The following is a 136,986-nucleotide window of genomic DNA, read 5'->3' as shown; positions in this document are numbered from 1 at the left end:
TATACTTTTGTTATTTAGCTGGGTCAGATTTATTTTACTACTAATCCTTTCACAGAAGGATTTTCCTCATAATGCTCATCATAGAGAGATTGCCATCTCGATTAGCAACTATACATTGAGACATGGAGATTCAGGCTTGATAATTGTTGGTGGGAGGATGGAGATGCAGCCTCATGTATGTTGTTTATCCTTTCTCTATTTACTTTATCCAAAAGTAGAGTTATGCTTTTAGTTGTGCACTTCCAGAACATACGAGACTTTCCTTTATGATGCCAACATATTGAGTTTCTTACAGCAACATATGCTGATAACAATAAATGCATGTACATGTATCTGAATATGTAAGCCTATATAAGATTATTTGAGATCATGGTTCAAACAAAGATCTCAGTACATTTTTGTCGCTTACCTTTTAAGTGACTTGGCTACTCTGTTTACTAGCCCCTGCAGTTTTCCCGGTCCTTTTATTTGTTGTGATAATTGGTTGAGTTCTGGAATGGTGGTTCATCTCTACCATTTCTTTTGTTTGCCAGGAAAATCTTGATATGCTCCTCTTTTTTGTCTTGATTAGTTTCCCAATGCTTTGCACTTGCGAGTTTCTCCATTTAGAATTCTTTGTTTTCTGGTTCTAGGTCGGTGCCTTTTCCCTGCAGGAGAAAAATATCTGGATCTATTTATAATAATGATTCATTTTTCCCCTCCAGATGCATGTAGATCCGTTTGAGGAGATTGAAATGCTGGAGAAAAATGCTGAGGAGCATAGAAGAAGTGCCACCGAAAAGGATGTAAGAACAATTGTCATCTTTCTGTTGCCAAGTTGCTTGCTTGAAATTATTTTTATAAGTACTGTGTAATCAATCAAACAATTCTATGTTGTGGTGATGCTATCCTAGATTATAGCCTGACATAAGTCTGATGGATCGCATTAGATCTTACTTCCAGTAATTTCCCCTTAGCATTTCATTGTTTTGGCCCTTTCTTTGACAATATGCGATCGGGATTATTATGGGCTGCAGCCCGCAAGTAGTGCATAAGAAATTGACTCAAATGAATGAGTAAGAACTTCCACAAGTGTTGGAGATCTTGTATTTTTATTGTTTTGTTTATGTCTTAAACTTCAATTATGTGTAATCTCTTAATGTGAATTTTGTAGATTGTTAGTCATGTTTTTCATTTTTATAGATAATGCATAATCGTTTGTTGCTTTTTCTTTCAGGCGTCTGAAAATGCAGGAACAGTAGACTTGCGTCACTTTGCTCTTTATGCATTTGCTGGTCGAAGTGGTGAATTGCGATGGACCAGAAAGAATGAGGTTATATATATTTTTTGATTTACTAATGTTTTTGTTGTTTTGTTGCTTTCTTCATCTTTTCTTTATGTGCATATATCCCTTGCTGATTTCGACTTTCTGGTCTTGCAGAACATTGAAGCTCAATCATCTGATGCATCACACTTGATTCCACAGCACAATTACAAGCTTGATGTTCATGCATTGAATACTCGTCATCCTGGAGAGGTATGCTGTGTAAGATAGTAAAAGATTCAATTGAAATATCTCTTTGATTATTGTTTCATTCATCTATGACTTGATGAAGGCAGATTAAATCTACTTCTCTTGAAAGAGATAGTGAATGCTATTGATGTGTAAAGAAGAATTGATAGAAGATAAATTTACTTTTCCTCATTGAACTGTAGAAAATGGTTTCTGATCGAGTTGATAAATAGTTTTTTGGACTGACAAAATGAAGTTTTAGGATTTCGAGAACGAATGCAGGATGTATGCTACTTTTGTACTCCAAAATATATGCAATTTTATTTTTGATAGGATATTAGTTGCTTATATTAAGTTTATTAAATATGGGACAAATACATTGTTTTTAGGCTGGAAAAAGGATTTTTAGGTCTTTCTGCAAGTAACTTTGAGTTATAAGATTTGAAGAGGATTGAGCCTTTAAGTGCTCAGGTAATTTTAATTTGATAAAAGGGAATCAAATTTCCCGAACCCTTGCTATTTTATTTGAATTTAGGTTTTTCAACTCGACAGTCTTTTTCATATTCTCGAGAAGCTATTACATTATGGCATGGCGACACAATAATCCTGGTTTATCCTTAGATTATTTGTTCTGGTCATTTCTAGCATTGTATCTGTTTGTTTTTTTTGTTTACTATTGTCTGATTCCATTTGCAGCTTTTCTCTGCATTTTTTTATGATCTGAAACATCAGTGGTCATTATATTTAAAATAAATAAATTGTGGTGATGCATTTTTTTTTTCATTTAAGTTCATCTAAAGGTTTTCTGTTGTAGTTTGAATGCAGGGAGTTCAGAGAATCCATTCTTGGTGTCATGCCACATCAGTGGGTAAGTACGGTGTTCAAATTCTCTCTCTTCAATTGGGAACAAAACGGTTTATAAAGCCACCTAGTTCTGATCCTGAATTTGTGCTACTATATCTTATCAGGATCGCCGGGAAGACACTGTGCTTCAGCTAGCGCATTTCAGACGTCACAAGAGGAAAACATTGAAAAAAGTACCCGGCAAGCCCACCAACTACCCTTATCACAAGCCCGAAGAAAAACAGTCTCCTGGAAAGGATGTGTCGAAAAAAGTCTCAAACGTGATTGACAAGGCAGTTAATATCGCTAAATCAGCAAAGGGAAAGAAGGTAAGATTTCAGATTTCTCTAGTTCGTTGAGAAAATATTCTCTTTTTCGTCCACTTAATTTTTGTTAGGATGATTGTTTCTTGCAAAATTGATTTGATTTCTTTCACTAGTCTATCCTAGCTCAGAATAAACACTCGACGTTTCATCATTTTTAACTTGATTGTTGTGCTACTGCATGACCAATGAGGGTAATATCCAATATGAAACCCATTTGTACTTAATAAAGGAACGTTGTACCAAAGAAAACTTAGTCTTGTCTAAAATAAAAGTTAAAAGTTTTAGATATTTTTTACGCTATTTCTTTTAGCAAATTGAAGGAAGATATGCCGAATTGGTTAATTGTTACTTCAATCAGAATGATCTGTCCGATATGCTAAGTTTTGCAATTCGTTTTGGTGTGTCTGAACATTTAATCTCTGCTGCTAATCATTCTTATATTATCATTTGGCTTTTCGGCCAATATCTTTGATAACTGTTACTAGTTACTTCATTTTACTTTATTGTGCAGCCTTTGCCTTATATACCTACCATAACAAATTACACTCAGCTCTGGTGGGTACCTAATGTTGTCGTTGTTCATGAAAAGGAAGGGATTGAAGCTGTTCATTTGGCAACTGGACGTACCCTATGTAAGGTGAAAAATCAAAGATAGAGAGCAAGCTTAAGTTACTGTAACATCTCGAACCAAAAAAAGATTTTTATATTTATATTTTTTTCTGAAATTAAACCTTTGGGCACATGCAAGATACACTTTCCCTTCCTTTTAATTTGAAGTTGACTGAATCAGTAGAGCACTAGTATTTATTTTTACCCGTAAGAACTTATCTGACATGGAATATTATATACTTATCCATCCAGCTACATCTTCAAGAAGGTGGCCTTCATGCTGATATTAATGGAGATGGCGTTCTAGATCATGTCCAGGTGATTTTCTGTCCGAATGTTTATGTTTATGAAGTATGTATTCTCGAAGTTCTTTATCATGTAGCCTGGAAAAGAACCTAGTTATATACTTGGGCAGCTAAATTCAGTTTTTCTGTTGGTATTTAGTCTGTTTTGGGTTTAGAATTTCACCTTGCTATAGGCTGTTCGACTTTAGTCTATAGTTGAATATGGGGCTATTTATGATATGAAGATGACACAAAGAAAACAACTGAAAAAAAACGGCAACTAGCAGTTAGTTCTATTTGACGAATAAATCTGCATTTTTTTTAATTGATGACAAATTTATGTTTGATCTTCCTTAAAAAAAAGGTTGTTGGAGCAAATGGGGCTGAGCAGACAGTTGTGAGTGGATCAATGGACGTGTTGCGTCCGTGTTGGGCTGTAGCAACATCAGGAGTGCCTGTTAGAGAACAGCTTTTCAATGCCTCTATTTGTCATCACTCTCCTTTTAATTTATTCCAACACGGAGAGTTCTCCAGACACTTTGGTCGCCATTCAGATGTGAGTTCGTTAGAGGTTGCATCCCCTATTCTCATCCCTAGAAAGGATGGTCATAGGCATCGTAAGGGAAGTCATGGTGATGTTGTCTTCCTAACAAACCGAGGCGAGGTATATATATGCTCTCTCTCCTCCTCCCTCTCTAATGAACTTTTAGTTTCTCTCACGTTCAGACATAATTTGACAGTTAACATCACTTTATTTTTCGAATTCTTCTTCCAAAATATTTCTCCCTCAACACATTTTGACTGCCGCAACGTTAATTATTTCTTCTCAAAAGACAAAAAAGAAAAAAACATTACTTTTTTCATATGCCCATCAAATATAGTACTTGCTACGAGCCTACGGCTATTTCATATGCAATTTTATTTTTTGAAGTCGTAAAATAAAAATGTAATACATACATATGTTCCAGGTTACATCATACTCTCCAGGATTGCACGGACACGATGCAATCTGGAACTGGCAGCTCTCGACAGGCGCCACTTGGTCAAACCTTCCATCACCTTCCGGAATGTCCGAGTCAACCGTGGTCCCCACACTAAAACCATTCCCACTCCGCCAGCACGATTCCCAAGAACTAGTTCTAGCAGCAGGTGATCAAGAAGCCATCGTACTATCTCCTGGAGGAAGTGTACTAACCACCCTCGATCTTCCCGCACCTCCCACACACTCGTTGGTCTTCTCTGATTTCTCGAACGACGGTCTGACCGATATTATTCTCGTAACTTCTAACGGTGTTTATGGCTTTGTCCAAACGAGGCAACCTGGTGCACTTTTCTTCAGCACACTCGTTGGATGTCTTATTATTGTGATGGGGGTGCTGTTTGTCTCCCAGTACTTGAATTCGGTCAAGGGTAAGCCTAGAGCATTATCTGGTCAACTGTAGTAACAACTTCGAAAAAAGTTTTGTAAACATTAATGGGGGGCCCACAGAGTACGAAAGAGAACGAAAACATGTTGGTTGGCTCTTGATCAGATGGAGCTTGAAAAGCTTTTTACGTGTAATTCTCGGAAGAAAGATATATAAATATATGTATAAAACTGTGAATTGATGATGTTAGTTTAATGATTTATCGATGATCGACTGTATGTATCGTGACTGAGAAAAAATTATGTGATTGAGTCGCGATCTTATAAAACTGTCCGATTGAGGGATTTTCTCCTTTGAGGTTAATTAATGTAGAGTTTTTTTTACCATAAAGTAATGAATAATAAAGGTTTATCATGCAGTTGAATAATTGCATACATCAAGATTCAATAAAAATAAATTATGTGGGCATTTGTGAACACCAGCAAATAAGTATGTAATTACTTGGATGCCCTCTCAGATACAACTACATAGGGTAAACACAATTCCATACAAAATACATAAATTATCATGTGGATTTCAATCCTAAGATTATACCTCAAACTCCATCTACTATAGAAGTAAAGATTGCTCTGAATGATTTTACAAACCAGTCAGAGACAAAAATCTCCGTTTAAATTCTGATTCAGGTTATCATCAAGGATAATCATCAATTTCAAGCTCGCGTTTGTAAGGTTAGCGACACAAGTTTCTTACTTCACCAATTCAATCAAGCTTTTTCGAGAAGCTTTTGCAGTTCACCGCTCTTTACTGCAGCTTGCAGATCTTGAATAACAAACAATAAAGGTAAGCAAAAAATAGTGTCATGTAAAAATATAATATATATAGCAACTCGGAATATAAATATATAATACCATCAGAGCCACCAATATGCTTGCCATTCACGAATACTTGGGGAACAGTTCGTCGCCCGACGAGTTCCAGAAGAACATCTTGAATTTTATATCCATCATCTGCATGTAAATCAAATCGAGAAACGGTGAAAAAATATCCATTGCCCGCCAATTTGGAACTAAAAATAAGAGAGGAAACAACAAAATAATATGAATATGGAAACACACTTCTCGAACTTAGACATGAAGGTAATAATAGCCGAACAAACGAGAAATAGAATAATTACCTCGAAGATCAAGCTCCACCACAAAGGGCTGCTCCTCGAGTTCGCTAAATATGCGCTTGGCACGCAGAGAGTATCTAAGCTCACAACATAACAAACAAATTAACGAAGCTTACATAAATATATAGTGTTTGGATACAAAAAACGATTTTTAAACCTAAAAAGATTGACAGGATGCATTTAACTAAGAAAAGCCAGAAGGAAATTGTTCTAATCAGAAATTATCCGCCTTAATAGTCTTAGGTCTCGTTTGGTTGCCAAGATAAGATTAAATAATCTATTGAAAACTCAATTATTTTATCGCTCCCGTGACGTCCAAAAAAAACTCCCTAAACGGTAAGATAAACAAAGTCTAATTATTTAGTTAATCATCGCTAATCTCCCCAACCAAACGAGGCCTTAAATTAAAAAAAAAAACCAAAAAAAAAAAAAAGCCAGTTCATTGGTAATTTGAAGAAAACATCTGATCCAACATTGATAACTCAAATTGAATAATTAGGGTTACAGAAGGAAACTCACGGGCAGTATGATTTGGAGAAGATGGCGATCTTATTAGAGTAGACGATATTTTCCACGAACGCCGACGGTGAATTGGAGGCTAGGGTTTTCAGCGGCGCGTTTCCCAACAACAAAATACAAGCAGCTACGGCCGCCATCAAAGCAGGGCGGCGCTCGAATCCCATCTTCGGAATCGTCGCTCCAACGACGCCGTTTTCGCCCTCCTTCTTCAGCTCGCACTTGTAATTGCACCTCAGTTTCAGAACAACCCTTCTGGGCACAAATCGCACACCTGCTTACAAACAAAACAAAAATTGCAGCAAAATCCAAAGTACTGATACAACAAATGAAGACGATTACAAACAAAAAAAGAAATAAAAAAATTGAGAAATTTTCTACCTTTGGGGAAATTGGAGAGCTTGCAGAGCTGAATTGAAGAAGGCGATTGATGTAGCTGAATTGATTTTGAAGACCCATTCATTTTTATTTTCCAAATTACGATTTTGTCGATTTCTTGTTCTTCCCTTTCAGATTCATTTCTGTCGCGATTTATAAAATGTTATTTATTTCATTTCTTACCCCTAGTTTATTCAAATTATCAGAAAACTCCCTCTATTATAAATATGAGCAAAATCTTCTCTATAATTCAATTTTATTAGCAAAATGCCCCTGAGAAAAAAGGAATAGGGGTTGTGTTGTGCTAAAAAAATGTACCATAGGGGTTTTGTTGGTAATACTTATAGTACCATATTTTTTAACAATTCAGTATAACACTGTGGCACTAAATAATTTTTTTTTTTAGAAAATCACCTAAATCAATTACTCTCTCTCCTCCTTTTATATGTCGTTTTTAGTTGTTGCGTACGAAAACAAATAAATGTTATAGCAAAAAATATAGAAAATCGACTAAATTATCCTTATGATTAATTGTTTTTTTGTTAATTAATTAAAAGTGATAAAAGACAAGTAAAAATAGTACAATTTAATGAAACATTGAATTGTACTAACTTGATTAAATTTCTATAAGTTTGAACTCAGTCTCAAACTATATTATAGTTGCTCGAGCTCAAACTCGAACTCGATTTTAAATGATCTCAAACGGAATATTCATGAACTCGTTCAAACTCACAATTTTAAATGGACTTCAACCGCGAGCTCTTATCGAGTCAGCTCAAGAGTCGATGCAGTGTAATTTTTAATAATATATACTATATTTATTTAAAAAAATAAAATAATATATACTATATTCAAAATAGCAATGACTTGTTGAGCACGGAAGAATGGTAACTTCCCATATAAATACAAAGACGAAGAACGAGTCAAAAGGAATATTCCCTTCAAATTTCACGAAACCGTATAAATTCAATTCAAACACACTACTTAGAAGAAGTTTCCACAATTTGTTCAGCATTTTTCTCGTCTTCTCTCTCTAGGGTTTCTCTCTCTCATCCTCTCTCTCTCTCTCTCTCTGCGCGCGATTAGGAAAAATGTAAGTGGTGACGCTTACTGATCTTCATCTTGTGCATTCTCTCTCATTTTTTTCTGTTTCCATGTAATTCGTGCAATTGTTCGTTCGTCTGTTTGGATTTTGAATTGAATTTTTTGTTCGTAATGTGTGATAATTCGTAATCGCGAATGGATTTCTGAATCGAGTATGCGAAATCTTATTTGAGCGTGAAACGCAGCCTTCGTTTTTCTCTGTTTTTTTCTGTTTCGTGATATTTTTTTTAAATTCACCTTTCTCTGTTTGCCGTAATACTCTGTTTCCTGATGATTGTTATTTCTCTCGGATCATTTGAAAATGCCGATTGGGCTTATCGTAATATATGAAGAAGAAGAAGAAAAAAAATGTGTATGAAGTATGAACTGCGTGAATTTCAGGCCTGAATTGTGAATTAGCGAACATATTGCTGTTTTCTTTCTTATGTTCTGTAAATTTGCTCTTTTTTCCTGAATTTACCCAAGAAAGTTCTTCCTCACTCTAATTCTGTGACGATATTGCTGTTTTTCTCCATATTTTTTCACTAGGGTTTCACTTTTTTGTTCTGAAAATGTGTTGATTTCCTCGAGTTTCCAGAAAAATTCTTGTTCGTTTCTCGTATGAATTTGCGAACACACTGCTATTTATCTGCAGATTTCTTACATGGAGTAATGATTGCTAATGTTCAGATTTCTTACATGGGATATGAATTGCTGATTCCTCACATGCTTGCTTCGTTATTCATTATCTTTTAATGCGCTTGTCGTAACAATAATTTTCTACTGTAACTGCAGATACAAGAACACCAATCGACAAAAGCACAAAAAGGAAAAGAGGCAAAATCATGGAAGCTGCAGTAAAGAACATTTCTCCTCTTCCTCAGAAGAAAGAAAACAAGGATATCAAAGACACGGTGAAGCACATTGTCCTCCCTTTCCTCCCTGCAAAAACCCTCGTCCGGTTCAAGTCCGTTTCCAAAGAATGGGAGAATTGGATAAGTAGCCCCTTTCTAGTCCACGAGCAGAGCTACTACTTCAAGAACTTATCCGGTTTCTTTTGCCAGCACGAACAGGGAGTTCCAACTTTCGTAAGCCTCGATCAAAATGCTTACGGACTTCCAAATACCTCTCTCGATTTTCTGCCCGAACAAACAAACATCCTAAGTTCTAGCAGTGGCTTACTCCTCTGCCAAGGCCAACAAGAAAACAATCCTTACTACGTTTGCAACCCCGCAACTCAGAAATGGACGGAGATCCCTCCACATAGCCTCTACCACGATTCTCCACCTGCAATCATACTTGCATTCGAGCCTTCGCTGCTCAATATGAGGCCCGATTATCATCTGATCTGTGCAGTACCTTTGCTCGGCCAGCCGGTGGTTATCTTCGAAATGTACTCCTCCGAAAATCAGACATGGACTATTCTGGACAGCTGTGTGCTTGTGGAGACAGGGGAAAGCTTGTCCTTCACCGGTAATGGATACTACATGAAAGGGATTGCTTATTGGGAAACGTCGAATCGAAAATTACTGGCTGTCGAGCCGAGGGGTGGCGTGCACGAGATTATCTCTTTACCGAATGACAGTATTGGAACTTTGACACAGATTGAAGGTGAGTTGTGCTATATCAGTGTTTGTGCTACTGGTTCGAAGAATGGCTACTGTGTGAGGATTTACAGCGGGATCAAGATGGGGTTGAAGTGTAAGGTGGTAGTGCATCTTGATTCGGGGTTTGACGAGTCCGTCTGGAGTTATTACAGGGTCATGCCTTGTCTTGCTGGGAACTTGGTGATGGTTCTTGTTGGTCGGTTTGTCTACTCTTGCAGAATAAGGATCGGTCATTGGTCAGTGGAAGTGGTGAGTAGGGCTGATATTGATTCTGCTAATGCTGAAGATACCAAATATCTGGCTTATGTGAATAGTCTGGTCCATGTGGCTTAAAGAGAAGCTTCTAGAACACGGTTGTTTTTTCGGCTGAAGATTCGATGAATAGGAAGGATACTGTAAATTCGAATAATACCACTTGTCCTTAGTTTTTTTTTTTTGGTTTTGTTTTTTGGGGTTATTGAGAGGTGTAAGAGTTTACTTCATCTTGGTTAAGAGATGGATGCATGCATACATATGAAAGCTGGTAGAGTATCTGAATCTTTCTTTTCTGTGTATATATAATGATTTTGGATTCGGAAGTTTCTTTCGGTTAATGATTCAGATTTCTTCTTTTTGCTTTGTGTGGTGGAATTTGGACTTCATTTTCGGTCCAGTTGGTAGTAGTAGTAGTGTGCATTTAGTATACATTTTTGTTCGGTTTCGGTTTTCGTTTTGGTTTTTGGTTGATATGATAAGTTCTAGTTAAATTGGAAGCCTAAAAGCAAAGAGTTTAAATTGTGATTATACAGTTCAAATTCTTTTGAAGCCTTAAAAAACATCATATATATATATATAGAGAGAGAGATTCCAGTTGAACAATAATCTATTAAGGTATTTTATAAATGGAATTGCAAAATAATAAATTAACAAAATCACAAACAAGATTAATCTATTTTGCCTTGTAAAGCTTGTTGTATTCCTCGAGTTCATCGTAATACACGTCCCAAACGCACCTCACGCACCCGCTGCCGCAGCAATCCCCCGCCAACGGCTTCTCCGGCGGCGGCGTTGACTTTGACTTTTCCAATTCCTTCTGCTTTTCGTCTCCGCTTTCACCGAGGTCCGTTGCGCCGGCGTTGCCCGGTTGAATATCCGTCTCTTTTGATTGATCTGACATAGTTTTGGGGTAAATTGAGATTGTATCCCTTTTTAGAGAGAAGGGCTTTTGGTGGTTGAATCTAAATTGAATCGGAGGAGTGGTGGTGGTGGTAGTAATCCGTCGGAGGATTAGATCTGTTAAGGGCATGAAGGATTTAACTTGGTTTCGAACATTACGACGGCGGTGGCGGAGATGATGGGTTGCTAGCGGCGGTGATAGGCGGAGGAGATATTGATGGAGTATTTGGGGAGAGGTCCTTTCCATGTTTTATATTCGACCAATCAAACCTGGGCTCTCTTGTCACAATCTTTGCTGCTGATTAACCAATCATGATTTGCCACGTCTTATAGATACCATAATTAATTAATTAATGTTTTTTTTTTCTTTTGAAATTTTAAATTCATTAAATACCAACGAGTAGAAAAAAAATTGTTCCGTATTATTATTTGTCACTTTAGCAATTTAATAATTTATTTATCACCTTTTTCTTAACATTTATGAATATTTATTAATTATGTTATTAGTTTTTTTCTTAAAACAAAAAAACTTCAAATTAAAATAAAAGTAAGAGCCCAATCAATAAGTCAAGTTTGATCAAACACACTTTATTCCATGATTTCATCTCCTCACTACACATAACATTATTCAACATATATATACATATGTGTATATATAGATCATCTTGATTTCTTGCTTATACGATTTACCGGGCCCGATTAGGGATAAATAATCTCCTCAATCCCAATAAATGAAGCAATAATCCAACATAATCGAAGTTGTAAGCCAATCGTATGAACTCTAACTTAAAATCATTCCAAGGAGGGTACCTCGGCTCGAGCTCAGGGAAGAAGCTTCTATGAAGAACCCCTTTCTCGTGACTAAAAGTATCGAACGAGTATTTTCCATGGTACCTTCCGAAACCACTTTGACCTACTCCTCCGAACGGAAGTGCATCGCATATAAACTGCACCACAAATTACTATTATTATTATTTTTTAAGAATTAATCATTCTCAGCTTTAGAGCTAATTTATTAGTGTTTGAAATGACGAAAATACCCCTAACCTGAATAATCGTGTCGTTGAATGTAACGCTTCCGGAAGATGTTTCTTGCAAGATTCGGTCCTTTAGTTTTTTATCGTTCGTGAATGCGTAAATCGCTAGAGGCTTTGGTCTTGCATTGATGAAGTCTATGCTTTCTTCGATTTTATCGAGCTGCAATTCGAGACGTTTTTTTAAATCAGAGACGAAATTAAATTTATTTTCAATAAAAAAAGTACAAATATTGATGAGTTGGGTTTTTTACTGTGATGATTGGTAGCAAAGGCCCGAATATTTCTTCGGTCATAATCTGAGCATCTAGTGGAGGATCCAATAAAATTGTGGGCTCAATCATCCTGTAATTATCGAATATTTTAATCCTCCGAAAACAAAAATTTAAATAAATAAATAAGAAATTAAAAGGGTACTAACAAATTTTCTCGGTCGAGTGAACCACCGTAAATGATGGAAGCTGCCACACCAGGTTCCTCGAGAAGATTGCATATTCTATCGAAATGATTCTTGTTCACAATTCGGCAAATACTCTGCAAGTTTTGCACGTTGTCACCGTAAAATCTTTTGATACACCTCTTCAGAGATTCGATCTGAAAGAAAATTGCCATCGAAACCGTAAAATAGTCAACAATTGATTATTTTTGCAATCTTAATAATTTATGAAAAACGGTGCAAGAAAGTGGACATGGGATTTGTTCTAATTAATACCAAAACTGGAGCGAGTTTTTGTTGCACGAGCAAATAATCGATTCCTATGCATGCTTGTCCGGCACACGGGCCCCACTTGCCACCAGCTATTCTCTTCACAGCCGACTTCAACCATCACACGAAGAAAACGAAAGTAAGAACATAACAACAACTTTTACCTTACACAATGTCTAAGAGAATAATTACTAAAATAACCTTCAAATCCGAGCCCGAGTAGGAATCGAGAATGACGGGGCACTTTCCACCTAGCTCGAGAGTGACAGGTGTCAAATGCTTTGCAGCTGCAGACATAACTATCCTTCCTACTCGTGGGCTCCCTAGAAAAAAATATCAAGAAAGTAAATCGTCGTATTTTCTCCATATTGACAAAAAAGTTACAGAATATTGCAATTTAGTTATTAAAAAAAAAACGATAATAAAAACCTGTAAAGAATATTTTATCCCATTGCTGCTGCAATAGTTCTTGAGCAATATCGCTTCCACCTTCAACGATTTTAACGGCTTTGTTGTCCAAGTACAGAGGGATTGTACTAGAAAGTAAAGAAGAGCACGCTGGTGCTAATTCTGAAGGCTTTATTACAACTGTATTTCCAGCAGATATTGCACCGATTAAAGGGTCCAGCGTAAGACCTAATTCAAGATCCAAAAATATTTTTACACACGTATAATATTTAACCTATCTTGATTATTAAGTGTCGAATTCTTGGAAATGTAAGAACACGATAGCTGAAAATTACGAAAAAACTTACTGATTGGAAAATTCCACGATCCAAATATTAGTACAGTACCGAGTGGCTCCGGCAATACTTCCGCTCTTGATGGAAACAGAAGTAACGGTAACTGGCCCTGTAGAAACAAATGGCTCAGATCGAGCTCTTTCTTTTTCCTTTTTTTTTTTTTTGGGGGGGGGGGGGGGGGGGGGAGGGGTGGGGCGTGAAATTATTTATTTAATGAAAGTACGAATAAGTGCAGAAAAACTAAGAATTAAATTTCATATGAAAAATATTTTAAAAGTAAAAATTTAGACACTGCTCGTAGTCCTGCACTCGTTTTTGTATGTCCAAAGCCTACCACACATCCAAACATTCATTTAGCTTTATTAATTTTTTTATAAGTATTTTTAGCTTTACTTTAATTTCCAATAAAAAGGTTAAAATATAAATCTCCTTCAAAACATTATTTAAATTAGTTGTAGAACAAATAAAATCTTTTCATTAGATATATAATTGATGTAGCCTACCTTTCTTAAATATGATTGGTGAGAATTCACTGTCAATTGCTATAATTAGATAAATTGGATGTATGGGGTTATCAGGTTTCACTAGAAAACGAACAAGCAGCTGTAACTCTCAAACTTCTAATTATAACATAGACTACATATATAGATATAGATACAAACTAACAATATTTATTTAAAGGTCCTAAACCTAATATATCGGTGGCCTATCTTTAAAGTAGCAGCAGAGAGATATGTGTACCAACTCTTATATTGAGAGAGACGAAACGGGACCGCTTCTAAATCACCTAATATTTTATACGCCGATTTATTGTTTTTCGAGTAGTGTAGTATTGTAAAACCCCTAAAAAAAATTAGTGTAGAGTTCAAAATTTGCCAATCATCGATATAGGGTAAATAAGGTTTATACTATGCTACATCGGGTAGATCTTTACCATCCATATACACACAAACACACACACACACCAACATTGGTGTGTGTAGATCAACGGTAAAAATCCACCCGGTGTAACCTTCATCGGCTGAAGCATAGAAATGACCGGGAAAACGATGAAATAAAAAAAAATAAAAAAAAAAGGGTTACCTTTTTCGGAGCCATCCATTGCTTGATGTGACGTAAAGAGTGTTCAGCTGATTTCTTCACCACTCCAATCTGCAATATGAGGTTTTTCGGAAAAATCGAGATTATTCGAGAATATGAACACTTCTGTTTCTTTTAAGTAGATGCTAGCTAATCACTTGATTAATTGATTAAATCCTCATTAAAAGCAACCAAAATTGGACAAAGGAAATCAGCAACTTGTATAATTACAAAAAGTACCCCCCATTAAAGCACCCAAATTTCTGCTCACCACTAACAAAATTTAAACAAAACTGAATTTTTTACTCAAAAAAAAAAAAATTGAATGAAATAATCTCAAAAAAAAAAACACAATCAAACCTCATCTCTGTAAGCTTCAACAGGATGCTTCCTGAGATCTTGTTTCAGTGCTTCAAAAATTCGATCTTCGTTTTCGGCTAGAAATCTCAGAACGGCTTGAAGTTGGGATTTCCGCCAATCGACGGCTCTCGTTTCCCCATTCCGAAAAGCTTGTTTCAGACCGTTGATGCTGTTGCTCAATCCCCCAAACCCCTCCATATTTTTCTTCAGATTTCTGGAAATCAGCAAATCTGGATTTTTCTAGGGCATATATAAATAAGTATAAGTAGATACAGCATTTAATGAAATCCAACTCCCGAATTGATGATTTTGACAGAGACTCATTACCAACGCAGGGGATTTCAATTTTGTGAATTTGTTTGAAGTTATCCACACAACTTTTATCCACTGTCCAATTAGGAATTCAACAAGTTTAATAAAACAATATATTTATTTTATCCTCGTTTCATTGTTTTTGAGGTCTAATTTACTATTTAATATTTTAATCTATTATAGTCGATTAATAAATCAACTATGTAAATAGCATAGTCGATTTATGTCCAGTTTAACCTAGAATGTAACAGACGGAGGTTTTTTTCTCCTTCTATTTGATTGGAGAGGTCTCTTACGATGCTAGGTGGCAAATTCATCGATTGGATGTGTACGTCTCGAAGACTTACTTAACTACTATTTTTCACAGACGACGCCATTTGATCTATCCGCCAAATGCCAATAACTTGAACAGTGCTCGATCCCGAGGGTATGACCGGATGGGGAGTGTTTTGTCGAGCTATGAGCGAATCGCAAAAAGGAAGAAACCCGGACAGACGCCGGAGTTAACATGCCAACGATCAAGTCAGTAGGTATCGAGATGGCGCTGTCGAAAGATTCGTAAGTATATGAACGAAAAACGTGTTGTGTATGTTTTGGTGATGTCATATCTCTTGCGGGAGAGAATGGGGCTCCAATTTATATTTACCCCTATCGGACTTCAAGTGATTCCATAATCTGGATTGAAATACGTCAACTCGTCGCACGTCTTGCGGCAATCAGGACAACTATCATTAGCCCAGCTACTCAGGACATGACGCGCCGTTTGACCATGCCTAATGTACAAAAGTGTAGCCTCCGCCAATTTTTCGGTTGTCGACGGACATGCCCGCATTAACTACTTGTGTCATGACAATAAATGCACATGCCAAGATGCCGTTCTTTGATCTCCTTTGCTTGTCTTTTACCGAGCGACCGGCTCATGCGGTTCGGTGAAGTTTGTTGGACCCGGGCTTCGCCACCGATGGGCCTCCATTCGTTGGCCCTTGCCTTTGATAGGCCTCCATTTGGTTGGGCTTCTCCCTTATTGGGCCTGTGTATGGATTATTACCAAATTTGTATGAATACCGAATTTAAATATTATTAATAAATTTTATTATAATTATACAATTTTTTTTTATTATTATAATTGTTATTGTCATATATTTTATTATCAGCCTTAGTGCACCCTTCAACGTTTTCACCGTTGTCGATAGGGACAGACGAACTTTCGTGAGGTGGGTTAACCTTGTCCTAACCTCACACAAAGCGCCCACCTTGAAAGAATTCGTAATTCGTTTCCCTCTAAATGTTTACCACAAGCATGCAATCAATCAATGGCTTGAATTTGCACTCTTAGACGTGTCGAGAGGTTGGAGTTCGACTTTCCTCCGCACGATGATAATACGATCTATCATTATCGTTTCCCTAAAGATTTGTCCGTCGGCAGCTTCAAATACTTCAAAGTAGTGGCCTTTAACTGCATTCAAGTGAGCGATGAAGATATTGACTTGTTTTTACCTAATTGCCCACTGCTCGAACAATTGATTGCTCATAAGTCAGAAAGAATATTATAGCCCGTAGTTTGAGGTGGTTGCTCTTACTTTAGAACCGACTTTAGCTAAGTTTTTGTAAATAAAATTTACTTCAGAGAGGTGGTTGTAATATATATATAAAAATGGTTAACTTGATATTTAGGTGCAAATTAATCAAAATCAAGGAAGTAAATAATATCTATAAAATATTGAAAAGAAAAATCAAATTATTTACATCTTTTAATCAAATCTTATTTTGCAATAAATCAAATAATATTTTACTTTATTTTAAAATATTGTTTTTTTTTCTTTGTAATAACAATATTGTATAGAGAAAATAGATTTATAAATTATGTGTGTATATATATATATATATATATATATATATATATATATATATATATATATATATATATATATATATATATAGGGAAAGATACGGTTTTAGTCCCTCAAGTTTGCATCGTTTTTATATTTGGTCCCCTATAAGAAAAAACACATTTATACACTCATGTTTCAAAAATTCAACATTTTTAGTCATTTCCGTCAAATTTTCATTAAAAATTAACGGAATGAAGCATGTGCTCATCAACGAATTTCTAACATACTAACTGTAAATTGACGGAAATGACCTAAATCGTTAAATTATTGAAACGTGAGGGACCAAATGTTCTTCTAGGAGACCAAATGTTGAATAGATGCAAAATGAGGGGTGAAAACTGTCATTTTCCCTAAATTTTTATTCAAAGAAGCAAGATCCATAATAGGGAACTAGTTCGAGTAATTAGTATTTCATCTTAACTGAAAAGTGCAGCATAACATCTTCCATAAATTTTCTGTAGTGAAACAATTGGGCACCAAAAAAGCATTTGAAATCGTCAATTCTCGTAGAAATGGGTGGCTAGGGTTCCAATTGAGAATTCTCCGAGCAGATTAGATTCGTTCCAACCGCCATTGATGCAACGGAAGAGGAAAGAAAGAGGAAAATCAGAAAATTCATCGATTTTGTTCCGTCTGTAAATCGACGCACTATGGATTTCCGACCTAATTCATGTTTCTCTCCCCCCTTTTTTTTCGTTTTTTGGTGTCGGTTTTTGAATTGATGTGAAAGCAGAAACCCCTTTATCCCGCAAGGGGATAGGATATTCTTCTTTTTTCTCAATTCCACCGCTTCCATTGTCGGAATGCGCTGAGCAGCTCCAATTTCCGGCGATAACGAAACAATCAATCGAGGTTGGGAAAAGTTGTTGCCTTTGGCGGTCTTAATTTTGCATCTACGCAGTGTAATTTGAAGCAGAAAGGTGTATGAAAAATTAGGGTTTGCGAGAAGCTAATTCTGTACATGGCGGGACCTTCTACGGTGTCAATTCAGTGGATTCCTGAAGATGACCTCTTGTTGAAGAATTCTGTTGAGGTAAATTTTACTTTTCCGGGATTTTTTTCTCTTTCAAAAGCTGTTATTTTTATTTACAGTTTTTGAAAATATGATTTTTCTTTGCAATTGCTAAACTATAAGTGCTGATGTTACACAAGATGCAAGGGCATGTCTTTGAGCAATTTGTGATCTTGGAATTTTATTTTTCAGAGTAATTTTTTTTATGGGTTAATGATTTTTTGTTTAAACAATTTTTGCTGTGTTTTCCCAAGTCACTAGAAGAGCTCTATTTAAAGTGATTTGTTTTTTATATTATTTCAGAGTGAAGATAAATGACAATTAACAATAGTAATGATGTATTTGGATTCTTCAACCAGGAACATTGAACAATGTTGACATGTAAATACAAATTAATGCCATTGCATTTATTGTCTTATGCTCAAAGCTTGACACCTGCGGCTATCCTTGTTGAAGTGGATTTACACATACTGGATTTTTCATATGTTTCAAGTAAAATCAACAAACATGGTACATAGTGAAAATGTGTGTTTCTATACTCGTACATCTTGTGATTTGAATTGATAAACTTATGCGAGCTAGTAATTCAGTGTTTTTGATGGAGGGGTATAACTTATTAAACATGAACAGAAGGAAGATAGAGAAGCAGTGGAGAGTGAAAATCCGCGCTGAGATTTCACTATATACGTTAAGCAAACGACAAGTTCATGAGTCTCTCATGGGTGATTAAGTAAAAGCATTGTAATCACTTCGACTCAAAGGACTTCTCTATTTAATAGAATCTAATTCTTACACTACGACTTCTCTATTTAGTAGATTTTAATTCTTACTTCGGGAGCTCAATGAGTTGCCTGGCTAAGTAGTTGGAATATGAATTCATCTTGTAACAAATGTTGCTTTTAACTTCTGTTTCCGTCTTCTACATTTTGTTCTAAGAACATACTATGATATGTTTCATTCTCTTCTTCCAGGCTGGTGCATCATTGGAATCTCTTGCCAAAGGTGCAGTACAATTTTCTCGGAGATATACTTTACGAGAACTCCAAGACAGATGGTACTCTCTTCTCTACGATCCTGATATTTCAGCCCAAGCTTCTGATCATATCTTCGAACTTGAGATATCTGGCATCAGCCCTGCGTGCAAGTTAAATAGACCCGAGAACAACTTCTCAGGAAATAAAGATGTTTCACTGAAGAGGAAATCTGAGAGCATCCGAAGAAAATACTACGCCATGAGGAAAAAAATCCGCAGTGAATTTTTCAGTAACAGTGATCTAGGTTTTGGTTTTCAGCACCAAGTGATGCATGATGGTAATCCATTGGGTCAAGACCATTTGAGACTTAAGGAAGAAGATTTAGATATTCTGCGTCATGCCTTTCCAGCAACTAATAATGTATCACAGAATGGATGCCCGAATCCCTTCGAAGACAATCAACAAAACGGAATTATGAGAGGCTATGGCTTTGATGAGAATGTTAATTCTTCATTAAAGGGTGGAAATAATAATTTGGAGGCGAATAGAAACAACAGAAATAATCCACTTGATCCAGATGGCTTTTCTTCTCTTCAGACAATTGTGTTTGCATCGGAGCAGCCTCGATTGCACCATTGGAGAACAATGGTAGATGCTTCAGCTTCTTCAATACCTGTTACTACTATGAGCCTGCAAGATACAGCTCAGGTTGCCGAAGATATGATTTTGAATGATGTTGACGGTAAAGAAACTAGCTCAACAATGTACTCTGGTGAATTTGGAGATCCAGATTCACTTCTAAACCTCTCAAATGAGGATGGAATTCTATTGGTGGATGAAGACGAAAAACATGATGATGATGATAATAAGTCTTGTGTTAATGATATTGATTCAGTTCCCGATGACTTGAAAAAAGAAAGTGAGGAAAATGATATTGCTGAAGTTGAACTTGGGACTGTGACAGTTTTAGAAGCTTGTGCGGACACCACTGCTAGTGAAAACCCTGTGGTGCTGGAAGTTGCTGCATCCTTTGGTGTGCCTTCAAAGTCAACTTCAATTTCGGATCCTGTTGAACTTCGTGATGGCGAGATCCGGTGCACATTGAACACTGAAGACCCGGAAATTCCATGTAATGATGATATCTTCTTGCTTATTCATCCTTCCACGTCATTTGGTTCTTCTGCAACACAACCAAACACCGGAATGTCTATGAATGCATCTGCTGAAAATGATAATGAAGAAGCTATAACATTTCCAACAAAAGCAAAAGATTCTACGAGAGATTTAGTTTGGCCTCCGAAAGTGGGACTACATGGCTTGCCAGAATCACGTTCACTTGTTGGTCGTGCAGCCAAAACCGAAATTCACGATTCCAGACCTCAGGCCCTACTCCATGGATTTGTCAACAAAACCATTGGAGATTCCAGTAAAGGCAGATCATTGTATGCAACTCCGAAATCTTGCAGCAATAGCCTGGCCGAGAAAGAAGTTTCTGGACTTGATATCAAGGTAGTTCATTTTTTAACTTTCTATTATTATATTTTTAAATTGAGAATGTGACGCATAACTACATGCATCATACATTTCATTTAATTGTAAACAGGTTGGAGACAACCCTGCAACAATGTCTGAGATACAATCCACTGAAGCAGGTTCTGTAAGAACCCCGATTCCAGAATCAGTTGTCAACGACTCAGTGTCAGATCAGGAGGAATCTCAGATTGATGATGACGTGCCTTATTTTTCTGACATAGAAGCTATGGTATTCCTTCACAGCTTCATCAGTTAATTTGTAAAAGAAAAAGAAATCCTGTTCTTGATCCTGCTATATTTACTTTGCAGATACTCGAAATGGACTTAGATCCACATGATCAAGACTCCCACATTATTAGGCAAGGGAATTTATCTGGTACTGTGTTCAGTTGGTAAACTTGTTATTCGGTCTGCTATTGCTCGTCAGTTTCGCATTTTTTTTCTTCTCGAAGCACATCCATTCAGAAGTAGTGCATATACATAGTATAAAAAATTGACAGTGGATATTTCCTTAGTTTGAAGAGAGTTGCATACTTCTCTGCTGTTTTGGTGTTTGATATTAATTCGTTCAGTTAATTTAATGCCTTACTTTTCAGTTCCGAGATATCAATATGATGAATCCAAGAGGACAATCATAAGGTTGGAACAAGGTGCTCTTTCCTGCTTGCAGAGGGCCATGACATCTCAAGGAGCGCTGGCTATATTATACGGCCGCCATTTGAGGCATTACATAAGGAAGCCTGAGGTAGATACAGCCACTTCTAATATTTTATCTCTATTTAGTTCAAAGAAAATAGATAAGGTAACAGCAGTTCCTTATTGATGGTTGCTTATTGAACTTATTGTTGCAGGTTTTACTTGGAAGATCGACAGATGATTTTTTTGTTGATATTGATCTAAGGAAAGAAGGACGAGCTAATAAAATATCCAGGCGGCAGGTTTGATTATGCAAATTTTAATTCTTCAACGTTGTGAACCGTTATCAAATCAAGATCGGTGTAAGATCCTTACAGAACTTACTAAAAGCATGGCTGGATGAGCGTATTTGTATCCGACAAAGATCCCAATATTTGATATCGAAAATGAATCTTGTTCGTATTAACTCTTCACCTTAGCATAAAAAGTAGGTTCTAATGAATATAGTCGAAATACTGGGACAGTTAAAGTTCTTGTATGCGTACTGTTTTACACGATGCAAATTTAAGTAGCCATTTTGTTTTTTATTTCCCTTTTTTATTAAGCATATTGCTATGTATTACTTATGTTGTATCTTTTATTTGTATATGCTTAGGCTATTATAAAGATGGAGACAGATGGATCTTTCTTTCTGAAAAATCTCGGTAAGAGTTCAGTATCTGTGAACGGCATTGCAGTAGCTACCGGGCAGCTGCTAAACCTTAGTTCCGGTTGTTTGATCGAGGTATTTCTCTTGCACCCTGTATTTTCAAGATAATTGTTTTTGTTCCATAATCGAGCAAGAAATTTTCGAGATGGTGTGAAATTTGATTCCATTTTTCCATGTTAGCATTGAGTTTTTAACGAAGCATAATTCTTGAAAATGGTGAATTTTGTAGATAAAGGGAATGAGTTTCGTGTTCGAAATCAACCAAGGGTATGTGAGGAATCACCTAGGGACTTTTTGTCTTGAAAATAAAGGGAAAACGAGCAAGCCCGAGTGGACGCCCGACGAGGAATAACGAGCAAACCTGAGTGGACGCCCGCCCGACGAGGAATAACGAGCATACCAATGCTGGAAAAAGAAGAAAAATATAATTCCTTGTTGCCATATAAATGAAATAATTTAATGCCTGTATATTTGTAAGCTTTATCCTCAAGAGTATGTGTAGTAGATATAGCAGGTTTTAGTGCATTTTGTGCAATGTAAGCTACATTTCACATATTGCTTCTCCTTTTAATATATATTGCTCTTGATGTACTACTTGGGGTTTGATTTGTTAGATCTCACCGTACACTTGTATCGATAACTACCCGGTTTACAATCAAAGCTACCCGATTTATTTCAACGGGTATAGCACTGATTGGGGTGAGTTCGGCATTGGGCCGAACGATCGTGATTGGAGTTTTATCGGGCTCAAGTACTAAGAAACGCGTCTGTATAGAAGTTTTCGTAACGGAAGTACTAAGGAACACTATAAATTATTGCTTGCAATCTTGGACCAATTAGGTACTAATTAATTATAAAGTGAAGACATAATGATTCCACTCAATCATTGGGATTTATCTGCATCTCCATTAAATTTAAATTAATCAACCCCTTCCCCCAACATACCAAACCACATGCTTATCCTAAAAAAGAAAAACAAATTCATAATTAAATACCACTTGGGAATATGTACGTTGCGATTGTTATTTTTGTTAGAACATATCATTTCGTAATGCCTCGATGCAACATTGTGGCTAGAGATGGGATTCGGACTGATCAAATCGAAATTAACACTTTCGCGATAATTTCATTTTCTTTTTCGAAATGAAAAAAAAAATTAAAATTAAAATTTCAATTCCTTTTGAAAAGAAAACCGATTTTTTAAATTTCAATAATTGATGGACTTTTGAACTCAATTCAATCCTTATAATTTGTGCTTATCTTATATAATAAACATTATGTAAGCATTCTGATTAGCTTAATGGTGTTTAGAGTTCTTGGTTGGTGAGTTATGCTTATTAGCTGCATCTTGCTGTAGAGTAGATAGAAGAGTATCTTGAAATGATTAGTACATCCTCAATTAATGATTAGAGAAAAAAAATAGAGTGGTTAATCTTTAAATTTAACATAATTGAGAATATAATTGAGAATATAATCTTCTATATACTTTTGTTGGGAATGCTTTTCTTAAAAAATATTAGAGAAAAAAATAAATTATATTTAATAGTGCAGTAGGTAATTCCGCTCTCATGCAGTAACTCGTAGACAGATGTGTAAACCAAATTCGGCAAATTTTGTACGACGAGCTCAACTTGGAAAATGTTGGCAGATTCTAGGTAAACTCACTTTCGTTATTCCATCAACTAGGTCATCGTTAAACACATTTATTTGGAATTTCACAATCTTTCGTAACTTATTGAATCAAATTCACTTGTTTGCAATACTTATTAATTAATTGCACAAGATACGTAAATATCACTAGAGTAACCATGTGTGAGAATCTCGCGCACATTTTTTTTTTTTTGACAAGCGTATGTGTGACTGTGTGTTATTGTTATATAAAACACAAATATATTTCAACAAAAATATTTGTAGTTTTGATAAAATAAAAAAAAAATGATTTTTCCTAATTACATCAACCCTCAATAATATGAACTAAATTCAAATAATTATTTTCTATCTAAATCCTCTGTATATAAATATATATAAAAAATATTAATTTTAATATCATATTGAAAACTGTACGACTGAAATTAATGCCAACAGTAAGCTTAATAAAAAGGTCTCTCTCTCTCTCTTTCCCATATCAACCATTCATCATCTTCTTCATTCATTCATTCATACTCTACTTTCTCACTCTACTTTCTCTCACACACACTACACACAAACACTAGAGAGAGAAACACTCTAAAATGGCAACTTTCTCACTCATCCCATTCTTAATAATCTCCATATTAATCCAATTGGCAAACTCAGCCACGCATTGGGGAGACGTACAAGTGTTAAAGCAGCTCAAGGGTACAATCACTCAAAGCTCAATCCCACCTTCTTCCTGCATTGATTCATGGGACTTCTCCCTCGACCCCTGCGACAACCTCTTCTCCCCCAAATTCACCTGCGGCTTCCGCTGCGACGTCGTTTTTAACTCCTCCCGAGTCACCGAACTCGCCCTCGACTCGGCCGGTTACTCCGGTTCACTCACCTCCGTCTCCTGGTCACTCCCGTACCTACAAAACCTCGATTTCTCCAACAACAACTTCTTCGGCTCCATACCCGACTCCCTCTCTCGGCTCACCCGGCTCAAGCGGCTCGGCCTCTCCCACAACTCCTTCTCCGGCTCAATCCCCGCCTCCCTCGGCTCTCTCGCCGCCGTCGAGGAGATCTACCTGGACGGAAACACGCTCACCGGAGAAATCCCGCCCACCTTCAACGGCCTCGCGAATTTAAAAAGGCTCGAGCTTCAAGGCAACAAAATCGGCGGCTCGCTTCCCGATCTGAGTCGACTCGGTAACCTCAATTTCCTAGACGCCAGCGATAACGCCATTTCCGGCGAGCTTCCGCCCTTTCTGCCGCCGTACCTAATTGTTTTATCGATGAGGAATAATCAGATAGAAGGGAATATTCCGGCGAGTGTGTTGGGTTTATCTTCTCTACAAGTAATAGACCTGAGTCACAACAAACTCGCCGGGTCGGTTCCGGCGGGTCTATTCGCCCACCCGTCGCTGGAGCAATTAACTCTATCGTACAATCAATTCGGGTCGGTTCAAATACCCGGAAACGCGGGTTTGACAAGTCAACTAATATCCGTTGACTTGAGTAACAACGAGATCCGCGGGTTCTTACCCGGGTTCATGGGTCTAATGCCCCGGTTATCGGCTTTGTCTCTGGAGAACAATAAGTTCTCGGGTTGGATACCGGTCCAGTATGTATTAAAGGTAGTGGTACCCGGTCCGGGTCAGGAGATAGCACCGCTGGAGAGGCTGTTGTTGGGTGGGAACTATCTATTCGGGCCGATACCGGGTCGGTTTATGGGGCTGAAAGCGGGTACGGTAACGGTAATGTTGGGGGACAACTGCCTGTACCGGTGCCCGGTAAGGTTGTTCTTCTGTGGGGGAGGGGTACAAAAGTCATTGATGGAGTGCAGAGCCTTTGGCCCCACCATTCCTTGAGTTGTGTGTTTTCTGTTTTTTATATTAATTAGGCTATGCTTGTACAATAATTTTTTTTTTTCTAATTATTTTTTTTGTTTCTTAAATTTGAATTCTAATTTTTTTTTTTTCATTTTTTTGGGTTAAGTTTATGAATGTACATTACTTGAGGTTAAATATTATGGTAGTCTGAGTTTGACAGCAATCCACGTTAAAGAGGTTCCTGCAAGTATAGGCGGTCTATAATTAAATGCCTCGGACAATTAGATATTTTGTACGTCTGTGTCTGTTGAATGCACTGTAACAATACATATACGTAATTTTTCATTTCACTGCCGACGTTTTTTAATAATATAATCAATAAAACAATACATATACTTGGAAGAAGAAAAAAAAAAGAAATTGGGACCACATTAGGAAAATCAAATTTAGCGTTATTGAGCATGACGTCATGATGACAACGGTAGGTGGGGTGGGGGTATGAGGATTTAGTGAAAGAAGTTGTATAGAAGGTGACAGAAAAGTAAGGACAATGGTAGATTGAGGGGATGTTTGGTTATGTTTCCAAAACGAATTTCTAGTTTTCAAAATTTCTGATGGAAAAAGTAGATTATTGGTTTTTGTGTAGAAAATGGGAATATGTTTGGATGAAGGTGTATTTTTAGTTTTATGTAGGTGTAGAAATGAGAATATGTTTGGTTGTGGTGAATTTTCTCTACGAAAGTACGTGCAAAAGTAGAATATAATGATTGATGATGATGATAGTGATGATGATGATGATTATTATAATAATAATAATAATAATAATAATAATAATAATAATAATAATAATAATAATAATAATAATAATAATAATAATAATAATAATAATAATAATAATAATAATAATTAATTATTATTATTATTATTATTATTATTATTATTATTATTATTATTATTATTATTATTATTATTATTATTATTATTATTATTATTATTATTATTATTATTATTATTATTATTATTATTATTATTATTATTATTATTATTATTATTATTATTATTATTATTATTATTATTATTATTATTGTTGTTGTTGTTGTTGTTTATATTCTTATATTATTATAATTATTATAATTATTATTATTTTATTATTTATTAGTATTATTATTACTATTATTATTATTATTATTATTATTATTATTATTATTATTATTATTATTATTATTATTATTATTATTATTATTATTATTATTATTATTATTATTATTATTATATTATTATTATTATTATTATTATTATTATTATTATTATTATTATTATTATTATTTTATTTTTAGTAGTAGATAGAGAAATTGTGAGGAAAGAGAGTGTAGATATTAATGAGGAGAGAGGAGAGAGAGTGTGAATATTAATGAGGAGAGAGAAATGAGTTATTGGAATAAAATATATAGGTTAGTAGTAGGTTTTAGTAGGTTTGAAAATTGAAAAAAATATGAATAGTGTATTTTCAATAGAAATTTGATAAGAAAAAATGGGAATTTCTGGATAAAATTGTGAAACAAACATGATCTCGGTTTTATGAATAGTATAAAACTGGAAAGTGAGTTTGGAAATGAAACCAAACATCCCCTGAGTCTCCCGTGATATCATACCGTAGTCACGTGCACTGCACCCCCTCACTCTAAAAGTTACCGCGCAGTGAAAAGTTGCCAGGTGGGTCCCACTTTTTGTTTATTTTGCTGATATGTGTCTATCTTTCGTCCTTATTGTCTTTTCCCCCCAGAATGAATGTTATTTCAAAAAATTATGATTTGTATACGTAAACCACAAATTTCTCGAGTCGACAAATATATTAATAAGACATAAGAAAAATGGGAACAAATGCGATTTATTAATTAAACGGAAGTGGATTACAATCTCGGAAAATAATTCCCTAATTCTTTTCTTCTATTTAAAAAGTGATTCAAGGTCTTAGAACCTTATTCTTGAATCGAATAATTTCCTATCGCGAACACCTCGAATACAAATATATTATGAATTCAAGACGGAAGCTAGAGACTTGAGCTTGGGAGCTCGATATGTGTTTGTGTGAGTCTGATTTTTGCATGCACCTGAGGTTCTTTTTTATAGGCACGGGGTAGGATTTTGACTTATAGCATGAGACGGTATACTGATACTTGTCATTTGATTTATTTATGTTAAATATTAGCCCAATTAGGTAATCGAAAAATAAGAATTTATTACTTTTTTTTAGATTAACTCTTTTAACACTTTGTAAAGTCCAAATATGTTATGGACTTCGATTTGAGACAAAATTAATAACCGATTTATTTGGCTATTAATTGGTGATTTTTTTATCGAAATTTCGATGTCAACAGTATACAATTTGGTAGTTTAAACGACGTGTTAAAGTACATATCGTTAAATTAATATTTAGCTAAGGTAATAGAATCTGGCTGGTTACGACTGTATTAATTCAAAGATGTATAACTATACTTTATGAATTGAAGAACACGGATTGTTCGAAAGCGTTTGTGATGCGTATGTGTGTCGATATGTGTGAAAATATACACGTCATCTTATCAAATTCCGACTCCGCCACTCATGTATGTATGTATGTATGTACGTACGCACGATCGTATACGTATATGCACACATATGTATATAGTGGTGGAGGTCCCACTGCGCGCTGTTTGGATAACTTTGAAAAACTGGGCTGGCACAAAGCTGTACTTGACGTTTGAGTAATGAGTCAGCCCCACTAGTGTAGTAGTTAGTCAATCTTTGGTTGGGATATTCCAAAGAAACAAACATGTTATAATGAGGTTTTGGCCCAACCACATTTCTTTTACTACGAATAAATAATTCTTTTGGCAAAAGAAAAAAAAAAATTGAAACATTTTTTCTGAATCTTCAAAAATATTTTATTTGATCATTATAACTCGTTTTAATTTAGGGAAAATTGCAGCTATCCCCTGAGGTAATTTCAAATTACGAAAAAGAACTTTTCATGTTTGAGCAATTACAACCACTCCCATTAATAATGAATTTTCTTACATACATATTTAATGTGTCAAATTTAGTGAAATCTTCTAGATTATGTGTAATGTTCTCCAGTTTGTACCCACTTTACCTCATTCGAGCTCCGCATTATGAAATAAGATGATCATACAATGTGTCTCTTGGCTTGTAAATATCAGATTATGGTGCATCAAAAACTGCATTTTTGCACAAAACTAGTGAACATTCCACGGAATCTAGAAGATTATGTTGAATTTGACACCATAACAAGGTACATGTAAGAAGATTCATTGTTGAGGGAAATGGTTGTAATTATGCAAACAAGAGATGTTTTTTGAATAATTTGACATTATAAGAGGAATGACCTTAATTTACCCTTTAAATTATCGTTTAAAAACAAATGCTTTAATCCATAATCATTTTGAAGAGAATTGGGCCTCTTAGGCCCAATGTGTTCAAGAATTGGGCTTCAACTTTCATCTTCAAAATCTGTTATTTAGGCTGATGAAAATAGTTGAATACTAAGCATATTTTGGGTCTTTTAGGTAAATAGGTGTAAAGAATAACACATACCTTGTAAAATGGGCCAAATGAGATATTTAGAGTGTGCTTAATGAAATTTTTCTTAGAGTAGAACTTTAAGTAGGATTAGTAAGGGAAGTGATAAATGTCGTTTCAGTTTTTATAATGTCGTTTTGACTCCAAACGTGATTTTGACCATTTTCGAGTTTGAATTTGGCAGAGTTCAGAACATGGAATTTGTAGTTCTTTGAGTTAGCTTTCTAATCTAATTTGAATCGCCAAGATTGGATGACGGTTGAGATAGTTATGCATGAATCAATGAACACTGCCCACAACTTTGACGTTTTAAATTATGTAAAATTTAAAATGTAACTCATTCATGCATAACTTTGTCACCCGACATCCAATCTTGCTGATTCATGTTGGATTTGAAAGCTATCTCAATTTCCGTTTGAATTTTGCCAAATCAAAGTAGAAAATAGTCAAAGTCACATTCAAAGTCAAAACGATATTAGTAAAATTAAAACGACATTTAACATTTCAGGATTAGTAATTTAGTATACTCTAATGGATTTATAAGATCTGATTAACAAATCAAGCTATTAATTAATAATCTTATAGGTTGATCAAAGATCCAACCTTTTAGATGATCCAAATACCCATTGATTTATCGGACCGGTCCAATAAGGTATATCATATAAGATTTTATGGTTGGACAAAAAGTGTTGCACTGAGAATGAGTTTCAACTTACGAAAAATTGAAATTAAAGTTTTTATTTTTATTATTATTTATTATTTTTTTGGCAATGAAGAAATCCGCAACCAACTATATAAGTGCACTGGAATGTGTTAATTGACACATGTTCGAATCCCCTTGCCAACGATCGCTAGATAGAGCTTGTCGTTTACATAATGTGGTTTATATATATATATATATATATATATATATATATATATATATATATATATATATATATATATATATATATATATATACTATTAAACCTGCATTCTTATTTAATAACTTAAAATCTATGCTGCACGGACACGGATACGTGGACACGGCGATACGCGGATACGGATACGGTGATACGGCATTTCCAAAAAACTAGGATACGGACACGCGGGGATACGCGTAAATATAAAAAATATAGGGGTATATTTATAAATAATAAAAATATAGTGGTACATTTATAAATTGTAAAGAATATGTATAAGTCGTCATCGCATAAGAGAACCGCTCGCCCTTGTTGCTCGTGTTCTTGGCCGCTGTCACATGCTAGACTTTTGGAGTTTTGGGTGGACTCATACAAAGAAAACAGAGGGAATGTGTATTACGGAGAAAAGAAAATGCGCATTTTTATATTAGGGCTCTCTCTTAAAACGTAAGAGAAGTGTCCCAACTTTTTTAAAATTGCGGACACTGCCCGACACGGGTGTCCTACTTTAAGCGAAATTACGACACGGCCCGACACGGGTGTCCGAGTGTCCAAGTATCGGATACGGGGACTCTTCACCTTCTAGAGGTGTCCGTGCAGCATAGCTTAAAACTCAACGAGAAATATAAACCACACTAAATTAATTGTGACGATCTCAGATTAAAGGTTCTAGAGTGGGAAAGAAGTTGTCTTATTTAGTACAAAAAAGTTAGCAAATTGTGTATGTAATGGTGGCCAATTAAGAAGGAAAAGATAGTGGGGATAGAGTAACGTCCAATACAAGCTATATTTAATATTTAATTCACATTTATGCCCAAATGTGGAAATGATGAATCCATTCATCCACTTTTGAATTAATTAATTAATTAAATACTTTAACATGCTATTGTTATGAACCCACCCATAAGTGCACATGATACCGTGACTTTTCCTCTCATTTTAATTCCAATGTAGCTAGTATTCACGAGATTGACAATTTTTTATTTATCATACTTTGAGTTGTAATAAATATTGAGTTATAATAAATATCTCTTGCAATTAGGTGTTTGCGAATCATAAGAAAGATGTAAACCACTCTCGTATAATAGCTTTCAAACCATACGAAAGACGTAAATCACAGTAGACTAATCATGTGTGACAAGCTCGATCTAGCAACCGTTGACAAGGGGACTTGAACATATGTCAGTTGACACATAACCGCTTGCTCCAACCGCTAATGCCAATTTCTAACATTTATATCATAATTGGAATGTATATGATATTCAATATTTGATCCAATTTTAATTTTTGAAAATAATTTCAAAAATCATGAAAACTACACTTATAATATCAATTTTGTTATGTAGTCTATATTATAAGGCGAACAAAAAACCATAAAATTCCCGATTCCACATGTTTCGATTCGAAAACTTTCAATTTTGGAAGATTTTTTAAAATTTCAAATTCCATTCTTTCTGAATTTTATTTTAACACAAAATCGAAATTAGCTTTCACTTTAAAAACAATCTGATCCGTTTGATTTTCATCCACATAAACAAATACTCTATCAATGGAAATTCTTTTATTTCTATGAAGTTAGGGGCAAACAAATGATTCCTCAAACAACACAACACATGACAAAAAAAAAAACCAAAAAACCTACTCTCTGACACCATATATAAACAAATCTCCAACCTTAAAACTCTTCAAAAAACCAAACCTCAAATTCAAAAAAAAAAATAAAAAAATAAAAAAAATTCCAAATGGTAAACCATTCAAGAAAACCACTTCTCCTCCTAGTATTCTTTCATACAATTCTCCTGCTAAAATCACAGGGCTGTCACCAAACAGACAAACAAGCCCTACTCCGCTTCAAGAAATCCATCACCGCCGACCCGTCAAACCTCCTTCAAACATGGACCCCACAAACAGACTGCTGCACACAATGGGAAGGCATTTCCTGCGACCCGATCTCCAACCGGGTCACAAACCTAACCCGACCCGGCCTCTTCTCCACCGACGATTCACCAGTCGACACGTCACTCTCCGGCACCATCTCCCCCTTCATCGGAAACCTCTCTTCCCTCCAAATCCTCGATCTCAGCAACCTCAAATACCTAACCGGCCAAATTCCACCGGAATTAGGCAAACTATCGAAACTGAATCATCTCTTCCTCGATTCGAACGATCTCAGCGGTTCAATCCCCGTCGAATTCAACGGCCTGGATCAACTCGTCAGCTTCTACATCAACAACAACCGTCTCTCCGGCGAAGTCCCGCAGAACCTCTTCGCTAATTTCACTTCACTCCTAAAGCTCGGATTTTCCGGAAACCGCTTTTCCGGCGCAATTCCGCCGTCGATTATCAAGGCGGTTTCGCTCAGAAGCCTCGATCTCCATGGAAACAGCTTCTCCGGTTCCATACCGAAAAAAATCGGCGACCTCAAAAACCTAATTTACTTCGATCTCTCTGAAAATCAATTAACCGGCAAAATACCGGAGTCGATAACCGCCCTATCGAAGGTGGTGGAGATTTATCTCAATGGCAACGGTTTGATCGGAAAAATACCTTCTTCGATCGACGGACTGAATTCGTTGCAATTCGCTCGATTCTCGGAGAATAAGCTGACAGGGAATATTCCGGCTTCGATAGGCAAACTTACGAATATTCGAAGCTTGGTTTTCGAAAATAATAGACTGAGTGGGAAAATACCTGCAAGTATAGGGCATCTTATCACTCTCAATGATATATACTTCTCTAATAATCTTTTCACAGGTAAAATCCCACCGAGTTTAGGGAACTTGAAGAATTTGCAGACGTTGGATTTATCGAGGAATCGTTTTTTCGGACCGATTCCGCCTCAGCTTGTGAAGCTACATATGCTGCAAGATTTCGACATGTCGTACAATCCTCTTTCACTAAGGAAAATACCTAGTTGGTTTCAAAAATTGAGTCTTTTTCGACTTTTGCTAGCGAATACTGGGCTTGAAGGGGAGATGCCCGATTGGCTGGCTTCTTCGTCTGTATCAACTCTTGACTTATCGAGCAATTCGCTTAAAGGGAATATTCCATCTTGGATTGGGAATATGACGAATCTTTCATCGCTGAATCTGTCGAACAACGGATTTAGTTCTCCGATCCCTGTTGAATTCAAGAATCTTGTGCTGTTGACGGATGTTGATCTTCATTCAAACAGGCTTTATGGAAGCTTGAAACCGATATACACGAAGAGCTGCGAGTTCGCACGTGGTCATTACAGCAACATCGATCTTTCGTACAATCTTTTCGGTGGACATGTTGATGAGGGAATTGGAGATGAACCTGTCATGGAATTTCTTCAATCTCTGATTCTGTCACACAATCCGTTGACGGGTTCTGTACCGAAGTCTTTAGGGAAATTGAGTTATTTGGAGGTGGTGGAATTAGTCGGAAACGGGATTTCGGGGGAGATACCGATGGAGCTTGGCAATGCTAAGGCATTGAAAACCTTGTTGCTGTCTGAAAACAGTTTGAGTGGAGGGATTCCTAAAGAAGTGTTGAATCTTGAATATCTTGAGAATTTCGATGTTTCTGATAATCGGTTGAGCGGGAAGATTCCGGTACACAAACGGGTTATTCCGGTGAAGGCGTTTGCTGGGAATGCTGGATTGTGTGGAGATCCACTTCCTCCATGCAAGCATTGATGATAGGGAAAGGAGATTGGAAGTTTCTTTTGTTACCAACTTCTTTTGGTTCCTTTCTTCGTGTTGTTCGATAATGCAAATGCAACGATGTTCCACAGTAATACAAGAAGATCAAGAATCATAGTTAAACTGCCATGAGTGAAAATATTGCTACTTCACTTATATAGTTATAATATATGAATAAGTCTCAAGTTTCGCACATTAGGTATTTGGTACTGGATTGAAGAGCCATTATTAAGCAGTTATTTAGAGGCATTTCATCAAGTGCATTTTCGTCTGAGAAAGCTCAAATTTAGTATAATTATAAAAAAATAGCATGGTTTCCCCAAGTCTCCATAATGCTGCACTCGGTGATTGTTAACCGTAGATCTGCGCATAATCAAACACAAATTGCTTGTATATGTTTGCTTTAGTGGGTGGTTGTTAAACATCATCTACGGTTGTCAAATGCCCGGTGTGGCATATAACTTCGTGTCAATTAGCAAGAATGCAGTTTGTGAAATATAAACACAGTACATTTGATCTGCATCGGGCACCAGTGGTCTAGTGGTAGAATAGTACCCTGCCACGGTACAGACCCGGGTTCGATTCCCGGCTGGTGCAGTTTGTCTTCTCTTTTTCCTGCATTTTATTTTAATGAATGTCTCTATAAATTAAGAGGGTGAATTCTGCATTCATCAAGCACCAGTGGTCTAGTGGTAGAATAGTACCCTGCCACGGTACAGACCCGGGTTCGATTCCCGGCTGGTGCAATTTGTTTTTTTTTTTTTGGTTTTTTCTGCTAATTTGTTTAAAACAAAAAAAAAAAAGAAATAGAGAAAAAGAAATGGGGTGTTGCGAGAATCGAACTCACGACCTCTCGCACCCGAAGCGAGAATCATACCACTAGACCAAACACCCAACGTTATTATTGAAATGTGTTAACTACATTGCACATAAGAAAAAAAACAAGGCAAAGTTGTAATGTAAATACGTAATGGCACAAACACAGTATATATACATAGTGTATGTCATGTTGTTCAAATTATCAAGTCATCAAATATTGCACACAACTCCAAAATTGAGTAGCTAGAAATGTTCATCAAATAAGCTGAAAAATGGGTTGTAAGGGTTTTCCTCACTAATTAAGCACTCTATCCATCAAGTTAGCCAGTAATTTCGAGATAAATAAAGAAGATACCAACTAGAAATGTGATATAATTTTTTTGTTGTGCGCTAATTTATGTGTTAGGAGATCGAGAATATGAAATCGATTAGTCCAACCCTTGCGTACATAAGCTCTATTTCTTGTATGCTTGTGATTAACTAGATCTCTATATTTCTTATGAGGTTTTCTCGAGATAATTAAATATATCCGATCCCAGCATCGAAATCGCCCTAAAACCCACGACCCTCGTACAACTTTTATATGCTCTGTCTTATCTCGTTTACAAGAACTCAATCGTATGGAGAGGTCCAATACACAATCTCTCAATAAGTCAAGATACGAATTAATTCATTTTATAATTGCTGATTGTCCCAAAAAACAATATTAAATAAGATTTAACTATTTAACTGATGATGAGTTTTTTTACCAATCAAGCAACACCTCTATTTTATTTGGCAGTTTATTTGGTCCAATTATTACATGTGCTCACCCACTCCGACTTCAAATTTTTAATTCAAAAACTTTGAGGCATATAATTCTGGGAAAATAATATTCTCACATGCTATGGTTGCCCCAATTTGTACAATTTAATCATGCCATCATGTCTATGTCTATATATATATATATATATATATATATATATATATATATATATATATATATATATATATATATTGGATGGAATATTATATTCTATTCTTGTAACTATTTGAATAAATTATAAACAAATTAGTAAATACTAGAAAAGCATATATAGTTGAATTACTTCTTTAATTAAATATTAAAATAAGATCATAAAAGTTATAAAATTTTTTTTACAGAGAGTATATGTAGATAACATATTATAATTATTTAAATATGTTTCTAAATTCAAGTCGTGTCTACAAAATAAGTTATTCTTTTTATTTAATATAATTTAATATTTCGTAAAAATAGTAGTTATGAAGTTATGTTTTTCTTAGTTGCAAATATTATTTTGAAATTATAAAGTTATTATTATTTGAAGAAATTCACAATATTTATCAACAATAATCCTATAACAATGGAATATTTCAGTTGTTGTTGAAAACATTCCGTTAAAGTTAACAAATTAATATAACGAGGGATGATAATGAGATGGATTATGAAGATGAAGAATAAAAATGAAAAATTTGAGACACGGGACTAAAGTTGGAATAACTGTCAAGATGAGGGACCATTCATCGAATTTGGCCTACAAATAAATACAAACATTTGAATTGTGTGAAATTGCAGGTTTGAACCTCGAGATTGTAGTTTTTACTTTTCAACCGCACCAATATATTTTCTCGATCTTGAACCTCTTTGCGTGATAGTGAAAAAATGTAAACCTTTGCATGCAAAATAAGCAATAACTTTTTGTTGTACTTTTGCAGCTATAATTAAGATATATTTTATATGTTAATTCGTGTAAAATTCGATTACGAGAACGTCTATTTGGACTTTACCAAATTTCTCACCGCACTCCTCTAATGTATTTATTTCCAATTATACCCTTTTGGCTGTTGCTCGCCTATCCTTTGCCCCTCTCGGCGGAAGCGACCCTTTCACGAAAGGCAAAAACGGATAGAAAAAAAAAACGAATTAGAAGGAAAGATCGATTTTAAGTTTGATTTTTCGATTTTTTTTTCATCCCTAGCTATAATTATTATTAAGGGTCATAGTGAAAGTTAATTTGGCAACTTTCTAGCTGTCTCATTCTTTGCAGTGATAATCTGCTTTGATTATTTAATTTGCCAAAAATTAGAAAAAAGGGGTAACAAAATTAATTGCTGCTTTCTATTATTATTATTATTTAATTTTTTTGGAAATCTCGAGGATTTTGGAGGCCAAGTTAGAAAAGCAATGGCGGGAAAATGTACAAGAATGGGCCTAAATTAAAACTTAAAAGCCCTTTTGAATCTATTTAATACAATTATTGAAAATTTCACAAATTAAATAATTAATTAGTAAGTAAAAAAGTTAACACCTCAACTAAATATAAATTATTAAATTGTCGCAATCAAATGTGAATTTTGCCATGGTTAGGCAATATCAAAATTATGATAAAGTTTATGTAGTCAAAGTTTATGATGTAATCGTACGTAAAATGATCCACCTTCTAATTTCTGTCGAAAAAAAAAGAAGTCCAACTACAATGCGAACGATATATATTTATATTTGCAAGGTATCGGGATGGTGATTTCTCGGGATAAAGCCTCCGACGTGCGATCAAGTCAATTAAATATTTTATAAAATATGAAAAATACAAAAAAATATGAAATAATAACTAATTAATGAATTGGTAAGGATTTTTTTTTTCTTCAAATGTCACCTGCGCATATAATTAAATGTGGCATTTTCGTCCGAATCTCATTATATATTTATAGTTATTCTTTAAGACCGAACGGTATGGAGAAAGAATAAAGTAAAAACTAATCAACACGGTCAGTGAGGTGCGCTCGAATTTAAGTGACAAGAATAAGACATAATTTAGACAACGAGCATTTAAAATTACCTACAAAGAGAAATTCAAACACTTACCCTTTATCATTATTTAATTGGGAAAAAAATCGAACATTTATATTGTAAAATTATACAGAAATGTTATCTTAAAAAAAAATCACTAACATAATATAAGATCACACATGACTTATACCTAATTCGATTTAAATATTTCGTCTGATTTGCAAACTACTGTACATGAGTAAAAATTTGCTCCAATCTATATTTTATATATATATATAACTCTTAGATATTGATTTAAATGAAATTAGCAACTTCATAATCCCCACCTTAATAACCTTCCTTATATCCATTTGCATTAAGATTTTCCTACACATAATAGCATGTGATTAACATAATGTCAAAAGGACATAATTTAATTATGGATAACTTGATTACAAAAAATAAATATAAAAATCGAGAGACAATTTCTAAAATAATTATGTCGGTCGTCTCGATAATCTCAAACGCAAATCACATTCCTTTTAAGCAAAGCGTTATATAACATAAAAATTACGAAAGTGCAGATTTACCCGACAGCTGCGATAAATTTGATACAAATATACATAATTAGAGGTAAAATTAATCTATTTCATATATTCATATGAAATTATGTATAATTGTTTGTAAAATAAAAAAGAAAATAAAAGTAAAGGGAAGAGAGAGATGCATCAAATATAGCACCAAATATTTGAAATAGAAATAAGCACTTTTTTTCCTTGATTTGCTTTTTTGTAACTTTTTGAAATAACATTTAATTTCCGTTTCTGTTTTTTTAATATTGCTACTCTGTATATATGAGGTGACTGTGAGATACTGTAATCCTCTTCCCCATCCTCTCTGCACTCTCACTTTCTCTCTCTACAATCTCTCTCTAATTCAATGCTGCACCGAATTCTCCACCACCCTTTTTCTCTCTCTTCATCTCCGTTATCGCCTCATCTTATTTCCTGTTCTTCGCCACGTCGGCTTCAGGTTTTTTTTTTAATTGTTTATTTATTATTTATCTGCCGGATTATATTTGATTATGGGGTTTGCGTAATTGTATTTATGAATTGCTTGGGTTTTTGCATGTGGGTTTCTGTAATTTTTAGGGAATGGAGTTTGTGGAGGGGGGTTTTGGGCCGAAGACGCCGGGGAAGGCGGTGGTTCTTAATATGGACGACGGCGGCGGCGGCGCCGCCGCCGCCGGAGATGACTTCTTTGTTGACGAGCTTCTGGATTTTTCTAATGGTTACTCTGAAACTGAAGAGCAGCCGGTGGAACTGCCGGAAAATGAAATGGACGGGAGAAAAATTTGCCCTTTTTTGCCTGTAAAACAAGAGGCGGCGGCGCCGCCGCCTGAGAATGGGGCTCTCTCGCCGGAACTCAGCGTTCAGGTAATTGAAACCCATGTTTCAATTTCTTTTGTTTGTGAAACTGAAAAAAAAAGACAGTTTTTTTTTTTTAAATTTATTTATATAGAAATTAATAAACTGAAAAAAGATGGGAATTTTCACAGGCGGCGGAGGGTTTGGAAAGCTTGGAATGGCTGTCACATTTCGTGGAGGAATCATTCTCCGATTACCCGCTGACCGGAAAATTCCCACACAACCCTACGGCGGCGAGGTCAGAACCGCCGCAGGCGGCGGCGGCGAAGGAGCAGCCGTGTTTCACGACTCCGGTCCAAACCAAGGCTAGAACAAAGAGAGCCCGGACCGGCGTGCGCGTCTGGCCGGTTTTGTCGCCGTCGTCCTTCGCCGAAACCTCCGCCGCCTCCTCGTCGTCGTCATCCTCATCGACGTCATTTTCGCCGCCCGCACTCTACTTTATCCAGACCGAAACCGGCGACTCTTCTCTTCGAAAGCCGCCGGCAGCCAAGAAGCGGAAAAGCAAACCGGCTGACGTCAGCGGCGGTGGTGGGGCCGGGCAGCAGCAGCCGAGGAGGTGCAGCCATTGTGGCGTCACAAAAACCCCACAGTGGCGGGCCGGGCCGCTCGGCCGGAAGACACTGTGCAATGCTTGTGGAGTGAGGTTCAAATCGGGTCGGCTCCTACCCGAATACCGACCCGCCTGCAGCCCAACTTTCTCCACCGATTTGCACTCTAACAGCCACCGGAAAGTTCTGGAAATGCGACGGAAAAAGGAACTCGAGAACTGAACCGCCGGTCTGCCACCACTAGAGTAGGATTGGAGTTTACTGATCCGGATAGAGTGAACCGGGTTTAGGGTAATAGGCACCGGTTCGTTAGTGTACATTCCTTTTCAAGGGCCCATGGTTTGGTGAGGTAGGTTACTAGGCAGTGTAATTGATTAGGAAGGAGTTTCATTTTTCAATTTTAATTTTATTCAACTTAATTATTTTTTATTCCTATTTATGTTTTAACCTAATCCAAACATTTTTTGGTCTTTTATTACTAGATAAAATGGCATATTGGTCTTTTACTACTTTTCTTACTTTCTTTAGTTTATCTATTTATCAAGGTTTTTAAAAGCGAATATCAGGTCGGAGGCGGTTAGGGACCGTCACCGATAAATCGGCAGGGTAGTGATTAATCAAAGATATAAGTAAAGTTTTTTCTGGATTTAGTGTAATATATATTTAAATATTGTTTATAAATACTCAAAACATGATTTTATTTGCATCATTTATATATCTTAATCACATGAAAAATAAAAAACAAACTTAATAATAACAAGATCATAACGCAATAAAAATTCTTACAAATACAAAATAAAAGAAACAAAACCGGAGATTCTCTTCTTTTTTTACGATGGCCTGTTGGTAATTTGGTTCGAAAAGGGCAAAAAAAGGAAAAACCCTTAAATTGGTTAAAATAGATAAATTAAAAACGGATATTTTTTCCAATTTATTCATCGAAGTTTGACCCCGTATATCGGTTTGACATGCCTCAATCCGCATCATCGTTAAAAAAAAGTGATTTTCCAAACTGGCTCACCAAAATCGTAAAGATTTACGACTACAACGTCCCAGACAACTTATGTGGCTGCCATGACTGATATTTAAAACACTGTTATTTATCGTCCTCTTATGTGTAGAGTTAACCGTAATCCTTGTATCACTTTTTGTGTTTTTCGTTGAATAAAAAAAAAAGTCCTTTTTTTTTTCTTTACATCAGTACAATACACAAATTACGATTCTCGTATAGATTACAAGCTATTGCAAAGGAAAATAGATTTACACAACTTATTTATAATGACACAAAAAATATTACTTTTGATTATCAAAAATCGAAACTAAACAAATCTAAGAAAAAGGACTGTGAAATATAATAAACCAACGTGGATCACCCTAATTGGACAATAGGATTATACAGAATTTAATTCATGGAATATCTGTGATAAAGTTGCTTTAATCTATGGCCCTCTTTAGTCAGTCAGAAGGGCAGATATGACTTTTCACCAAAGAGAAGACAAGAAAATAGACTATCTTTTGCTTCTTTTAGTAATTCCTTTTAAATACTTTTCTGAAAAATAATAATAACAAAAAATAAAAATCGTTTTAATACATCTCCCAATCATTGCCGTATTTATTATATGGTAAATAACACTTTAACCCCTGTGATCCGTATTTTGCGCACATAACTCCCTTGTAATTTCAATATAAACATATTACTTCATATATTTTGAATTTTGTGCACATAACACCCTTGTACTTTTAATATAACCACATACCCGCCTACAGTATTCACTTGGTAAATAATTATATTCGTTAGAAAGATTGAATTATTAAAGTACAAGGGGCTTATCACTTATGTAATAATACTAAAATATAAGGGAGTAATGTGCTATATTGAAAGTACAGGGGGTCATGTGTACAAAATTCAAAAACCACAGGGGGTAAATTCTATTTATCCTATAGTTTAATTTTAAAAGCCCATTTAACAAGCCCAAGGCCCGAATTGACTGGCCCAATACTACATGGAGCTTATTGTTCTTATTAATGTTTTGAATCCTCATATTTAATAAAAGGTATACAATTTTTAAATAATTTTATTCGTACATTTTTTTTTTCTCATATAATAATCAACTTTTATGAACAAATGGAAAATAAATATGAGCCTAATTATTATTACTCTTTTCCAGTATTCTTTCTTAGTTTGTCTCTCCCCCAACCCCACCCCCAACCCCATCCCCATCCCCACCCCCACCCCCATCCTCCACCGCCACCGCCACCGCCACCGCCGCCACCGCCACCGCCACCGCCACCGCCAATCTTTCTTATGGAACCTATAGCATCGTACTCAGCTCCGGTTGCGTTTTCAATCCTCAGCTCCTGAGAAAAAACGATCGCACCTAACAAAACCGAAAGGAAAAGAAAAACCCGAAAATTCATATTTAAATATTATTTATGTATCAAATATATTGATAATTAATTAACACATGCAAATATATATAGCCCTACATGTGCGTATATATATTGTATTTGTATACACACACAACCTACCCATATTAAATAGCATTGGATCCCGGAGATGAAGAAAAGGAAGAATAATAATTGATTGTATATTTTCGGTTAATTAGGAAAAATGTTTTGGAGGATATAAATTTATAGGAAAATTTATACTTATAATATGTGGATGTTATGTTACTCATTAATATACATATGAACATATTTATTCATGGAAAATAATTATGAGGATGAAAACTAAATTTCGCAAAAAAATTGATAGAAAAATTGAGCTTATAAATGATCTAACGACACACACTAGACGCATATATGCATACGTCGGCATACACCTAAGGTTTTGTTTCCTCTCTTTCCGAATAAATGAGATTAGGTATCCACGATAATTCATATGAGTCTATGAGATGCTACAGTGAAAAACACCGAGTTGTTTTGTACCATAGATCAGTGACTAAGTGCCGTTGAATACTTGAAGCAATTGTATACTTGAAGCAATTGTATGATTTGTGGTTTTTGGTAATAGTGAGTGACTAAGTGCCGTTGAATGTTAAGCTTGCGAATACCTAGGAATTATCATCATAATTGCAAGTTCTGAAAACACGAAGTTGACCAATCGATCTATGTAATGAGATGTCTAGTCGTGGTTTGTGCTCTTAAATTGATTTTACTTGAGGACAAACAAAAGTTCAAGTTTGGGGGTGTGTTAAGTGTATATTTATACACTTAATTATACCTTTTAATTGGAGCTTTTGGTATGTTTTAACGATAATTGGTGCTTAAAATGGCTATTAATTGTATTTTAGGTGCAATTTGAAGAATTGGAAACTTATGGGGTGAAAACTGCAAATTCGGAGAAAAAGTGGGCCAAAAGTGAAAAAATCAGATTTCTGAAGAATTGAAGACCGCGCGGCTGTGCGGATTTCAGGCATAAATCTCACACGGCCGGTCCGGATGGTCGAGGTGGCGCAGTGAAGGAATTTTAATTACACAAGGAAACCCGCCCTATTATATTTTTGCACCCTATTTAAAGGCCAAAAGCACACAATTAGATGGTGAATCTTTGAATCTTTTAGTTTTTATCTTTCATCTTTCGACACGCGATCAAGGAGCACAAGAACGAAGACGAAGACTTGACGACTCTTCATCATAGTTCTCCTCTTTTGTTTTTATTCATAGCTTTTATGATTTTTCGTATTTTTATTATGCTTTTCGTAGAGAACATGAGTAGCTAAGTTTTTATTCTAGGATTTTGTTGGAACCCTATGTGGTAATTCGAACCTCTTTTTCTACTTTTATGCAAGTTTAATTCTTCGATTATTTCTTCTATCTTGATCTTATTTAGCGCATGAACGTAGCTAATTTATGTTGCTAGTAGTTATTGTTAGAATTGATTGACAAATCGTTTTAATAATTAGAACAGGGATAGAAGAGCCTTCGAGTAGTTCTCACCGGATGAGTGTGTTAATTGCATGTATTATCGTAGACATACAGATAAACCTTAGGTAGCCGTTTACGAGATTTGTTATTTAATGCTTTATTTATACTAGGTTTGCATAGACATATAGTGAATCTTTTATGAATAATAGGCTTATAACGCAGCGACAGCTGGTTATGAGTAATTTCGTGTCTTGGGTTAATAATCGGGAATCGTAACTTGCATGATAGGAGATTAATTGGGTGAAGAATTATCGCATAGGGGGAAGATAAAATCCTAGATCCGTTTTATATTGATATTTTTCTCGTGTTTAATTGCTTTCTTAATTAGTTTAATTTATTTGGTTAATTAATTTGACAACCCTGCGTAGGCTGAATAAAAATCATAATTGTTAGGATTTGGTACTTAGGATTAAATAATTTGCGTATTCTCTGTGGGATCGACATCCGACTCTCACGAGTCTACTTTACTACTTGTTTGCGATACGTACACTTGCTTGTTGGTATTTAGCACCCAACAAGTTTTTGGCGCCGTTGCCGGGGACTACGGCTAAATTATTTATTGATCCTAATATTAAATTTGAGCAATTTTTTTTACTTCAGCCATATTTTTTTATTTTATTTAATTATTTTATTATTTTGTTTTAGGTACTTTTTATGCGAAGAGGACACGACACGAACTTGCTACCTCTTGATCCCGAAATTGAGCGAACGTTTAGGCAAGCCAGGAGAAATCAACGGTTAGCCCAAAACACTCCGGCAACGATGGAAGACGAGAATAATCGTGGGAGAGGTGACCAAGGGCGCCTACCGAATGCGGCAGGGGAAATCGTTATCGAGCAAGACCAACGCCAGCTAATCAATCCACCGCCTCGTCAATGAGCACTGCATGAGTACACCGTCCCGACACTCAATGGGTTCCAATCAAGCATCCAGCAGCCCCCCATTGAAGCCAACAATTTCGAGATTCGAGCGGGACTCCTCACGATGCTCCAAAACAATAGTCTATTCAGCGGATTGGCTCATGAAGATCCACATCTTCACTTGGTCAACTTTCTCGAAACGTGTGACTCGCACAAGATGAACGGAGTAACACCCGAAGCACTGCAACTCCGTCTGTTCAAGCACTCCCTACAAGGAGCAGCCCGAGAATTGTTGCAAACTCGTGCACCGCACTCCATCTCGTCGTGGGCCCAGCTGGCACAACTTTTCATGAACACATACAACTCCCCAACAAAAACTGAGAGAATCCGGCGAGAAATTCAAAACTGAATACAAGAAGCCGGTGAAGCATTATTCGAGACGTGGGAGCGGTTCAAACAGTTAGTAAGGAGGTGCCCGAATCACGGACTTCAAGAGTGGCGCCAACTGCAAATATTTTACGATGGACTGCAAGACAACTCGAGAACCGTGCTCGACTCTGCAGCTGGAGGTATGTTCATGAGTTTGACCTACGACGAAGCATACGAGCTCTTGGAACGAATCGCTAGAAATAAATACATGCGGGCATCGGATAGGTCGAACAGCGGAGCAGTCAAGACGGGAGGAATTTTGGAGTTAGACGGAGTCACTGCAATCACGGCCCAATTGGAGAAGCTATCGAAGCAAGTAGCCGCTTTGCAGACTCAGCAAGTCCACGCAGTCCAAGTTCCCGACCAACGCATAGAAGAAACGGAGTCTCTGAATTATGTGCATGACACCAACCGACAACAGAGGAACCCGTACTCCAACATGTACAATCTCGGATGGAAGGATCACCCTAACTTTGGGTGGGGAGGAAATCAGCAAGGACAAAGGCAAGCACCACCTCAAGGTCAACCGCCAAATCATTTACGACCAGCTCCCGGATTTCAAAATCCGCCTCAAGCCCAACCTCAAGGTGGAGATCTCGCAAATATCTTGGCGCAGTTCATGACAACCACCCAAGCCTCCATCCGAAATTCGGAAACACAGATGGGTCAACTTGCAACCCAGCTAACCGCGAGACCATCGGGAGCACTGCCGTCAAATACAGAAGATCCTCGGAAGAACAACGTCGAGCAGTGCAACGCTGTGAGTTTAAGGAATGGGAGACAATTGGAGGAAGCCCCACGAAAAGAGAAGCAAAACACGGTGATTGAGAAGCCGAGCGTGATTGGGGAAAAAGAAGCGACTCACGAAGAACCACTATCATCTCCAGTGAAATCACGAGCCTCTCCAATTCCATATCCTCAGAAGCTTATGAAGAAGAAGCTCGATGCCGAGTATCAAAGATTTTTGGACAAGCTGAAGGAAATCCAAATAAATATCCCGTTTATTGAAGCCCTTCAAAAGATGCCAAAGTGGGTGAAGTTCCTCAAGGATCTCGTGACAAAGAGGAAGAAATTGCAAGGGAACGAGATGATCCAACTCACGGAACAATGTAGTGCAATTCTTACACGGCCCTTTCCACAAAAACTCGGCGATCCAGGTAAGTTCACTATCCCTTGTACTATAGGAGGTAAAAATTTTAGATCGCTTATTGATTTGGGTGCTAGCATTAATCTTATGCCTTATTCCACTTATAAAAATCTTGGGTTAGGTGAGATTGAACCTACGGCTATAACTCTTCAATTAGCCGATAGGTCTTTAGTTTACCCAAAAGGTATTTTAGAGAATGTGCTAGTAAAGGTGAACAAATTTATCTTCCCGGTTGATTTTGTTGTACTCGATATAGATGAAGATAGGGAGATACCTCTTATTTTAGGGAGACCGTTTTTAGCCACTTCGAAAACTCTAATTGATTGTGCTAGTGGTGATCTTACAATGACGGTGCATGATGAAACGATCAAATTTAATGTTTTTTGTGCTAATAAAAATCCATGTGAGAATAATGAGTGTTTTACTATTGAGCTTATGGATTTTACAAATCATGAAAAATTTGATGTTTCAATTTTGGACCATGGAAAAGCATCGTTGAGTGCAGGAGATGACAACGGAAAGGAAATCGGAAGGAGCACGTTTGTTGTGCGAACTCAATGTCAACACCTCCGAGAGATAGTCAAAAGAGTTGGGGTGCTAACGGTGATGAACGTGCAAGGAGGATGTGGCCACCTAAAAAATCAAACGAGCGTCATCGGGGAGAGGAATCCAATTGCCAAGTGACTTCGGTCACGTTAGCTTAAACAAAGAAGCAGACAAAGTCCGGCTGAAGACTGTAAACTTAGCGCTTCTCGGGAGGCAACCCGAGCTTTCGTTTTTCTTTCCTTCTTTTTTTTTTTTTTTTTTTTTATTATTTTTGTTTTTATTTATTTAGCTTGTTAGTGTTCTTTCTTATTTTATTTCAGCTTTGAAAAAAAAAAAATGTTTCAGGGGCACTAATAAGAAGTTTTTATTTTTCAGGGACCTAAATGCAATTATTCACACGGGCGTGCAAGAAAAAAGGAGGAACCTCACACGGCCGTGTGATATTTCGGGATGCTACTGTACAAAATCCGGAAATGGGACGGCCGTGCGGATTTTGCCCTAAAATCTCGTACGGCCGTCCGAGAGTTCAAGGGGCTACTGCCCAAAACCGGTAATTGGTGCGGCCGTGCGGATTTTAGGCCAAAATCTCGCACGGCCGTCCGAAAGTAAAAAACGGGGCAGATTAAAAGGGTTTTCCAACCCACAATTCTCACAATTCTAATCCCCCTTTCTCTCCTAATTCGAACCCTAACCCCCTCTTTCACAAATTTCACTTTTCTTTGACAAATTTCACCATAAATTCACCAACTACACACACATACTACTTAATCTTGGTGAATTCTTGTTGATTTGTGCAGGGAGGCTTCAAGAAATGTGCAAATTTCTCCACAAACCCATTCCACCAAGAACACCCACAAGGTGTTCGACGAATTGCCCAAGTCAAGTTTGGGGGAAATTTTGCACACCAATTCATTCCAACTCTCCTCCACGAGCATTCTTAAGGTATGGGGAAACGAGGACGTGACGGGGAGGACACTTCACAAGCCGAAGGCACTTCTAAATGCAAGGGGAAGGGCAAGAAAACCGACCAAATTCCGACCCCCGACGACGACGCTTTTTGTGTCGAAGGCGCTAGTGCTCGTTTTGAAAAGCAAAAGGTGAAGAAACTAGTGACGGAGCGTGCCTATGAGATCACCCTTCCACCATTTGCCCCGTTACATCAAGAATTCATACGACGAGGGTGGCAAGCACTATTGGAACCGGAGGGGTCGATCAACTTATCATTAGTCCGCGAGTTCTACGCCAACACTCGTATCCTCCTAACAACGGATCGGAAGTCGAGCACGGTTAGCGGAAAGCGGGTCGATTGGTGTGCCCAAGCAATCAACGCATTCTATGCGCACGGATGATGAAGATGATGGTGATGCTCATGCGCACGGTGGAGTTGGTGAGCAACCCGACGATGGTCTCGACGCTTAAACAGGTGTTTTCTATCCTTAAACTCCGGGCGAATCACATTGAGGGCAATGTGAATTTTAAGTTTGGGGGTGGTTAACTACTTGTTTTATTTTATGTGCGCTTTATTTGTGTTTTAATTTTTTTATTTTGCATGCTTTAGTTTTTGTTTTAGTTACCATTTTATTATTTCCGTTTTTATTAGTTAAAAAAAAAAAAAAATTCGATGCATCGATGAACTATGATGATGGGAGATGGTCAATGTTTGATGATGAGATTACTTGTTTTATGTTGATAAGGAGTATGTATTCGTTTAGCTTTCGATTCAACGGAACGTAGAAGTGAATTATTGCTAGGAATCACACCTTGTGCATTGCTTTGGTTGAATGTTTTGCATTTTAAATTTGGAATTTATTTGTGCTCAATCATGCTTTGTTCGGTTTTAAATCTCACCTTAGGACATTTATGATACGAAGTGTTGGTAGTAAGTGATTTGGGATATGATTTGGGCCTTCTTTGAACCGTTTGAGCCTTTCAAGCCTACCCTTTTTGTCAAATTATCCTTAGAACCTTGATTTGAGCCTCGGAGAAAATGTGTTCTTTCTTTTAGCCAATATGAAGAAGGTAGAAAAGTGGAGATTTTTGAATAATTATCCCTGGAGGTCGGTCGAAAAATTCTTATAAGATCTTTCTTCTTCTTCGATAAAAAAAAAAAAAAGATATATATGTGCATCTTCATATATATATATATATATATATACCTAAATTCTTCGATTCGAAAAAAAAAAAAAAAGAAAAAAAAAGAGAGAAAAAATAAGAAGAGGAATAGATTAGAAGGGGGAAATAGGGACTAGTTGTGAATTGGGTTGAAAACTCGATCCATTGCCTAAAAGGCAAAAGTGTTGACGTGTGAATTTTGGAGAATCGAGTTTATTTAAGTCCTTAGAGGTGAATTCATTGTTTCAAACGCCTATCTTTAAAATTTTGGCGTAATCACCTCAATTCAAGAAAATTAGCCACACATTCCCATATTACCTACCTCGGACCAAAGAGCCTAACAATGTGCATGTAAGTATAAAATTTCTCTATTTTTAACTTGCAAATATTGGATACTTGAAGCAATTGTATGATTTTTGGTTTTTGGTAATAGTGAGTGACTAAGTGCCGTTGAATGTTAAGCTTGCGAATACCTACGAATTATCATCATAATTGCAAGTTCTGAAAACACGAAGTTGACCAATCGATCTATGTAATGAGATGTCTAGTCGTGGTTTGTGCTCTTAAATTGATTTTACTTGAGGACAAGCAAAAGTTCAAGTTTGGGGGTGTGTTAAGTGTATATTTATACACTTAATTATACCTTTTAATTGGAGCTTTTGGTATGTTTTAACGATAATTGGTGCTTAAAATGGCTATTAATTGCATTTTAGGTGCAATTTGAAGAATTGGAAACTTATGGGGTGAAAACTGCAAATTCGGAGAAAAAGTGGGCCAAAAGTGAAAAAATCAGATTTCTGAAGAATTGAAGACCGCGCGGCTGTGCGGATTTTAGGCATAAATCTCACACGGCCGTCCGGATGGTCGAGGTGGCGCAGTGAAGGAATTTTAATTACACAAGGAAACCCGCCCTATTATATTTTTGCACCCTATTTAAAGGCCAAAAGCACACAATTAGATGGTGAATCTTTGAATCTTTTAGTTTTTATCTTTCATCTTTCGACACGCGATCAAGGAGCACAAGAACGAAGACGAAGACTTGACGACTCTTCATCATAGTTCTCCTCTTTTGTTTTTATTCATAGCTTTTATGATTTTTCGTATTTTTATTATGCTTTTCATAGAGAACATGAGTAGCTAAGTTTTTATTCTAGGATTTTGTTGGAACCCTATGTGGTAATTCGAACCTCTTTTTCTACTTTTATGCAAGTTTAATTCTTCGATTATTTCTTCTATCTTGATCTTATTTAGCGCATGAACGTAGCTAATTTATGTTGCTAGTAGTTATTGTTAGAATTGATTGACAAATCGTTTTAATAATTAGAACAGGGATAGAAGAGCCTTCGAGTAGTTCTCACCGGATGAGTGTGTTAATTGCATGTATTATCGTAGACATACAGATAAACCTTAGGTAGCCGTTTACGAGATTTGTTATTTAATGCTTTATTTATACTAGGTTTGCATAGACATATAGTGAATCTTTTATGAATAATAGGCTTATAACGCAGCGACAGCTGGTTATGAGTAATTTCGTGTCTTGGGTTAATAATCGGGAATCGTAACTTGCATGATAGGAGATTAATTGGGTGAAGAATTATCGCATAGGGGGAAGATAAAATCCTAGATCCGTTTTATATTGATATTTTTCTCGTGTTTAATTGCTTTCTTAATTAGTTTAATTTATTTGGTTAATTAATTTGACAACCCTGCGTAGGCTGAATAAAAATCATAATTGTTAGAATTTGGTACTTAGGATTAAATAATTTGCGTATTCCCTGTGGGATCGACATCCAACTCTCACGAGTCTACTTTACTACTTGTTTGCGATACGTACACTTACGTGTTGGTATTTAGCACCCAACAAAGCACTCAACTTTAATCCAATATATTTGGCTTTTCCTTTTTCCCAATGTGAATGAACACCCTGAAAAATGGGATGATAAATAATTTGTCAAAGTACTCATGAAATTCACAATTATCACCAATAGCACTTTTTTGGTACGAAAGGGATATAACTTATAAGTGTGGTGGTAGACTTTGACTTGCTTGGTAAATTAAAATTAAAATAATTTATTATTTATTTTATCTTATATTATTTTTAATTGTGTAAAATATAATGTTATAGGCTTGGACAAAATAATCATGGTCTTTTTCATGGATTTATTCTATGTCGTTAGTATGAAAGAAGTTGGTTGGATAAATTCATAAATGTACATATGTGTGATTATGTGTAAATTTATGATAATATATTACTCAATATATTATGTATTTCCCTCTGTGTTGCATCTACAAAAATATTTCTAGTTATTTATGATTACACTTACAGCTAGAGCATCGAAAAATTAATGCCCGATAACTTAATAACCTCGTTTAAATAATAATTTCTTCCAGTCCCGACTTGGTAAAAACGATACTAAATTATCAGCTCGATAATTTAATATTTCGCTAACTTGATAGAATTTTATTAGTCACACGACTATATTAATTATATTAATTAAAGAGGTAAAATTGTATGACGTTTTAAAAGAAAACAAAACCCTAGATCAATATCTAGAATTAAGTGCTAGACTTGCTAGTGTATTTAAACTGAAAAAAATGGACTACATAAAAGTGGATGTTTGAAATTTCTTGAGAAAGACAGTAGGTTTTGAATCTTGAAAGAAATTTTAGTTTTTATGTTATGCTATTTTTGACAAAATAAAGAATTTGAGTTGGAATTTCAAGTCACTCGATTTATATAGAAATAGAATGGATTTCGATTCGATCGTGATTTCAAACTTTAAGGGGGTAATTAATCTGCAAAATATAGTATTGTGTAGTTTGACACGTGCAGTTAATGTTAACGAAAAAACTAACGGAAACTACCATTATATATCAACCACAAAGGGGTTACGTGCTGATATTACGAGCACAAGGGGATCATCTGCAAAAAGTTGTCGCTGGGGCTCAAATGATATATATATATATATATATATATATATATATATATATATATATATATATATATATATATATATATATATATATATATATATATATATATATATTTGATCCAAGAATTAATAATTTGAAATTCATTGATTGATCAACCATTTAAATAAGTTCAGTTAATGTGAATGTGTGAAGTAAATGTCAACAATAAATACTATTTAAACATGTGACCACACTAGGCCAAAATGGGAATTAAAAAATAAATCCATTAATAAATTATCATACTTAGTGCTCACCAAGAATTTCCACATACACATCCACATTAAAATATGATTTAAAAACAAGAAATAACTATAGTATATATATGTGTGTGGTGGTACCATCAACTTGGATTTGAATTGAATCCATCCAAAATTGCTTATATATATATATATATATATATATATATATATATATATATATATATAACATGAAGCAAAATGGAATTGATTAATATGATTAATGATGATTAGAGCATTAAGTATTATGTTACTAATTGATATTCGTTCTTGTTTCTGATGTCACTGTGACAATATTGTGAACTAAGAAGCCACTAATGTAAGGATTCGACTATCAACTAGCTACATATTTTACATACTTTTATCTTATTATTTATTTATTATATCAATAACTTAAAATATAATTACATTTTTTCTCGTGTGATTTATTTGTTTATTTTGTAATATAAAATCAGTTACACAATCAGCATCAAGAATTTGGAGTTTTGTAATAACCTCTTAAAATATGCATGCAACTACCATATCAAAAATTTATTTGGTTTTTCAATGTACGTTTTGTAGCCAATTGAAGTGACAGCGACTCATAATATAATATACAGTGGAAACTCGATAAGCTAATAAACTCGTTTAAATAATATGTTTTCGTTATCCTAACTTGAGAACAACGTATTAAAAAATATATCATTATAGTAGATACTGATCGGTGCCCATTAATTTATAGATGTTTAGTTGTAGTTGAAATTAAAACATCCACACCCAGAGGGTAAAAATTGAACAACTCGATCATGACCAACTCTCGGTTGTAGGGGCATCTATGGAAAAACATAAAAAAACAGGGATCTTTATTAATTTTTATAGATAAAATATCCTTTTTTATATTTATTTTGTTATATATATATATGAAAAAATGAATATTTATTTTCGTATAATTTTGGGATCTTTATCTAAGTTTATATGTCATGTATTAATTTTAATATGTTCGCTTGTATTTTTATTTTCACATCTCCTGGTTTTGGTAGTGATTGATATTTGATAGTGATTTAGTGATATTAATGAGATGAAAAGCTTATAATAACAAAAATTAATCATAATTAATTTGAAAATTTTGACACCAACTTTTTCTCCATTATTATTTTTAATTATTTGTTTTATTGACACGTTAATAATGCAATTGCAAGCAACATTAATTATCTAAATAAAACTTCTTTTTTTTTTTTTTTTTTTTTTTAAATAGGATAAATATCACTTAACCACTTGTAGTTCAAATTTTGTGTACAAGACCCCTTGTACTTTCAATATAAGTGAATGACCCCTACTGTTTAAACTTTGTGCCTATATTAAAATACAAAGGGGGTCATGTACTATTTTAAAAGTACAAAGGAGTCGTGTGCACAAAGTTCAAACCACAGAGGTTCAAGTGATATTACTAATTTATATATTCGTTGGTGTGGAAAAAGTAAAAAACAGCCATATTCTCGAAGGTAAGCTGAATTTATCGATGGCTCAACGGTCATAATCTGTCATTATTTTTCATCATTTTCAGCTATGGGAAAAAGGCATATTTATCTATAGGGTTTAATATTAATTTTTAATTCGTATTATATGTTGAAACTTATTCGTATTTCTTAATTGCTTTTCAAACATTCATAAAAGTAATTAAAATTTAATATCTATAAATCTTCATTTAAGAGTGAATTAATTTGCTTAAACTAGTTTAGTAGAAAGAGAATAAATTCTGAGCGGATCAGCCGATATTTAATTTAAATCGGATTTCACTAATTTTTTGACATGTGGGACTTTTAAGTTTTAACTCTTAATAAATCACGCTGATTATAATTAGGGTTACGGGTTATGCTGGTTTTTTTTTTCAATTATTAAAATCCTAATTATATTTTTATCTAAACTATCCACGTGGCAATCATCCTATAACATCCGATTTTCCTATTAAAACAGGACATCCGGTCTAAATTTGCACCACAGTAGAAATTATACAATCCAACTTTAATCTTTTCCTTTTTAAATAAAAAAATTATATATCTTGAATAAAAATCAATATTGTATTATGACTAGTGGAAGTACATATAACTTCTTCATACTCAATTAGGGGCCCTATCTACTTTTGATTAAAATCCAATCTTGGAATTTTATGAGATTAACACTTGCCACCTTATTTTTCCCCAACTTGGAGATATACACCACTTAGTGTGTGAAATTGTGACCAACCTATTATTGTCATTACCACCAACTTATATATATAAATCCCTCATCAATCCAATCAAAATGTAGTAACAAAATTAAAGTTGGTTGCACCTTTTTTTTTCCTTATGTTGTAAGAATTTGTGTAACACTATTTCTTGAAAAAAGAAAAAAAAAATGATCATGGAAAAGAAAATGGCCACCCTACTCCAAGCTCTTGAGGCTAAACCCTTGCTAATCCTCTTCATCTTCCCTTTGCTTTTCTTGATTGCTCTATCGAGATTCCGGCGCAAGCCCTATCCTCCCGGGCCACGTGGCTGGCCCGTGATTGGCAATATGGGCCTGACGGGCCAGCTAACCCACCGCGGCCTGGCCCGTCTGGCCGAGAAGTACGGAGGGATATTCCACCTCCGCATCGGGTTCCTTCACATAGTGGCGGTGTCGAGCCCGGACGAGGCCCGTCAGGTCCTCCAGGCCCAGGACGGCATATTCTCCAACCGGCCAGCGAACATCGCCATCAGCTACCTGACGTACGATAGGGCTGACATGGCGTTCGCCCACTACGGGCCCTTCTGGCGCCAGATGCGCAAGCTCTGCGTCGTGAAGCTGTTCAGCCGTAAACGGGCAGAGTCCTGGGACTCTGTCCGTGACGAGGTGGATGGTATGATCCGGGCCGTGGCTGTGGGGTCCGCGGGCCCGGTCAACGTCGGCGAGCTGGTGTTCGGGCTGACTAGGAATATCATATACCGGGCCGCGTTCGGGACCAGCTCGCACGAGGGACAGGATAACTTCATCGAGATCTTGCAGGAGTTTTCGAAATTGTTCGGTGCGTTTAATATCGCGGATTTCATCCCGTTTCTCGGGTGGATGGACCCGCAAGGGTTGAACAAGAGGCTCGTAAATGCGCGGGCCTCGCTCGATGGGTTCATCGATAGTATTATTGATGAACACATGCACAAGAAAAAAAAGCCCGAAAATAATCATGGGCCCGAAGTTGATAGTGATATGGTGGATGAGTTGTTGGCTTTTTATAGTGATGATGAGACCAAAGTTTCTGAAGCTGAGGATTTGCACAACTCAATTAAGCTTACGAGGGATAATATTAAAGCCATAATTATGGTAATTAACACAAAATTACTTATCTTTATTTTTATTTAAGTTTAAGTTTTCCTTCTTTTATTTAAGTGCTAACTTACTTGATCCATCACATTTCCACTTCAATACTCTTTCATAAAAAACATGACATAATATGGGTAAAATACGAAAACTCCCCTAAACTTAGATTAAATTACAAAAACCACCTCCACCTATCAGTAATTATAAAACATCCCCCGAGGTTTCTTTACGTCTTATACCAACCCCTTATACTGTTACTTTTCACGATTTTTTTTTTATTACAGGGTATAAACTTTAAACAATTTCAGATTTTTATTTTATTTCTTACTTATTTAACATAGATATAATAAACTGTACACATTTTATATTAAAAAAACTCGAAAAAATAGTTAATTCAGAGGAGGTTTTGGTTATTACAGATAGTGAGGGCGATTTTTCGTTATTTAGCCAAAGTTCGGGAATTTTTCCGTAATTTACCCTATAGTATTTGTTTTTTTAACGCAAGTTCAAATTGATGATGCAATTTGATGACGTCAGGATGTAATGTTCGGTGGGACCGAGACAGTGGCTTCCGCAATCGAGTGGGCCATGGCAGAGCTAATGAGAAGCCCGCAAGACCTAAAACGGGTCCAACAAGAACTCATGACCGTAGTCGGCCCGGCCCGAAAAGTCGAAGAGTCCGACTTTGAGAAACTCACCTACCTCCGGTGCTGCCTCAAGGAAGTGCTCCGCCTCCACCCGCCCATCCCGCTCCTCCTCCACGAGACCTCCGAGGACGCCGTCGTCTCCGGGTACCACGTTCCGGCGAGATCGCGCGTGATGATCAATGCGTGGGCCATCGGGCGCGACAAGAGCGCGTGGGAGGACGCCGACTCGTTCAAGCCGGAGCGGTTCCTCAAGGACGGCGTCCCCGATTTCAAGGGGAGCAACTTCGAGTTCATCCCGTTCGGGTCGGGCCGGAGGTCTTGCCCCGGCATGCAGCTCGGGCTCTACGCGCTGGAGATGGCGGTGGCTCATCTCCTCCACTGCTTTACGTGGGAGCTGCCCGACGGGATGAAGCCCGCCGAGCTGGATATGGATGATGTTTTTGGACTCACTGCCCCACGCGCCACCAGGCTGACGGCGGTGCCGACTCCACGGCTGCTCTGCCCACTTTACTGAGGTTGCCGGTGATTATGAAGTCGAGGCTTTTCGTTTTCGTTTCCGTTTCCGTACTACATATTTTCTTCTTTTCTTTTTCTTTTTTTTTTTAATTTCTTTTTGCATAAATGTTTTTGTGTGAATTTGGTTTATGCATATGAAAATGCATCAACAAACTTTTTTATTTTTTTTAAATTTAGTTTGTATCCAAAATAAAAGAAATGCTTGAAACATGAAAATGCATTTGTAATTAAACCAAACTTATGAAATATGTAAATAACTTTTGTGTTGAATGATCATTTCGTTTAATAGAGTAGTTATATGAATTATTTAATATTTATATGATAGGCAAAAATTATGCTCACCTCTTGAGGTATGCTAAAATTATAAAAAAAAACATGTTATGTTCGAATAATTACAACCAGCCCATTCAGTGCTTGTCCTTTTCATCCCGGCTCCTTCGACCCTACATCCGCCGGTTAGGTCTTCTGCTGCTACGTGTTTTTTTTTTTTTTTTTTTTTCCGAAAACCTCTAAAAGTAAACCCTAGCGGAGAATATATTATAAAATACAAAAAATGACACGTAGCAGCAGAAGATCCACTCAATATTTACCACCGGATGTAGGGTCGAAAAAGTCCCCAAATTCTTTTATTATTTTTATTTTTATTTTAATTGTGGAGCTGTCACAATGAGTGCTAAATTTGGCAATTTGAACATTCATCCTCTTTAGTTCAACTTGCAAAGAAAGTTAATTATATATTATCTTTCTTTTAAAATCTAAATCATTATTAAATTTATTATTTAATACATTACATCATCCCCATTATTCTGCCATTCATCAAATTAATATCCATTTTTTTTAAATCCACTTTCCAAAAAAGTTTGTACAGTGTACTGTTGAGTGTATATTTTACACTCAATGTATATTTTCTTACGAGAATTTTTGTATACTTTTATTGATTTAATGATGCTTAATGAGTGGTTTATTGTATTTTAGGTATAACTTGACGATTTGGGAGTTCCAAGGATGAAACGAGCCAAAAAAGGTCAAAAAGGGGCAAAAACGGAAGAAAATAAAAATATGCTGAAAATTGGCCGGCGCGGCCGTGCCAAATTTAGCCTATTTGTGGTGCGGCCGCGCCAACTGCAGAATGAGGGCAGAAGGTTTCGGTGATTCTCGCGCAGCCGTGTGAGAATTGCACTGATTCTCGCGAGGCCGTGTGAAAACACGCTCGAGACAATTTTGGAGTTTTAATCACACAAGGAAACCTAAAATCTTCTACCAAGTTGGGACATCTATTTAATGGCAAACCGAGCACAAATTAAAGTACTTTTGAACACAAAAGAACGAAGAAACAACGAAGACGGAGAATTGACAAATCTTCATCACAATTTTTCTTTCATCTATCTTTTCTTAATCTATGTTTGTTTATATTTTTATTATGTTTTTCGTAGAGAACATGAGTAGCTAAGTTTTTAATCTAGGATTTTGTTGGAACCCTATGTGGGGATGGTGAACCCGTTTTCTTGAGATTATGCCATTATGATTCTATGATTATTTCTTCTACTTGTTATGATTGTTAGTTCATGAACCTGATCAATATATGTGCTTTATCTGTGATTATTGGGATTGACTCGACAGAACTATTTTGATAATTAGACGGTAAGTAAAAGACCCTTCGAGTAGTTTTCACCGGATGAGTGTGTCAATTGCATGTGGTGTCGTAGACATACATATATCACGTTAGGTAGCCATTTACGAGACTTGTTAGTTAATGATTTATTCATAGTTGGTTTGCATAGACATATAGTGAACCGTTTATGAATAATAGACTCATAATACACGCGACAACGGGTTATGAGTAAATTAGTGTCTCGGGTTAATAATCAGGTTTCATATATTTCATTCTTGAGGGGTTTTGGGTGAGCAATTCTTGCATAGGGGGAAGATAAAATCCTAGGTCCGTTTTTATTGATATTTTCTCGTGTTTAATTGCTTTTATAATTAGATTAATTATTTAGTTGATTATATATGACAACTTTGCGTAGGCTGGATAAAAATCATAATTGTTAGAATTTGGTATTTAGGATTAGATAAGTTGAGTATTCCATGTGGGATCGACATCCGACTCTCACGAGTTTGAGGGGTTTTGGGTGAGCAATTCTTGCATAGGGGGAAGATAAAATCCTAGGTCCGTTTTTATTGATATTTTCTCGTGTTTAATTGCTTTCATAATTAGATTAATTATTTAGTTGATTATATTTGACAACTTTGCGTAGGCTGGATACAAATCATAATTGTCAGAATTTGGCACTTAGGATTAGATAATTTGAGTATTCCCTGTGGGATCGACATCCGACTCTCACGAGTCAACTTTTACTACTTGTTTGTGATACGTGCACTTGCGTGTTAGGTATTTAGCTCCAACATGTACATTCACCCAACCCAACCCACCTACATAGCCCAATCTCTAATTTTTAACGACCGATAAATAAATTATAGCAATCATATTTTCGGTATATGCATCTTAATTTTAATTTAGGTCCAATTCCATAAATACCTCAGATCATTAATACCCTTTCAAATCAGAACAATTATATTTTTGCATTTCATTAAAAGTCTTTTGGGCAGCTTAGTTAGAGAGTTTTGAATAGCCATTTTGCATTGGAAATATTTTATTATCTTCCAAACAACATCCACTCCAAAATGACATTTCTTTCACGATTCCACCTCTCCCTATCAGTCCCATATCGCCGAACAATTAATTTCTGCCACAACGGATAAATGTTACTTTCATCTAAAAACGGTTGTTTTCAGTCCAAAATCTCTAATTAAGTTGTCTATTTTCAGTCTGAACTCTACAAATAAGTTGTCTATTTGCAGTCTACTTTGTCCAAGTAAACGGCCCCGATGGACTATTAACAAATTCAAAATATGCATGCGGCATGTTAACTATACAAAATATTTTTGAGAGAGTTTTTAACCAATTTCTCCTTTAATTTAAATCTATAAACATTTATTTATTTTGTACCATTTTCTGTAAATACCCCTAAACAAATTGGAATAACCACTCTACTCCATAAATTTATAGTCCCACTCTCTCATGTTCTCAGCCCCCAATTGAAAATTATCCATTGCAGTCCTACCCCTGTTTAATTATGTATTTATGCAAAGTCCTTAAACTATTACAGAATTATTGTCAAAATAAAGGATCAATGCACAAAATATATAAACATTAAAAAAGTCAAATTACATAGAACTTTGTCACTTCCCAAATTCATGAGTAACAAAATTTAAACAAATGTTACAAATCTATTTTACAATATCAGATCAATGAATAACATTGTTATATTTAAATTCCTAACAATGTTAGTCTATCTTTCTTAATAATCAAGGATTTTAAACATTAAAACCGGTTTAAAATCCTTCTAAACGAAAAAACTTAAAATTAAAAAAAAAAATGACTGAATTGCATTTTAAGCTACATGAGAATGCGAATCACAGCAAGACCGACTGCGGAGACGGAGGCGAGTGTACCAATGCAATACTTTATGACGTCGTATTTAGCAGCTTCTAATTGTGCCCTCAATGCATGAATTTCCTGATAATTCGACATTATATATAATATACATACAGACGAGGAAAAAAAATTATTTGATTTTCAGCAACTACATATAAAGAATTAAATATTCTTACTCGATCGAGTTTGTTAGTGAGGTTACTGGTTTCTTGATTTTGATTGTTTAGCTCGTCCCGGATTCTCCTGCACAAGGGGCGGCAATATTTTAATTTAAATAATACATAAAATTCGACCCAAGAAAAAAATGATGGGAATAATGTGGATAAACTTAGTTACCCCCTTTCGAGATTAAGATCCAAGCGTTGACCAGCTGTGACTTTATCGATTTCATACCTGAATTCAAGACGATCGTGCTTTTTATTTTTATTTTTTTGGTTACTCGTGCATGAAAAAAAAAATGAAAAATATATATATAAAAAAAACAAGAGTTAATGAACCGACCTCAACTCACTACGCATCTTCTCAATATCGCTTTTAAGTTTTTCGGTCTCGTGTTGCAATAAAGAAAAATGGTGGTCCTGCACAATTCGAGTGCTTATACACATAGTCAACAAACGAAAAAAAAATGCATTTAAATTATTTAACGAAAAAATGCTAATATCCACCCCTATAATCGTGCCAAGTTAATTCGTCCAAACGGAATTCTTTTTTTTTTCTCCGAACAATTGTTTTTCGATAATTCAAAGCATCACAAGTCAACCATTCTAAGCATTAGTTTCGTATCCGTTGCAATAACATAATTTGCGTGTATTTGTACTTATCTAGATTCTAGAAGCATCCATTCATTGTGAACACATAAGAGTAGTTCTAATATTACATCTACTCAAACCTTTAGCAAGCAAGAATCGATCAACCTAACCAAGAAAGAATCATATACATATAGAGAACTGTAGTACATAAACATACATAGATACTCTCGTGTGTGTGTGTGTGTATATATATATATATATATATATATATATATATATATATATATATATATATATATATATATATATATATATATATAGAAGCTACTAAAGCAAGACGAACTATACGAATAAATAAACCGTCTCTCTTCTATATTCTTTTTTGGTAATTATGTAAATAATTATTCGGCACAAAATAGTAGCTAGTAAAGCATGATTTATAGTTCCCCATATTATGTACAAACCCACGTTCGATTTTCCGAAAATTAATAGTTGTGTTTAGACACAAATGATTAATATATGAATGCGAACAACAAACTACAAAATCAAATGTAACAACAAACAACGTAACATATTTGGAACGATAGGATCCCCACTCTAGTTTGTTTACCTTCAAAACTCCGACTTACGGAAACGCATATTTAAGCTCGATTCGACATTCGTGAGTAGCAACAATGAATGGAAGTAAACAATTCGAATATGATATAAAAAAAAAAAAAAAAAATAAATAAATAAAAACCGTTTCTTTATTAATCATTTGGTTTCCACAATTCCAATTCACATACTGCAAAATGTTATGTTTTTTCTCCGAAAATGGCGACAAAGGCGAATATAATTCACACACACACACACACATGTATATATATATATATATATATATATATATATATATATATATATATATATATATATATATATATATATATATATATATAGGGTAATTCTTAACACAAATTTACTACGAAAAAGACACGATTTTGAAGAACATGAATTGAAGAATATACCTGGGAGCTTTTGATTTCAGTTTTGAATTTGGATAAAGTGGATTCATGAGTCATCTCATTCTGAAACAAGAGACAAAAACAAAATTGTATAACAAAATAGATACACACACAAAAGAAATGATCATCTTCAGACACAGCAGATAAAATCATAATCAACAGAAAAAAAAAAAAAAAGGCTTACTTTCTGCATTTCACCTTTGGAGACGAAGGAGTAAGAAACATTTTCCATACTGTCGTTAAGTACTTCCGTCAAAGCCGACGTTATCGCCTCCGCTTGCTTCGACGGAATTCCTTGTGCCTCTAATCTCCTAACCTAATCAATCAACCAGGATAGATTAATTAATTGATTAGATAATGAATCCAGCAAATTGGGGATAAATAAATAAGAAATGGTGGTTGAATGAATGAATTACAAGGGCAAGAGTGTCGACGAGGAAGAGGCGTTTGCCGTTGGGCTTGGCGAGGTCGGAAATGGGCCTGGAGTTGAACCGGTTCGGGCCGGTTATGTGGGTACCGAACGACCCGGTTCCTAATTTGACCGCCCGCCGGCACGCCGCCGCGTACGGGGCCATACGGTAATCGCAATCCGATTCCGCGAACAAACAAACCCTCTCCAAAACCAAAAAAAAAAAAAAAGATTGGATTTTTTTCACCGGAAATGGATGGATTTGAGCAGAAGCAAACGGAAATGAAGGATTAAAAGATTGATTGATTGAGAATGAAGAGGAAAGGCGACTTCCTAGGAAAAGGTGAGGATTGATAATTGGGGGTTGCCACCTTTGATTTGCTGGATGGTTTGCTTGTGTAATAATTTATACTAAATTCTAGAGAGAGAAATTGAGGAGAGAGAGAAGAAAGAAAGGAATCGGAAAATGGCGTGGATTTGATTTTCAAAGACTGGTTATCGTGATTGTTGGTTCCAAGAAAATATTCAAGTGCAAGAAGAATTAATGATAGATTTACCGTTTTGTTTAATTAACTAATTGTTGGTTTATAATTATAATTATAATTATAATTATAAAAATAAAATAAAAAATTGAAGACGACGCCCACCGAGGGGCTCGAACCCTCGACCACAAGGTTAAGAGCCTTGCGCTCTACCAACTGAGCTAGACGGGCTTTTTGTTATGTTAGCTATTATTATTATATTTATACACATAATACTCAATGAGCAGAGAAGAATTTGAGGGTATACCAGGAAAATTCAATTTTTTTTGGCAAATGAAATTATATTTTAATTTCAATTCCAACAAAAATCAGATAAATCAGAATTTTCGAAAATTCAAGGGACGCGATAAATATAACTTTCACAGATATTTTTACTGTGTACTAACAAAATGGAGGTTATAACAGAATCCTTGGCTTCCTCAAAAACATCAGACAGACCAATTAAAACAGCTAAATAAATAGTTATATTAGCACAAAGTCGAAAAGAGCACAAAAAAAATATTGCCTCCATTGCCCACATTATGAGTTCAATCATTTCTTAACAAGGGCAAAATAGGAAACAGGGGTGTGTAAATGGAGACACGGTAGATATACATAATTTCTCAAAGGCTCCACCACATTTTATTTTTATTCCAAGATCGCCCCTCTTTTACTTTGGCCGTTTTCTGTAAGGATACATTACATCGTCAAGACTTTGCTTTATTTGATTCCCTACTCTACGGATGTTCTTCGCTACCCCATTCGCCACCAGGTTTGCATTCCGAGTAAACCTGCATTATCAGAACCAGGAAAAAGATAATTCTGGTAAAAAAAAATCGAAGATAAAGTCCAACTACTCAATTTCTATTGAATTTTTTTTAAGATTTTTCCTGATTGCTTCAAATGAGTCTTCGACTAAAGATTGTGTAATGGAACTTCCCATCCAACACTTAAGACAGTTCTTATAATAATGTAATAAAAAATTCCCGCTAAATTGTATATGTTAGCTTGCCTGGACATAAACTCTTCCCCGTTTGCATTAGTTGGTTTAGGTGGACGACGTTGAGGCAATGCATTGCCATCTGTAAGAAGCAACAACATAATATAAGTTTGATATTTTTTTTAACGAAAAAAAAAAAAGAGAGAGATTGGTTTACGAGAGAGATAAGTTCGATAATTTTTTTGAATATGCATTCAGTTCAAGATGAAGCTTACTACTAAAATACACCAAAAAATGCAGAATGATTTTACGAGAATTTGCAAGTTGAAGGACTGGCAATAAAAGAGAAGCTGGATATTACTAATTCGTTCAGACTTGTTTCAAATCATGTACATATAGCATCATACAACTTAATGAAGATTCAAAACTTGAGCTTTTCTGGGAAAAAAATATATTTAATAATCAAAAATCCGTTAAGCATATTAATAACGGAAGACAAATCCTTGTAATAATTGAAGAATAAAAATGATCTTGCCAGACTGACAAGATGAAGTTCCTTTTTATTGTTTAAATAATTAACCACCAATAACATATGCCCTACTTCGTCCGATTTCTAATTGACAATCTCCATTTTAATAGTCAAAATATAATGACTAAAACACGAGCTCCTTCAACCAATAACACATGGATTAGTCATGCTCACATTCAAAAAAAAAAGACGAGGCCGATGCTCATAGTTAAGTCATTAAGCCCTTGATGTAGTTTGCAAAAAGACGTTTCATTAACAGCAAAAGTAGAAGAGGATAGTTACCTTCTTTATTGTGAATATGAGTAGGAACAGATGCTGAATCAGCAGCATTTGCTCTCCGGTCCACTAAAACCTGTTAAGCCAATGTTGAATAATAATAACCAGTCAATATTCACTACTCTTTTGCAATTTCATTACACATAATACGTGACAAGAAAAACGTTACTTATATCGAAATCTTGTATTTGTATGTACCAAACGCAATCTTACGATGATGCAACGAAACTAAACCAAGCCCACATAAAGAAACATAGCCTAAACGACACTAACCTCGAGACCTATGCAGACTGGCAATTCTGTTTGAGTCGGTTGCCCATCCGAGGCCTGGTTTTTTCGATCTGTGTATAGAGAATAACCGACACAAGCGTATCTAAATTCTCTTAGGCTCCTACCCTCTTTAGATGCTTCCATCTCCGATTCTCCAACAATGTATCGAGGCACTATTTATTCAAACAACAAAAACACAATTACAACATTACTCTAATGCGTATCGACATCGTGCAAGTTAAGCACACGAAGACGAAGCCCAATGGATATCAAAATTTATTTCTGTCATGATGCATGATCTTCTTAATGCACAATCCAACCAAAAAAAAATTAATTTTCATTTCTGAAACAGCTTGCAAGCACAAAATGTATTCAATTAAGTGTTGGAAGTCCAATCTAGGGCACCTTCAAAATCAATTATTTAGGCAAAATTAAAAAACAAAAAACAAAAATTAATCTCGATAATCAACAATTGAAAAGGTAGGGGGGAAATTAGGGCAAACGGTACCACTGGGAAGGGAGCGAGTGAGGCCAACGCAGAGAGGGTTTCGAGAATCGGCCTTGAAACGAGACGAATAATAAAGGCATCCTTTGCAGGATTTTGCCTTGTTGGCTGCTTCTGTAGAATTCGTGTTCTTTGTTGACGATGACGATGATGATTGATGAGAGCGATCGTTTTGCTTCAGTTGATTTGAGTCATCGGCTTTCGAACTGATTCCGGGGCCGATTGATTCTCCGTTCGGAGATTCCGCCATTGCCGCGCGTGGGATTAACTTCCCTTCTTCGCCCGGAGCTCGTCGTCTGTCTTCCTCCATTTTTTTATTTTTGTCCTTTATCTCAAGGAACAAAGGATAATAATCAATATAAATTAGATGAGAGAGTGTAATAAAATTATTTTGTAATTTGTGATTTTAGTGAAATTTTATATTAATAAAAACAATAGTCACCAACCCTCATTAGGAGAGTTGGTACCTAGCCTTTATTAATAGAGTAAAGGTCTAGGGTTCGAGTCCCCCCCTCCCCTACTCCTCCTTGTAATGGACTTGAATTTACTCAAAAAAAAAAAAAAAAAAAAAAAAAAACAATAGTCCACCTAATTATATAAGTGAAAGAGAAAAGACATAAAATCGCTAGCCGGAGATTGTCATACATGATTTGGTTAGTGTAGTATGATTTATGTCTCTCGTTTATCGTTTTTCTAATTTCAATTTGCACACAATCATATTTCGAAGTCTATTAGTGAAAATGTTGTTGAAATAGACATTTACTTCAATATTTATGCTTTTTATTAGCGGAAGTTCAAGTCGGTCAATTCTACGTTACACCTAACAAAATGTACACAGAGCAGGGAAGATCTTTATTTCATATATGCGATGCATGAGATATTATTTAAAAATTGAAAAAAACAATCAATTTAATACATAATAAGAATATATAGTATATAATAAAATTTAATAATATAATATTATTCATATTATATATAATATTAGTTTTTTTCAATATTGCATATTCAGATTTATAATCAAATATATAGATTAAGATTTAACAAATCGAATTTCTATCTTTATCTCTTAAGATTTGAAATATATTTATAAAACATAGTAGATTGATAATTTTTGAAAATTATAGTAAAAAAATTAGTAGAAAAAAATATTAAAAATAAATAATTATAGATACACCATTAGGGTTGCCTTTCTTTTATAATATATATATATATATATATATATATATATATATATATATATATATATATTAAACGGTAAAGATCTAATCAGTGTAGTATAGAATAACCTGTCTTAATCGAGACTATAATTATTATTATTTTATAATTCCAACTTGGAAAATACAATAGAGGTGATGGTAGAATACCAACCATCTCACTTATAGCCACAATTCATAGTCTAGCATGTGTCAATTCATAATTAGCCACAATCATAAAATCTTATAGTAAGAATAGATATATATTTACATAATAATACATTTACAATATTATACAATCATACATTTCGATCGATAATCGTTTACTATGATCTTCTCACAACATATAAGTATCTGAATTTGAAGACAATTCAGTGAGATAATGAAGTGTACCATGTACTATGATTTCAGAACACTTTGGTTGAAAACGGGATAATAAGTGTCGAGTTCAAGTTGTTCGAGTATTTGTTGGGTTTTCCATAAGTAAGACGAGTGACCCTCAATAACTTCTGTTACATCCACCTGTTAAATCAAAGGCAGGGGAACACGAAAAAATTCAAAATCTCGAAAAAAAGAAAGAATTAAATAAATAAATTTCTGAAGAGTTAGAAATGACGTACATTTTCGATGCCAGGTACATTAACTGGTTGAATTCCCGCCAATCCTTGAGTGAGAAGACTGTTGGAACACATAATGCGAGGCAACACCAGATTAAAACTCGATACGAGCAAGTAAAAAAAATGAAAGAATTTGAATTGTCATTTTAAGAGTTGCATACTTGGCACGAAATGCAATTCCGAGCATCCAATCATTTGTAGAATATGCATTCACATATCTCCCAGCCACTACCTGCAGTTTATAGACGACGATTAACTTCTGAACTATATTTAGGCTCTAATAGATATAGTTGAATTATTAAAATAAAATAAAAAATCAATTGGTAGAAAGGTAATGTGTAGGGCTACCTTTCGAGTGGCTTCCCAATTCATGTCTTTAATTGATATCGGAGCTCCAAGAAGAACAACTCTTTCCACCAGTCCAACTGATGAAGAATTAAAAAAAAAAAAAAAATGGGAAATAGCATTAAATACGCGTAAAAATGAACTTTAAGCAAGCCCGTATTTTCTTTTAAATCCAATTTAATCTGAATTAATGGTAATCCTTACCATTAGTTTCACTTTCGGCCAAAATCTGTAGGCACCTAAAAACCACTCTTGCTCCGAGTGAGAAACCTACAAGTGTCACGGGCCTAGAGAATTTTCAGACAACAATGAATTAATACGAAAGATTTTAGAGCAAAATTGATAGAACTTATTTATAGTTTCTTCCACGAGTTGTTATACATACCTCTGCCCTTGCAGCCCCTTCTGTAATACTTCGGCGAGCAGTTTTCCAGCCTTATCAGACCTACAAAGTCCCGTTAAATATTTTCTAAACAAGAAATATTTATAACTAAAAAAAACAAAAAATTGCAGAGAATTATTTCTCTGACAGTGAAGTGAAAAGGAGAACCTGTTTAAGGCAATAGTCCATTTACTGTCGATAAAATCGGTAAGAACAAGTAATGTAGCTGGCCAAGCGAGTGCCATTAAAAGAGAGCTTAATACAGTCATCATTGCACCTTGTTTCATCATTTCCATGGCCAATCCTACCAAACAAGTCAGATCATTGTTCATACTCGTTTCACCAAATCCCCATATAATTTAGCTATTTAATGCTTTATATTAAATTAATTAAAAAATAAATTTACTTGAAGTAAGCCAGTCTTGAATAGCAGTGCTTACAGCAATAAGATGCTTGGATTCCCACTGCAGAACATACCTACAAAAATGTTATTGCAATTTCAGAATAAATTGGTTATTTTCGGAAACCGGAATACAAGATGGGATCTTTAAAAACAATTGCAAAAAACGAGAAAATATTGGGAGAAGGTGGGGTCCACCTTTCCGAGTTATTCTGTTGTCCTTCCCAAGGTCTTATAAAGTCTTCTTCCTCAAAAACAAATCCCGATACTGAAATCTCAACCCCTAATCGCTGATCAACAAAATCAAGAAAAGAGCATGTATTTTGTTAAATACTTCTCCGAAGAGCATTTCTTTATTCTCTTTTGTTCCAATTTTCGGAAATCTCTAAACAAAAAAGAGAAAAGAAAAAGAAGAAAAACTCACTCCTTGGTTATGATTTTCGCCTATAGCTTTAAACTCGAATTCGTCAACGTCTCCAATTCGCCTAGCCATTTTACTGCCCGTAAGTCCAGCTCCAGCAGCTGGTTCAACAAAAAAGGTCAGCAAGATATTATCATATGTATAAACAAAATAATAACCAATAACAAAATTTTATGTTTGCAACGGATTCGCGTATTAAATATTAAATATCATAAAATGAATATATATTGAACCCACCACCAAAAGAAGCTGCAACTGCAACAGAACCCGCAACACTCCCAGCAGCACTAGCAACAGCAGCAAAGCCACCTGCTCCAATAACAGGTATAATAGTCCCTAATGTCGGCGCCAAAGCACTAAATCCAGCAGCAATTGCTGGAGCAGCTAAACCTGTTCAAATATTTATGAAAGTAAAAAAGCGAAGCCCGAATTTACACAAGTGGGAAACTTTCCTGGTTTTATGAAATATCAAGAAATGAAAGACAATTAAAAATGAAATCAAAGATGGAATATACCTCCAGTAACTGCCATTAAAGTTCCTCCAGTTAATGCAGCAGCACCTATGATGCCTCCACGTTTCCACTTGGCCCATGAGCTTTTTTTAGATTGGGCTACTTCTTTGGATTCCTCCTCTTTTAGAATAGCCATTGCAGACGAAGCAACTATGGTTTCAACGGACTCCTGCACAAAGAATCATTTCGTTTTTACAAAAATCAACCGGTTCCGGCGGCGTTGGAAAGCTATTTCAGCTAGCTACAATTTCTGTCTAACGGCAAAATTCCAAATTCGGACTCGAACATGGTCAAAATTGGATTCCAAAAGCGATCATGAAAATAAGTACTACAGTTCGAGGACATGAATGCGCATCAAGGAACGTGCACAAAAACACTCGCTAGAAGAGATACGCACATTAGTAAAGGTACAAAAGCATGCACAGAAGTACTCATGCAAAAGTGCATTCGCAAAAAGGATCATGAAAACACAAACTACAATCCTAGGACATTAATACAATCATGAAAAAAGGGGTAAAGTCCATATCAGTACCAAAAATAAAGAATATTAGAAAGCAAAAATGTTGTCAACGATATTTGATGGTCAAGACTGCAGCACATAAACAGAAATGCTTAGGTTTGAGTAAGTAATTGCATGCACTTTAATTTCACTAGGAGCGGTTCCAAATGATCATTTAGCCATTACTAGTGACTAAGTGCACAAACTAGGATCGTGGATAGTTTAAAACATTCACAAATTAAACATATAACAATGTCCAAGAAAGATCCCACTTATACAAAAAATCTTAAAGACAAAGCTGTAAACATAAGCACAGAATCAAGCTAAACAGATAAAGCATAAAAAGTGTAAGACAACTACCATTTTTATCCACTTGACATCAAACCAGGTAGAAAGCAGCCTCAATGCCACACGATGTCTAGCGTCGTACCCTTTTCTTTGCCTGGTGGATTTCTTGTCGTCTTCACCCATATTAGCTAAACAAGCTGAGAGAAGCTCGTATAAAACTGTCAATTTCCTTTGGTAACTAAGCATTTTTACCTCTTCCAATGGTTTGCCGTCAGATTCAGAGATGGACTGTGCGTCGGATTCCTCAACAACAGATCTAATAACATTTATTTCCTGACGATTATTATTATGCATAATGTTCTGTTTCGATTCTGACTCGGGAATTTTATCAGGGATCGAAAACTTCTCCCGACAAGCTTGCTCATATTCACGTTGTTTTTCCTTTTTGGACTCGTAATCAGCAGGAGTATTTTCCATGCTCAAAGACATAGCCTCTATACTATTCATTAAAGCCAGTTCCATGTCAGCAGCTCCTTCAGACACGTCACTGGTTTCTTCCGCAAGTAACCTTAAAAACTGATGACAGAGTAACGGTTTCATAATTAGAAATCATATTTTATTCAAATTGAAGTAGCTCCTCGGGACTTAATAAAATATCTCACTAATTCTCATAACAACCTAAGCAACTAAGAAATGAAAAAAGAACTGCTACGAGCACTCAAATGTTTATATGATTTCAAGCAAATTACGAATTTATCACACCAAAAAAAAAATTGCTAGTTATGATCTTTCTGATTAAATGTTCCTCTTTCCCCAAAATTAAATTACAATATTTTAGGACGCACGCTTTGATTATTCTTTCTCAAATGCTAACATGCTCGACTCTGAATACGAACAAATAATCATTCATTACAATTAATGGGGAATCACTCAATTGCGATTCCATTTTACACTAATATCGACTTCTCAAGAACAATAACTGAACGAACTTTTGTGAAACCCTAAACCCATATACTCAATTAGCTGAAGAACAAAATAGAAATCAAATGTGGAAATAAAAAGTAAGAAAGAGAAGTACTAACAGCTCCAACATGATGCTTAGAGGGTGAATACGCCGCCGTTTCCTCCAGCCCACCCCACGCTCTACTATCAATTTCCAGAAACCTACAATTTCATAGGGGAATAACAATAAAATCAATTTCACATATTTGGACAAGGGCACACAAAAACATTTAGGAACAGTTAGTACTTGAAGACGGGCCGTAGTAGACCCGACGATTGGTGGACCCAGAGCTGGGTATCATCGGAGACGGCGTCGGAGCTACTGCTGCTGCTGCTGACGCGTTCCTCCGACGACTCGCCGCCGCCGTCTTCGTCTTGGTGGGAGGGAAAACCCAAAGGGGAAGTCTGGTGCTCCTGAGCCTGGTGTAGGGCAAGGGAAAACAGTGCCCCCGCCGCGTACCTCTGCGTCGGTGTCAGCATCGGCACTGAAACCCCTTTCCGATGAAGAATTTGCCGACAGACGATTATCAGTCTTCGCTGTGTTTCTTTTTTGCTCGACGGTTGAAGAAAAGGAGGGAGACAACAAGGCAGATTGAAACGGCGTCGTATGATATATTCATGTGTTGACTCATGCATATTTTTAATAATTAATAAATTATAAAATCTCGATTAAAACTTCACTAAATTAATACTCCATAAATTAATAATTTCGCTTAAATAATATTTTTTTATCTGACCCCGACTCGAAGTTTTGCTAAATTAATCAAAGTCAGTTTGATCTCAACTGTATTAATTTATAAAGGTTTAACCGTACGTACAACAAATTGTGTTTAATCGAAGCATATACCTACATTAAATAATTAATTATTCAAAAATACATAAATAAAAAATTCAAGGGTGTAGATAGTCACAAAAGGCACCCTTTTTGCAATGACCACTCTCGTAGTATATACATACCCTCTGCCCTTTGGGGGGAGGCCTCGAGTATCCGCCACCGCCGTAGGGTTGCCTACCCCACGGAGGGCGCCCCCTCCCGAACCCCGAGTCACCGCCTTGATAACAACCCCACTCTCTAGGGCTGTTAAACCTTTCACCACCGTATTTGCGGTGACCACCATCCCACGATTGGCCGACATTTATCGGACTTAGGTTCATGTTTGGGTGGTTCACCCATGGTGAACCAGGGTTAGTTCCCCAACCGAGGTTACCCATTCCCGGAGAAGGTCCGCCGCCCAAGACAAGATTCACATTACCCTGCACCGTCACCAGGTTAATATTACCCTGCACCGTTCCCCAACTGGGGTCCATGTTATCTGATCTCGTTTCTTGATTCGCATTGCTTTGACCAGCATTGTTACTAGTTTCTCCCTCGTTACTTGCAGATGAATGTTCACTCGACCTCTTAAAAGATGTCTCCATCGGCGTCGGTGAAGACTGGGAATTCAACTGTACCTCCCCGGTGGAGCTCAATGCATCGCTTTTTCGAGGATTGTGATCAGGTGTGGAGCTGAACTGCTCAATCGAACTAAAGCAGTCGTCTTTACAATCTTCAATCAACTCCCTAGCGAACTTCATGGCTGACGTAGGTGAATGCAATGTCCCTTGCAATTCCATTGCATCGACTTCAGCCAACAAATCCGACACCGATTCCTCACCCAACGCGTCGAACTCAATTGGCTCGTTAAAGATTTGCAGCCAACTAGGTAGATTTGACGCAGGAAAGGATTGAGAAACATCAATAATCGGGGAATCAATGTTCTCACTTGTAACTTCAGGAGGCCTCGTTGAAGATACAGAGACGAGACCAGAATCCCATTCTTGAAGATCTGTTTTACCAGGTGTAGGAGAATAGCCACACCATTCATCGGCCACTCCGATATTGGAACCACCGTTCGTGGGAGATTTTATACATCCAGATTGCTTAGTTTCATCTTCATCATTAGATCTTGGTGCAGGACTAAGCAGCTCCAAAATACCACAGTTTTGCAAGACGGGATTTTCGGCTGCTGTCTTTGGGGTCGGACTAGGAAGAAGATCCAAGACATCTACATCCTTCCTCTGTCTACTTGAATCAAGTGCAAAAACAGAAACCGATTCCATATGAACCGAGCTCAAATCAACTTTTAAAGATCTCGAGTTTTCTTCAGAAGATACTGCTCGGTCATCATTATTATTATTTGTTTCAAACACACTACTCCTCGGGTTTTGAGCCACTTCAGTTGATTTTTTCTCTCCATTTTGTGAACCATGGTTGAACTCACCACTCTCTTGGACACCATCACCACTAGAATTACTATCCTTGAGTAAATCCCAACATCGTGGCCAGTGGGACGAGCTAGATTCATCTGTCGTTACAACTCCACTAATGCTCTCTGTTGGTTTACTATCTCTCACAGTCACATGTATGTCCTCACTTACCTCAACAACCCCGTTTCTGTGAGGCCCCAAACAAGGTTTACATGACGACGACTCCAATGGTCCATGGAGTTTGCCATTCAGAGCGTCACTAAGAAGTAACGAGTCGTATTGCTCGTGATTTGTCCATATCCTCATATCAGGAGGAAATAGACCACTTGCATTCCATTTACGAAGCTGCATCATGGAAAACGGTCCTTGAATCTTGCCATTAGGGTCACGATAATGCCACAGTTTCTCCGTTTCTATATGGTTAGCAGGTGGTGAGTTTCCGACAGAGGAACAAGTTGCAACACAAGTCTCTAGTCCAGACTTTTGCATGGCCTCACCATTCTTACCCTCACTAGCTGAGTTGGTAATCGAACTATTCGGCTTCGGGATAGGTTGCTTTTCTTTACCTGAGCAAAACCCAATACAAACTCCTCTGATTAAATTGAGGAAAAAAAACAACTTTCACTGACCTATTTACTATTATTAGTTATATCTTATAATTCACCTTTTTTATTAGGAGAAATGTGCTTCCTTCCACTTTTAGATAACCCTGGGTAGCTTGGCCTCGCATATTCATCTGCACGATTAAGTACCTCACGACATGAAAACACTAACTTATGAAACTATAGGAAATGAAATAACAGAAGACAAACATTTTCGAGACTGTGAAGCCCAATGATAGAGGTACCTTTGTTAATGCTATCACAAATCCTGGTATCTTCTTCTGATTCATAATTTGGATTCATTTTTGGATCAGAGTGTATCTCTGGAACTTCCGAGATTCTGCGCTGCCGCTCCTCCGGTGAATTTAGCAGCTGCAATTTGTCTACATATTCTCTAAGCGTGAAAAAAAGGTCAAGGAACTCTAAGAAACACGTGTAAAATCTGTTTCATAATAATGTGGGTTGTGGAGGAAAATAGTTTGTTTCAACCAATCAGAAGGTCAAAACAATCCCGAGTATGAAATATCAATATATATACGTATATATCTTTAATGTTTATGAACAAACAATTAAGTTTATCGGCTCATTCAGCATAAAGCCATATGTTTACTGAAAAACTTGAGAGATAATTACAAACAAAGGATATTCTTTCTTACGCCCCTTCTCGCTAGCTCGATCTCGAAGAGAACTTAGCCGCAATATCTCTGCCTCCAGCCACTATGTTTAGAATAACAGAATATCAGCACCACAAAAATTACATCTAAGAAGCAAATGAACTGATTTTTTTAACTAATTCAGTAACCAACAGACTCACATCATTGACCCTAACTCTTTGGAGTGCCATAGCTTTTTGTTGTACCTCACCCTACAAAGAAAAACAAAAAAGTGATACAAAGATATTGTAGCTTCAGATCAAATTCTGAAATAAATGGCAGAAAGATGACTTACAACAGTGAACTGTTTCACAAGCCCACATCTAATGCTTTGACGTAGCCTTCTGCATTCATCCTGGATCAAAATAGACTATTACACAACCATATGGAATATTCATGGAAACAGTTGTGCAATCACGTTGAGCTAAAAGTGCCTGGTGCACATATTCATACTTGACTTCACATACAACTTGCAGAAACAAACAACATTTAGTTGAGTTTGAAGTTTTAATAAACGAGCTTGCCGGTGCATCACTTTACATTTTTCCTTAAATAAGATATTCATCTTGTAGAGTTAATATCACTAAAAAGCAGATGAAGTGGTCATTCAACATGATATCATAGTGAAATTAGAGCTAGGACAAATAAGAGGTCTTGAGCTCGAATCTCATTGCCACCCATTTAAAAAGTTTCACGTGCAAGGCTTCATTAAATAGTATGTTTGCACGTGAGTGGCATCTAGAGTTACTAAATATTAAATGATTCGCATCACTAAAAACTTAAGCTTTTAGATGAAGATGTAATTCAACACGTCTCAATCTTAAGTTCAATACTAGTATGAATAAGTAAGATGTTCAACATTGATCATGATAATGACAAAGTAAACATATTATGTGGTTGCACCATCAAGGAAGAATTAACATTGCAAATGCATTACAAATTCACAAAGGGACTGAATTATTTTATAGGTTAGTAAAAGACCAGAGCAGCTAGAACAATATCAGATCTTTGCAGTATAAAGGGAAAGTAACTTCTGAAAACGGCTTAAGTCAAACAAAAGCATCAGAAAAAAAATCGAGAAGCTGGTGAAATTATTTATCTCTAGTTACCTCAGTGAACTCTTGATTTGAAATGGCATCAATTGATACTTCTTCTTTCTTATCCAAATTTAGAACTTCAATAATGACGTCTGTTGTCCTATCACCAATTTTATAGGGCTCAGCCACCTTACTAGTCCCTGATTTTGAAGACAGAAATACGGATTCAAGAAACATTCTTTGTGGGCATAAGAATTTTAAGGTACACGTAACGAAAGGAAGAAGCTAAAGCAGGAAATTAATAATATATGCATTATACCTACAACTTGGACAAGCCTATGAACATCTTGCTTCTGATCATTACTTGATATTTTAATGCGCACAATAGCCCCATTAACCTTAGTATTGAAGTTCTCACGATCATCCATAAGATGCTCCATTAGATTACGCCGCAGATAGACCAAATTAATGTTATGGACGTCAATTGCAGCATAATCGTTTAAATTGTTTTGCAGAATTCTCTCTTCAATCTTTTTACGGGTTTTCCGCTTTCTACTATTAATTTGCATTGGGGATCCATAAATGTTTCCATCAGCCTCCACGTCACTTGCTATAGAACTAACAGATCCAGCTGGGATAAAAGAACTATTGTGAGAATCCTTCTTTATGAGAAAGTGAAATTCGAGAAGCTTCAACATTTCAATGTGACCAACACGTGGCTTTCCAAATAGATTCGTGAGCCTTAAATCACATATAATTTCACTCTTTCGGCGAGGATCCCGAAGGTTGTTTCTCTTTATGTAGTCAAGTAATAATTTTTGGACATCAAACTGTGATATAGCTGATGTATCACCATTTTTCATATGTGCAACAAATTCCAAGAGCTCTTTAGTTGCCCATTCAATTTCTCTCTTCAACTCTCTGTCAATTTTGTTGTCGTGGATGCAAGGCTTCAAGGTATCTTTAGCAAGGCTTAAATCATTTCGATCCTTTTCAATGAGTAGCTCCTCAGTAACTGTCTTAATGTGTGGCTCCTCGATGGCTGCCTCAATATGTGGCTCCTCAGTGGCTCCCTTAATGTGTGGTTCTTCAGTGGCTTTGTCAGTGACTTCATCCACGCATGGTTTTACATTGTCTTTGTTGTGACATGAACCAACTTCCTCCTTAACACTATTTTGTTTCACCACATGATTACCAATGCTCGACCGTGTTGTCCTTTTCACATCATTTTGTAGCAAACGAATCTCTACATCACTTAACTGCGGCTTGTAAGCTACTGAAGCCACACCTTTCCAGGGTTTTTGAGCTTGAGTGAGCTCACTCAGTGTCAATGATAACTTCTGCTTTACATACACCCAATACATCTTGAAGAGATACTCCCAGCTAGTTTTGTCATCAAAGTCCACTTTAACCTGCATAAGTTAATCCGATCAAAACAGTCAGCATATATTATGAATTCCATACATGCCCAAGCGATATTTTAAGCAAGAATACAATTTCCATCTACGTATGGATCATATCCAAACTACATACTGAATAACTACTATGATCTAGAAATGGTAACAAAGACTTCCCAAGTTCGAGCCCAAAGAGTTACATTTATTCATCTTGCCAAGCAATACGTGTGAGCAATATGGTCCTAGAAACATCCAGGTATGTGTCTGCTTTCTACTTCTCTGATACCATCCTTGTGTAGAAGTCAACATTTATCCTAATAATCGAAAGATGCAAATTAACCGTACGGCACTGAAATATGGCTCTCCTACTGACGCGGAATACTTCCTAAGAAGCCTCTCCCATTTTGGATTGGTTTTTATGAAATTGGATGATAGGAAGACTACGAAAGTGTGGAGGTGCAGAACAAATGAGTTCAAACAAAATACTGATTACTTGGAGACGCCCATACGTATTTAAGCCACAAACTCAACTAGAACCACATAAAAACAGAAAAGCATTTTCCGTCTTCCACAGAAACTGCCATAAAAGAGAGTTATTTATGTATCTACAATAAATGCAAATAATGAAAATCTATATGATTCAGTAATCGAAAAAGACAGTTATACATGATCTCTCTCCAAATTTAAAAATCAAATCCAAAAATACACTATAGTTTAACATTAACAACCTCGAAGCTTTTGAATTGATATTTGATCCTAAATAGGAAAGTAATTCAATATCTGAAATTATTGAGAGAATGAGAGAGAGCGAAACAAAACAAAACGGAGAACAATTTTTTTCTTATCATTGTTAATACAATATTTCCTGATTTACTAAACATGGATATTCAGAATGCATAAGCAGATAAACAAAAAGCAGCTGCTTCTCTTTATAATATACGATGCAGATAATTTACATGGAATATAACCAAAAAGTTTTAATCGAACTGAAACACTTCCAAAACAAATTCGGTAATAACAGCCAGAGAGATTTCGGAAGAAATTGTTCAATTAATGACATGGTAAGTAGGAATATTCGTACCGACATTGCTTGTTCTTTGTTTTCGATCATCATGATAGTTTTCATACAAGTCGAGCAAAATCCTTTGTTTTCTCTAACACACAAGTAATCTGCATCTTTAGTACATCTCTTGCACAATGAATAGGTGCAAGTGTAGCACAAATAATGAGAAGATTTCCGACATACACTACATATGTGCCATCCTGAAACCAATAGCTAGCACCATAAGCAACATTAATAGGCAGCACACAGACTGTGCATCAGGTGACAGTTAAACATCACTTATCGACAAGTGTCAGATTTATTAAATGAAAAAAACTGGCATGCATTATTAAACAAGAAAAAAAAGAAGAAGAATCAACAAGAGAACGAGCTCAAATTAGGAAACAAAATAACAAAATTGTGGGGTAAGTTTGTAAAAGTGGTATTTACTACAACAAATGCATACACATTATGAAGACATTTGACAAACTTGACAGCTTTATGCATGTAGTAATCATTAATGAACATCTAAAATATGGTAACTAGATATATTTCCGTAAATAGTTCTACAATCAACACTACCCGCCGAAACACTTAAATTTGCACACCATGATGCAAGAAAACAAACCGAAATATAATAATGATACAATACCAGCAACTGAAAAAATACTAGATTCCATAAGTTCTTACAAATGAAAAAGGGCAACATACCGCAATTCCACTTCGCTGCTGATTGAAAAAAGGCTTCGTCACGCTTAATACATGCCGGATGATACGCCTTTGGACACCCCCTAAGTATTTAACATGTGAAATTCAATACACTACCAAAGAAACTCGTATAATCCTTCTCAAATTGGTCATGACTCTCATTTACACATCCTTAATTACTATGTTAATCTCATAGATCATAGTGAAGTGAATATTCTAACAAAAATTAATATTAAGAACTTTTAACTAATAAAATCTTGATCAAGCTTGAGAATCAAATAATCAGTTCATAAGAACTAAACTCACTTGCGATCGCAAAGTACCAAAGAACCTCCATCGAAGCAAATAAAGCAAACATCCTCCTCCTCATCCACCGGTTTTACCCGCTTTGGTGGCGGTGGTTTCGCCCCTAGCTGTCCCCTGGGGGGTCGCCCTCTCTTCCGCTTATCTATGGCCACATATGCCGGAGTTGGGGCTGGAGGAGGCGTATCCACCACGGCAGAAGGTCGCCCATACCCAGCAGCCTCTACTGTTAGCTGTGATTCCTGCGAACCCCCTGTATCTCCTCGAGTCTCCGGCGAACAATCAGAATTTGGTAACCCTAGCTCCGGTGCAGTAGAAGCAACGGGTTCGGGCTCGGGCTCATCATCGTCAAAACCTTGCGTCTGAGCTACTGCAGCTAACAGCGTCTCTATATTCTCCATAAATTAAAAATAAATAAAATAAAGCCCTAAAAATCCTCAATTCCTCCAGCAGCATAGATCCCATACAACCCGGAATTCACGGTCATTGATCACAATTGATCTTTCAGAAAATCCCGAACACATAATCCAAATTAAATAAAATAAAAAAGTTAGATTGAAGAATATTGGACGGCGGAGCTCGTCGGATTGGCTGACAATGATGAAAGGGTTGGTTATGGGGGTGAAGTTAATACTTTTTTTTTTTTTTTTTTTTGCAATTAAATTAGCTGTAATGGTAAAACAGAAGTTTAAAAAAACTGTGTTAATCTTTCGGCAAAGAAAGTGGAAAAAATGTGTGCAGCCCCACCCCACCACCCCACCATAGCCCACCCCACCACGCCCACCAAGTGTTTGATGTAATTACATGTGGAAGATGAGCGGGAGTCAAACACTGAAAGCGCGGCTTGAAGGAATTGGGGAACACGTGATTCGGTTCGGCCCCTTTTTTTGACAAAGAAAAAATGATGATAAATAAGCTTTTTCTAAATATTATTATAATAATAATAATGATATATTTGAAAATAATATTTAGGGTAAAATAGCACCTTAACCCCTGTTGTTTGAGTTTTGTGGATATGACCCCTTATGCTTTCAATAATATGTTTATTAGGAGAGGAAATTTTTGCAAGTACAAGGGAGTTATGTGCTTATATTAAAATACAAGGGGGACATGTGTTATTTCGAAAGTTAAAGGGGATCATGTGCATAAAGTTCAAACTACGAAGGAATGTTGAGGTGCAAGCATAGTCCCACGTCGGTTTAATGTGGGAAAGATCACTCTTTTATAAGAACGATATAGCAATTATATTGGTTTAAGGCCTTTTGGAGAAATTCAAGAGCGAAACCAATTGGGTTTAGTCCAATTTGGACAGTATCATACCAGTGTGGAGTTTGTGCTATCCCACGGGCCACCAAGTCACCAACAATGGTATTAGAGTCATGACCCATACATCATGTGGTCGAAATTGCCGGAATCCTTAGTACTAAATGAATATGGTGAGCTCTCGATACGCAAATGACAGGCGGCTCAAAAAGCTCCAGACGAAAGGCTTAATGTTCATTTGTTCGAAGGTTCGATGCGCCGAACAAAGATGGTGTGAGTCCAAGGGGCAAATTGAGAGGAGGCTCGATGGTCCTTTGTTGTCCGACTTATGTGGTCTTTCGTTCAATGAGAGGATTGTTGAGGTGCAAACATAGTCTGACATCGGGTTAATACATGAACTCTATTGGTATGAGGCATTTTGGGAAACCCAAGAGCAAAATCAATTGGATTTGACCCATCAACTGGGCTTGCCCCAATTTGAATAATATCATATCAGTGTGGAGTTTGTGTTATACTGTGAGCCACCAACAGTTAAAAATTATTTACCCTGTATATATTGAGATGTTATTAAACTTTGTATTTCGTGCTTTTTATTAAATTAAGTGGACTAAATAGTTTTTGGGTAAATTACGGCCATTACGGCCACCCCCGAGGTATGACCAAATTACGAAAAAAAAACATTTTGTTTGGGTAATTACAATCACCCCTCTTTTTAAATATTTTTACATAATTCGGTTATTTCATATATTTAGTTCTGTAAATGTTATGAAATGTTGGCGTACCGAAATTTTGGTTCAGTTTTACTGATTTAACATCTCTAAATTTACCTCTATAGAGGATTTTTCGTATAATAATGCATAATTGAGGAGGTAGATGATATTATCCCAACAAGAGGGAAATCAGGGGTGGCCGTAATTTTGCCCATAGTTTCTTCAACGATATAAAGGCGAAAACAATTATCTATATTATATTATAATAAGAAAAACAAAAAATAAAGCAAATAGTAAAAAAAAAAAAAAACATATTTATTTATAATTTATAATATAACACCTAAAAAAGAGCTCATATATATAAAATATAACATGTTTTTATAATTTTTTTCTGCAAATTAGCTTAAGAGGTTAACATGGACCATGATTCTCTCACTCCAACAAAGCAAAAAGATTCCATCTTTTCTACATTCTCTGACATCATATTCATCGTCCGATTCAAGAATCCTTGTCTCAATTTTCAGTTCAAACCACAATGCTAATTTGCTCGAGGGTCTGAGAAAACGAGGAAAATCGAACCCATCATCAATTCGAACCGGGTCGAAAAAACCCAGTTCAATTTGAAGAATTTGCAGACGATGCAGAAAAGTAGACGCAGGTGTGAGGGAACTTCCATGGGCTCCATCGTACTCGATCTCCGACCCGGTTTCGGATTAGGTCCTTTCACTCTCGGTAAATTGCAAATTCACCCCTCTATTTTTTTACTGATTTTGATTTTGTTCAATTTCACCTGAAATTACTGTCAGATGTTTTTAATTTTTTTTTTTTGGAGGTAGATTCTTGTAATTTATGTCGATCACTTGTGAATTTAATGATTATCGAATAATTTATTTAATGTTGTTAATTGGCTTTGTAAATTTGATATGAGAATTTGCATTCATAGATAACACATTGCCTTTGGTTGATGTTTTAGGTATGCCGATATGCGAAGCGTTTGCTCAAATGGAGCAGCAGCCGAGCATCTACGACGTCGTTCATGTCAAGTACTACGATGAGGTTCGCCTTCGTCGATTTCGGTTAAATCGGTTTTCCTTTTAGGGTTTACGACAACACTCTCCATGCATGTAATTGTTGTTACCGAAACATTTTTATGTTTGTCTAAGGCCTCGTTTGGTTGGGGAGATTAGCCATGATTAACTAAACTTTGTTTGATGTTTGGTATCCCGCGAATAACTTGTCGGGTCGACCCGCAAATATTATGTTATCATGGCTTATCTTGCCTTCTATGCATGTTCTTTATTGGATCATCGAAGGTCCAATTATGTAGATTATTTAATCTTATCTTGGCAACCAAACGAGGCCTAAGTTTTTTTGGCCAGACATACGTGCTTTTTTCCTTTATCGGATTTGATGTAATATTTCAATTGTCGTATATTAGTATATCTGTTGGGTTTTTTTGTATTAATTGTCTCTTTCTTTACAAGTGTTTTGTTTCGAACGTGTACGTATATGTATGCTAAAATTGATCGTTTTTTTTTTTTTTTCTTGAAATATAGAAAGTTCTGACTTTTTTCGTATGAACAAATATGGAGCTTTCGGATGTCGTAAAAATAATTCTTTATGTCTATTTTCTGCAGGAGCCTCTGAAACTTGATGTCGTTATTAGCTTTCCCGATCATGGGTTTCATCTTAGATTCGATCCTTGGTCTCAGGTACTTTAAACCGATTTTACGTTTTCGTTTTCCTTTTCCTTTTAAAGACGACTTTTTTTTTCCAATCAATTTACGGTTCTTTCCCGAACAGGATTAGCTTATCTTTATTTTTTCCTTTACTATGTTTCAGCGGCTACGTCTAATTGAAATTTTCGATGTCAAACGGGTTCAAATGCGCTACGCCACTTCATTAATCGGGTAGGATTAATGATTTTTTTTTATTTTTTATTTTTTTATTATTTCTGAAACATAATCGTACTTACAGAGGACCGTCTACTCTGGCAACTTTTGTAGCTGTGTATGCACTTTTCGGACCAACTTATTCTGGAATATACGACAAAGACAGAGGCGTATACACTCTATTTTATCCCGTACGTTTGGTTCAACTTATCCAATCATTTGCAACATTACTTTTAAACATTTTAATGTATATATCTCTAAACTATCTTTAATCTCGTCATTTTGCAGGGATTGTCTTTCGCTTTTCCAATCCCGTCTCAGTATGCAGAGTTCTGTCAAAATCGAGGTTTTTTTTTCCTTTTATATATAAATATATATTTTTTTCGTCCTCGAAATTTATGACATAAAACAAGATTCTTGATGAACAGTGCTTACTTTTTCTTATTTTTTATATATGATAGCCGAACTTCCATTGGAATTTCCCGACAGAACAACTCCAGTTACTTGTCGTATTTCGGTGTACGATTCTTCTACAGATCGTAAAGTTGGCGTGGGAGCTTCTCTCGTGAAGGCGTGCGTACCTCCATTGCCAGCTGGCAGCCTCTATATGGAACAAGTTCAAGTGAAGGTCCGATATTATTTTTAATTTTTTTTCTCATTTTCCGAAATCCATTTTTTCTTGAGAATTACTATATATATATATATATATATATATATATATATATATATATGTATATATATGTGTGTGTGTGGACGTAATTATTGATTTAATTACATCGTCGTTGTTGATCAGTTAGGGGAAGAACTGTGGTTTACAATCGGTGGGCAGCATATTCCGTTTGGTGCTTCTCCACAGGTATTATTAATATTACGATTTATGAGCTCTTTTTAAATGATTACGAAGGTGCTTTTCGTAATTGTGACTAAATATTGTGAATAATTGCTATAACTGATTAATTGAGAGTTGACCATCGGTGCTGTATTTTCTCTCGATGATTTTTCACCTGCATTTCGTATTATAGGATGTGTGGACTGAATTGGGACGCCCGTGTGGAATTCATCAAAAACAGGTATCTATCAAACCTAGTTCGTATGGTCTTTCGTTTGAATTCATTTTAGTACTCATGTAATAATGTATTTCGATCAAATGGTCTTTCGTTTAAATTCATTAATTAATAATCTCTCGAGTTGTACAGGTGGACCAAATGGTAATCCATTCAGCTTCAGATCCTAGGCCACGTACAACTCTCTGCGGTGATTACTTCTACAATTATTTCACACGTGGCTTTGACGTTTTGTTCGATGGCCAGGTTCTCTCTCTCTCTCTCTCTCTCTCTCTCTCTCTCTCTCTCTCTCTCTCTCTCTCTCTCTCTCTCTCTCTCTCTCTCTCTCTCTCTCTCTCTCTCTCTCTCTCTCTCTCTCTCTCTCTCTCTCTCTCTCTCTCTCTCTCTCTCTCTCTCTCTCTCTCTCTCTCTCTCTCTCTCTCTCTCTCTCTCTCTCTCTCTCTCTCTCTCTCTCTCTCTCTCTCTCTCTCTCTCTCTCTCTCTCACACACACACACACGCACACACACACACACAATTTATTATTTATGTTCTTGATATTTTTGCAGACACATAAAATAAAAAAGTTTGTTCTGCATACGAACTACCCGGGGCATGCGGATTTCAACTCGTATATGAAATGCAACTTTGTAATATGCACTTCTGATTGTAAGTTGTTGTCTCTATCTACCTCGTGTTTTGTATCTATAATCAAGAAAACAGATTAAAACAATCATAATTATGTTTTCATAAAAAAAAAATTGTTAGACGGTGGCTCGTTTCATCAGGATACGAATACTTCGAAATGTTCCATTTCACCAAACACAAAGTGGGAGCAAGTTCAGGTGATTAAATTTTTTCCGATTAAATTAGAAATTAATATTTTTTTTTAATTAAAAAAAAATTAGTAATATAAAAAACTTTGCAGGAAATTCTTGGGGACAGTGGACGAGCAGCAATCCAAACGCAGGGGTCGACCAGCAATCCATTTGGGTCGACGTTTGTGTATGGATACCCAAATGTCGCATTCGAGGTGAAACGATTTATCTCACGATTATTTTATTTTATTAATTATTTATTCCATTTTTTGTTTCCTAATTATTATGTAACTTCATTGTTTTTTACAGGTGATGAAAAATGGTTACATTGCAACTGTTACTCTTTTCCAGTCATAATGTTATATGCAGATGGGGTTCATGAGAAAAGTTCCGGGAGAAATATAGTTTTCATCCCTTAAGTTTGCACCGATTTCGCATTTGGTCCTCCATGTTCATTAAAAACACATGGTCCATCATATTTCAAAAATTCAAGACTTTTAGTCATTTCCGTCAGTTTTCTGTTAAAAACTAACATAATCAAACGTGTGTCCATCACTATCTTAAATTGACGGAAATGACCAAAATTGTCAAATTATTAAAACACGAGGGACCAAATGTGAAATCATTGCAAACTTGAGGGATGAAAATTGTAAATTTCCCGAACATAGAAAAAAAAAAAAAAATAGTGCACATTTTATATATAAAGAAAGTGATTAATCTATTAAATTTCGGCTGATCTAATACATGATGTAAACGTTCAAATATTTCAAAGTCTTTTAAAATTTATGAGGATGAATGTAAATTGGGATGTGATAAACGTCGTTCGAGCTTTAATAATACCGTTTTGACTTCAAACGTGATTTTGATCATTTTTTATTCCAAATGTTGCAGAACCCGAAGAATAGGATTTGTAGTATTTTGAGTTAGTTTTCTAATCCAACTTGAATCACCAAAATTGGATGTCGGACGAGAAAGATATACATGAATCAATGGATACTGTCCACAACTTTGATGTATTGAGGTATATAAAATTCAAAATGTGACTCATTCATGCACAACTTTGTCACACGGCATCCAATCTAGCGGATTTAAGTTGAATTAGAAAACTAACCCAAAGGACTACAGTTTTCTTGTTTCGAATTTTGCCAAAATCAAAATAGAAATATGTCAAAATCAGATTTGAAGTCAAAACGATATTAGTAAAATTGAAACGGCATTTAACATTTTAGATGTTAAATGTCTATTTATTTCAAGTTTACGAGTCGATACACAGAAGATTATGGTCCGAATTATTGGAAGGTTTTTTATTTTATTTTTTATGTTTAAAGATGTCTATTTATTTCTTGTGATTTTGTGTATCGTGTTATCTATATGCTGAAATTAAAAAAAGTAAATAAATAATAATAATCGAAAAATATGTATATGTAGGAAAAGTTCCAGTTTCATTCATAATTCAAATAAGTAAATCCTCAAATGGTGTCTATTAAATATTAATTGTTGTGATTTGTTGCAATTATGCTGGGAAAAAAGAATTTAAAAAAAATAAAATTAAAACAAATTTCCGTTGCCGGGACTTGAACCCGGGTCTCTCGGGTGAGAGCCGAGTATCCTGACCAACTAGACTACAACGGATTTGATGTTCCTTTTAAGTAATTATATAAATTAAATACATGTTCAATTTGAGCTTTAATGTTTGAGCATGATTTGGTTAATAGTTGAGTCTAACCCGAACGAGCTTTAATCAAACTGGACAGATAAATGTGTTCAAATTTTGTTCGATATATTTCAAACGAGCTTTTTAACAATCAATCTCAAGTAGTTTGATTTGATTTTCGACCCTCCCTAGCAATGATTCACATGTTCTCATTTTTTTTTATTTTTTTTTGTTTCATTTCAAGAAACTATTATATGAAAATGATATTTTTGGTAAGTATGTTTGAAGCTGGTGGCTCTCCTTTGCAAAAACTCGAGCAAGAGAAATTGATGAACATAAGTAACAAATTCAATTTGGACCATTTGTTAGATGTGTTTTTGAAGTAATTGTGTGGTTCTAGACATTTTTACTAATTTATTTTATTAATTTTATTTTCTAGGCCTCACCAAATGGAATAGACAAAATTCTTTGCAATGATTTTTAAGGTAGAATTATTCTGGATACAAACATTTTCATGCAATGCTAACATTTGATGTAATAAAGCCAAGTTTTGTTTTGCGACCGGAGCAACTGAGCCGGTGTCAATCGACCGAAGTTCGAATCTCATTGCCAACGGTTGCTAGATGGAGCTTGTCACACGTAGTTAGTCCAGTGTGGTTTACATCTTTCGTATGACTTGCAAGCTATTATACGAGAGTGTAAGTTTACTCAGTACACCTATAGAGTTGGCTGCGAGTTCCTTCGTTCCGTTACAAAAGAAATGAAAAAGTAATCTTCTTTGTAGTTTGCCTATTTTATTTATTTATTATTAAGCTGAGGAAAACCACAAAATTTAAGAAAAAAATAAATCGAAGGATATAGTTGTGAACCTTGTGTTCATTTACAGCCAAGTCAGAAAGTTATCATCCCACGTGTCACAACCCAATTGGCCACTGGATTATGGCCTCAAAACGTATATCTCTCTCTCTCATCTCAATCAACTATATAACTCTTAAAATCGGCAAACTCAAAAAGTAGCCACATAGAATTTTGTTATCATCAATTTCATAAATAAAACAAATAAAAAAATAAATAAAATAAAAAAATGGCCTCAGCATCTTTCCTCAAGTCATCACCAATTCTTGACAAGTCGGAGTTTGTCAAGGGGCAGCAGCCCCTCCTCCGCCCCTCCGCGGTGGTTCCCGCCCGCTGCAACCCTATCTCCTCCCTCACCGTCCGCGCCACCTCATACGCCGATGAACTCGTCAAGACTGCAGTAAGTACTACTCCAACACTTATATTTTGTCACTAAAATATATTGCATTCAACACCCCTTTATTTATTTTAATTGTGAAAAAGTCCTCATGTTATTAGTATTAGAAAAAATAACCCCTATAATTCAATTTATTTAGCAAACTACCCCGAGAAACTCATCATTTAGGATCAAAGCGCTTTTGTGGAGTAATTGACAATATTTATGTTTTGTCACTAATACTTTCTTTTGAGTTTATTGCATTCAACACCATGTATTTTCTCTAATTATTAAGTAAGTCCCTACAATTCAATTTCTTTAGCAAATTACTCATAAAAATTCATCATTTAGGACTAAAATGCTTATATTAATTTACAATATTTATGTTTTGTCACTAATACTTTCTTTTAAATTTATTACATTCAGCACCCATTTATTTACTTTAATTATTAAAAAAAGTCCCCGTATTATTAATATTAACAAAAATCCTCCTATAATTCAATTTATTTAGCAAATTACGCATAAAAATTTATCATTTAGGACCAAAATGCTTAAATTAAATGACAATATTTATGTTTTGTGTCACTAATACTTTCTTTTGGTTTATCGCATTCAACACCCATGTATTTACTTTAATTATGAAAAAAGTCCCCATCGTATTAATATTAGCAAAAAAACCCTGTAATTCAATTTATTTAACAAACTACTCATAAAAACCTCACCATTTGAGGGTTTGATCCTGCCAAAACAAGTTGCATTATTAATTTATTATAGAAATGATAATCGACGTTGTCACTAAACACGATTACTTTGATTTTCCAGAAAACAATCGCGTCTCCCGGGCGCGGAATTTTAGCAATGGACGAATCGAACGCGACATGCGGTAAGCGTCTAGCTTCAATCGGGCTCGAAAACACAGAGGCCAACCGCCAGGCGTTCCGGACCCTACTTGTTTCCGCTCCGGGGCTCGGCAATTACATCTCGGGTGCCATCCTCTTTGAGGAAACTCTCTACCAATCCACCGTCGACGGAAAAAAAATCGTCGACGTTTTGGCCGAGCAAGGGATTGTTCCCGGCATTAAAACCGATAAGGTGACCGTTTTTTCCTTTTTTTTTTTTTTTGAAATTATAATTGTTGTAATAACATAAGATTATTTTTTTTTTTTTTTTTATTTTTTATATATGGATATGTAGGGTCTTGTTCCATTGGCTGGATCGAACGACGAATCTTGGTGCCAAGGTCTCGACGGATTGGCTTCTCGTTCCGCTGCTTACTACCAACAGGGTGCTCGCTTCGCCAAATGGTAAAATATTTATTTCCATCTCAATCACCATTATAATGAGTTTATCGTATTTAGTACCCCTATATTTTATCGAATCTTTAGAAGAAACTACTTAAACCATAAATATTAGCAAAAAAAAACCCTTACAATGCATATTTTTAGCAAACAATCCCTAAACGGTGCGCTTTCAGTGGTACGTAGTTTGCTAATAAAATTGAACCGTACGACAAATTTTCCTAATAATTATAACACGTGGATTATTTGGCAATTAAAGTAAATACAGGGGTGCTAATCGCAATAAACTCTTTTTTATAATTCGAAAGCTAAGAATTTTGAAATTCATCGTAGGCGTACGGTAGTGAGCATTCCGAACGGTCCATCGGCACTCGCTGTGAAGGAAGCTGCATGGGGTCTTGCTAGATATGCTGCTATTTCACAAGTATGCTCATCTTTAACTTTCTTGAAATTTTATTACAACTCTTTTTTTTTTTCCTTTTTTTTTTTGCATGCAATAATAATAAATAAATTTAAAATGAAGGGGGATTTTAAAAAAAAATCAATTTTTTTTTTCCGAATTTTGTAGGACAATGGATTGGTTCCGATAGTGGAGCCGGAGATATTGTTGGACGGTGAACACGGGATTGACACGACATTCGAAGTAGCGCAAAGGGTGTGGGCGGAGGTATTTTTTAACCTAGCCGAAAACAACGTGTTGTTCGAAGGGATACTGTTGAAACCGAGTATGGTTACACCCGGAGCCGAGTGTAAAGAGAGGGCAACACCTCTACAAGTTGCTGATTACACTCTCAAACTCCTTAAAAGAAGAGTCCCTTCTGCTGTTCCTGGAATCATGGTATGTTTTTATTTTTCTTTTTATTTAAAAAAAAAAGAAAAAAAACGGGCTCGCGAGTTTGATTTGCCGGCTCGACAAAAGCTTAAGATAAGTTATAAAATCCATTACGCGATGGACTAATGTGTATATTGTAATCCCTTGTGTGGTTGACAGAATGGGATTGATTAGCCGGGATAACATATAGGATAAGACTAGGGGTAGGAATTGGAATGGAATTTCTGATTTCCACCGATTCTAATCTGAATTTTTTTCAATTTTGGAACAACATTTTGCATTTTGAATTCAGATTTTGCCGATTTTTTTTTTGGGTTCGGAATTCGAAAATATATGAGATCCCGATTTCCGGAAATATTCCGATGTTTTTTTCGATAATTACACTTAAAATATGAATATTTTACTATGCATTTTATATTTTAGGTGACTAAAAAGTTGAAATTTTTCCAAATGCCGCCAATTTCGATCGGAATTTTCCAATTTTAGAACACGTTTTTTATTCCAATTTTTGAATTTTCGATTTTTATCGACCTTTTTTTGGAACGGAATTGGAACTAGATTTTAATCATGATATACATATATATATGTTTGAACGCAGTTTTTGTCCGGAGGGCAATCCGAAGTGGAAGCAACCCTAAACTTGAACGCAATGAACCAAAGCCCGAACCCGTGGCACGTGTCGTTCTCGTACGCGCGGGCCCTACAGAACACTTGCCTCAAGACGTGGGGCGGAAGACCGGAGAATGTGAAGGCGGCACAGGACGCTCTGCTCCTGAGAGCGAGCGCCAACTCGCTCGCGCAGCTCGGCAAATACACCGGCGAGGGTGAGTCCGAGGAAGCCAAGAAAGGAATGTTTGTTAAGGGCTACAGTTACTAATTAATTAATTAATAAAATTAATTATGTTTGTGTTTATTGAAATTGGTACAATTGTTGTTGGTTTTTAATTTTTATTATTGTAGCTTATGATCATGTGTAATGAAGATGAAATTAAGGAGCTTCTATATGCTTATTATAGACCTTGTAGAATATTTTTATTTAATGTTTTACTTCATTGTATTTTTTGTTTTGATTTATATATTAAGGTATATTCTTGTCTCAATTTTTATTTGGAGTGTCAGCTTCACCATCTGCATAAAACAAATACGGGAAAATTACCATTTTCACCCCTCAAGTTTTCACGGATTACAATTTGGTCCTCATGTTCATAAAAAATAGATTTGATCCCTCATGTTTCAAAAATTTAACAATTTTGATCATTTTCGTTGATCTATCGTTAGTCTGGAAGAACACACTTGATTCTGTTAGTAGTAACGGAAAAATTCAAGAAAATGACTAAAAGTGTTGAATTTTTGAAACATGAGGGACCAAATATGTTTTTTATGAACATGGAGGACCAAATGTTATAATCCGTGCAAACTTGAGGGATGAAAAGAGTAATTTTCACTTCAATTTCATGGATGACAAAATGCACAAGACAAGCTCCGAAAGTGACGTCTCTATGTTTGCTAAACATTCTCTTCCAAGGTAACAACAGGGTTCAAGATTTAATTTAATTGTCCACTTTTTTACGAATTTGGCCGTAAAAATATTCGAATTCTTACGACAAGTTGTTCATTCCCACTCTATTTTTTTATTTATTTTTATTTTTGTGAAAAGAAAAGCAATAATGCAATGTAATAAAAATGGTGTAAGATTAAAAGGGTTGGCTGAAAGTTCCGACGTTTAATTAAGCGCACTCGTCAAATGCCCGTATAAACTCTCTACGTGCCGAACGGTAAAAGTTATCAGCAAGATGATTTTTTTTATTACATTAAACCAAGTAAAAAAAATTACAACTTACTAAATGATAGATCTATACATTTGCAGAAATTGTGACACAAATCTGACGGTGATCAGTCACGTGATGTTTCGTGTTTTTCTCGTTTTTCTCTGGCATAGTTTGTCTTTACATTGAACATGCACCCGAACTTTGGCATTGAGATAGCCACAAATCGATGTGTTCGATGATTTGTTTCCTTACCGTATTAACTGCGTCCGGTGAGCTGCAATTCTTTGCATCGCCTGAAAATATAAATACGGAATTTAAATAAAAATAAAGTTTACACATTATTTGTGATCGGTATTAACAGCGGCTTTGAATCATGATTTAAGAAAATAAAATAAATAAATAAATAAATCGTACCTTCTGGAACCAAAGGAGACTGGGGACAGCCGCGCATGTCGGTTCCATGTCCACAGTTATGACATTTTATGATGTACGAAGGCACTGAAATTAAAATCGAATAAATCAATATTTTCGTAATCGAGATAAATTATTACATCCAATTTATAGGTCGTATAGGTTTCTAATTAAATAGATTCTATAAATAATAAAATACAATATTCAGACTCACTTTCGGGCGAAGAAGTCTGTTTCGATGCATGTCGCCACGGGTCCTGTGATCCGTTTGTGAAGATTATTTTCGACCCTGCCCATTTATAAATATTCAACGAATAAAATAAGTTATATTCCCATAATATACGAATTCGAAGATAAAATGATTTTTTTTTTTATTGTTTTTACCAGCAATTCTTTTGCCTCCGTAGTATAAATTTGTCGCATTAACATCAGGAAATACGCCTTCCCCGAATACATTTTTACAGAGATCCAAATGGTACCTGCGTTAACAATTGCTCGATTTGAATTAATAATCAATCATCGTTTATTACGTATAATATATTTATTTACATGTAGATTTTTTTTTTACCTAGTATCGACTTTTGAGGAGCGAATACTGTCGTTTGAAGGTGCGACTTGAAAATAAGCAACTTCTGTACAGACTTGGAACCACCATAATCGATCGGAACTGCCACCTGTCAATGTTGTTTTCTTTAAATGTTGTTGGTCGTATGTCTCGACACTGACACCCAAACTCTTTACATAGTACTCCTTTACATATGTAGCATATGCTTCCTGCAAGCAGAAACATCGTATAATTATAAAAAATCGAGGTTAAAAAAAAAAAAAAAACGGAAGAGCTTAAATATATTAAATCGTCGTGATAGATTGTGTACTCAGAAATGCTAACCACTAGATCTTTTCCGGCTTTCTTTGCTTCGATTAGAGGGCTGCATACTTTATCGGGATTTCCATATTGGAACTGCAAATAACCAAAGCATATAATAATCGATCAAGAAAACTAATAAAAAAATTAATAATAATAATAATAATAATAATAATAATAATATATTAAAGAAGCTTTAGCCTATATATATCGTCACATACCGCTGTAACAGCAGCATCTGCCAGAAAATACATGAAATCACCGTCGTTTTTAAGCTGAAAGAAAAACAAATAACGATTAACGATCAAATTCCAGAAACTGATCTAAGTTTCCATACAAAACGAAAAAAAAGGATTGAGTTTTATTTTACTTGGGCGGCGCTAAATAATGTCTTTAGTGCTTTTCCATTAAATTCGAGTTTCTGATCAACAAGACGAGTGATTTCTTGCAAGACAGATTTACACTCGGGGCCCGCAGATTCACCTATCTGTGCATAAGAATATCGTGGGGAAAATGCTTAGACTAATAATAAAGTACTTCAATAACTTAACGAACAAAAAGTACTTTTCTTGACCTGCTTATCGAAATCCGTGAAGTTGTAAACTGCTTCGACAACTGCAGAGCTTGCAAGACTTCCACAAGTAAGGTGAGGAAACTTGAGACGAAACCATGCGCTTAGTGCTCCCGAATACGAAACACCAAACACAAACCATGGATTATCGATATTCGATCTTTCGAGCTTCAAATTCAACGACTCCTGTGTAATAATTAAATAAAAAAAATTGCATAATAAACGAATTAAAAATTCCAAGATTTTGGGTCAATCGTCAAAATTACAGTGCTTGCCTGATAATACTGTCTGAAAGCAGCCAAATCGAAAAGTGCTTGTTTCGACGAAAGATATCTGAGATTCTCTGTGGTGGACGAATTAAAAGGGGCGCTCTTTCCATAGTAACGATGCTCGAGAGAAACGACAGCTGCTCCAAACTTCTTTGCCAAAACCTGTTATTAGAATTTCAAGATTTTTAAAAAATATTTTCACAACTACAACACTTACGCACAATTCTACGGCACATCAAAATAAGCGACTAGAAAAAAACAAAATTACAGCCAAATAATCATTGGTGATTCCGCTGCAAGCAGATTCTCCGCATATCTTGAGAAATATCGGTCCATTGGGTGTCTGAAAATCGTCAAGATATTCATAATACCGCTGCCGAAATTGACGATGATCCTGCAATTAAAAAAAAAAAAAAAAAAAAAAAAAAAAAAAAAAAAAAAAAAAACACAATTATGTTAATGTAGTATACGGTATATAATCAAACATGCAAGACTTGATTTTTTTTCAGGTATTGAAGCTAAAAATGGCAGCGCCCAATTCTCAAAACCAGAAATAAAAAACATAATCCCGCACATAAATCAATCAATCACGATTTTCAATTAATTGCTACTAAATTAAACCCAGGATTACTATTTCCAACATAATCAGCAAACAGGCGACGAACGACTGTAGAAATTTAAAATTAAATAAAAAATTAATCAGAAAAAATAGATGAAAGAAAAAAAAACGGACGTACGTAAGGGGAGAAGTGGTCGAGGGTTTGATTGAACCAGTGCTCTTCATTTGTCAAGTAATTTTTGTTGCTGGACGCCGGCAGCCGCATAAGCCGCGGCGGCGACGGGCCGATCGACGCAACCGTCGAAATTAACAGGAAAACGGCGATGTAAAACGCCGGCGGAGGTGCGGCGAGCTTCATCGTGTTGTTGTAATTTCTACAATCGGAAAATTTAGTGGTAGTAGTGCTCTCTGAAACTGGGGTTTCGCTTTACGACAAAGAATTCTCACTTCATTTGGGTTTCTCCTTTTGTTTTGTTGTTTTCCCGATTTGAATATGTTAATTAAGGTTAAAATTACAAAACAGTCCCTCTTGTTTGGTAATTATAAACACCCCTACGAGTATGGTCAATTTACGAAAACCCCCCTCTTGTTTGGATAATTATATCTACACCTCAACTATGATTTTTTCTTACATCTCCAGCCTTATGATGTCAAATTCAACATAATCATCTAGATTTTGTGGAATGTGCTCGTAATTTGTACTCGTTTTGTGTAAAAATACAGTTTCTGATCCACCACAATCTGATATATATAAGCCAAAAAACACATATTATGATCATCTTGCTTCAAAATGTAGAGTTTGAATGGGATAAAACGGGTATAAAAGTGATAATATGCCATACAATCTCGAAGATTCCACTAAATTTGAAATCGCAAGGTTGAACGTGTTAGAAGATTTATAGTTGAGGGGATTGTTGTATTACTCAAACAATAGGGGATTTGTAATTTAACCATACATGATGGGGTGATTGTAATTTACCCTTATAACTATTTCTCTCAATTGTGAATGATCTTACACGTCCATCCCTATGGTATCGAATTAAACAGAATCTTTTAGATTCCGTGGAATGTTCTCTAGTTTGTACTCGTTTCTTTCAAAAATGCAGTTTCTCATGTATCACAATTTGATATTTACAAGCCAACGGACACATCTTATGGTCGTGTTGTTCCAAAATGTAGAGCTCAAGTGAGATGAAACGGGTACAAATTGGAGAATATTCCACATAATCTAGAAGATTCCAGTAAATTCGACGCTGCAAGAATGAACGTGGAAGAAGATTCAAAATTGAGGGGAATATTGTAATTATTCAAAAATAAGAGGTTTTTTGGTAATTTAATATCAAATCGGGTGTGGCTAGGGGTGAAAGTCGGATGGATCGGATCGGATCGGAATTAGCCTTTTCGGAAAATTTTCAAAAACTTTCGGAAGTACAAAATCAATTCCAATTCCAATTCCAAAATTTTCGGAATCTAGAAATTCATTCCAATTTCAAAAGGCCCGAAAATTTCGGAATTTCGGAAAAAAATCGGAAATCACATAAGCTTTAAAATTTCAAAACTTAGCCGAAATTTTCTAAAATGTTCATAATTTTTCGAAAATAAGAGCATCCCCGTCGATAAAAGTAAAACTAATAACTACTAAATTCAGTTCAAAAAAAATAAATAAAAATAAACACAACATGACAACATAATATCCAATAAAACTTCTAACAACAATTCATTATGTCAAAATCCTAAAACAAAACTTATAGGTGTATTTTTAGGAAAATAAGTATTATAATATATACTATTTATAGGTGTATTTTCGGAAAAAAATCGGAATTTTTCGGAATTAATTTCGGATCGAAAATCGGAAATTCCAAATTTATTTTATATAATTCCAATTCCAATCCAAATAAATCGGAAAATTTCGGAAATCGAAATTTCGGAAGTCGGAATGAAAAAAGTTGTTCCAAAATCGGAAATTTTCGGATCGGAACCGGCGGAAATTGGAAAATCCGTTCCAACTTGCACCCCTAGGTGTGGCCGTAGTTTATCCGAAATTAGTTATTCAAGTCTTCTTTCATATGCTTGTTGGGCCTAACGTTTGAGCAATAAACCTATTAGATCGGTTTGATGGTTTGTGATTGGGCCGGAAATTGGAATTAAAAAAAACAAAATAATTCTATGGCTTTTAATAAAAATAAATAAATAAATGAATTTTGCAACAATATTTTTATCGCAAATTCCGAAAAAAAAGTCGATAAATGTTTTTTTTAAGTTTTTAGATCAAAATTGGAATATATAATATGACCGATTTGGAGAAAAAAATCCTTTAAAAAATAGAAAATAGAAAATAAAAAGGTACACGTAGTATGAGTATTACTTATTTTTTATTAAAGTAAAAAGAAAAAAAAAACAATTATCTTTTTTTTTTTTTTGATATGCAAACAAAATCAATACATATATTTATTTAATTTCTAAACTGCTCCTGAACAAAATCAATGATTCGCCTTTCATTTTTTCCTAGAAAAAATCTTAGATGATCCAAAAGTATGAATAATTTTCTTGTTCTACATTGGATGAATGATTGAGCAATGGTGAAAAATGATAGAGTCAATATATTATTATTTTTATTTTTTATTAATTAATTAATTTATTTATTAATACTTGGTTCACTGCGCACATGCACATGGGATGTAATGAAATTTCTTGGTCAAAATTGTGGCCCATTTATTTTGCAACTTTTATATATGTCTCACTTTGGGGTAGTTGAGCCACACTACATGCTGATGATCAATATTCTTGTCTTTTTTTTCTATGTTTTTTTAATGTTTTATTTTTTTTAATAATGTTTGTTTATAACTATGATTAGTGGATAATTACTGTCAGAATCAAGATTAATGATTTGGAGTTAGCATTAATGTATTGTTATTGATAATAGGAATGTGATAAATGTCGTTTCAGCTAAAATAATATCGTTTGGACTTCAAGTGCGATTTTGACCATTTTTTAGTTCGAATTTGGTAAAACCCAAGGCATGGAGTTCGTAGTTCCATGAATTAGCCTTCTAATTCAACTTGAATCGTCAAGATAGAATTTCGGGTTAGAAATTTATGCATGAATCAATAAAACTCCGCCTTCAATTTTGAGTTATGCAAAATTCGAAATGTAATTCATTCATGCATTAATTTATCATCTAACATAAAATTTGACTGATTCAAGTTGGATTAAAAATCTAAAACAAATAGCTACATATTCTGTGTTTTGAGTTTTACCAAAAGCAAGCTAGAAAATTGTCGAGATCACGTTCATAGTCAAAACAGTATTAGTAAAATTGAAATTAGTAAAATTGAAACGACATTTTACATTCCAGTTAATATTATTGTTGAATAAATATATTTTACACATTTTTGGTTCAATAGAATTTTAAAGACATGGGCCGGTGGTAATAAAGAAGAGGATGCCATGTGCTAATATTGACTAATTTATGTTAAAGATACTCCATTAATTAAGAAATTAGTGGAAGTGTTGGATTTAGCAAAATCTATTTTCCTACATTATTAAATGCAATAAATTTAGTAGGCAAAGTAAGTATGATTGTTTGTTTTTTCAATTATTTAATTGAATATATTAAAATGTTACAATTTCTTGAATAATTATTAATCAATCTTAAATTGATTATAAGTCACAATATCAAAATTAAAGGTCTTATTGATCAAACTTTATCTGATTATTTATTTTTTATTTTGTGGTTAGTTATTTTATCACCTGAGTATATTAATTATATAAAAATTTAAATCCACAAAAATTAAATTTAGATTAGACAGTGGACCAAAGTTTAATCACAATAATAAATACATAAGACTTTTTTTTTTGGACTAAAAATACATAAGACTTTTAATCAGTTTATTTTGCAGTATTTTAATTCTAAGTGGGATAGCACATCAGTATCATTGAGCCAAAGGAAAATGTGAAATTAAAATAAAATAAAAATTAATAAATAAAGAGAAATAAATAAATAAAACTTTCTTGGACCATAACTCTTGTTTGGACATCCTTGTCAACCATAGACAAAATCACATAGATCCTAATTTCTCTCACTAGGAGTAGAAAATTCGAACACATTTCTTCGATTTCGATCCGATAATTTCTAATTTCGGTATAATTTTTTGGTCCGAACTTCCAAAGCTACGATTTTTAATTTTCAATATTTTTAGGATCGAAAATTGTAATATGTATGAGATTCTGATCATATTTTATTATTCAAAAATTCCAAAAATTACATATATATTTCATATCCTAGGTGAAACAAACAATTTATTATTATATATATATATATATATATATATATATATATATATATATATATATATATATATATATATATATATATATATATATATATATATATATATTTTTTTTTTTTAATTTCGTCAATTTCGACTTGAAAAATCCTAACTTTGGTAAAAAAAATAAATTCATTCCAATTTCCAAAACTTCGATCCCACTTTTTCAACTTTTGTTTGGAACAAAATTGAAATTAGTTTTTCATTTCCGAAGAAAAATTGTTTCTTTTTCTTTCTTTTTTCTATCGAAACTATTAATTACGAGTAGTTCGATTTCCACCCCTACCTTAGTAAAAAAAATATAGTTTTAAGGGTTAGTTATTAATTATTAATCTTTCTCCATTAACTTTGCTTAGATCAACAGAAATCCACTAATTAAAAAAATGAAAACACTAATAAATGTACAGTCTTTGTCATCTTTAATTTACCATCTTCAATTCAAAATGATGAAACGAACCAAAGCCTGAAAAAGAATAAAGAACCAACTTTTATTTCAAAATCCAAAAATACCATAACCAAAAACCCTTTCTCTCTCTACCTCTCTCTCTGATTTTTTCAGAGAGAGAGAGAGAGAGAGAGAGAATTGTTAATAAAGAAGAAGAACAATCACAATCTAAAGCATTCTTTGAAAACGACCCACTAAAAAAGCAAGAATTTTTCCAGGTAATGAAATAAAAATTCAATCTTGATTCTTAAGTATGACATAATATATATATTTAACCTAATCCCCCCCCTAATATTATTTTAATTTTTCAAACCCCTGACTTAGGAAACATTCATGAGAATCAAGACATTTGACAGTCTGTACTCTTTACCTATGGACCACAAAAAAAAACCCTTTGTAAAGATTTAATTTTTATTTTTTTTTTAAATTTATTTTTGCATAAAGTACTCATCAATGCATGAGACAAAAGGGTGGCCACAATATATGATTGAGGTTAATAATATTGCCATTGTCATTGACTCCCACACATCACACAAAAGAAATTCTCAAACCCTTGTGTATAGTTTTGTGAATTTCTCTGTTTTTCTTCCAAGAAAAAAGGGGGGTGGATTGATCTTGATAATGGATCTTGAGGGGGTGATTGTGTAATTACTGTAAGTTTTGGGGGTGTGTTGAGAAAATGGGGACAATGGAGAGTGGAGTTGAGGAGAGGATCTATGTGTCGGTGAGGTTACGACCGTTGAACGGTAAGGAAATTCTGAGGAACGATGTTTCGGATTGGGAATGCATCAATAACGAGACGGTTATTTACAAGAATTCCGCTCTCTCCGCCTCGGAGAGATCAATGTACCCCACTTCGTATACATTCGGTGAGTGTGATTTTTTTCGGGATTTTGGGTTTTCGAATTTTGTTTAATTTGACTTTGATTGACGATGGTGTTTCAGACAAGATCATAGTATATAGTGTACCGTGTTTTTTAAGCTTTTGCGGCTAGCAATTGTGAAAGAACAATGTCTTGTTTCGTAATTTTCGACTTTGATTTCAATTTAGTGTTTTTTTTTCTTCTTATTTTTTTTTCCGGAAAATAGATAGAGTATTCAGAAGTGGTTGCTCGACGAGAGAAGTGTACGAACAAGGAGCTAAGGATGTTGCGATTTCGGTTATTAGTGGAATCAATTGTGAGTATAGTTTCTTTCGATTAATGTAATATAAATATATATTATTTATTCGAACCAAAGATGAATTTTTATTTTTTTTTGTAGCAAGTGTTTTTGCGTATGGACAAACGAGCAGCGGAAAAACGTACACGATGACTGGAATTACTGAATACGCGCTAGCTGACATATATGGATACATACAGAAGGTAAGATTAAACGGTACTTCATTTTTTTCGTTTTTTCGCAAATTATGCTTATTTTTTTTCTAATAATCGAGAGATTTTTCAGCATCAAGAACGAGATTTCGTGTTGAAGTTCTCTGCTATGGAGATCTACAACGAATCGGTGAGAGATCTACTCAGTGTAGATAACACTCCACTAAGACTTCTCGATGATCCCGAGGTGAATTCTTTTTCATTGACAAGCGATTTTGCTCGATTCTTTTTTTTTTTTTTTTTTTTTTTTCTTATTATTTTTTTTTTCGATTTCGCTTATCGGTACGTATTTCGATAGAGAGGAACCATAGTCGAGAAGCTGACAGAGGAAATTTTGAGGGACTGGAGTCATGTGATTCATCTCCTTTCTATATGTGAAGGTAAGAAATAAGAAAACTGATATATTTAATTTGTAATCGAAACGACTGTTAGATTTCTTAAGGCCTCGTTTGGGAACATTCGATAAAACTTGATTATATCGTCTATCACGCCTAATCACGATTCCCAAACATTACGGATTTATCATCATTTTGTCAATCCTTGCAGCTCAAAGACAAATTGGAGAAACGTCGCTTAATGAAATGAGCTCGAGATCTCACCAAATTATTAGATTGGTATATTGTGATTTTATTTAATTTATTGTTTATTTATTCGATAACTTTTGTTAATGAACAATGTGTTTTGTCGCAGACTATTGAAAGCTGTTCTCGTGACTTTTTAGGAAGGGACAACGCGAGCACTCTTACAGCTGCTGTGGTATGGAATTTATCTAATAACAAAAAAATAATAGCATAACATTATTTAATGTTTTTTAATTGGAAAATTAATTTTATCGATAGAATTTCGTTGATCTGGCTGGAAGTGAACGAGCATCTCAATCGTTATCAGCTGGCACAAGGTTAAAAGAAGGCTGCCATATTAACCGCAGTTTGCTTACACTTGGTACTATTATTCGTAAGCTGAGGTAAAGATCACATTTTTATCAACATATCGTTTTTTTTCTTTTTTTTTTTTCGGGTTTCAGGTTTCGGGTTTTCGAGTTTCGGGTTTTCGGGTTTCGGGTTTAATTAAAATAAACGAACCCCAATTGAGATTTAGTTTTATATATCATTTATTAAGCATACTCCATTTTACTTTTACATATAATTTCATGACTATATGTATATATAAATGTGTATGTATATGCAGCAAGGGTAGAAGTGGACACATTCCTTACAGAGATTCGAAGTTAACTCGAATTCTTCAGACATCGTTGGGCGGAAATGCAAGAACAGCCATTATATGCACAATGAGCCCTGCACGAACTCATGTGGAGCAATCGAGGAACACGCTTTTGTTTGCATGCTGTGCGAAGGAAGTTACTACAAATGCCCAAGTTAATGTAGTTATGTCGGATAAAGCTCTCGTCAAGTATTTGCAGAGAGAGCTCGAAAGAGTCGAGAACGAGCTCAGAAGTTCCCAAATTACCACTTATGCCCCTCCGACAAATTATTCCGCAGTTCTTAGAGAGAAAGATCTTCGAATCGAAAAGGTACCGAATTCTGGATGTTTCTTCAATCTCCGTTTTTCATTTCTTGGTTTTGTTTTATAAAAGCGAGTGTTCTTGAATTCTATCAACTTTGAGCTTCTACTTAAGTTCGGGTTCCGTTTTTTTTATTTTAGCTTGAGGAGGAGATTAATGATCTTATTCTGCAAAGAGATATTGCTCAATCACAAGTCAAAGATTTATTACAAATGATCGGAGATAATGCCAGTCCCAGAACACCGGTAACTATTTCATTAATCTGTGTGTGTGTGTGTGTGTGTGTGTCTCTCTCTCTCTCTCTCTCTCTCTCTCTCTCTCTCTCTCTCTCTCTCTCTCTCTCTCTCTCTCTCTCTCTCTCTCTCTCTCTCTCTCTCTCTCTCTCTCTCTCTCTCTCTCTCTCCATGTTCACATCTTTCTTGATTTTGTTTATCTAGGTTGGATCTGAACACTACCCTCACTTACGAGTACAAAAATCACCCGACAGTGAAACCACAAAACACGAGACACCATCTATTTCAGCAGATCCTCATTCCTCGGATATCGAAAACCGGACATGTTCAGACAGACACAGCAGAACAAGTTCAGAAGAACATTTCGCAAAAGTCCCGTATTTTGACACACACAATAACACATCATCTCCGGGAATCGTAACTTCTGACTTGAGCGAAAGCTACTCATATAACGGCTGGGAAGAAATTGAAAAACAAAGCAACGGAACTTCTTCAGAGGATCTCTGCCGAGAAGTTCGTTGCATCGAAGCTGAAGAAGAATCGAGCAGCAATAACAAAGGCACTATCGAATCCAATCACTTAATTTCCGAGCAAATTACGGAAGTGCCATCAACTCCTTTACAAAAAGATCAAGTCTTTACATCAACTCCTTTAGAAAAAGATCAAGTATTTACATCACCTTCTTTAGAAAAAGATCGAGTCTTAAAATCACCTCCTTTAGAAAAAGATCGAGTCTTAAAATCACCAACTTTAGAAAAAGATCGAGTCTTTACATCACCTCCTTCGGAACACGACACTAATATCAAGGAAGAGATGGGACCCACGAAGGAAGATCAAGAACCGAAACACGAAGAAGAGTCATCGCCTCCTCTATACAAGAAAGAGGGAGAATTTAACCCGATTCGTTTTCTTGATATTCCATCTCTCGAGAATCGATATTCGGCAAATGATGAACTCGATCGTAAAAGTTCATCCGTACGTAGAAGCTGGAAGTTGACTAGAAGCAGAAGCTGCAAAGCGAGTATTATTGCTGACTCAGCTTCTTCTTCTTCGTTTTTCAAAATGTTGGATTTCGGAGATAATACATCGTCTTTTGGATCGGAGAGGGAATCAATGGCTTTTGAACGGAAACTATCTCCACTAAGCTTTAGTCCCAATTATGTGCAAAGTAAAGATTCTGATTCTTCACCTGGAAATGCTCTTGATATCGAGATCGACACCCCGAATGTGAAATTTGAATCTGCCGATGATGATGTCATCATCGGCAGCACTGCTGACATCAGCGAAAAGTCCGAGCTTCCAACCGAACACATGTTTATCAAGAATCCAGTGAGTTCTGTTTTTCTTTCTCATATGCTTGTTGTGTTACATTTTGTTTTCGGATCCGGAATAAAAAATGAAGCTTTATTGGGTTTTAGGTTTATTGCATTTAGCACCCCTATGTTTACTCTAATTGTCAAAAAACTCCCCGTATTATAAATATTAGCAAAACCCCCCTATGATTCAATTTTATTAACAAGCTACCCTCTAAGAACGCACCATTTACATGCTCTTTTTTGCAGTCGAAGGATATTGATCCAACGGCCGACGATTCTCCGAAGAAGAAAGTCAAAAACATTGGATTGGATCCGATCGAAGATGAAGTCAAAGATCTTTCGAGTTGGGATTTGGAGTTCAAAAGACTCCAACGAGAAATAATCGAACTTTGGCATGATTGCAACGTATCCCTTGTACATAGAACTTACTTCTTCATGCTTTTTCAAGGTGACCCGTCGGATGCAATATATCTACAAGTAGAAATGAGGAGGGTGAAATTCTTGAAGGACAAATTTTCTCGAGGAGATAAGACCGTTGTTAACGGTCGATGTTTAACACTTGCTTCGAGGTAAAGATTGCCATTTCTTTTTCAAATTTTATTTATTTAATTTGTTTTCTTATTGATTCTTGCCAATTTCGATACTATCATGGGAATTTTCAAACTATATTATGGTTGTTTAATTCATAGTCGTAGTGACGAAGCCAGAAGGCAACTATATACTATAAGTTCATTTGAGGGGGTGAATTTGACCGTTAGGGGTGAAAATAATAATGGAATTTTTTAATTCTCCCGATTCCGATCCGAATATTTTCGATTTGGAAAATTATTTTTAATTCTAAATTCCAAAAGTTCCGGTTCTGATTTTTTTCGATTTTTCTTAACAGAATTGGAATCCGTTAGATTCTAGTTTTTTTTTTCTTTTTTTTTTTTTTTTTGAATTTTTATATATAGAAAAATACTAGGTTATTTTTAGAATACTACACTATATTATTATACTACTTGAAAATTAAAAAATCTCTATACAAAAGAGTTTATTGCATGTAATACCCCTATATTATATCAAATTGCTAAAAAAATCCCCGTGTTATAAATATCAGAAAACACCCCTTATAAATGCATTTTCTTAGCACACAACCCCATTAACGAGTGAGCTTTTTAGGGGGTAGTTTGCAAAAAAGAATTGAATCATAGGGGTTTTTTGCTAATATAATAAAATGGAGGGATTTTTTAACAATTAGAGAAAACACAGTGGTGCCGAATGCAATAAACCCCTATATAAAATAGTAGGGTTTTTTTAAGAAACAATAGGGGGGCCACGGCCCCCCCGTTGACCTATGCTAGTTCACAGACTAATATATTTCTTGAAAAAAAAAAAAAACAGTGCAAAAGCTCTTCGTGAGGAGAGAAGAATGTTGAGCTATAGGATGATGAAGAAGCTATCGGAGCAAGAGAGAGAAAGCCTCTTCGTAAAGTGGGGCGTCGGTCTAAACACGAAGCTGAGGAGGCTACAGCTGGCGCACCGTCTATGGACGAAAACCGAAGATATGGATCACATTTCAGACAGTGCGTTTCTCGTCGCAAAAGTTGTTGGTTCGATCGAACCCGGGAAGACTCATAACAAAGAAATGTTTGGCCTTAATTTCACCCCTCGAAGATCGACGAGAAGCTATAGTACTTTGAAACATAGCCTGATTTCTCTCTTGTGATTTTTCGTAATTTGTTAATCCTGCGTTTGGATGGATAGATTGTTTAACTGTTCGTTTTAGCAATCCAGTCGTGCTGGATTACTGTGGAGGATAGTATGAATAAATCAGGCTAGAAGTGATTGTTGTTGTAAATTAGTATATATATATATATAATATATATATACATATATATGTGTGTGTGTGATATATGTAACATATTTAGTATAAAAAGACACTGATGAAGTTATATTTGGTTGTATACATTTTTGTTTTTCGACTAATCCACTTTGGTTTTGTTCGATTTCTAATTCAACCACTTGATGGGGATTAATTCGGCAACTTGGGTCGGATGAACATGTAAGAGGATTTAATAGTTGAGGAGTGATTGTAATTACTCCAAACATAAGGGGTATTTTTGTAATTTAACCTTACGTCAGAGGAACTGAATGCCGTAATGTACCCTGTAAAGTATTGCTAGTTAAAAAAGAAAAAAAGAACAAAAAAAAAATTAAAAAAAGTTGGGTTATCCATAAAATGACATTTTTTTCCTGATTAAGCACAAAGGTTAGTTTCAATGCATCTAACGTATAAGAGCAATGTTATATCTCACTCTGGCAGAAAGGCGCACTTATACAATATTGCGGGGTAAATTACAGCCACGCCCCTGAGGTATGGTCAGATTACGAAAATACCCCTCATGTTTGGGTAATTACAAATCACCCTCAATTATAAATCTTCTTTCACGTCCACCCTTGCAGTGTCAAATTTAGTGGAATATTCTCCAATTTGTATCCGTTTTTACCCCATTCGAGCTCCACATTTTGAAACAAAATGATCATAAGATGTGTCTATGGACTTGTAAATATCAGATTGTGGTGCATCAGAAACTGCAAACGAGTACAAATTATAGAACATTACACATAATCTAGAAGATTGTGTTGAATTTGACATCATAAGGGTAGACGTATAAGAAGATTCATAGTTTAGGGAGTTGGTTGTAATTACCCAAACATGCTGGGCTTTTTTGTAATTTGACCTTACCTCAGGGGTTTGGCCGTAATTTGCCCTCATATTGCACCTTTAATCCCATAGTAGTTTTTCATTATGGTGATGTGATATTCACAATAAACACAATTAGTTGGAATGCATTTTACCACAATCAGCAAACTTTTGTGCATGAGAAAAAGACAATCATCAATCCTAATACATTTACAGCAATTAAACATGTGTTTAGTACAAGTAAACGGCAACGTAAATGTACACGAAGTCGTCGTCGTCGTTATAATTAATTATCTCGATTTTTCACCCCGATTTTGCTTTATGGTTTAGCTTGTCAAACTCTATTTAGTTACATTATTATCTTCTTGATCTTGTAATATTTTTTTTATTTTTTTTCGTTCGATGGAAAATTAATCGAGTTAAAAAAAATGGATTGTGTCGCAGTGGATGAATTAAAGCCGATTTTATTGATGTTACTATGTCAATTAGCCTCCGGGGGTGTTAACATATTTTACAAATTTGCAGTTGCCGACGGGATGAAAATCAGGATTTTGGTCGTCTACCGACTGATCTTCGCCACGGTTTTCATCGCCCCCATCGCCTTAGTCTTCGAAAGGTGGAACTTTTGAAAAAAAAAAAATTTAAAAAGTCGTTAGATATTTCGTTAAATCTCCGTAAAAAAATCGTACTTTCTTGATTTGCTTATGCAGGAAGAGTAGGCCGAAGTTCACTTGGACGATAGCGTTTCAAGCAATCACGTGCGCGTTATTGGGGTAAATAATAAAGATATTTATTTTGAAATAATGGCATTCTTGATATTTAACCATGGGATTAAATCGAAATGCAGACAAGCGTTAGCGAGCAATTTATACGCAGAGAGCCTGGTCTTAACGTCGGCAACGTACGCAGCAGCAATGGCAAATTTAATTCCAGCTCTAACTTTGCTCATGTCCGTCGTATTCAGGTAATTAAATAAAATAAATAATCCTTCAAAATATGCCGAAAATTTAAAATAAATTGTTTTTTTAAATTCATACGCGCACGCGCGTGCAGGTTGGAAAAATTCGATATACGAAGATCAACCGGAAAATCGAAGGTTCTCGGAACGGGATTAGGCATAGCTGGAGCAATGATACTAACCCTTTACAAAGGAATAAAAATCGATTTCTTATCGACAAACGTAAATTTGCTAAGCCACTATGAATCAACGACACGTGTAACCGTGCACCACAATCTCGTTTCGGGCACTGCACTTGCTCTTTGCAGCTGTATTTCTTATGCAGCATGGTTAATTCTTCAGGTAATTAAATTTTAATTTATAGTTACATATTTTTTTTTTATATATATAGATAATGTTTGCTATGTTATTACAAGCAGGCTAAATTAATCGAGAATTACCCCGTATTTTCGAGCACCGCACTGACGTGTTTCAACGGAGCTGTCATAGCCGGAGTTTATTGCTTGTGTCGGGAAAGGGATTTTACCGACTGGAAACTCGGCTGGAATATCAGACTTCTTTCTGCTGCTTTTACCGTAAAACAAATTATTTTATTTTTTTTGACTTTTTTTCGGTTATTTGTATAGGTACATTGTGAATTTTTTTCGATTTACAGGGGATTGTTGGGTCGGGAATTGTGATTGCGATAACTGCATGGGGAACTTGGGTCCGGGGCCCACTATACGTATCTTCGTTTTCTCCGTTAGCTCTTATCTTCGTCGCTTTGCTTGGTTCGCTTGTTCTTGATGAGAAGCTCCATTTGGGAAGGTTATTCTCTCTCTCTCTCTAGATCTCTCTCTCTCTCTCTCTCTCTCTCTCTCTCTCTCTCTCTCTGATATTAGTCCCGGTTTTTTTTTTAGTGTAATAGGATCGGTGATCATAGTTTTGGGGTTATATTTGGTGCTATGGGGAAAATCGAAGGAGATGAAAGATAGTAGCTTGGAAATAACTGCAATTAGTGACGGAAATCAAAGAGGAGACGAAAAACCATTGTCGCCCGTCCAACAAGTGTAGTATACCGTAATCTCTATGTTCTGAAATACATATAAATAAACTACTATTTGTATTCAGTTTGTTTGAATTTTATAAGTTTATTTTCTTCGACTGGAAACTATAACAAACAAAATATTTCTATTGCAAAATGAGTAAATTAAGAGAGCGACGAAATGGAAGTTCGACTACGTTACCACTAACATTGTTCTTTTTTAAGCGAATGATCAAAAACAGCCCTAAAGTAACGCGGAAGAACAGAACAACGAAAAAAAATACAATGAAACTAATTAACGACTAGTAAGTCCAGCCGAGTATTAAGTTCGTATCGATTAATTTAATGAATTTTTAAAACCATAATTTGAACAATGGTTTCTTCTCCTCGGTTTTCGCTTCCTCGGTTTTTGCTTCAGTCTGATCGGCTTTCTCTTCTGGTTTTTTTTCCTCGGTTTTCGCTTCCTCTTTCGTTTCAGTCTGCTCGGATTTCTCTTCTGGCTTTTTTTCCTCGGTTTTTTCTTCTACCTTCTCTGTTTTCTCCAATCCTTCAGGCTCGGATTTCTCCGAAGCCTGAGGTTCGGATGTGTCGGATTTTTCAGGTTCGGATGTGTCCGATGTCTTAGGTTCGGGTTCGTCTGATGATGTCTCGGATGATTTCTCTTCTGCTTTGTTATCATCAGATGATTTTTCGACTTCTTCTTTTTCTTTTTCGTTTTCGTTTTCGACATCGTTCGACGGTGATTGGACAACTGAATCGGCAGCAACTGGTTCCGGAGATTCTTTCGACTTATTTTCAGTTACTGCTTCTGCAGCTGCTTCATCTTCTTGTTTTACTTGCTCTGATTTGTTCTCAGTTAAGCTCTTCTCTTCATTCTATTTAAAAAAAAAAAGAAATTATTCATCAACATTTTAAATTATGGAATATTATTATAACAGAAAAAAGAAATAATTCAAAATAACTAAATATTTATATAATTTGATTCAAACAAATTCAATAATTTATTTTATTGGCATTATTATTTCTATATCAATAGTAAGAGAAATTTACAATTTTAATCCCTCAAGTTTGCATTGATTTTACATTTGATCCCTCGTGTTCTCAAAAAAATATATTTGATTCCTCATGTTTCAATAATTTAACATTTTTGGTCATTTATGTCAATTTACTGTTAGTTCGTTACTTAATGCAGTCATTGGCACACGCTTGATTCCGTTAGTACTAATAGAAAATTGACGGGAAGGACTAAAAATGTTGAACTTTTGAAATATAGGGACCAAATGTGTCTTTTGTGAACAAGGAGGACCAAATATGAAATTTGTTCAAACTTGAGGGATGAAAATCGTATTTTTCCCAATATAGTAATATAGAATGTATGTAAAGTTTACCTCTTTAAGCAAGTCAGCACCAAGCGATTGGCTATTCTTGGCTTCATCATCGTCCACCACCACCGCCGGCGGAGCTTCCTCCTTCTTGATGACCTGGGTATCTTCCCTCGCCGGAGAAGCTGGAAGCGGCGCGTCGAAGTCGTCGTCCTTCAGCACCTGAGACCTCGAAGTGCAAGCTCCCATTTTCTCTCACAAGCCTTTTCTTCTCTCTCTCTCTCTCTCAAGCAAAATGGAAGCTCTGAGCTTTCTAGAGAGAGAGAGTAGAGAGAGAAAGCTAGAACGCAGTTGGGAAAATAGGAAGATAAGAACTGCGATGAGAGAGACGGGGAAGAAGGAGATGTAGAGTGAGAAATTTATAGAGAGATTCAAAACGCCGTGGCCGGTGGTGCAGCATTTGACTTTTTTCTCCGCCACCCATCGTTTCTATTTTCTTTCTACGGTTCGGAGAAATTCATGTTTGACCGCTCGCTTAAAACCACCGGTCCTCAAACGTTGACTCACACAATTCCTATTATTTCCCATTAAAAAGGAAAATAGAAAATAAAAAATAAAATATATTTATTTAAAGGATTTTAATTTGGGTAAATTACAACCACACCCTTAGGTATGGTCAAATTACGAAAACTCTCCTCTTGTTTGGGTAATTACAACCATCCACCTCAACTATAAATCTTCTTACACGTCCACCCTTGCGGTTTCAAATTTAGTGGAATATTCGAGATTATATGGAATATTAACATTTTTGTACTCGTTTTATCCCATTCGAACTCTACATTTTGAAGCAAGATGATCATAGTATGTGTTTTTTGGCTTGTATATATATCAGGTTGTGGTGCATCAAAAACTGTATTTTTACACAAACGAGTACAAACTAGAGCACATTTCACGAAATCTAGATGATTATGTTGAATTTGATACCATAAGAGTGGAGGTGTAAGAAAAAATCATAGTTGAGGGAGATAGATGTAATTATCCAAACAAGAGGGGTTTTTTCGTAAATTGACCATACATCAGGGGGAGGTTGTAATTTACCCTTTTAATTTTAATTTTTTTTTGGAAAATAGTAATTTTACATATTAAGTTATTAACTTGTTATTGATCATGGATAAATAGTTTGAGAAACCTTTATCTAGTACATTTAAACTATATATTTTATTACTATTAAACCGATCGAGGGAGTTTCAACTTAGATGTTACATCGGGTAATTGTTATTCGTCGATGGGGTTACATAATCAGCCACTGAGCTCACATCCACATGGATATGTGTGATTACGTGCATATCTATGATTTTAACATGATGTAGCATCTAATTTTCGATTTTATACGTAAATGCTAATTAATGCACTCTATTATGATATTAAAATTCCTAGTACAATATATCATACATAAACTTTTGATACTAAAAAAAAAAAGATAAAAAACTCTACTAAGTTCAATCGAACGCGAAACAATTGTACGGCGAGTAAAACCATCTGCGATCGAAATCGAACTGAAATTTATCAATATCTTCGACTATCGATTATACGTGAAATTACTTAATTAACCCTGTGGAGTACTATTAATCACTTCCTTTGTTCCTTTCTCAACATCACAAAATTGTGTTTGACAAGATGCACTAGTTTTTTCCATTTCTTCCTCCTTAGCCTTTCCCAATAGCACAAAATAAAGCCCTCCAACCAGTAATATTGCTCCCAAAACACTGTCACATTAAATCAATTTAATTCAATTTAATTAAAATGAAAATAATTAAGGTAATTAATAATAAATAATTAATAATTAATAAATGATAATTACCTCCCAAAACTGATAATCTCCCCCAAGAAAAAAGCAGATAAAATAATAGTGAAAACCATGATTAGTGGAGTTGTCATGGCTAAGAAAACTGGACCTTTCTTCTCAATAACCCATGTTTGTAGGTAAAATGTTAGACCAGTCACCACTATTCCCTGTCACACAATTTTATTTAATTATTTTGTTAGTAATAAATTAATTATGTCCTAATTTATTTTTTGCATGTAATAATTAAATTAAAATAAAATAAAATACTTACACAATAAGCTACAGATAAAAGCCTGATATTCCAACCAAGTAGCCATTGATGAGGATCTCTTGTGACAGAAGCAGCAACTATGAATGATTGAATTGTGCTTAGAAAGCATTGTAGTGTTGTCAATAGCAGCTTTGATGGGTATTCTTTTAGTACTCTTCCCTATATTTATTTATATATTTATTTATTAATTACCATAATTAATATGAGAAAAAATTAAATTAAATTGAAGTTTTATAAGTGAAAAAAATAAAAAAATAAATCTATAGATAGATATATAATGTTGCATTGATATTTAAATTGAACTATAAGTTACTCAATATATATGTCGTCGTCAAAAAGGGCGTTTGAGCCCGGTTAATTCTTTAATATAATTAAACAATCGAGTTTAATTTTTTTTTAAACACGTATTTCTCACTTGAGCTTGATTTGTGTTTGGCTTGATATCATGTTATAAGTCGTTATTTAAGTTCGATAATATAATATATGAAGCTTGGTTCGAGCTCAATCGGAACAGAAACGATAAAATCTATTAAAAAGATTCTATTTACTCGATCGAGCTTCATAATCTAAAAAAAACTCTAATATATATATACGAGAGAGAGAGAGAGAGAGAGAGAGAGAGAGAGAGAGAGAGAGAGAGAGAGAGAGAGAGAGAGAGAGACCTGCAAGACTAGCCAGAAAGCCCAAGACAAATTGGAGAGGAGCATGAGAAAGACACCCTTAATCCAAGTATTTGATGAAGGAACTTTGTCTTGAAATTGTTGTAAATGATTGTTAATTAAATGATGATGTAATAAAATCTTGAAAAAAGGTCCTCTATAAAAAGCAATTGTTGCAACTCCTCCAATGCAAATTGTCACCCCTGCAATCTTCATCATTCCTCCCCTTGTCCTTATGTTCACCTTCTCCATCCTATATTACATACATCAATTTAATTTTAATATTTTATATATATATATATATATATATATATATATATATATATATATATATATATATATATATATATATATATATATATATATATAGGGAAGACAAGGGGTATGATAAAAAGGGATTTTTGCTTTATTCGAATATGTGAAATATATCCATTTGACTAGAAAAAGAAGATACACTACTACACATGCAGGAGGAGGAGTTAAGTGATGGGGTTGAATAAATTAAATTATTTGATTAATTAATGACCTTATTTTATTAGGAGAATTATATAATAAAATCATCTAATTATTCAATTACACACAGTATAATTATATTTAGTAATATAGATATATAATTATACCTTAACAAGAGTGCAAGAAAGAAAGTGATGACAGGAAGAGTGTTGACAGTTGCAGCACCCAGAGAAGCTGACGTGTACTTCAATGCTACTCCTACTATATCTAAGCTCATTGTTATCCTGCATATTTTATTTATTTCATATTTCATCAAACACCATATATATATATATATATATGTGTGTGTGTGTGTGTGTGTGTGAAGATTCTTAATTTAAAAGTGAAGAACATATATATACCCAAAAAGACTGAGCAAGAAAATCTTGATGAAGATTGAGAATGTCAATGGTGGTGGAGCACTTTTCCTGCAAATTAATTAATTAATTAGTATATATATGTATGCATGTGAGAGAAAGTCTAGAGAGAGAGAGAATATATATATATATATATATCTAGAGAGAGAGATAGTATATGAATATGAATATGACATACCGTTGGAGGGAGAAGGCAAAGGGGGCTAAGAAAAGAGTGGCAGCAAATTGTCTGTAGAAAACAAAAACAAAAGTATTCATTCCAACATCGAAAGCAATCTTCGTTAGCAAGAAATACCCTGCATATATCAACTGTATCCCAACCACTGCCCCCCATATTGCCTTCTTTCTCTCCTCCATTACTTTTATATTTACCTCTCTCTCTCTAGATATTCTCTCTCTAGACTCTCTCTCTCTCTGGATATAAATATTGATTGGAGTTGTAAGAAATAAGTTTGCTGGAGATGAGTGTATATATATAGGGCGAAATATCTGATCAAATGTGTTTCCGCCACGTGGTGCAATATAATTACGAGTATGTTTAATTTATTAAAGAAAAAAACGCACACACACACACACTAGCTAGAGACATAAATAAAAATGAAGAATATTCTGATGAATGGGTAATAAATAAAGCAACAAATAATATATAAAGTGGTAAAAAAGATATTCTAAAGCTGGGCACTGCAATTTCATGGCTTTCTTTCTTCGTTGGTTCAGACACACTTTAACAAAAAAGATCTCACATACATACATACATATACATACATATATATATATATATATATATGCACGTATACAATTAGTAAATTAAGCATATGCATTTTTCATTTATATTAATTTCCTACAATTAGTAAGTGTGTGTGTGTGTGATCGAGAGAGACGATTAGGTTTGATCAATCATGTCATGTATATCGTGTTTTATTTTTATTTTAATTTATATACATTATACGGGCAATTTGCTAAAGAGTAAACACCCTTTATCGTACGTTAATATCATTTCAAATCAGGGACGGTCGAATTTCGCCAATTTGTTAGAAGTTCTATTTTCTTTTTAGACGAAATTACACATCTACCCCTTCTCTCCCCATCTCGTAACCCATCCACTCCTTCGATCAAATTCAACATATCCTCAATGCACCACCATTGTCTTCCCCCCTCCTGCAGCCGCCGTCTTCGATACACATACTCACATACACAACTTCACATACGATAGTCGTTGAAAAACCAGATCTGCATTTGTAAATGCACATTTGGAGGATATGAACGGCAGTTATTGATTCACTTGGATAAGCTCCATATGCTACTGAGTGCGTATATTCATGTAACATTAAGTTCTAGACTTCCGTAATTCTAAAAATAAGATGTAACAACTCTGAAGCTCTTAAAACAACTCATATTAAACGTAAGAGTTTATCAGCTGTTTAAAATAAATTTAGCCACACAGACACCGATACGAGCCAAGGATTAATGGGGTGATGACAAAAATATATAGTGTGGTTTAGTTGCACTAATTATTGTGAATGGACATGGGTTATTTAAATACTAGTTCACATTAAACCAAGTGGAGTGACACTTATTTAAGTTGATGTTTTCACTTTTCTTTCTTGACTTGGACCTAATTAATTAGACAATAATCATGTGTTAGGATATCACTAGTGATAAAGTTATGCATAATGTTGGCAATAATCCATCAATTTCATAAACTTTTAAGTTTAATTTATTAAATAGCATAGTATATTTTTTTTTTCTTTTTTGAGCAAATATTAAATAGTAATGGCTTTTACCTTTAATTTTATTTATAAAATAAAAATTTAGACCGACGAAAGAAATATAAAAATCCGAGCTTTAAACTTTATTATTTCATTTCTAGAACAAAATAATATAATGTGCACCATAAGTCATTAATTACTGGATTTTATTTTCAGAAAAAGAAAATAATAACATATTAATCGATCAAATTTTAATTATCGACATTTTCACGTGTAAAAAATGCAGTAATTCCAAATTAAATACAATTTAATGGTATATAAAAGATGCCTTATGTTTTTCTTTTTTTAAATAATTGGATTGCAAGGCACAATATCTGATGCCAATTTCTAATATTTCCAAAATATTTTATTAAAATAAAGATTAAAGTGCTTGATTCCCCAATTCAAGCACTAATTCACAATTCAATAATAAAAAAATTATAATAGCACGAGTTCATGCAAGCACTTGAATATGTTGGCAAAATTAGTATAAAGATTGTTCTACGTGTTTCTGAATAGTCAAGTCATATCATGTTATAAAAAATATCAAATAAATACATATAAAAATTAATAATATATATGTTTTATCATTTTTTTTATATTCATATAAACAATTTATGCTTATTAAAAAAATATTAATATTAAAAAAAATGAACCAAAAATTAACAAAATGAGTTGACCTCGAGCTCCCGATAGACTCCACTTGAGCTTGAGCTTGAGCATGTAAATTCTGGCAATCTCGGCTCGTTCGCACACCTAGATACGTCACATTTTTCCTATATTTGCAAGAATAATCCTACAAATTAATTGTACATAACTAGTTTTAGAAAAAAATAAAATATATATTTACATAATACATGCATGCCAAATGCAACTAACTCATCAATATAGATGAAAAAATTATCTTTACTTTTGCTCTAGTAGAAGAATAAAAAAAAGTAGAAATATGCATAAAGCCCTCAAATTTTGCTATTTCTTTGCATTAAAAGACAAAATTCCTCGCTGTGAAGACCGTCATCCCCTGATCCGTCAGGTTTTTGAATCACGGTGACTCAATGACCAGTTAGAGATTTTGCTATTTCTTGTCCACACACAAATTGGTATATGTGAGGTTCATGCATTTAATTTTAATATCCTTCATGGAAGTGTAGATAGAAAAGAGCAATTAATTAAGGATTGTTTATATATCAATCAATCAAAAAAAATCAATAATCCCTTTAGTTTGTCATGGCACTAGGATAGCTACACAACATCTTTTTTGGAGCCATAGTCATAGCAAGGCAAAGAGATGTTGATAACTCAATCATATTTGTGTCACTTGTTACTTTTTTTTCTCCCCTTTTATCACATAGGATCTCATGTTGTTTTCAATAAAAATATAGTAGATTTATATGCATGTGAAGTATGAGGTTAGGTTACGTCGAAATAGCGAAGTTCTTTTACGACCATGAAACGAGTATCTTATTTTTTTTTCGTGAAAAAAACTTTCATCAAAAACAATTAAAGCGTTTTTGATATGCTCGTGATTCGAATGTGGGAATGATCTATAGCCACTTGTTAAGAAAGATGTGGGGTTCAGGTCGGTAGCAAGCTGGTTCGAAAAGTTCAAAGCGTAAGCAGAAAATGAGGTCCACACTGAATAAAGCTGGATAAAAAGTGTTTTTGTATTGTGACCAATAATATGATCAATAAAACAACAAATGAAGTGGCAAAGTTAGAAATGATTTAAAACTTTACAAGTTTAATTTAAGTTTTATAGTAGTAGTATATTGAATTTTTGAATACTTTTTTTTTTTTTAATAAAATCGTAATTAAAGAAATATGTAAAGCCATATATAAAGGAGTTCTAGAAATGAAATAAATAAATGAAAAGACAATACATGTTAGAGGCCCAAGACAAACGATCTTTCCACATTGCACTAGGCCCTTTTTTATGTGCAAATTACGACCAGCCCTGAGTTATGGATAAATTACGAATCCCCCTCCTATTTGGGTACTTACAGTCACCCCTCTTCAATGTATTATCTGACGAAAAGACCCCTCCAAAGGTAAATTTAGGATGTTAATTCGATAAAACCGAACCGAAATTTCGGTAAGTCAGCATTTTATACTGTTTACCGAACTAAATATACAATTTGATTCGGTAAAACCGAATTACATAAACTTTATGTAAAAATATTTAAAAGGTGGGGGGTGGCTGTAATTATCCAAATAAGAAGGATTTTTCGGGATTTGGTCATACCTTAGGAGGGTGGCCGTAATTTGCCCATTTTTTTATAGGAAACTTTTTGTGTCATAATGCAGCGTGTTTTTTTGTTTCGTTTTTTTAAGAAATGTTTCGGAACCAAAAAAATTAAAGTTGAAGCCCGAGCTGCTAAGAGATGGAAATCGGACTGATACTAGAGTTCGCACTCCGACGATCAAGTCAATATGGATCGATATGTATTTCGAAGGTGGATTCATGTGTATTTTGGGAATGAAATGGATAAGTTCCGATATATGAAAATTCGTACATTTCATAAGAGAGGGATATATTTATAATTTTCTCGTCCGGACCCAAATAACTCCTTATAACCAGGGCAAGAGTGTACCTCAAACCAAAATTATTATTATTATTATTATTATTATTATTATTATTATTATTATTATTATTATTATTATTATTATTATTATTATTATTATTATTATTATTATTATTATTATTATTATTATTATTATTATTATTATTATTATTATTATTATTATTATTATTATTATTATTATTATTATTATTATTATTATTATTATTATTATTATTATTATTATTATTATTATTATTATTATTATTATTATTATTATTATTATTATTATTATTATTATTATTATTATTATTATTATTATTATTATTATTATTATTATTATTATTATTATTATTATTATTATTATTATTATTATTATTATTATTATTATTATTATTATTATTATTATTATTATTATTATTATTATTATTATTATTATTATTATTATTATTATTATTATTATTATTATTATTATTATTATTATTATTATTATTATTATTATTATTATTATTATTATTATTATTATTATTATTATTATTATTATTATTATTATTATTATTATTATTATTATTAATTAATTAATTAATCCATAAATAAACCAATATAAAAATGTTTTATAATTCACTCCAAACGGGCCTGGTTGAGCTTTTGTTATTTATTAGTATTTTCTCAAATTGGGCCTTCCAATATTTACTAATGTTAGCCCAGTAGGCCGTATAGTTTGGACTATAGTGGATAGTTTACTATCATTTATAGAAGTCGAAATCGGACGGATGGTATCGAAATTAACACTTTCAAAACTACTAATTTCGATATCATCCGTCCGGTTTCGACATAAGGAGAAAACAAATTGGGATATTTTCAAAAAAAATTCAAACATAAATACAAAATAAGGAGAAAACAAATCGAATTTTCATAATTGGAAAAAAAATACTCCACAATCGGAATATTTTCCATCAAAATTGGCGAAAACTAAACAAATCTATTTCTTTATTAGTATATAATATATCAAATTCATAATAATATTATAAGTGTGATTGTTGAAAATAAATCAGAAATTAAAAACAAATCGGATATCAAAGTATATATATATATATATATATAAACACACGTATAATTTCGATCTTAAAAACGAAATAGATTTATTTTGAAACAAGTTATTTTTTTGTTTATTTACGAATTTAGATTAATGACATTTCCAAAAAAAAAAACATATCGGAACGCAATTAAAATTAATTTCTCACTTTTAAAAAGACATTAAACAAATTCTTAGACAAATTCCGAAAATGCTAATTGCGATCTGATCCATCCAATTTTTTCCCCTTCCGCAAGTAAACAAATTTGAAAATTTAACACACACACCACATTTAACCTCTAAAATTGAAAAACATGAAAGAAGGGGGTAAATTACAACGACCCCCTGAAGGTGTGGTCAATTTACGAAAAAAATTCTTTTGTTTGGATAATTACATTTACCCCATCAACTATGATTTTTTCTTAAACCACCCCCACTTATGGTGTCAAATTCAACATAATCATCTAAATTTCGTCAAATGTGGTCTAGATTGTACTCGTTTTGTATAAAAATACAGTTTCTGGTGCACCACAGTCTGATATATACAAGCTTAAAAACACATGTTATGATCATCTTGCTTCAAAATGTGGAGTTCGAATAGGATAAATCATGTACACAAGTGATAATAATCCATATAATCTCGAAAATCCCAATAAATTTAAAACCGTAAGGGTGGACGTGTAAAAAAATTTACAGTTGAGGGGCGTCGTAATTACCCAAACATGAGGGGTTTTTTTGTAATTTGACCATAACTTATAATTTACCTTAAAAAAAAAATTAAATTAATTTTCTTTTGTGCCTTCTAGAAAGGGTTTTAGCTCCCCCAACCCAAAACCCTTGCAAAACTCCATTGAAACCTCCTTTCATGGAGTCCTATTTCAACCCGACCAAATGACCCGACCCTAAAATCTCAACCCGTTTCCCTTCCCACGATCACCAAAATGAAACCCATTTCTCCAAGACCCATTTTCAAGCTCTCCCTCTTCACCACCGTTAACCACAAAATAATCAGTAATTCCCAAATTTTAGCCTTCTCCACGCAACCCCAGCAAAATCCCGGCTCCGGCTTCCACCGGAGCCGCCACGACGAGGACAGCCGCGCCGTGAGGGTGTCGGTCTGGTGGGATTTCGAGAACTGCAATTTGCCGTTGAACACAAATGCGTTCAGGGTGTCGCAGTGCATCACTAACGCCGTTAGGGCTAATGGGATGAAGGGCCCCGTTCAGATCACGGCGTTTGGTGACGTCATGCAGATTTCAAGGACTAATCAGGAAGCTCTTTCTTCTACTGGCATCAATTTCAGCCATGTCCCTTCTGGTAGAATATATATACATACATTTTTATATATCTATTTGTTCTGTTCTTCGAATTCAATTGTTTTGTTTTGGGGTTTAATAATTATGGTTTAGAGATTGGTGATTTAATTGGTGGGAATTTGCTATTTTGTTGATTTTTGTTATCGGCAGTTTGAAGATTTTAGTTTTATTTAATTGTAAGACAGTCGAATTTCGAAAATGGCGTTTGATGAGCTTTCGTGATTTATGATGCGTAGCAAAAATTGAAGTGATAAATCTTTTCATCCGTCGATAGTGTCGCTGTAATTAGCGACGAAAAAAAGAACGATCGATTGTTGGAGTATAGTGCCTGAGGTTCCAAAATTTCAGCCGATATGTCGTAATACTTGTTTATGGGGTTTTACTTTTATCTCGAAAATAGTTAAATTTTAGTTTACATCTCCTACTTAATTTTAGCATGGTTAGTTGTTTTTTTTTTCCAAATTTAGGTGGCAAAAACAGCGCTGATAGATCTCTTCTCGTGGACCTAATGTATTGGGTGTCGCAAAATCCACCACCAGCACACCTCTTCCTAATCTCCGGCGACAGAGATTTTGCCGGAGTTTTACACCGCCTGAGAATGAATAACTACAACATCTTACTCGCGAGTCCAGACAGTGCTCCAAGCGTACTATGCAGTGCCGCCACTATTATGTGGCAATGGAGTTCTCTGCTCAAGGGAGAGAATCTTTCCGGAAAGCTCTTCAACCAGCCACCAGACGGGCCCTACAATTCTTGGTACGGCCACCACAAGGCCCCTCTCGAGGACCCTTTTGCGATTATCGAACAATCTTCATGTGGGCCTGCTGCAGAAGAATCTGCTGAGCTAGCAGCAGATTCCAAGATTCGGCCGATACCAAAGGCGGTCATGAAACATATTCGTCAGATTCTCAATCCTCATCCAGATGGGATTTCGATCGTACATCTTCGTGCGGAATTGAACAAGGCTGATTTGGTCATCGACAAAGATTTCTACGGGTATAAAAAATTCTCTCGTTTTCTGTTGGCCATGCCGAGTGTTTTGAAGCTTCGTTCGGTGAGTGACGGCCAGTTTTTCGTGCAAGGTGTTGGCAGTAAAATTCTCGATGAATCGGTCCCAGCTGAAGTTGCTAAAACAAACGATGTAACTGAAAAGTCAACTGTGCCTCCACTTCAAGAACTGAAACGGATCCCGCAGGAAGTGAAGCAGAACGAGATAAAAATGGAATCTTGCGTGAAAAATATCCAAGATTCCGAAAAAGGGGATCAGGGAAAAGAACCCTCTCCAAAGAGGAACAAGGAAGAGATACGAGAGGTTAATAAAGGAAAGGTGAAATTGGAGGAGCAAGAACAGAAAGTCGAGGCAGCCTCTCCACTAGTTGAAACGAAAGATTCTGTTGAAAAGAAAGAGAATCAAATAGTTGTTCCTAATGATCGTGATTCTAGTTCGGATATTGGGATCTTCAGAAAGATATGGATGAAGTGGTTTGGAAGTGGAGATGCTAATAATACTGATAAGAACTGTGTGAATCAAGATAAAGCATTGAGTGGAAATGAAAAAGTGGAAATCATGGCAAAAACGAAAAAAACGGAAAAAAGTCCGGTATTATGCGAATCTTCTGAATATATGTTTCCAGCTTTATTTTCGCCGTCGAGTCACGAGGCTTTGATTGATGGTAATATTGCTAGGTTTAAGTCTTGGAACTCGCGAGCGGTTGATTATAAAGTCGGAAAAAATGGTGAAATGGAAGATCGGGTGAGGGTTAATGGTAAGCAGGTTGATATTTTTTCGGAAGAGTCCTTTTGGAATGAAATGGAGTCGTTTGTTGACTCACCACAAGGTTCGGCTTGTTTTTCTCAGTCAAGGAACAGGTATTCTTTTTTCGTTATTATGTTACAATTTGTTCATTAAGTAGAGCTCCCTTTGTGCTATATTTCTTTTTCGTTTATGGCTCTTCTTTGTTTAAATGAGAAAAAAAAAATCGGTCAAGGGTGGCACAACTTATGAATCTTTATTGTGATATATATATGTATATATGTGTGTGTGTGTGTGTGTGTGTGTGTGTGTGTGTGTGACTGTATTCAATTTCTTATGTCTCTTAAATCTTTAATTAGTCGATTTCGAGTTTTTTTTTTCTTCCAAGTGAAGACTTGATTCTTGATCAGCTAATTTTGTTCGAGTGGGTTGACTATTATTGAACGGATCAATTCTATGTTATATCTGTCAGAACGAGTTATCGATGATTATTTTATTCATTTCATTTCAGGGTGCATCTGATGCAGAAATTTAAAAACGAGGGACCCCCATTTTTGCGATCTCTTTACGAGAGCGATCTTCTTCGCCTGGTTGACTTATTGATCTCCAACAAGAAATGGCTGAAAGAATGCAACGCTCAAACATTTCCTTTCAAACTCACTCGCCCCACCGAAAAAGATCCAAAGAATATTCCTTCTCCAAACGGGCTGAGTCAAATCTTCTCCGATAAGCAGCCAAATGTACCGGAATTTGGAGAGAGAAAACTCCAAAACCCAACTCATAAAGAGTCCTCGAGCAAGACCAAAAGCGAGCTATTGGCCGATTGTCAGAATCTTGTGGATTATATTGTGAAGGAATATCCGGAAGGATTTAACATGGGGGCATTTCGGAAATTATTCCTCGAAAAAAAAGGCTACGCACTCGATTTGCAGAAGCTTGGATACGAAAAGCTGGTGAATCTTTTGCAGATAATGCCTCGCATGAAAATCGAGTCTAATTTAATTCTTCCGGCCGGAGAATTCAAGATTCCTGACCTAAAAAATGATGACAGCGACTCTTCTTGGGATGAACTGGGTCCAGTTAACAAGGTGGGCCCCACGAAAACGAAGATTGATTCGAAGGCTGTCGATAAGAAAGGCAAAAAAACGGGAATCGGGTATGAACCTTTAAAAGAGGATGAATTCTTCTCCGATTCGGATGAAGAAAAACCGGAAAATGGAGCAAAGTCTAAATCAGAAGAGGAGAGTTCTTTGTTGCAGATTCTTGATTCGTGGCATGGAGGGAAAGAGGAGAAATCGAAGAGTACAACAAAAGTAGCTGAGGGTACAACACCAAGCGTCTCTCCAGCTGTGAAGCCTGCACGGAAAACGAATAAGCCGGTTAAAAGCTATTCGTTTGTGACGGAACAGCAGGGTGATGGTAGCAAAGACGCACTCGTTGATGGTATATTGGGTAGCTTGAAGAAGACTAGTGATAAATCACTCGATTCCCGTGTATTGGGATGAATTTTTATATATCGGTCGAATAAGTTGATCTTATTAATTTATTTATTTTTAGCTGGCATTTAGTTCTAGTAGTTTCTGGAAGAACGGCGGGTGATTTCCTGTTGAATTTTGAGGATTTGCAGAAGTTTTTGGAGGATTTAAAGATGTTGTCATGGTATTATATGATTCGTGGAAAATGTGGAAAAAAAGCCTGATTTTTTTGGACACGTTTGTGGATTCCTTTGTGTGAATTCGAACGTTCAAATTTCGTCAGATCAATAACCGGGACGAATTATCTTTTTCTCTATTCGTCTATCGGAAAATTACTTCGTTGCGGTTTATTACACACTTGGAGTCGAATTTTCTATGACTAAAAATTGCCATTGTTAAATTAATGGGTAAATTACAAACACCCCCTAGGTATGACCAAATTACAAAAACACCCCTCTTGTTTGGATAATTACAACAACCCCTCAACTCATCAAATTTAGTGGAATCTTCGAGATTATATGGAATATTATCACTTTTGTACCCGTTTTATCCCATTCAAACTCTACATTATGAAGCAAGATGACCATAATATGTGATTTTTAGCTTGTATATATCAGTTTGTGGTGCATCAGAAACTGTATTTTTTACACAAAGAGTACAAACTAGAGCACATTTCACGAATCTAGATGACTATGTTGAATTTGGCACGATAAAGGTAAGAAAAAAACATAGTTGAGGGGGGTAGATGTAATTATCCAAACAAGAGGGGTTTTTTTGTAATTTGACCATACATCAGGGGGTGTTTGTAATTTACCCTAAATTAATACATTGCACTTGGGTTTGAGCATGTCTCTCTCTTAAATGATTGCATCTTCTATCTAATGAAAATTAGTAATATATAGTTAAATCTCTTTAAATTAATACAATCATAACTAAAAAATCTATTAATTTGGCGAAATATTAGATTATCGTTTTTTACGTAGTCGCCACCAGAAGAAAACTAGAAGTATTATTATGTAACAGCTAGTCTTTTATATAGTGATGGTGATGGTCAATGCTAGTCATAAAACCATTGAGAATTGTAACTTTTCTTTTTTATTAATGATGTAATAAATCAAGTTGAGTTTTTCTTAATCGTTAAATAAATGTTTCAATAACAAAAATTAGGACCAAATTCAACACTATTTTTACACTATTAGATACACTATTTACAATTTTACACGGTAGATCTATATATAAATTACACACGCGTATGCGAACAGTAACCTTGATGTACAATTATGGTTGAAACCAATCAAATTATTTTATACTCGATTCAAGATCGACCACTGAAAGCTCTTTGAGCTCAATTTATTAGCCTAACAAAGCAAGTTCGAACACATGTATCTTTAATAAGATGTGAACGCGTCACTCGAATTCGAGCATTACTAGAAAAAATAATTTAACACGTGTAAAAAATTAATAAAAAAAACTATTTTAAATAATTTAATAAAGTGAATAAATCCACATATACAAACCACAAAATTAGTCAAAATTGAGAAGACAAGCACCCAATTAGTGCTTCTTATAAAATAATAAATAAGTACAAAAAAAACAAAATAGAAGTAATAAGAAAGAATAAAAAGTTTTATTCCATAAGATGCCCTCACATTATTGGCGGAATATATACCATAATACCCCCAACTCAAGTCAGTAAATTTCCCCAAATTCTATACCCCTTTTAGTAATTTCATATATAAAAATAAAATAGAATATAAATTAAATATCTTATTTGTCGTCCTCCTTTGCGCCTCTGGTCTGTCTGATCAGAGAAAAATTATCAGATCTGATTTTCATTCATTACCTAGAGAGAGAAAGAAAAAAAAAAACAGATTATACGGTGTCGTTTTGCACGTGCGCTCCCGAATTCCATAGATTCGCTGATGTAACCCTCGCAATATTGCATTCATTGCCGGTGGTTTTTATTTTTTTTGATTTTTTATTTTTTGATTTTATTTGATTTTCCTCTTCCGAGCCAATCAACAGATTGGAAGGAGAGTTTTTTTTTTTTTTTTTTTTTTTTCCATGGATTCGGATGAATTTCGGGCTATTTTATCGGGATCGGGAGTTGGAATTTGGGATGTGATTGACGCGGCGATTAGAGTCGCCGGCTCGGACTACGGCGACGAGTTGCGCCGCCGGAGAGACGGAATCGTCGAGTCTCTATACGCCCCCGCCGAGCAGCTGTGTCACAACTGCGGCGGCGGAATCAACGACGACGGCGGCCAGGACCACCGCCTCTGCAATCGGATTAATAATAATAGTAATATTGTTATTAACAGTAGCGAAGATGTTGACGATAAAGACGACCGCCACGACAGCAATAAGAAACTCGCCGCCGATGATGGTAAAACCAATCGGAATTTGAACGAGGATTTTAGTAAGAGTCCTCCGTTGACTCCGGAGTCAAACCACCGGACTTTTAGCGACGGAGACGGCGAAGAGGAATTGGATCCGTTCGCCGGCTTGTTTGATGATGAACAGAGCACGATTCTCGGCATCAAAGAGCAGCTTGAAGATCCACACCAGGTTTTCAATTTTTATTTTTATTTTTTGTATTTTAATTTTTGTCATTTAATTTAGTATTTTGTTTTATTATTGAAAATTTTCCCCTGTTGGTTGGTGTTTAGAGTGATGATTCTGTGGTGGAGTTGCTTCAGACTTTGTCAGATATGGATATCACTTTCCAAGCTCTGAAGGTAGTGAACCTTAATTTTATCTGATTGAATAAAAACAGAAAAACCTTTTTAATTCAGAAGTATTTAAATCGATGAATGTATTTTGCAGGAAACCGACATTGGAAGACATGTGAATCGATTAAGGAAGCATCAATCGAACGAAGTTCGTGGATTGGTTAAGCAGCTCGTCAGGTTTTGCAGCTCAACCCTCAAATGCAGCTCTGTAAATTGTTAAGTGTTTTATGTAAGCATTTCAATTGATTTTGTTTTTGGTATTGAATTCGAATGCAGAAAATGGAAAGAGACGGTGGACGAATGGGTGAAGGTGAACCAACCACAATCGGCTTCGGACCTCATTGGTAATTTTTGTTCGGTGTTCTTAAAGTAGAAAGTTTCCTCTTTGTAGCTAAAAAGTAGTTAGTTTCTTCTTTAAGTGAGAATGAATATAATATGTAAGTTGAAGAAGAGAAGATATTCATGTTTTTAATATTGATGATGGTGATGGTGATGGCAGCTGATGTGGACTCACCTCAGCAGAACATGCACAGAAATCACCAAAATGGCCATCACCAGGTGAATTCATAGCTGTTCCCGTTCGATTAAATTAGTTATTTGGTGAAAAAAAAGGAAACGAAAAGGATGCAGAAAGAATAAGAGAAAATTGGCTTCGAAATACTGTTTTTCTTTTCTTCCTTCTGTAAAGCTTCTGAACCTCTCGTTTATGCAGGTGCCGGATTTTGGATACTCGCCAAATCCACGGAGTGAGTTTTGAATCTTGATTATGAATAACATGTGGTGGCTATTCTGTGGCCATGTTCTTTGTTGGCATTAGATTAATTTTGTCGATATTCTGGTTATCTTTTATTAGATGGGAGTTCTAGTGCAGAAAGGAATTATGCAGAACATGAAACGAAGCCTAAACTACCTCAATCTGCACCTCGAAGAGAAGCTCCTTCGAAACCATTAAAACAACCTCAATCAGCTCCTAAGCCTGTTTCTGCTCCTCCACCTAATGTACGAACTCTTTCAACACGTACACAATGCATACTTCTCTGTGTGGTTTATACTTGTGTAAAACTATTTGGTTGTGTTTGGATTGAAGGATATCTTTAGAGGTAATAAATTTCAAATCCATAACAATACGTTATTGATTTTCTGATAATTTTAAAGCTACAGTAGATTTCAGATCTTTTAACTGAATTTTTCTTCCCTCCCCATACAAATGCATTAGGGTATGTATATATGTGGATTCATAGCCTTAATCTGTCTACTTTGATGATGTGCTTTACTCATTTATGTAGTCAAAAAAGATTTGTAGTTCAAATGGCCTTACAACACACGCGCACACACACACACGTCACAAGAATAAGATTGGTGCCATTCAGCAGACAAGAATTGTAGTGGATAATTGCCCACCATTTCGAATTTACCCAATTTTTGTGATAAAAATATTTGTTCGTTGAGATTGGGTTTGAAAATGTAGCCGTAATGTGATTGCTTATGTCTTGATAATGAATTCGAATTTTGCAGAGACCAACAAGGGAAACTGTTGTAGACGACGAGAGGCTGAATTCAGCTAGAAAACGGCTTCATGAGAACTACCAAGAAGCTCAGAACGGTATTGCTATTTTTTATTTTTATTATTTAATTTATTTATTACTATCGTTAGTAGCTTCTTTCGTTCGATTGGCTTTTATACCGATGGCCTGTTGTTTGTTTACTTTCGTGAAGCCAAAAAGCAAAGGAAAATACAAGTGATGGATATTCATCAGATCCCCAAACCGAAGAATACCTTCTTTGCAAAGAACAAAAGCAACTTTCAAGGGAGACGATGATTCGCCCTCGATTTTCCTTTTCTTCTTCACATAATTGCATGCAAATGGTTTCTTGTTTAAGGGGCCATTCCTTAAAGCAGTTGGTTTGGCGCTTTGTTACATTATTTTTTTTTGTTTGTCTTGAGCACAAACTAAGGAACTAAGTTCCATATTTATGATCTTCGATTACGATACTAACGTTTATTTTAAGATATAAAAATGCCTATACCGTGGTTAATATCTTCGACATACTTTTTTGTCCTTTGCAATTTATTGCTAGAATGTTCGAACTCCATGCAAGAATTTCTGCAACGGCTTTTTTTTAAAACGAAACTTTCCTCTCATATGTCCTTGCCTTGCCTAATCCCCGACTTCGACCTCGTTTGATATGATTTTCAAAATAGATTGGACTCGGAATTACATTATTTATAAATATTCGTAATAATACGACATCTTATTTTTGAGATTTATTTGTAGTTATATATGTAATAGTAATGATGATATTCGATTGTATATAAAAATTTGAAAATGTGAAATATATCGGACCTTGTGCAATAACTTTACACTTACGTTAACATGTGTCAGCTCGACATAGAAAGTATTGGCAATAGTGTTCGAACTTAGATCAGACGACACAAGAGTTTTTTGCGCTACAAATTAGGTCATACAATGCGGGACAATATTTAACTAAACTTTGATTAAATTCTTCTAAGTTTAATTATAATTCTAAACAATTGCCTAAATAAATTATTAAGACATGAAAACATGGGACAAACACAAAATACTAGGTGGGCAGGTCAAATCTTTGCAAAGTCAAAAGTCACGGACTCACGGTCCAAGAAAACATCAATAATTTCAATTAAAAATTATGATGTCATTAAAATATTAATTAGGACTATAATCGAGTGATTATTAAACCACTATATACTAGTATTTCACCCGTGCGATGCACGGGGATGAATTCAAATATTAAAATGAATTAATCTAAAAAATCAACGAAATAAAAGATACTAAGACTAATATTAATATTTATACTAATATTAATATAAATGCTTATACGGATAATGATACTGATACTAATATTGATACTAATACTGATATTAATACTAATACTAATACTAATATTAATACTAATATTAATACTAATACTAATATTAATTAAACTAATATTAATGTTAATACTGATACAGTAAGACCCCGTTTGTTTGCCAAGTAAGCCATGATTAACTAAATAGTTGGACTTAATTTGATGTTTGGTATCCTCAATAAATTACCGGGTCGACCAGGCAAAATTATATAATCATGGCTTATCTTGCCTTATTATCTTGGCTTATCTTTCATTCTAATGAGTTTTTTTTATTGGAGATTTCAAGCTCCAATAAAATTGGGTCTTATTAGATTATTTAATCTTATCTTGGCTAATTTAATATTGCCAACCAAATGGGACCTAATAGTAATATTAATGTTAATGTTGATGCATCATTGATACTGATACATATACCGATACTGATAGTATCAACTGATACATAAACTGATACTACTAATGATACTACTACTACTACTACTACTAATACTAATACTAATACTAATATTAATACTAATACTAATACTAATACTAATACTAATACTATTACTAATACTAATACTAATACTAATACTAATACTAATACTAATACTAATACTAATACTAATACTAATACTAATACTAATACTAATGCTAATACTAATACTAATACTAATACTAATACTAATACTAATACTAATACTAATACAAATACTCATACTCATACTAAGATTCATACTAATACTCATACTCATACTCATACTCATACTCATACTACGTACTACCAATACTAATACTAATGCTAATACTAATATGAATACTAATACTAATACAAATACTAATAGTAATACAAATACTAATAGTAATACTAATATGTACTTATATTAATTCTAATACTAACATTAATACTAATACAAATACAAATACTTACACACTAATACTAATACACTAATGCTAATGATAATGTTAATATAAATACACTAATACTAATGTTAATGCTAATGTTGATACATATAATCATATAGATACTGATATTGATACTGATACTACTACTAATACTAATACTCATACGGATACTCATAGTGATACTACTACTAATTAATATTGATACTACTACTAATACTAATAATAGTAATACACTAATGTTGATATTGATACATATACAGATACTAATACTACTACTACTACTACTACTACTACTACTACTACTACTACTACTACTACTACTACTACTACTAATAATAATAATAATACTAATACTAATACTAATACTAATACTAATACTAATACTAATACTAATACTAATACTAATACTAATACAATAATATTACTGCTAATGTTCATGTTGATACCGATACTAATAGTGATATTGACACTAATACGGACACTGATACCGATACTAATATTAGTATTGATACAAATATTGATATTGATGATAATACTAATACTAATGTTGTAAAACCTGTTTTTCGAAATTCTTTTGCAACGCCTTTTCAGGTAAGAAATTATCAGACACTGCAACTCAAATATAATTATTAAATATATAATTTAATGTTGTAAATACATGTTTTTCGAAAATCTATATAATAAAATTTTTGTATACGACATAATTATCATGAAAGATATATATTTCAGTAAAATATTGATTGATCATAACCATTTGTAATATCTAATAATTAAATTATTTGATATAATGAGTGATCTGAGTAAAAGATTGATTGATCATAACCATTTGTAATATTGGATAGAAATAAATTATTTGATATGATCGGTGATCTCATAGGATATGTGAAGATAACCAACATGCTTAACTCGAATTTCAGCCCTCTGTCTAGCTTGGAATTCGAAGATATTAGAAATATGGGATTTGTCGAGTGAATGAACGATAAATTAATAATTGTTTACCTATCGTCTCTGACTCTCTATGAATTTGCATACTATTGGATCTTGCATCTTTAGTATCATTTACTTGAATTATTAGATAAATAATACAAAAAACATGTATAAAATAAATAAAAACAACAACACTTAATTATATAATAAAAAAGAAAAAAAAAAGGTAATTAATGTTCATTTAATATAATTGCAAAATTAGTTGTTATCCGTAAATATTTTATATTATAGCCTTTAATGTTTATACAATGTGATTTAAACTATATTTTTATATTTTCATATGAAATTAATTTGATAAATAATTTATACATGTATCAACATGTTTGATACAAAGTGGTTTTCAATTTTCATCTTTTATGATGTTGATATCCATTAAATAGTACTAAAATTACATACGTTAAACAATACTAAAATAATACATTAAGGCCCCGTTTGGTTGCCAAGATAAGCCATGGTTAACTAAATAGTTGGACTTAATTTGATGTTTGGTATCCTCAATAAATTGCTGGGTCGACCCGCCAAAATTATATAATCTTGCCTTCTAATAAGTTTTTTTTGTTGGACGTTTCAAGCTCCAATAAAATAATTGGGTCTCATTAAATTATTTAATCTTATCTTGCCAACCAAACGGGGCCTTAGTGTTAAAAACCACACAGTCCTAACTACACATGCAAAAATCACACTACAAACAATTTGTGTGTTTAATTATTCAATCCACAAAGTGTCTTTTATGATGTTGATACAAAGTGGTTTTTAATTTACTTGTAGTTTTCGACTAATTGGTTTAAATCAGAAAAATGTGAACACTAATTACTTACTTTCAGAGGATAATTATCGAACCATTTTATCGTGCAAAAGATTAGAGTTAACGGTGCCAACAAAAAAATAATTCTAATTCCTTTTGCATTAATTTGCCGATGAATTTGCGAAACTTTTTATACAAAATGATATACTATATTAGGAAATTTAATAAACTAATAATTTTGTTATTACTTATTATTGTATAGTTAAGGTAAACAAAAAACGGATCTGTTATAAAAGGTATCCAATATATAATTCAGGAATAATATTATTTAATAACCATTAAAATTTATTTTGAATTTTTAATACAAACATGTGTTAAATAATAAAAAATAAATTATGGCACCGTAGATGGAGAAATCTGAACATGGAAGAATATCTCATACGAAATATATGGTAATTTGTTAAATAACACAAATCATCCAATTCTATTTAACATTAGCTTTTATATTCTTACATATTTAAAATATTATATAGATTTAATTCGATATAATTTGTAAAATATTGAAAAAGATTATTATATTTATAGATTTTATTTTTGAGACAAAAAATTAATTCATATGTTGTTAAGGAAAGGTATATATAATCTAATATTTTTTGAAAATTATCAATTAAATTATATTTAAGTACAATTATCAATTTTTTGATAACATTAATTAGGTAAATTTGCAATGATTTGATATATATGTATATAGTAGTGAATTGATGAGTATTAAACAACTTTTTTTCCTTTTAATAGTGAACAAAACGCGCGCACACACTCACACGCACACACGGATATTCATTTTGTAAGCAAACATACATAAAGTACGGTATTTTCCATATATTAACCACAAATAATTAAAACAAATTAATTTAAATAAGTAAGAAACTGAATTCATGAATTAGAAAATCTGGATAGTTAATTTGCAAGATCTGGAAAAGAGAAATCAATTCGTATGTGTCACTTTATATAATGAGGATGTAATAACGTTAAAAGAATATATATAAAAATATAATTTATAATTCTTATAACAGTACCAAATTAATAAAATCAAAAGGACCTAATACTAAATATAAAAAAATATATTAATCTAAAATATTACAATCTTTGTTATAAATAAAACAAAATACGTAAAATATTTTTTTTTATCATTGCATACAATTTTACTTGTCAAACGTTTACAATCTTACGCAAATCACAATCCTTGCATGATGTACAACATTATAATATTGTTTTTTCAGCAATTCATCACACGATGTTAGCCGTGCACCTATACAAAAAAAAAAAAAAAAAAATATCTATAAGCAAACATTTCGACAAACTAAAGTTACATAAACTATTTGGTAAAATAAATAGGCATCGAACAAAATAAATTAAAAACAATACATATGAACAAAATTACGGAAAAATATATGTTATGGTGTACACCATTTTTCTTGTTTGAGGGAGTTATATATACATATTTTTTTGACAGAAAAAGGAATCCATTTTTGATAAGGAAAGATACATAAAATCTTATAATTTCTAGAAGTGATTGATTAACTTGTAATTAATACAATAGATAAATATAATTACAATTATTGATTTTTTTGTCCGAATTTTGTTAAGTTGGCTTAATTTTATATATTTGTTTCATTTTGATAGGAAGATTATTAAATAACATTTCCATTATCACTGTAAGCAATCAACTTAAATAAGTAAGAGATCAAATTCATAAATGTAAATCCGCAAAATATATTGGTAACGTTTGAAAAGGAAAAAATGAAATTCAAATTGTATAAAATTTGAAATTTAAATAATTGATTGGCAATCAGTATATTGATACTGTAAAATCTGGTAACACATAATTCAATTTCATTATATAACAATATATTAACAAATAGATTACCGGTTTAATCCATTTAATAAAGTCTATGATTATTTTATTCTAGCGTGATACATTATTAATACATTGATAAATTTTTTTTCTAAATTATAAAAAAAATATTATAAATATTTATTACAATATGAAAATAAATAAATCACAAATTTATTAACATAATTATTTTAATTTGTAATTTAAATAAAATAATTCAAAAAAAAAATACAATCAGCATATTACGTTTTTTTGGAAAATTACCTAAGTAAATATTTTTTTATTTATTTTTGTAAATATAAACTTAATGAAAAAATATGTATATGTGGTAATGATTAAATGAGTGTGCAAATGTTAAAAAGGAAACAACTTAAATACATACCAAACTAAAAATGACAACTAAGCAATTTACTAATACACATAAGCAATTTAATGACAACTAAGCAATTTGAGAAGATGACATAGGAATTTGCCACATGTCATTCAAAGAAGGCATAGATCCTCTTTTTATATTATATATAGATGGCTTATCTCATAAAAGTTCGAAATTCGAACTTTGTCATCTTATGACTGGCTATTTGAATTTGGATTTTTTTTTTAAATATATAATAATGTATTTAATTTGAATAATATTAAACTTAAAAAAGAGGACTGAAGGAGAACCCTCTGCCGTCCTAGAATTAAAATTCCCAATAAATTAAATGACCAAAATAATTATCAAAGCAGATATAGTTGCAAGTTGCAATACTATATTAATAATTACTGGATAATTTGTAATCTGTATATATAAATAAGTCTGATCTGCTACATTTTATTACAAAATCAAAATCAAAATTACCAAGAACACAATTAAATGGCTTCAAATATTTCTCCACACTCTATTTTACTTGTGGTAATTATTATAACTTTGTACTACAAAGTTGTTGTGGGATGGGTAATAACCGATCCCACAAAAGGGTTCGTTTCTCAGCATTTGAACGAATCAAATCTCGTGATCCAACGTCCGTACGACGTCCCTGAAAACCGACGCTACAGATTCGACAACGGCGTTCACAAACTGTGGGTTTTCAACACCGACAAGCCTCACTCTATCATCAGTAACACCAACCCTCGTACCGAGATTCGAGTAAAGGTACGTTACGTAAAGTGTTTTCGTTTTTTCCAGACGAATAGATTTTCTTTACGATAAATTTCAAAATAATTATTAGGGTTTTAATATGAAAGTGAATGGACGTTGTCTTTGGTAGGGATACGACTATTCGTCGGGGGTGTGGCAATTCGAGGCGTACGGGTACGTACCATGTGGCACTTCCGGAGTGTGCATCATGCAAGTGTTCGGGTCGGCACCACCTCACGCGACAACACTAATGCTCCGAGTGTACAACGGTACGCTCTCGTACTATCGAGCGCCTGTCGTTGCGCCAAATATATACAATCGATGGTTCAGATTGAACGTGATTCACGACGTAGAAGCGAGTAGAGTGGAGGTATACATTAATGGAGTTTTGAAGTATGAAGGGAGTGGAAGAGGGGGAGCCTCTCATTACTTCAAGTGTGGAGTCTATGCACAAAATGATGATTCTTATTAAATGGAATCACGTTGGAAGAAAATTAGAATCCTTAAAAAATGTGACTAATTAATTAGATATTATGAGATAATTTTAAATTATTGTGTGTTTGTAATAAAATAATAAATCCATGTTTTAGTTATAATTATATATATTAATGTTTGGTTGGTGTTAAAAAAATACATTCTGGTCCCTTATGTTTCAAAAATAACGGAATCAAGCGTAAGTCAATCACTGCCTAAATTGACAGACTAACGGTAAATTGACATAAGGACCAAAAGTGTTAAATTATTGAAACATGGGGTATCAAATGTGTTTTCTGTGAACATAGGGACCAAATTCAAAATTGGTGTAAACTTAAAGGATGAAAAGTGTAATTTTCCCTAAAAGAAATTAGATATCTTTATAGTTTATTACTTTATTATCCTATAACAAAAACGTACTTCCTTGTACAAATATTGTAAATAGGAAGAAAACCTTTTAAATTCCTTGATGTAATTAACATGCAGTAAATAACTAATTAATGAATTCTATTAATTAGTTTGAGCCAATTAAAGACATCTCATTAAAGAGTCTAAATTAAAATGAGCTTTCTGCAAATACCATCCGTGTGAAATTGTGAATTGGAAAATAACCCCCTGTAAAAAAAAATAAAAAAAATCATCCATGCCTCTGTGTGTAACCTATTTTGAAGCACAGTGCACCCATGGACATTTTGCTTGTTGACCAAAAGTAAGAAGATAAAAAGCCCAGGGTTTTTTTTTCAATTAGAAAAGCAATAGTGTTTTAACAAATAAAATATATGTTAGTATAATAATAAACAAAAAAAATAAAAAAAATTAAACAAATATATTTATTAAATACAATAAAAATTTATGTTGATAATTAAAAAAATACAAACTAAAACATATATTAAAAATAATAATAATTATATAAAAGAAAAAAAAAATCTTCATCTTCTTCTTCCATGCCCGACCACCGCCGCCTTCCTCCACGAATACGGTGGGTGGTGAGATCAAACGGAGAAAATGGAGGCCCAGAAAATGAGTTTTCTTTAATTATCTTCGTGCGGCAACAGCGGCGGTCATCTTTGGAAGCAGACGTTTCTTCGAAGTTTTCGGGCCATGATTGATCAAAATCCTCAGAGAATTGAAGATGGCCATGTCTGACAAGGGTGGCTTCTTGAGAGAGAGAGAGAGAGAGAGAGAGAGAGAGAGAGAGAGAGAGAGAGAGAGAGAGAGAGAGAGAGAGAGAGAGAGAGAGAGAGAGAGAGAGAGAGAGAGAGAGAGAGAGAGAGAGAGAGAGAGCTTGGGGGCATTTCTGAAAATTCACATGTGAAAATGGAGTAAAAATCGCACAAACAGCGCGTGAGAGACACAGTTTGTTCGGAGGGGGCTGGATGCTTTGACTTTGTTTACACAGAGAGGCATGGGTGAGTTTTTTTTCATAAGGGAGTATTTGCCAATTCGCGATTTCACATAAGTGGTATTTGCAATTAACTCAAATTAAAATTATAATTCAATACGATTAAATTCACACTTAATTAGTAAGACTAGGCTTACTAGCTAATTGTTCATTAGAGTTTGATTAACGATTATATATTTATACAAAATTCTTTTTGTTTATTCAGTTAATATGAAACACGATTTGCAAGTGTTCTTTATTTGATGTTTGGTAAATCCCAATAACATTCCTATTATCATGCTTACTGAGAATTTTTGTGTTAAATGTGTCGATATTCGATAAAATAATTTATTTTCATTAAACTATTTAATCTTATCTTAGAAAAAAAAGAAAAACGATATCCAATAGCAATCTCTCATAAAATTTGTTTATAAAATAGATATAGAGAATTCAAGAACAAGTACCTAATTAATTAACTAATCAAAAGGACAAACCTTACATGCATGCATGCATGCACGTACGCAAGACAATTATAACCATGCAAAACAAGAAGAAAAAAAACATGCAAATTACGAAACTGACACAACGTGGGACCCACATCGGACTCGAAACGGCCTAGTTCGCCGGCGACAAAGCTGGCTGCCCTAACGGGCTCTGAGTCGGCCCGTTCGGGCTCGAAACGGGCCCATTACTGGGACCCACCATCGGGCTCGGAACCGAGCCGGACCTGGTGGTGGTGTAGGCGGCGGCGGCAACAGCATCGCAGTAACCCCTGAGAATGTAGGTCTGGTCCTGGCTGAACCCTAGCGTTCCCAGGAAAGACGGCCAGCACTTGTGGGTGATGACGGAGATGGCTTCACAGCACGGCGGCGATATGTCAATGGCGCCGGTGGCGAAATATTCGAGTATCTCCTTAGTGCACGACTTGATTTTGTAGAGTGCTGTTAGGCAGTCGAGTGGCCCACTGCCGTTGATTCCGAGTGGGCCCCACCCTTTTTCGTCGGAGTTGGTCGGCGGTTGGATTGGGGTTTCCCGCCCGGCGGAATAACTGGACAATATGAGAGAGGTGAGTGTCACAAAGAAAACGACACCGTTTGCAGCTGACGCCATTTTCTGATGGATTGATTAAATTATCTAGTGATGCTGTGGGATTGATTGATTAAATGTGAGGGATAAGCGGCCTTTATTTATAGTATCAATGTCATTATGTATTAATTAATTAATTAATTAATGCAGAAATTAATGAAAAGTTTGTGGTAAAACTGTTACGAGGTAATTAAAAAGGCATAACACCCCATTGTTGTAGTAATTAATGGTTCTTATGGCAATTAATTAATTTGGTTTCGTCCCTCAATATTCTGCACTAGTAGGGGGTCAAAATTGGCTACCGATTTCGATCAGAAAAATATATATTCGATTTTTGGAACGAACTATATATATAGTATTTTTATTCCGACTTCCGAAAATTCATGTTTCCAATTGTTTTCACTTATATATACACGTGCGATATGATTCCGATTGTTTGTCCGATTTTAATTTTCAAATATTCTTAATTTTTTTCTTCTGAATATATAATATTACATTTATATGTATTTCCATATTGCAACTTGATAAATACGGGACGCCTTCTAATAAATATAATTATTTAATAAATTAAAATCTAGCACCATATATCCACATCTTTTTATTTTGTCATTATTAATCATCAAATGTCACAACTAAAAAAATCATTTAATAGTGTTTATCTCATTGGATTACATACTTCTAACTCAAGAAATATTATGTCAATTATACGTTTAAAACCATGCTACAAACACTATTATGGGTTAAAATAAAATAAATACTATCGATCATATATTATTTCAAAAAACAAATTAAGCGATTAAGAGAG

The 136,986-nt window shown here is 34.7% G+C and overlaps 23 protein-coding genes and 5 non-coding genes across 38 annotated transcripts in view; 16 read left to right on the top strand and 12 right to left on the bottom strand.

Moving 5' to 3' along the window:
• LOC105965254 (FG-GAP repeat-containing protein) overlaps positions 1-5,311 on the top strand; it is a 6,919-nt gene extending 1,608 nt beyond the window's left edge. The window contains exons 4-13 of the mRNA XM_012989785.2: positions 56-175; positions 705-785; positions 1,217-1,312; positions 1,421-1,516; positions 2,307-2,360; positions 2,461-2,664; positions 3,173-3,298; positions 3,523-3,588; positions 3,919-4,218; positions 4,523-5,311. Of these exons, the coding sequence (XP_012845239.1) occupies positions 56-175; positions 705-785; positions 1,217-1,312; positions 1,421-1,516; positions 2,307-2,360; positions 2,461-2,664; positions 3,173-3,298; positions 3,523-3,588; positions 3,919-4,218; positions 4,523-4,996 (1,617 nt within the window). The 3' untranslated portion in view covers positions 4,997-5,311. The remainder of the gene's footprint in view (positions 1-55; positions 176-704; positions 786-1,216; positions 1,313-1,420; positions 1,517-2,306; positions 2,361-2,460; positions 2,665-3,172; positions 3,299-3,522; positions 3,589-3,918; positions 4,219-4,522) is intronic.
• Positions 5,312-5,363: 52 nt separating this feature from the next.
• On the bottom strand, positions 5,364-7,180 carry LOC105965255 (glutaredoxin-C3). The gene is made up of 5 exons (XM_012989786.2): positions 6,993-7,180; positions 6,615-6,885; positions 6,099-6,172; positions 5,833-5,931; positions 5,364-5,743 (listed from the first exon to the last, which is right to left on the bottom strand). The coding sequence occupies exons 1-5, from the start codon at positions 7,072-7,074 to the stop codon at positions 5,688-5,690; spliced, it is 582 nt and encodes a 193-aa protein (XP_012845240.1). The 5' UTR covers positions 7,075-7,180; the 3' UTR covers positions 5,364-5,687.
• A 745-nt stretch (positions 7,181-7,925) lies between these two features.
• Positions 7,926-10,309, top strand: LOC105965253 (F-box protein At5g07610). 2 transcript variants are annotated; one of them, XM_012989783.2, is made up of 2 exons: positions 7,926-8,082; positions 8,868-10,309. In XM_012989783.2, the coding sequence occupies exon 2, from the start codon at positions 8,918-8,920 to the stop codon at positions 10,010-10,012; it is 1,095 nt and encodes a 364-aa protein (XP_012845237.2). In that variant the 5' UTR covers positions 7,926-8,082; positions 8,868-8,917; the 3' UTR covers positions 10,013-10,309. The 2 variants fall into 2 exon arrangements, with proteins under 2 accessions (XP_012845237.2, XP_012845236.2); XM_012989782.2 differs by lacking the exon at positions 7,926-8,082 and adding an exon at positions 8,130-8,245.
• A 1,097-nt stretch (positions 10,310-11,406) lies between these two features.
• Positions 11,407-15,773, bottom strand: ALDH3F1 (aldehyde dehydrogenase 3F1). The gene is made up of 10 exons (XM_088822579.1): positions 14,758-15,773; positions 14,401-14,469; positions 13,330-13,426; positions 13,004-13,210; positions 12,776-12,897; positions 12,581-12,685; positions 12,290-12,462; positions 12,123-12,213; positions 11,882-12,031; positions 11,407-11,781 (listed from the first exon to the last, which is right to left on the bottom strand). Exons 1-10 carry the CDS (start codon positions 14,953-14,955, stop codon positions 11,521-11,523), a joined length of 1,473 nt encoding a protein of 490 aa, XP_088678705.1. The 5' UTR covers positions 14,956-15,773; the 3' UTR covers positions 11,407-11,520.
• A 1,514-nt stretch (positions 15,774-17,287) lies between these two features.
• Positions 17,288-22,419, top strand: LOC105965251 (uncharacterized). Of its 2 annotated transcripts, XM_088822578.1 has the most exons (9): positions 17,288-17,994; positions 18,945-20,456; positions 20,551-20,709; positions 20,790-20,856; positions 21,077-21,225; positions 21,332-21,418; positions 21,772-21,900; positions 22,055-22,186; positions 22,226-22,419. In XM_088822578.1, the coding sequence occupies exons 1-8, from the start codon at positions 17,923-17,925 to the stop codon at positions 22,175-22,177; spliced, it is 2,298 nt and encodes a 765-aa protein (XP_088678704.1). In that variant the 5' UTR covers positions 17,288-17,922; the 3' UTR covers positions 22,178-22,186; positions 22,226-22,419. The 2 variants fall into 2 exon arrangements, with proteins under 2 accessions (XP_088678704.1, XP_012845234.2); XM_012989780.2 differs by having other exon boundaries at positions 22,055-22,419.
• Positions 22,420-23,880: 1,461 nt separating this feature from the next.
• On the top strand, positions 23,881-25,497 carry LOC105965249 (uncharacterized). The gene has a single exon (XM_012989779.2). It carries the CDS (start codon positions 24,057-24,059, stop codon positions 25,311-25,313), a length of 1,257 nt encoding a protein of 418 aa, XP_012845233.2. The 5' UTR covers positions 23,881-24,056; the 3' UTR covers positions 25,314-25,497.
• A 5,831-nt stretch (positions 25,498-31,328) lies between these two features.
• On the top strand, positions 31,329-33,756 carry LOC105965248 (uncharacterized). Its single transcript, XM_012989778.2, has one exon. It carries the CDS (start codon positions 31,498-31,500, stop codon positions 33,415-33,417), a length of 1,920 nt encoding a protein of 639 aa, XP_012845232.2. The 5' UTR covers positions 31,329-31,497; the 3' UTR covers positions 33,418-33,756.
• A 193-nt stretch (positions 33,757-33,949) lies between these two features.
• On the top strand, positions 33,950-34,020 carry TRNAG-GCC (transfer RNA glycine (anticodon GCC)). The gene has a single exon. It is a non-coding gene; the product is annotated as a tRNA-Gly (tRNA).
• A 78-nt stretch (positions 34,021-34,098) lies between these two features.
• TRNAG-GCC (transfer RNA glycine (anticodon GCC)) lies at positions 34,099-34,169 on the top strand. The gene has a single exon. It is a non-coding gene; the product is annotated as a tRNA-Gly (tRNA).
• Positions 34,170-34,245: 76 nt separating this feature from the next.
• TRNAP-CGG (transfer RNA proline (anticodon CGG)) lies at positions 34,246-34,317 on the bottom strand. The gene has a single exon. It is a non-coding gene; the product is annotated as a tRNA-Pro (tRNA).
• A 3,519-nt stretch (positions 34,318-37,836) lies between these two features.
• On the top strand, positions 37,837-39,490 carry LOC105964997 (GATA transcription factor 7). The gene is made up of 3 exons (XM_012989502.2): positions 37,837-38,041; positions 38,161-38,445; positions 38,568-39,490. Exons 1-3 carry the CDS (start codon positions 37,949-37,951, stop codon positions 39,204-39,206), a joined length of 1,017 nt encoding a protein of 338 aa, XP_012844956.2. The 5' UTR covers positions 37,837-37,948; the 3' UTR covers positions 39,207-39,490.
• A 13,921-nt stretch (positions 39,491-53,411) lies between these two features.
• On the top strand, positions 53,412-55,959 carry LOC105965341 (cytochrome P450 84A1). Its single transcript, XM_012989888.2, has 2 exons — positions 53,412-54,529; positions 55,064-55,959. Exons 1-2 carry the CDS (start codon positions 53,588-53,590, stop codon positions 55,685-55,687), a joined length of 1,566 nt encoding a protein of 521 aa, XP_012845342.1. The 5' UTR covers positions 53,412-53,587; the 3' UTR covers positions 55,688-55,959.
• A 2,925-nt stretch (positions 55,960-58,884) lies between these two features.
• Positions 58,885-61,905, bottom strand: LOC105965357 (protein FMP32, mitochondrial). The gene is made up of 7 exons (XM_012989901.2): positions 61,355-61,905; positions 61,123-61,254; positions 60,942-61,001; positions 59,690-59,766; positions 59,525-59,581; positions 59,365-59,431; positions 58,885-59,269 (listed from the first exon to the last, which is right to left on the bottom strand). Exons 1-7 carry the CDS (start codon positions 61,511-61,513, stop codon positions 59,150-59,152), a joined length of 672 nt encoding a protein of 223 aa, XP_012845355.1. The 5' UTR covers positions 61,514-61,905; the 3' UTR covers positions 58,885-59,149.
• Positions 61,906-61,987: 82 nt separating this feature from the next.
• Positions 61,988-62,060, bottom strand: TRNAK-CUU (transfer RNA lysine (anticodon CUU)). Its single transcript has one exon. It is a non-coding gene; the product is annotated as a tRNA-Lys (tRNA).
• A 270-nt stretch (positions 62,061-62,330) lies between these two features.
• LOC105965337 (hypothetical protein) lies at positions 62,331-64,837 on the bottom strand. The gene is made up of 5 exons (XM_012989882.2): positions 64,392-64,837; positions 63,887-64,056; positions 63,620-63,689; positions 62,881-62,950; positions 62,331-62,659 (listed from the first exon to the last, which is right to left on the bottom strand). The coding sequence occupies exons 1-5, from the start codon at positions 64,696-64,698 to the stop codon at positions 62,539-62,541; spliced, it is 738 nt and encodes a 245-aa protein (XP_012845336.2). The 5' UTR covers positions 64,699-64,837; the 3' UTR covers positions 62,331-62,538.
• Positions 64,838-65,805: 968 nt separating this feature from the next.
• On the bottom strand, positions 65,806-70,686 carry LOC105965245 (transmembrane and coiled-coil domain-containing protein STS1). The gene is made up of 15 exons (XM_088822577.1): positions 70,295-70,686; positions 70,128-70,209; positions 69,118-69,621; positions 68,262-68,427; positions 67,984-68,136; positions 67,750-67,847; positions 67,524-67,615; positions 67,332-67,402; positions 67,094-67,229; positions 66,929-66,988; positions 66,748-66,830; positions 66,547-66,623; positions 66,360-66,430; positions 66,202-66,259; positions 65,806-66,103 (listed from the first exon to the last, which is right to left on the bottom strand). Exons 1-15 carry the CDS (start codon positions 70,681-70,683, stop codon positions 65,981-65,983), a joined length of 2,163 nt encoding a protein of 720 aa, XP_088678703.1. The 5' UTR covers positions 70,684-70,686; the 3' UTR covers positions 65,806-65,980.
• Positions 70,687-70,820: 134 nt separating this feature from the next.
• LOC105965244 (zinc finger CCCH domain-containing protein 44) lies at positions 70,821-78,958 on the bottom strand. Of its 6 annotated transcripts, none has more exons than XM_088822571.1 (12): positions 78,040-78,918; positions 77,737-77,816; positions 77,065-77,246; positions 74,906-75,998; positions 74,659-74,786; positions 73,845-73,919; positions 73,711-73,761; positions 73,543-73,613; positions 73,142-73,296; positions 72,959-73,030; positions 72,792-72,860; positions 70,821-72,707 (listed from the first exon to the last, which is right to left on the bottom strand). In XM_088822571.1, the coding sequence occupies exons 1-12, from the start codon at positions 78,435-78,437 to the stop codon at positions 70,939-70,941; spliced, it is 4,143 nt and encodes a 1,380-aa protein (XP_088678697.1). In that variant the 5' UTR covers positions 78,438-78,918; the 3' UTR covers positions 70,821-70,938. The 6 variants fall into 6 exon arrangements, with proteins under 6 accessions (XP_088678697.1, XP_088678698.1, XP_012845228.2 ...); XM_088822572.1 differs by having other exon boundaries at positions 73,845-73,904; XM_012989774.2 differs by having other exon boundaries at positions 70,821-72,860; positions 73,845-73,904; positions 78,040-78,928.
• A 1,440-nt stretch (positions 78,959-80,398) lies between these two features.
• Positions 80,399-85,096, top strand: LOC105965045 (PHAF1 protein At3g51130-like). 2 transcript variants are annotated; one of them, XM_088822575.1, is made up of 15 exons: positions 80,399-80,741; positions 80,983-81,065; positions 81,647-81,721; positions 81,852-81,919; positions 81,987-82,092; positions 82,190-82,247; positions 82,363-82,529; positions 82,695-82,757; positions 82,924-82,971; positions 83,098-83,211; positions 83,513-83,612; positions 83,712-83,788; positions 83,872-83,976; positions 84,071-84,570; positions 84,991-85,096. In XM_088822575.1, exons 1-14 carry the CDS (start codon positions 80,648-80,650, stop codon positions 84,116-84,118), a joined length of 1,206 nt encoding a protein of 401 aa, XP_088678701.1. In that variant the 5' UTR covers positions 80,399-80,647; the 3' UTR covers positions 84,119-84,570; positions 84,991-85,096. The 2 variants fall into 2 exon arrangements, with proteins under 2 accessions (XP_088678701.1, XP_088678702.1); XM_088822576.1 differs by lacking the exons at positions 83,712-83,788; positions 84,991-85,096 and having other exon boundaries at positions 84,071-84,289.
• Positions 85,097-85,320: 224 nt separating this feature from the next.
• On the bottom strand, positions 85,321-85,393 carry TRNAE-CUC (transfer RNA glutamic acid (anticodon CUC)). The gene has a single exon. It is a non-coding gene; the product is annotated as a tRNA-Glu (tRNA).
• A 1,011-nt stretch (positions 85,394-86,404) lies between these two features.
• LOC105965243 (fructose-bisphosphate aldolase 1, chloroplastic) lies at positions 86,405-89,871 on the top strand. The gene is made up of 6 exons (XM_012989773.2): positions 86,405-86,670; positions 87,469-87,738; positions 87,841-87,950; positions 88,278-88,368; positions 88,513-88,782; positions 89,375-89,871. Exons 1-6 carry the CDS (start codon positions 86,500-86,502, stop codon positions 89,651-89,653), a joined length of 1,191 nt encoding a protein of 396 aa, XP_012845227.2. The 5' UTR covers positions 86,405-86,499; the 3' UTR covers positions 89,654-89,871.
• Positions 89,872-90,455: 584 nt separating this feature from the next.
• Positions 90,456-93,704, bottom strand: LOC105965242 (putative serine protease EDA2). The gene is made up of 12 exons (XM_012989772.2): positions 93,399-93,704; positions 92,930-93,055; positions 92,668-92,823; positions 92,396-92,578; positions 92,192-92,308; positions 92,043-92,096; positions 91,846-91,917; positions 91,525-91,730; positions 91,341-91,435; positions 91,171-91,245; positions 90,960-91,043; positions 90,456-90,838 (listed from the first exon to the last, which is right to left on the bottom strand). The coding sequence occupies exons 1-12, from the start codon at positions 93,576-93,578 to the stop codon at positions 90,723-90,725; spliced, it is 1,464 nt and encodes a 487-aa protein (XP_012845226.2). The 5' UTR covers positions 93,579-93,704; the 3' UTR covers positions 90,456-90,722.
• Positions 93,705-97,974: 4,270 nt separating this feature from the next.
• Positions 97,975-104,405, top strand: LOC105965241 (kinesin-like protein KIN-7E). Of its 2 annotated transcripts, XM_088822568.1 has the most exons (14): positions 97,975-98,211; positions 98,318-98,862; positions 99,083-99,172; positions 99,257-99,357; positions 99,440-99,553; positions 99,665-99,746; positions 99,913-99,980; positions 100,057-100,122; positions 100,206-100,330; positions 100,555-100,897; positions 101,029-101,133; positions 101,326-102,450; positions 102,684-103,006; positions 103,821-104,405. In XM_088822568.1, exons 2-14 carry the CDS (start codon positions 98,673-98,675, stop codon positions 104,143-104,145), a joined length of 3,057 nt encoding a protein of 1,018 aa, XP_088678694.1. In that variant the 5' UTR covers positions 97,975-98,211; positions 98,318-98,672; the 3' UTR covers positions 104,146-104,405. The 2 variants fall into 2 exon arrangements, with proteins under 2 accessions (XP_088678694.1, XP_012845225.2); XM_012989771.2 differs by having other exon boundaries at positions 97,975-98,862.
• Positions 104,406-105,411: 1,006 nt separating this feature from the next.
• LOC105964996 (WAT1-related protein At1g68170-like) lies at positions 105,412-107,222 on the top strand. Of its 2 annotated transcripts, none has more exons than XM_088822564.1 (7): positions 105,412-105,739; positions 105,834-105,896; positions 105,971-106,087; positions 106,177-106,423; positions 106,501-106,656; positions 106,737-106,888; positions 106,981-107,222. In XM_088822564.1, exons 1-7 carry the CDS (start codon positions 105,552-105,554, stop codon positions 107,132-107,134), a joined length of 1,077 nt encoding a protein of 358 aa, XP_088678690.1. In that variant the 5' UTR covers positions 105,412-105,551; the 3' UTR covers positions 107,135-107,222. The 2 variants fall into 2 exon arrangements, with proteins under 2 accessions (XP_088678690.1, XP_088678691.1); XM_088822565.1 differs by having other exon boundaries at positions 105,515-105,739; positions 106,989-107,222.
• Positions 107,223-107,232: 10 nt separating this feature from the next.
• On the bottom strand, positions 107,233-109,005 carry LOC105965265 (uncharacterized). The gene is made up of 2 exons (XM_012989797.2): positions 108,494-109,005; positions 107,233-107,980 (listed from the first exon to the last, which is right to left on the bottom strand). The coding sequence occupies exons 1-2, from the start codon at positions 108,674-108,676 to the stop codon at positions 107,459-107,461; spliced, it is 705 nt and encodes a 234-aa protein (XP_012845251.2). The 5' UTR covers positions 108,677-109,005; the 3' UTR covers positions 107,233-107,458.
• Positions 109,006-109,811: 806 nt separating this feature from the next.
• LOC105964995 (WAT1-related protein At5g64700) lies at positions 109,812-112,515 on the bottom strand. The gene is made up of 7 exons (XM_088822567.1): positions 112,251-112,515; positions 112,058-112,123; positions 111,824-111,940; positions 111,207-111,456; positions 110,545-110,703; positions 110,289-110,440; positions 109,812-110,193 (listed from the first exon to the last, which is right to left on the bottom strand). Exons 1-7 carry the CDS (start codon positions 112,427-112,429, stop codon positions 110,034-110,036), a joined length of 1,083 nt encoding a protein of 360 aa, XP_088678693.1. The 5' UTR covers positions 112,430-112,515; the 3' UTR covers positions 109,812-110,033.
• A 5,677-nt stretch (positions 112,516-118,192) lies between these two features.
• LOC105965239 (uncharacterized) lies at positions 118,193-122,233 on the top strand. Its single transcript, XM_088822566.1, has 3 exons — positions 118,193-118,770; positions 119,237-120,638; positions 121,034-122,233. Exons 1-3 carry the CDS (start codon positions 118,395-118,397, stop codon positions 122,025-122,027), a joined length of 2,772 nt encoding a protein of 923 aa, XP_088678692.1. The 5' UTR covers positions 118,193-118,394; the 3' UTR covers positions 122,028-122,233.
• A 1,507-nt stretch (positions 122,234-123,740) lies between these two features.
• Positions 123,741-126,777, top strand: LOC105965238 (putative mediator of RNA polymerase II transcription subunit 26c). The gene is made up of 9 exons (XM_012989770.2): positions 123,741-124,565; positions 124,667-124,735; positions 124,824-124,906; positions 125,006-125,073; positions 125,229-125,287; positions 125,442-125,475; positions 125,583-125,728; positions 126,245-126,332; positions 126,446-126,777. The coding sequence occupies exons 1-9, from the start codon at positions 124,062-124,064 to the stop codon at positions 126,547-126,549; spliced, it is 1,155 nt and encodes a 384-aa protein (XP_012845224.2). The 5' UTR covers positions 123,741-124,061; the 3' UTR covers positions 126,550-126,777.
• Positions 126,778-132,946: 6,169 nt separating this feature from the next.
• Positions 132,947-133,902, top strand: LOC105965059 (citrate-binding protein). The gene is made up of 2 exons (XM_012989567.2): positions 132,947-133,255; positions 133,371-133,902. Exons 1-2 carry the CDS (start codon positions 132,977-132,979, stop codon positions 133,710-133,712), a joined length of 621 nt encoding a protein of 206 aa, XP_012845021.2. The 5' UTR covers positions 132,947-132,976; the 3' UTR covers positions 133,713-133,902.
• The last annotated feature ends 3,084 nt before the right edge of the window (positions 133,903-136,986 follow it).

This window comes from Erythranthe guttata, chromosome 8, assembly GCF_056151865.1.
Source record: "Erythranthe guttata isolate IM_541 chromosome 8, IM_541, whole genome shotgun sequence".
NCBI classification, from domain to species: Eukaryota; Viridiplantae; Streptophyta; class Magnoliopsida; order Lamiales; family Phrymaceae; genus Erythranthe; species Erythranthe guttata.
Note: the sequence above shows the minus strand (reverse complement) of the source record. Positions and strands in the feature narration are given on the sequence as shown.

Bases quoted from the DNA above. Each gene is read 5' to 3' on its own strand.
- LOC105965255 (XM_012989786.2), bottom strand. From the start codon at position 7,074: ATGAATGGGTCTTCAAAATCAATTCAGCTACATCAATCGCCTTCTTCA. The intron at 6,886-6,992 runs GTAGAAAATTTC...GTTTGTAAGCAG, and splicing joins GCTCTCCAATTTCCCCAAAG to GTGTGCGATTTGTGCCCAGA. The intron at 5,744-5,832 runs GTATTATATATT...TTGTTATTCAAG, and splicing joins GCATATTGGTGGCTCTGATG to ATCTGCAAGCTGCAGTAAAG.
- LOC105965253 (XM_012989783.2), top strand. From the start codon at position 8,918: ATGGAAGCTGCAGTAAAGAACATTTCTCCTCTTCCTCAGAAGAAAGAA.
- ALDH3F1 (XM_088822579.1), bottom strand. From the start codon at position 14,955: ATGGAGGGGTTTGGGGGATTGAGCAACAGCATCAACGGTCTGAAACAA. The intron at 12,898-13,003 runs GTTTTTATTATC...ATTTTTTTCTAG, and splicing joins GGATAAAATATTCTTTACAG to GGAGCCCACGAGTAGGAAGG. The intron at 12,214-12,289 runs GTTAGTACCCTT...CGATAATTACAG, and splicing joins TCACTCGACCGAGAAAATTT to GATGATTGAGCCCACAATTT.
- LOC105965251 (XM_088822578.1), top strand. From the start codon at position 17,923: ATGGCGGGACCTTCTACGGTGTCAATTCAGTGGATTCCTGAAGATGAC. The intron at 17,995-18,944 runs GTAAATTTTACT...CTCTTCTTCCAG, and splicing joins TGTTGAAGAATTCTGTTGAG to GCTGGTGCATCATTGGAATC. The intron at 20,457-20,550 runs GTAGTTCATTTT...AATTGTAAACAG, and splicing joins TTTCTGGACTTGATATCAAG to GTTGGAGACAACCCTGCAAC.
- LOC105965249 (XM_012989779.2), top strand. From the start codon at position 24,057: ATGGCAACTTTCTCACTCATCCCATTCTTAATAATCTCCATATTAATC.
- LOC105965248 (XM_012989778.2), top strand. From the start codon at position 31,498: ATGGTAAACCATTCAAGAAAACCACTTCTCCTCCTAGTATTCTTTCAT.
- LOC105964997 (XM_012989502.2), top strand. From the start codon at position 37,949: ATGCTGCACCGAATTCTCCACCACCCTTTTTCTCTCTCTTCATCTCCG. The intron at 38,042-38,160 runs GTTTTTTTTTTA...TGTAATTTTTAG, and splicing joins CTTCGCCACGTCGGCTTCAG to GGAATGGAGTTTGTGGAGGG. The intron at 38,446-38,567 runs GTAATTGAAACC...GAATTTTCACAG, and splicing joins CGCCGGAACTCAGCGTTCAG to GCGGCGGAGGGTTTGGAAAG.
- LOC105965341 (XM_012989888.2), top strand. From the start codon at position 53,588: ATGATCATGGAAAAGAAAATGGCCACCCTACTCCAAGCTCTTGAGGCT. The intron at 54,530-55,063 runs GTAATTAACACA...TGATGACGTCAG, and splicing joins ATATTAAAGCCATAATTATG to GATGTAATGTTCGGTGGGAC.
- LOC105965357 (XM_012989901.2), bottom strand. From the start codon at position 61,513: ATGGCCCCGTACGCGGCGGCGTGCCGGCGGGCGGTCAAATTAGGAACC. The intron at 61,002-61,122 runs GTAAGCCTTTTT...CTCTTGTTTCAG, and splicing joins CCAAAGGTGAAATGCAGAAA to AATGAGATGACTCATGAATC. The intron at 59,270-59,364 runs GTAAGAATATTT...TCGAATTATCAG, and splicing joins TCACTAACAAACTCGATCGA to GAAATTCATGCATTGAGGGC.
- LOC105965337 (XM_012989882.2), bottom strand. From the start codon at position 64,698: ATGGAGGAAGACAGACGACGAGCTCCGGGCGAAGAAGGGAAGTTAATC. The intron at 64,057-64,391 runs GTACCGTTTGCC...TTGAATAAATAG, and splicing joins CACTCGCTCCCTTCCCAGTG to TGCCTCGATACATTGTTGGA. The intron at 62,660-62,880 runs GCAAGCTAACAT...CTGATAATGCAG, and splicing joins GGGGAAGAGTTTATGTCCAG to GTTTACTCGGAATGCAAACC.
- LOC105965245 (XM_088822577.1), bottom strand. From the start codon at position 70,683: ATGCATGAGTCAACACATGAATATATCATACGACGCCGTTTCAATCTG. The intron at 70,210-70,294 runs GTACTAACTGTT...ATGAAATTGTAG, and splicing joins CTACTACGGCCCGTCTTCAA to GTTTCTGGAAATTGATAGTA. The intron at 67,848-67,983 runs GTGGGTTCAATA...TTGTTGAACCAG, and splicing joins AGTTGCAGCTTCTTTTGGTG to CTGCTGGAGCTGGACTTACG.
- LOC105965244 (XM_088822569.1), bottom strand. From the start codon at position 78,437: ATGGAGAATATAGAGACGCTGTTAGCTGCAGTAGCTCAGACGCAAGGT. The intron at 73,614-73,710 runs GTGAGTCTGTTG...TTCTAAACATAG, and splicing joins AAAGAGTTAGGGTCAATGAT to TGGCTGGAGGCAGAGATATT. The intron at 73,297-73,542 runs ATATCCTTTGTT...CCTTTTTTTCAC, and splicing joins GAGAAGGGGCGTAAGAAAGA to GCTTAGAGAATATGTAGACA.
- LOC105965045 (XM_088822575.1), top strand. From the start codon at position 80,648: ATGCAGAAAAGTAGACGCAGGTGTGAGGGAACTTCCATGGGCTCCATC. The intron at 81,066-81,646 runs GTTCGCCTTCGT...TATTTTCTGCAG, and splicing joins ATGTCAAGTACTACGATGAG to GAGCCTCTGAAACTTGATGT. The intron at 82,972-83,097 runs GTATCTATCAAA...CGAGTTGTACAG, and splicing joins GTGGAATTCATCAAAAACAG to GTGGACCAAATGGTAATCCA.
- LOC105965243 (XM_012989773.2), top strand. From the start codon at position 86,500: ATGGCCTCAGCATCTTTCCTCAAGTCATCACCAATTCTTGACAAGTCG. The intron at 86,671-87,468 runs GTAAGTACTACT...TTGATTTTCCAG, and splicing joins ATGAACTCGTCAAGACTGCA to AAAACAATCGCGTCTCCCGG. The intron at 87,739-87,840 runs GTGACCGTTTTT...ATGGATATGTAG, and splicing joins CCGGCATTAAAACCGATAAG to GGTCTTGTTCCATTGGCTGG.
- LOC105965242 (XM_012989772.2), bottom strand. From the start codon at position 93,578: ATGAAGCTCGCCGCACCTCCGCCGGCGTTTTACATCGCCGTTTTCCTG. The intron at 92,097-92,191 runs GTAAAATAAAAC...TTTTTCTTTCAG, and splicing joins CATTATTTAGCGCCGCCCAA to CTTAAAAACGACGGTGATTT. The intron at 91,044-91,170 runs GTGAGTCTGAAT...TTTTAATTTCAG, and splicing joins ACAGACTTCTTCGCCCGAAA to TGCCTTCGTACATCATAAAA.
- LOC105965241 (XM_088822568.1), top strand. From the start codon at position 98,673: ATGGGGACAATGGAGAGTGGAGTTGAGGAGAGGATCTATGTGTCGGTG. The intron at 98,863-99,082 runs GTGAGTGTGATT...TCCGGAAAATAG, and splicing joins CCCCACTTCGTATACATTCG to ATAGAGTATTCAGAAGTGGT. The intron at 101,134-101,325 runs GTAACTATTTCA...TTGTTTATCTAG, and splicing joins ATGCCAGTCCCAGAACACCG to GTTGGATCTGAACACTACCC.
- LOC105964996 (XM_088822564.1), top strand. From the start codon at position 105,552: ATGGATTGTGTCGCAGTGGATGAATTAAAGCCGATTTTATTGATGTTA. The intron at 106,088-106,176 runs GTAATTAAATAA...ACGCGCGTGCAG, and splicing joins CTCATGTCCGTCGTATTCAG to GTTGGAAAAATTCGATATAC. The intron at 106,424-106,500 runs GTAATTAAATTT...TATTACAAGCAG, and splicing joins CAGCATGGTTAATTCTTCAG to GCTAAATTAATCGAGAATTA.
- LOC105965265 (XM_012989797.2), bottom strand. From the start codon at position 108,676: ATGGGAGCTTGCACTTCGAGGTCTCAGGTGCTGAAGGACGACGACTTC. The intron at 107,981-108,493 runs GTAAACTTTACA...TTTTTTAAATAG, and splicing joins GTGCTGACTTGCTTAAAGAG to AATGAAGAGAAGAGCTTAAC.
- LOC105964995 (XM_088822567.1), bottom strand. From the start codon at position 112,429: ATGGAGGAGAGAAAGAAGGCAATATGGGGGGCAGTGGTTGGGATACAG. The intron at 110,704-111,206 runs GTCTCTCTCTCT...AAATAAATATAG, and splicing joins CTTTCTGGCTAGTCTTGCAG to GGAAGAGTACTAAAAGAATA. The intron at 110,441-110,544 runs GTAAGTATTTTA...ATTGTGTGACAG, and splicing joins TTTTATCTGTAGCTTATTGT to GGAATAGTGGTGACTGGTCT.
- LOC105965239 (XM_088822566.1), top strand. From the start codon at position 118,395: ATGAAACCCATTTCTCCAAGACCCATTTTCAAGCTCTCCCTCTTCACC. The intron at 118,771-119,236 runs GTAGAATATATA...TTCCAAATTTAG, and splicing joins TTTCAGCCATGTCCCTTCTG to GTGGCAAAAACAGCGCTGAT. The intron at 120,639-121,033 runs GTATTCTTTTTT...ATTTCATTTCAG, and splicing joins TTTTCTCAGTCAAGGAACAG to GGTGCATCTGATGCAGAAAT.
- LOC105965238 (XM_012989770.2), top strand. From the start codon at position 124,062: ATGGATTCGGATGAATTTCGGGCTATTTTATCGGGATCGGGAGTTGGA. The intron at 124,566-124,666 runs GTTTTCAATTTT...GTTGGTGTTTAG, and splicing joins AGCTTGAAGATCCACACCAG to AGTGATGATTCTGTGGTGGA. The intron at 124,736-124,823 runs GTAGTGAACCTT...TGTATTTTGCAG, and splicing joins TCACTTTCCAAGCTCTGAAG to GAAACCGACATTGGAAGACA.
- LOC105965059 (XM_012989567.2), top strand. From the start codon at position 132,977: ATGGCTTCAAATATTTCTCCACACTCTATTTTACTTGTGGTAATTATT. The intron at 133,256-133,370 runs GTACGTTACGTA...TGTCTTTGGTAG, and splicing joins GTACCGAGATTCGAGTAAAG to GGATACGACTATTCGTCGGG.